We start from the raw sequence: 144179 nt of genomic DNA, 5'->3' as shown, positions 1-144179 counted from the left end.
GGCGTTGCCCGCATATGCACATGCCACAAGTATTTCTCATATATTTAATATATTTCACATATATTTGTAAACATATTTCACCTGTATCTCCCGTGAATTTCGCCATGAAGTTTCATTTTCACAGAGCTCAATGTTCATGGTTCCACTCAGCGGAACATACGGATACTGCCAGCGAAATGTGTTGCGAATAGACTTCGTAGCAGCAGAAGAAGTAATAAATTTAAACGCCATGTATTATGCAGATGTTCTTCACGTATCTAAGTGTGTATAACATCATATCTCTTGATATACTTGTCGTACAGTGAAAAAATTTTGTGGGTACAATCATCTGAATATTTGGATACTGTCTGCGAAATATGTTGCGAGTACAGTTTGTAGCAAAGAAGTTATAAATTAAAATGTCATGCCTGAAGTCATATTTATACTGCATGAACAGCGAAAATGTACTATGCGATATTATTCTTTCCTTTCATAATTTTTTCGGGGTTTTCAGTGGGAAAAGGTTTCATAAGGGTTTGACATTGAGTGCAAAGCTTGTTGCAAGTCCCTAAGTGCTCTCATTACTAAATACTTGACGAACAGAGTCTGGGTATTCGCGCGTCATGGACTGCACCGGTTTTTCATCTCCAGTCCCACCCCCGTGATAGGTATGTGCTTCTTCCCCAACAGTGGTTATTGCCTGACAGTAATTGATATGTGTACCAAGTTTAGCTGAAATCGATCCAGTAGTTTACAGAGAGGTATAGAACTTACATACATACATACATACACATACATACATTCATATTATGTATAGATTAATATTGATCATTTTGGAGCAAATAAAACTAGCACTATATATTCCTTAATCAAAGTAACTGAAGGAATGGGAGAAGATGACTGCAGGAACTGAAATTCAGTGTCATGGGAACAGGGGACGTGGTTGGGTGGTAATGGTGGGGAGGGGGGTGGAGGGGCGGACGGGGAGGAACGGCATGGAGAACCTGCTAGAAAGCCACACATTCAGAAGTACAGAGCGAGCCTCAAATGAGGAAGAGATTAGTTGCAAGGTGCTGCAAGATTCTTAAAGACGTAATATGGGAATTACATACCGAGTTAGTGCATAAGGCTTTAGGCAAGTGACAGACTTCCAATCCAGTTCATTCCTCAGTCGAACCTATGGTTTTTTCTTCACTTATCCCCTTCCTCACGCCTAGGAATGGTGTAGTAATGTATAAAAGCACCGCCGTTAGTAGCGTAATTTAAATTGCTGGTTCCCGAGTAACTGACTGGATAAGTCAGTTCAAGGATTGGAGGGAGTAAAGGGAAAACTATGCCCAATATTCTCTGCCTAGAAAAACAGCGTGGCCTTCGAATCGAGTTTCGCGTTGAGCACAGCTTTACATTTAAAACACAGACGTGAGGATCATGGAAGTAAAAAGTGACGATGAGATGAAATCACGAAGCTGTGTTGACCGAGATAATAAGTAAGTTCAGAGAGGAACAGAATCAAATAAATGAGGAATAACGACAGAGGTTCTAGAGATATATGAGTATACACACAAAATCTTAACAGAAAATAAGGCGAAAACATTTAATTGATGATGTCACGTTGTGCAGAAAAGAATAAAAGGCCCGCCGAAATGTAAGAAGAGAGATATAATCGACTCGAAGAACGGACTGTAAATGTAAATGAAGAACAGTCTGCTCTGTTTTTAAATCTGATAACTCTCACAAAAATTGTACTGGGACGGTGGGATTCAGTTAGAAATCACAAAAAAGCAGAATGAGAACTTAGAGGTGCGAATTAGTTCAACGTATTAACTATGGTTTCATTAAGGGAGAGGCTCGACTGGGGTAGAGACGTCGGTGATGATCATTAATAAATGTGGTGTAAATTTCACGTTTTAGGTACTAGTTGCATGTGGAACGTCTTCTCAGACAGTTTGGAGGGTTACTGCTTCGATAGAAGAAACAATTAATACATGAGAGGTGGGTTGGGAGGCGATGCATGGGCACTGAGAACCGGTAACGACTACCAAAATATGAAGATCTCGACAAATTGTTTCTAAAACAATAACACACATCAAAAAAAGTTTTGCATTACCTCGGTTCCCAGAGTTGAGAAACCTGTACATAAAATTGGAATAGAGATCAACATAAATATCATTTCCGCCCTTTTTATTGCTCATGAAAACCACACATTGCATGTTGTACCACCATACAGCGAGACCTTCAGAGGTGGTGACCCAGATTGCTGTACACACCGATACCTCTAATACCCAGTAGCACGTTATCTTGCATTGATGCATGCCTGTATTCGTTGTGGCATACTATCCACAAGTTCATCAAGGCACTGTTGGTCCAGATTGTCGCACTCCTCAACGGAGATTCGGCATAGATTCCTCAGAGTGGTTGATCGGTCACTTCGTCCATAAACAGCCCTTTTCAATCTATCCCAGGGTTGTTCAACATGGTGGCGTTGCTGTCCGAGTTCCTCCGAGCCATAATCCGTAGGTAGCGGTCATCTACTGCAGTAGTAGCCTTTGGGCGGCCTGAGCGAGGCATGTCATCTACAGTTCCTGTTTCTCTGTATCTCCTCCATGTCCGAACAACATCGCTTCGGTACACTCCGAGACGCCTAGACACTTCCCTTATTGAGAGCCCCTCCTGGCACAAAGTAACAATGCGGACGCGATCGAACCGCGGTAATGACCGTATAGGCATGGTTGAACTACAGACAGAACGAACAGTGTACCTCATTCTCGGTGGAATGACTGGAACTGATCGACTGTCGGACCCCTCCATCTAATAGGCAGTGCTCATGTATCGTTGTTTACATCTGTGGGCGGGCTTAGTGACATCTCTGAACAGTGAAAGGGACTGTGTGATACAATATCCACAGTCATCGTCAATCTTCAGGAGTTCTGGGAACCGGGGTGATGCAAAACTTTTTTTTTGATGAATGTATTTTGCCGAACAGTACCAAGAAAACATACATTGTTGTGAAAAAGGTTTTAAAAAGTTGGGTGTTTCTATAAACTTTTTCTGTGTTTATCGAGAGAGCATTTTATACGCTGATAATCTATTGTAGGGTGGCTCAGTTACAATTATTTTGTCGATGCTGCTAGTGGGAGTGTGACACAAGCTTACTGAGATGTTAAAAATGGAATAAACAAACTCTTACTGGTAGCCAATAATTTTAATTCGTTAACGTAGAATATTCAAGCACACAAAGGGTGGAGAGTAAGGAATTATGACCACAAATGGTACTGAAAAGCGGAAATGGAAAGAGGTATGAAGAGGCAAGCCTGTCCAGGGGGAGGTGATGCTGTTGGCACTGAAGTAGTACACAATTTGGGAACCAGAACTGGAGGACAATAAATGGGGGTGAAAGAGGGAGCAAGACCTTGTCAAGACTGGCGAAACTTCAGGGTATTTCGGATAGTGTACAAACCTGGATGAAAGCGGATCACACACAAAGCAACTCAGGGAAGTACCCAGCAAGGAACAGGGAGAGGGGCATCCAAACCTACCTCCCCCCCTTCTCATCCGAAAATAAATCTTACTAAACTGAACTCGCATCCTGTCTAAGTATAACACCAACAGTTATTAATTTTCAGTTATGCGTGAATTTCTAAGGGCTCAAACTGCTGGGGTCATCGGTCCCTACCCTTACACACTACTTAAACTAACTTATGCTAAGAACAACACACACACCCATGCCCGACGGAGGACTCGAACATTCGTCGGAAGGGGCCGCGCAATCCGTGACATGGCGCCTCTAACCACGCGGACACTTGGCGCGGCAACAGTTACTATTAACGAAAGTACTGTCATATGGCGTATAATACAAAATTAGTGTGTGGACTGGGCGTGGACTTTCTAATAAGGAGGACGCAGCACGTTATCTCGTATAGAGAGTGTAGAAACAGCTTCAGTTTGGCCCACCGATGCGTGTTGGTCCTTTACTTTTTATGTTGTATATTAATGATGTGGCATAAATATTAATAGTTGGCAAATATGGACATATTGACTTCAGAAAAGCTTTTGATATTGCCCCGCGATGCCGTCTAGTGAAAAAAGAAAAGAAAGTACGAACTTACCGAGTATTGAATCCGACTTGCGACTCTGTTCAAGAGTTCCTCTCAGATAGAATTCAGCACCTCGCTCTTAACGGAACAAAATCTACAAATGTAAAGATAATTTCAGGACTACCTCGATGAAGTGCGATAGGGCCGTTACTGTTTACAATATACATAAACCAAATGGTTCAAATGGCTCTAAGCACTATGGGACTTAACATCTGAGGTCATCAGTCCCCTAGACTTAGAACTACTTAAACCTAACTAACCTAAGGACATCACACACATCCATGCCCGAGGCAGGATTCGAACCTGCGACCGTAGCAGCAGTGCAGTTCCGGACTGAAGCGCATAGAACCGCTCGGTCACAGCGGCCGGCTATATATAAATGATCTAGTAGCAATCGTCGGAAGCTCCAGGTTGAAATTCATTGGGAGAGTCCTTAGAAAATGTAGTCCATCAACAAAAGAGGTGGCTTACAAAACACTCGTTCGACCTATACTTGAGTATTGCTCATCAATGTGGGATCCATGCCAGATCGGGTTGACAGAGGAGATAGAGAAGATCCAAAGAAGAGCGGCGCGTTTCGTCACAGGGTTATTTGGTAACCGTGATAGCGTTACGGAGATGTTTAGCAAACTCAAGTGGCAGACTCTGCAAGAGAGGCGCTCTGCATCGCGGTGTAGCTTGCTCGCCAGGTTTCGAGAGCGTGCGTTTCTGGATGAGGTATCGAATATATTGCTTCCCCCTACTTATACCTCCCGAGGAGATCACGAATGTAAAATTAGAGAGATTCGAGAGCGCACGGAGGCTTTCAGACAGTCGTTCTTCCCGCGAACCATACGCGACTGGAACAGAAAAGGGAGGTAATGACAGTGGCACGTAAAGTGCCCTCCGCCACACACCGTTGGGTGGCTTGCGGAGTATAAATGTAGATGTAGATGTAGAAGGTTTTTTCTAGTTGATGAGTTGTCTATAAGACGGTAGCGACGTCAGCAGGTTGTACCGATCTCCAGAAGGACCTACAGAGGACTGATGTATGGTGGAGACAGTGGCAGTTGACCCTAAGCGCAAGTAACTGTAACATGGTTCGCACACACAGGAAAAGAGATGCACGACTGTAGACCTACACTACTGATGACAAGTTGCTGGAAACCGTATCTTCCTTAAAATATCTAGGAGTAACCACCCACAGCGACCTTCAGCAGAATAAGTGCGTAAAAAACCAAGGAAAAAAGATGTTAGTCTGAGTTTCATAGGAAGAATGTTAAGTAAACGTAATTTATCCACGAAAGAAGTGGCTTACAGAACACATGTTCGACCGATTCTTGAGCATTGCTTATCAGTCTGGGACCCTTAACTTGTCAGGATTAATAGAAGAGGTAGAGAAAATCCAATGAAGAGCGGCGGGTTTCGTCACAGGATCGTTAGGGCGGTGCAAGTGCGTTACAGATATGCTCAACCAACTCCAGTGGTAGGTGCTACAAGAAAAACATTGTGCATCACAGAGAGGTTCACTACTGAAATTCTGCGAGAGTACGTTCCAGGAAGAGTCGGACAACATATTACATCCTCCCACATACGTCAACTGAAATGACCACAACGAGAAAAAATCGAGAAATTAGAGATATTACGGATGTTTACCGACACTCATTCTTTCCATGCGCCATTAGCGAATGGAACAGGTAAGGGGCGACTAGTTAGTGGAACCATAAGTACCCTCCGACACACACCTCACGTGGCTTGCGGAGTATTAATGTATTTGTCACAGGGAGTTATCAGCGATCTTTATTTATACAAAATAGGCTTACATTCTGTCTGTACATCACTGATTATTTCAAAATGACAATTTGTCCATCTTCAGATCATATGCCGTAGTAACGGAGTAATTTTGTCCCAGTGGAACTGCCAGTTCACTATCACATAAACAAAATAAGTCTACTTTCAACATTAATCGTAACCCCGGACTGCTTTCAGATTAAGAATGTATGTATAATGAAGTAATGTCTGAAAATAAAACTGCAATAAATATCCAGTGAGATAAGAAAATATAGTCCTAAGACTACACTGTTCACAGTTAGGAACAGTCAACTCCAGTTAACTCCGTCCCAAGAAGTCTAGGAAGTCTCAACTGTACTGAACCACCGCCGTGTCATCCTCAACCTTTTGGGGTCACTGGATGCGAGTATGGAGGGGCATGTGGTCAGCACAACGCTCTCCCTGCCGTTGCCAGTTTTCGAGACCGGAGCCATTACTCCTCACTCAAGTAGCTCCTAAATTTGCCTCAAAAGGGCTGAGTGCACTCTGCTTGCCAACAGCGCTCGATAGACCGGACGGTTACCCATCCAAGCGCTAGCCAAGCCCAACGGCGCTTAACTCCGGTGTTCTGATGGGGGCCGGTGTTACAACTGCGGCAAAGACGATGGCAGTTCCAACAGGTACCTTAGTGTATATATTTATGGGGATAGGAGGTGGAATTCTCAGACTGGCTCAATCATAGGGGAAGGTGGTGGCAGATTTCGGTTCATTGGCAGTATAGGCCTACTAGGAAAGTGCAAAAAGATTGTTTATGCAAGACATATGCGATCCGTTCTAGAATATTACTCAAGTGTGTGGGAACCATATAAAATAGGACTAACAAGGAATACTAAACGTATGCAAAGGGAGGCAGTACCAATAGTCACAGGTTTAACTCATGGGAGTGTGTCGCAGAGATGTTAAAAAACAGGAATTGACGCATTAAAACGGTCACCAACTGTCTCGCGAAGAAGAAGTAGTAAGTGAGGAATCCAGAAATACAAAATAACCACCTACATATTGCTTTTGGAGGGAGCGTGAAGACAAGACAAGGCTACTTTACAGAGCATACCGAGACATTTAAGCAGTCATACTTCCGCAGTCCATATGCGACTGGAATAGGAAGAAACCGCAATTCGTGGTACAATGTAAGTACCCTATGCCAAGAACTTTACAGTAGAAGGCAGAATATAGATGCTGATGTAGATGTAAGGTTCTGGCACTCAGTTTTCAGCACTTGAAACTCTGTCAAATATCAAGATACATTATTTTATTTATACTACAAGTATTGCATAGCAATATATTACTGTTCCTCTGCCTGTTAGATTACTGAACAAATCGTAGGCAGAGAAAGAAATTTCATTTGAATAACAAAAGTGGTGTTTGCGTAGGAGTAAAATGTGAACTATAGTTTTATTGAATCAACGTTAAGCATTTCTACACGTGTTTATTGGGTCGCTTTATTATCACTCTGTTTGTTCGGTACAAATTTTGTAATTGATTTTAAACTAACTACTCGATGAGCTAGAGACGTGAAATATCAGACATAGCTCAGATCTGAGTGACAATGTACTATCAACTCGCTTTCTTCTCCGTCCGTTCGGTAAGGGTGGAGGTGGGGCTGAAAAGGTTTGGTAACACTTGACATCTCAGTTGCCTGCAGGACCGGCATGTTGGACAGGTAGTATTGAAATGCGTTCCAGGAGGTATGCAAGTCGATGACCATGGCTAAGGAGAAAGAGGGGGGGAATACACGGACGGAAAGCTGGGAAGGAAGAGATATAAGTGACCATGGGTGAAGTTGTGGATAAAAAGCTAATGTATTATTTAAATAAAAATAAAATCTCATCAAAATGTTTAAAATCCATTGAGAAATTTCTCACTCATAACACAGAGATGCAATAAATAGTTATTTAAATAAAAATAAATTTTTAATGTAATATGCTTATAAATAGGACGAAATTGTATAAAACATTTCTCCTTGCCCCATACAGATAACTAATCCCATACAGATAACCCTGATAACTTTTGCTTGTGAATTTTTAATAGCCATAGCATTACAAACAGTAGATAACAGAAGTTGAACTATAGTTGCATTAGTTATGAATTATGGTTGCTCCACATTTTTCGTGATAAATGTTACAACTATTGTCGTATCTATTAAACATTCACAAGCACAAATTTTCAGGACTATTTGTATGTGGCTTGGACTGTGTATAGGCTAGGAGAAATCATAATATGCCTTTTAGTTCGATTTAAAAAAAGCTTCATGTTAAAAAATTTATGTACTTAATAATTATTCTCAGCAAAGGCAAAGAGGAAAAATACCTCAATGCATTACTTGATTAGAAAAAGTACCTAGGTACAACACTGTTCCCTGTTTCCCAGTGGAAAAAATACTCCATGTAGAAAGATACATTATAAAGTTTCGATGGACGGTACCTAGCACTCTTGACGTGTAATGTAATCAGTATAAGATAAAGCAGAAACAAATTAAGAAATATTTTCATACACACCTAGTGGCATCATTCAGCAACTACCTCAGTAAACGACTTTGGTTGCTCATGAAGGCTCGACATTCTACAGCCAAGCATTCTGTCTCCAAGTAACATGCTAAAGTGGAGTTAGGAATTAAGAGTGTGTACCAAAGTCCCCCACTTAAGTCGTGTGGCCATGGCGCTAAATAAATAAATGCTAGAGCAGTGTAATTTTGGTTGTGTGTCAGAAGCATCGCCGATAAGCTCTTTTGTTGGTCTTTGTCCTAAGCAGTTTCATACCCCAATTCAAGTTGGTGGGAATTTGGTTGACAGGGTCCTAGCCGCCTGTCTCATTGTATCAAAAAGGATCAGGGATAATTTGAGACAGTACAGAAAAATATTGTGTGATGTTGTAAAACCTGAGTCTGTGTGATTGCCACGTCGAACGATTATGCCTAGCCCTATATTATTGTGAAGGTTATATCTTTTGCGTAAATAAAAAATAAATAACATTGTGACATTGATTTTTTATGTCGAAGTACTCAGATTCACGTCCTATAAGGTCTGTACAATTTTTATCTTTAAGGTTTAATACCAGTCAGAAATTATAGAAATTCTAAGAGTTACGCTCAGTTTCGACGTTCCTGTAGAAATGAGTGTTGAGATCCTGTTGCATTTTAACTCCTGCAATTTGCTATCATGATAAATAACAACACTTCAGCAATTTAACTCAACACTCTTTTATGATTATACCTTTTATCATATTATTACGAATCATATAATGAAAGTATATACATGGACCGATAGTAAGCCAAAAATGAAAAAAAAATGTGCAAAGGCAAAGGCTTGGATTTTTGAAACGAAAAGGCCAAGACGCTTTCATCTTCATAAGCAGCGGAGACTTCGCAAAGGAGACTGCCGGTATATCGATATCGTCGTAGTCACTTTTTCCTGGATTAATACTGCGAGTCCGTTGTTGCAACTGCCTTGCAATTTACACGTGTGTCAGAGCAGTTTAACAATGCTTTCCTGCAACCATACGCCCCACTGTCACATCCTTTCCTGCATCAGCAAAATACAATTTTCAACATTTCGTCAGGAGCGGGATTGAGTGTTTCGGAACTAGTATGTCATTCCTCCTCTTCCCACCCCAATTCTGCATCACACCATTTGGTTCCTACCCTAGGAGGGAGTGTTGAGCGATCAGACTTCATGTTTCCAGTTTGTAGTGGAACTCGTTGAGGAATTTTTCTATGGCTGGAGCGCCATACTATTGGAGATTACTCATGATGCCAGATGTCACAATGGTGTCAGTGGAAGAACAACCGCTGGCAAATGCCCCATCAGCGGGTTGTATGATTTTGGACTTCTGATAACAGTTCGACAAAACCCATTTTACTTTTTCGATACACTGCGGTTATTGTGTCACAGCGTACGAATGCATATAAGAATAACAGATGGACATTGTACTTCATTTTCAGCTCCTGCAACAGCTGTTGTGAGAAATATACACTCGTCTTGACCTTTCTTCTTCCAGGTTTTACCAGCGGAATGTCGCGATCAGTTGGGGTTTTGGGTGCCAAGAGAACAGCCAAATCGACGTCCTCTCCAATAACAACAACTGAGGAATTTTGCGATTTGTTGATAGCTGTGTTCACAATATCAACGTCAGCATCAGCTGTCGTTTGGTGCTTAGGTGGAGCGTAGCTATTTACCCCATTTTTCTGCAACTACAGCATCAACAGGTTTATCAGCTGGCTCTTATTATGAAAATTGGAAAGGAAATCCTCTTGTGTGACTTTAACTTCACTTTCCAAACTGATGTTGATGTCCACACTATTCCTGAGCCAATATCGTTGACTCCGTTCAGCTACTTTTGTGCTCTTTGATGTGCCAGTGTATTATTGAAAATCACTGTACATCTCCGACGACAATGGGCCTTCAGAAATCTAACGCAACCATCACAAATAGTTGATACTATTACCTTTTTTACCGAAGAACTTTGCGGATTAGGAATCCCCATCAACTACAAATTCAGATATAATTACATCAAAGTCCTCACAAGGACTTAGTCGGGGGGAGTTGGGCGCTTTTAGGAGGCCTTCATACAAACAGTAACTGGTCTACAAAATTAAGAAAGAATACAGAGTGAAGTTATCGTATTACCAAATACAGGGTGTTTCAAAAATGACCGGTTTATTTGAAACGGCAATAAAAACTAAACGAGCAACGTTAGAAATACACCGTTTGTTGCAATATGCTTGGGACAACAGTACATTTTCAGGCGGACAAACTTTCGAAATTACAGTAGTTACAATTTTCAACAACAGATGGCGCTGCAAGTGATGTGAAAGATACAGAAGACAACGCAGTCTGTGGATGCGCCATTCTGTACGTCGTCTTTCTGCTGTAAGCGTGTGCTGTTCACAGCGTGCAAGTGTGCTGTAGACAACATGGTTTATTCCTTAGAACAGAGGATATTTCTGGTGTTGGAATTCCACCGCCTAGAACACAGTGTTGTTGCAACAAGACGAAGTTTTCAACTGAGTTTTAATGTAACCAAAGGACCGAAAAGCGATACAATAAAGGATCTGTTTGAAAAATTTCAACGGACTGGGAACATGATGGATCAACGTGCTGGAAAAGTAGGGCAACCGCGTACAGCAACCACAGAGGGCAACGCGCAGCTAGTGCAGCAGGTGATCCAACAGCGGCCTCGGGTTTCCGTTCGCCGTGTTGCAGCTGCGGTCCAAATGACGCCAACGTCCACGTATCGTCTCATGCGCCAGAGTTTACACCTCTATCCATACAAAATTCAAATGCGGCAACCCCTCAGCGCTGCTACCATTGCTGCACGAGAGACATTCGCTAACGATATAGTGCACAGGATTGATGACGGCGATATGCATGTGGGCAGCATTTGGTTTACTGACGAAGCTTATTTTTACCTGGACGGCTTCGTCAATAAACAGAACTGGCGCATATGGGGAACCGAAAAGCCCCATGTTGCAGTCCCATCGTCCCTGCATCCTCAAAAAGTACTGGTCTGGGCCGCCATTTCTTCCAAAGGAATCATTGGCCCATTTTTCAGATCCGAAACGATTACTGCATCACGCTATCTGGACATTCTTCGTGAATTTGTGGCGGTACAAACTGCCTTAGACGACACTGCGAACACCTCGTGGTTTATGCAAGATGGTGCCCGGCCACATCGCACGGCCGACATCTTTAATTTCCTGAATGAATATTTCGATGATCGTGTGATTGCTTTGGGCTATCCGAAACATACAGGAGGCGGCGTGGATTGGCCTCCCTATTCGCCAGACATGAACCCCTGTGACTTCTTTCTGTGGGGACACTTGAAAGACCAGGTGTACCGCCAGAATCCAGAAACAATTGAACAGCTGAAGCAGTACATCTCATCTGCATGTGAAGCCATTCCGCCAGACACGTTGTCAAGGGTTTCGGGTAATTTCATTCAGAGACTACGCCATATTATTGCTACGCATGGTGGATATGTGGAAAATATCGTACTATAGAGTTTCCCAGACCGCAGCACCATCTGTTGCTGAAAATTGTAACTACTGTAATTTCGAAAGTTTGTCTGCCTGAAAATGTACTGTTGTCCCAAGCATATTGCAACAAACGGTGTATTTCTATCGCTGCTCGTTTAGTTTTTATTGCCGTTTCAAATATACCGGTCATTTTTGAAACACCCTGTATATGTATATTTGTTTGTTAACAAAACAGTTCATTCTTACCATATAATGTTCATTATTGCAGAGCAGAAGAATCTTAACGATGGCTTGAATAACTTAAAAGTTAATCGGGTTCAAATCTTCTTTTATAATAGCTATCTTCCTCGTACTACAGTATTGTATTTAAATTTATGATTTATCTGAAACACACCAAAGCAATCCAAGTTCCTCAATACAGTTTGAAATTTTATTGATGTTTCATACATTTTATTAAAATTATTCACTCCCAAGTACAATTTTTGGGATCTTAGCGTTGATTTGCTTACTAATTTAAGCTCAAAAATTAGGTTGCATTTATGCATGATAATGTAGTTATATAGTCTTTGATGCTAATAAACTCCTCTATGTCGTTTGTACGACGTTTATTTTCAAATACCCTAGACACGTGACGGTCGGACCCATTATCCCAAGGATATTCCGAATAAGACGTTTCACAGCAGCCCATTGTCCTTGTAGTGAAATTTGAAGACATAATATGTTGCCAATCCACAAGTGAGCCATCATCATACATAGATGCATTGTACACAATGACGATCACTGGATGTCTTCCCATATAAATATGGCTTTTAGCGTTGGAGTCTCCAAAGAGATGTTCGATGCGGCATTGGCGTAGCTCTTTTCATTTAAGCAGGGAGGTTGCATCTTTATGGGAATTTGAAATTGTCAGTAAAGCAAGGAATGCCAAAGGAATCGGCTGTGGTCTATAGCAAGGGACCAACCAGGCATTTACCTAAATTGGAGATGGGAAACCACAGAGTACCATTTTCAAGTTTGCCAGCAGCTGGATCAGAGCCACCTCGCCTCCCGAATCTAGGGATTGCTAGCTCGACTCATTGAGCAGAGCAACCCCAGTCGGCGGTAAATTTGGAAAAAAAAACATTTGACAGTGCATGCATATTTTAAGATTTAATAGTACTTGGAATTCATGGTTTCATTTATAATAATATATCAAGAGTATATATAAATTCTGGACGAAAAAGGCGGGGGGTGCAGGTTACAGACAGCTCAGACGAATTCAAGCAGCTCCCTGAAAAATTTTTTAGACACGAGTACTGTCATCACATACCCTTGCGATCTCCACAAACTCCTCCCCATCGTTCTGTATCTGAACTGGTTGTTGTAATTGAGTACCTCGTGGGTGGCCAGAATGAGTGATATTTTGCCATTTGGGCTTATAATGATAGAATTTTGAGCAAGTTTTTTAAAGGAATGCAACCATCACCGTTTGGGCGATAGTTTTGTTGATCAACGCGAATTCTGTGTGACACAAGCAAATCCAAATGTATTTTTATACGCTGACTTTAATGTAATGTTATTTATAATGATGTTTAATGCTGAAATATTGCAATCCTAAAGTTCTACCAGTCTTCAAATAACGTTTCCAGTGCTAACACTAAACTGCTGTAAATAGGTAATTAGGATACTATAATAGCATGTACATATTTTTGCTTACCATAGCTAGTGGACAAACCAAAATTGGTTTTCCTCTTCTTTGTTCTACTAACTCATCCAAAATTAGAAATTATCACAACAGCACACTGTACAAAAACAATAAACGGCAGCACTTACATTAAATTCAAATGCAGTTAAGAACTGAGCTGATTAACAAAACAATGGCTGAGCTCAAATAAGCCCAACAATGTGCAATAGTTGGTCTTGGCTAAAATAGGGATGGGCGATAGCTGGTAGTGCTGTAAGTATATCGATATTCTAAATCTTTTGATGGCCTTATTGACTATCGATAGTGCCTATCCCTTTTTCACTGAATGATTGAAAAATCGAAATATCCTTCCATTGCACTACACAGAAACAGCAATACACCAGTGGCTGGAACAGTTGAAATAATAAGAAAGAACCTATTGAAAAACAAGACAACGAGCAGACCAGAAATAATAAAGGTTGTATATGTACTTACTTTAGTAATCTCAGATAATTACTTACCTCTCAACAACAAAATTTACAAACAGGGCCTAGGGCTAGCAGTGTGAAGTCTTCTCAGTGGCCTATTAACAGAAATATTTAGCAACCATAAAGAGAATAAAATACTGACACTAGCAGATAAGATCACAAGTAAAGTTAAATTCTATAAAAGGTATGTGGATGACACCCTCATTCTATTTGCTGGTGCAGATGAAGGAGGAACAACCTTTTCTACTAAATTCAACACTACATAAAAAATCCAGTCTATCTTTGAGCCTGAAGAAAACAGCACCATACTCCTTTCTTGACATGAATTGTGTGAAAAAAGAACCAAAAGATGTCTTTTAGTATTTACTGGAAACCCACTGGTACAGACAGCACTATACCAAACTCCTCTACACAATCTCCCTCCCACAAAAAAAAAAGAGCAATGATACAATGAGCTCACAAATTTCCACTTCAACGTACAGAACTCCAACAAGAAATAGAAACCATAAAATGAAACCAATGCACAATGGATATGCTCCTTCACTCATTAATAAAGTCTCACAATAGATAAAAAATAAACTGAACAGGCACCTACAGGTGACAGCACCCTAGCAGTTAAATATGTAAAAATTCATGTCTGACAGTCTGGGATTCGTTTGCTTCACATTTTCACATGTTAAATCTATTGCATTAGAACTAGCTTAAGACTACTGAAGAATTTTGAGTTTTTGAATTCGGTTATCTCATTAAGAATATTATCTCCATATTTTGTATTACAAGCGAAAATTTCCATTTCTTCCATGATACCCATTCCTTTAATTTTTCCATTTCGGCGCAAAATTTCCAGATTGTCTTCGATTTTCAAAGGATGGCCTTTGTCTTTAATGTGTGTTGCTACTGCTAAGTTGGCTAATTTTCTACATTTACCTAGAATGTAGTAGTCTACATGTCTTTAAATAGAGTTCTGACATCTCTGCCTGTTTGGCCTATACAATATTTGTTGTCTTCGCTGCAGGTATCTTTGTAAATGCCAGATGCAACAGGATCTGTATGTGGCCTTTTTATATTATGAATCAGCTACACACTTAAGTTGTTGTTGGTGCTCAAGTTGGTATTTATATCTGTATCTTCGAACAGCTTTTCTTATTTGTCACACAATATACCAAGATATGGAATTTTTACATATTTAACTGCTAGGGTGCTGTCACCTGTGGGTGCCTGTTCAGTTTATTTTTGTTTGTTGTGAGATTGTATTAATGGGTGAAGGAGCATATCAACAATTTTGTCCGGCAAAGAATCACTCTCCAGACCAAATAGGGACTCATCTCTGAAAAGAACATTGGCTCACCGTTCGACCGTCCAGGTGACTACATCCTAGACGTTCCCTTCTGTGAAGACAACCCAGAGGTAAACAGACAGCAGATCTCTAACAATAAAGGCCACTCTGCTGAGGCCTTCTGTATACCGTTTGCCTCGATACAACACATCCAGTGGATGCTGCTTGGTCAGATACCAGTTGCAATGCAGTACTAAGGCGGTACCGTCGTGCCCTTACAGAGAAATAAGATATCACTCGTGGTCGCTCCTGTTCTGGTCTCCAGGATAAAGTTTCGGTCTCTATAAACTGTCGCCGCATGCGAGAAACAGCAGAAGATTCACTTTAAGCCACATCAGTTTGTTACTCCCCTGCTTCCATTATTGCTACGGCCCTCCACAGCAGAGGGACTGTAGGCGTCTTCCCTGTGCCATACTGCGCCGTCTGTGACTGTGTACACAGCGATTGTGGATAGGGGACTACCCTGCAAAACTACCACGCTTGATAGGTGCCCTGCCGTCATTGCTGGCGTGATTGTCCATTGATCGAAATGCCATTTTCCGTGCAGAACACGATCGTAACGACATCTGTTGGCAGTTCGTATAATTATATCGTAAATTAGACACAGATTGGGGAAATAGTAGTTTGTTGCTTTAATTTTAAACACCAGTGTATGAAGAAAAAATTATGCAGTTAATTACATAAAAACAGTGACAAAATAAATAGTACAATAGTGTAATGCTACACAATTGCTAGTGTACCAAGGATGAAAAACGAAGCCTTAAGACACGAAAATCGTAAGTGGAGAACTGTCATAGAAAAAAGTGTGTCACACGATTTTCGCAACGTAATGCAAAACTCTGCATTCCACACAGGCTGTGGCGCCAATTATAATAAAAAAACGAAAGAAAGCTCCACACCAACAGAGGATATCACTTGACAAGGCCTTGACAAATATCACAGCAGGCACCCCAGCAGCGAACAGTAAATAAAGAGTGCTTGTTAATTTAGTTTAACACTATTTAGTTTGAAGTAACAACTTTTTGTTCGCATAAACGCCTGAAGATGGGCAGAACATATTCGAAACTCGTTGCAATAGGTTAACTTAAACATGAAACAAATAAAAGTGACTGGTAGCAGAAAATACGAATAAATAATAGGTAGGTATTGTGTAATTGCATTTAGGTTACAGGAGGTGCGGACCCCTATGTATAGTGCTGTCTTTCTGCACTTCCTCATTCCACTTTCATTGAAGAATGCCAAGGGGATGGAAGTTACTTCATACTGCATGTAAATCTTCAGACCCTCGCTCGATTTCTTTGTGATGGAGATTCACCGAAAAAGCAAGAATGAATCCAAGACAAGTTTTTCATTGTCAATGTTGACTGTCGAATCCACTGAGAAAAGAAGAAGAGGCAGCTTGATATCTGTGATCAACAAGTTTTACATTTTTGCCATTACTCGTTTGGTAATTGTAACTGTATCATGACATAAGGTTGTATCATTTCCCACAAATTCTGTCGCTATTGACGTTATTTTATCGGTTCTCAGAAGAGGAGAGTTATTATCAAACCAATGTCTCTCCTGTCTCGTCTTCAGCGAGCTTCACAAAAATTCTTGCGGTTCTAACTTGTTGAAAACAAAACACCACAATATTCTTCGAGTGAAGCACGCTGCCATCCCAATTACCCATTTACTGAGAGCTCTATCTGTCATACCCCTACTACGTGTCATGTCGCCTCGGCATGAGAGTGACCGTATCAGAGTTGTCTCAATGATCATGTCTGACCACATACAATTCCTTCTCATAGTGAAGTAGCCTTTGTTCACAAACTTCTCGTACTTCTTTGGAGTCAATAGAGTAGATAGGTTTTCCATATCCTGTACATATAAATGACAAGACTTGACATGTGGAAAGTGTCCATCAGCCTGAAACTATGGTACCATTCACCTACAGCAGCTAAGTGAGAAAGCAAATTGACAGACCTCTCTGCATGGATGTACTCCTTTACCATCATTTGAATCATTGGATCCATAGCATTGCAATGCGCCCATTGTTGCTGATTCTAATCGTCGTTTCACCAAATTTGATACCCACTGATTCAAGTAATTTGTTTTGGTTCAAAGAGTTAACTGAGGAAGGCTAGGAGATGTAAGGGTACTGATGCATGTCTGCTCTTCATCTGAGCTCTTGACATTATCTAACATAATCTTTGAAAAGGCATTTTCTACAAGAAAATGTCCCTGCACTGTTCTGGCAAAGGCGTGCCCATTCAACAATTTTTTCACTGATATATGGATTATACACAATGGATAAAACTTCTTTCAAACCAGCTCTCATCATGAGATACCATACGCACCCCACAAATGACAGATGAATTCCGAGTAGAAGAACAAGACAGCTCGATAGCTTAGAGCGTAATATATTCATGGCAGCTGCAACAATATCCCTGGCTTTCCAATGTAGGGGTTGCTCAAAAGTTACGAATACATATTTTAGATCTGTTTCGTCATACAAATTAGGTGCATAGTACAGTGCTGTATAAAGTGTGTCATATTCTGATGAGGGGACATTTATAAAAGGAACGGTAATCACTCAAATCTTTTCACTTGTTTCTCCTATTGTTATACGATATGCATTCAATAAGTAATGCAACACATTTTTTTTTTAAAAAAAAGGACGTTGGTTTTTTTCAGTGTTCCAAAAGACCATATTATTTCCCACTCTTTCGGCTACAAAACGCTATTTTTCATCACAATCGCCGTTAAATGTGACGACCTTATGCCATCTGACTAGAAGGGCCTTTATGCCCACGTGCTACCACTCTACTGATCGACGTTGCAGCCAACATCGTTCTGTATCAGTAATCTCCCCATCATCGTACTTCCCACAGAGTACTCCCTTCATTTGGCGAAACAGATGGAAGTCGAGAAGGTGCGGGATCCTGGCTGAGAATGAGAAAGAGTCCATTGAAGTCTAGTGATCTCCTTTCAGGTGAACAGACTTGTGTGAGGCTTCGTATTGTCATGGATAACGAGAAGTTTGCCTGCATTTTTGGGGAAACAAACACGCTTGAGTCGGTTCTTCAATTTCCTGAGGGTAGCACAGTACAGAGTTGACTGTTGACCGTGAGGGAGGATATCAAACACAATATCCACTTCAGAGTCTCAGAAGGCTATCGCTATGACTTAACCATCAGAGGGTGTGACTTTGAACTTTTCTTTCGGAGGAGAGATGGTATAGCGCCACTCTATGGATCCCCATTTTGTTTCCAGTTCAAAGTGATGAAGCCATGCTTCATCACCAGTGACGAAGTTCGACAAAAAATTTTCACGATAGCCTCGTAAAGCGCATGCAATTCCGGACAAATGGTCCTTCGTTACTCTTTACGGACCTCTGTTAGGCAGTAAGGAACCCAGATGGTACACACATTCGAGTACCCTCGAATGGGAATATCCACACGTTCTGACACAGCAGGAGTCACAGCTGTGTGCGCCCAGCTGGCATATGGCAGACTGGACAGGTCTGTGCAATCTTGTTGCGACGATGATGTACACGTCGCAAAATGTCCCACTGTGCTTTTGTTTACTGCCAGGTCTCCGTAGACATTCTGCAAGAGCCAATGGATATCTGCAATGTTCTGGTTTTCGCCAAAAAGAAACTCAGTAACTGTTCACTGCTTGGCAAGCATCTCAGTTACAGACGCCGTTGTGAAGGTCACATATAGAGCCGCCACCTATCAAAAGGCAGGCCTAGGGATACATGGAAGATGACAGTGGAAGGGGAAGCAAGAGAGTTGGCAACACGTAGGCAGAATTGATGGAAACGGCCAAAGACAGAAATGGATGTTGAGTTTTCCTGGATGCCCTATGCTGGCATGGGAGCCAAACGACTTAGTCAAATAACTCATAGTGTGGAATGTATTAAGCCCTTCTAAGATGTAAACACTGAAATCCACGTTATCAAAAACAAAATTGGTTGAATGCAGCTGGCTTGCAAATTACCTGAGCATGGGCCATCTCAGATAATTGCAATTTTTGTGCTTCATAGTATGACGAGCAGAAACTCAGATCTGCTAGAAGATCATAAAGTTCTTTGAGGCGCATTCCTCACCGAGCAGAAGGGAGATGTCTTTAAGTATTGGTACCAAGAAGGTATGAGACCTGACAACTGATGTAATGGCATGTCAAATGGCAACACACTACTTTTTTTAATCCTGAGTCTTTTTTTTTTCTTTCAATATAAACTCCTCAAGAAAGGTTTGGAGGGATTGGGGGAGCGACTTTGCATTCTTTAGGAAATTGCCTCTTCTCAGGTAAGTATCACAATTTTATAACTGTTCACGTCACACTGAATATTATGCCTTGTTATCTCAGCAGCTTTTTGGATGGCTAAAAGTTGCTCTTCTTTCTCATTATTTTCGTTGTTATAATACCAAATATTGGTTAGCAACTTGTATCTAGTGTCTCTAAAACAAACCATTAGCACCTTGAATCAGTTGGATTCTGTGATCACGATAACATGATCGTCATACCACTTCAACAGTTCTATTTTGATAGTCCTCCACTCAAGTTTTCTCTCAGTAATAACACCCATAATTCCTATTATAGTAAACTGACAGTCACTATTTATCTCCAATAAGTCACGTTCTGTTTGAAACATAGTCTTAATACATGAATGTTCAGGGTTTCTGGTATAATGGCTTTACAAAGTCCTACCGACATTCATTTTGATTCACGGCTCCCTCTGCAACTAAATCATTTAAGGAAGAAAGACAATGCATCACTTCCTGTCCTCATTGATCACGTCTAGCTCGAGCAGCATCTGGTATAGCGCCACTCTATGGATCCCAATTTTGTTTCCAGTTCAAAGTGATGAAGCCATGCTTCATCACCCGTGACGAAGTTCGACAAAAAATTTTCACGATAGTCTCGTAAAGCGCATGCAATTCCGGACAGATGGAATGTCAGTTTTGTCACGTCCCTTTCTGATGATACTATCTGAAAACATCGTCCTACATCTCTCCTTGGGTTTCTTTCGCTCACCTTCATCATTTTGGGCACAAGAGAAACATTTTGTTTTGAAATTGAATTGGATCTCAAAATTGGCAAGCTCAGGTTGTTCAGTTGACGATGAAGGTGCCTGTCTCTTTGAATAAACCTTGATGGATTAGGGTCTGACGTAATTGTGCCGACATTCAGTATGAATGGGAAAGGTGTCCAAACCTCTAACGGGGAGCTATTGCTATCTCCATTTCCCCTACATGTTTTGATAATTGATAACATTTTTTTTTATCACTGTGTAAACACAATCATCTGGTCCATCTATTGTTTTATAAAAAAAATATAAAAAATGACAATGAGTGGCCATTGTGTGCACTACAAGGTCAGTGTTCACTTAAATGTAAAAAAGGAAAATCCACAAAAAACCGACCCATAACGCCGAAACATAGCTCGACAAATGTTTGAAGTGAACTGAAGAAAAGGAAGAAAGTGAGTGAGAACATGCGACCCCTCACCCATCCCCTCTCACCGTCGGGTCATTTGGGAGAAGCCAGGTGGGTGGCTTTTGATGTTCCTCGAAAGGTTTCCCCACTGTTACCGGCGACCTTGACGGCATCTGCACTGCTGACAAAGAAGAATGTGCCTCGATCCTTCCATCTCAAAAAATCCAAGCTGTTGCTGTGAACACACAGTTTTTCCATTTTTGAATTACTATCAATCCATGTAAATACTTTCATTATTTGATTTCTAATAATATATTAAAAGCCATAATTATAAAACAGTGTTGGTTTCAGTCGTAATTACCTTATTTCCATTGTTAAAATGTTGTCATCCACCATGACAGCAAATTACAGTTTTTTATGGAATTTATATGGCTTTCAGTTTTAAATGGAACTTTATTTTCTACAATGAAACATTTCTGAGATGTAAGTGAAGAACCAAATAGTGGGACCTTTCCACTTCCTTCCGCCTTTAGCCCACTGCTCAGGGATGGGGACTTTTGGTGTATTTACCTCCTAACTATTCCTAACAAAGTCCTGAAGTCAAAAATTCTCGTATTTTCCGTGCATTCTACACCACCCCTCTAACCCTTTTGAGCACTCATTGACTGGACTACTAATAATTTAAAGCTGTGGCCTTGGCTGGCAAGGTGATGCTCACCTTCTTTTTCGATGTCTGAGGCCCGATGTCAGATACTTATCGAATTCCTCGAGCACGGAAAAACCATTTACAGTGAAGTGAACTGTGAGACACTCTGTAACCTACACAAGTCTGAGAGATTGCAGGGCACTATCACTTCTGATTCAGTGTCATGCCACTTAATGTTCTTGGGGAAGATGATATTTATTATGATCTGACTTCATACATCATGATGAAATGGTAGGCTGTAGTTAAATCTCTTGCTTGTGTGCTCTAGTGAAGGAATAGCGGTAAGCTTTACCTGCGTTCAAAGGAATAGGGTGCCGATTTAAACGACTGCAGTAAAAGCGTACGGCAACTGAGAGCTCAGGGGAGGGCGTTTTTTTCTGCGGAACCTGGGTGAAAATATTTCCGGACTGCTGAGTTCCACAGTCTCATTGTGCAGAGACATTGGTTGGTGTGGGTCAGTTGGCAGCTGCGTCCAGGTAGACTGACTAGCGCCGAGAAGTCGGCATTGCAATGGGCAGCACATTGTAGACCGGTAATAAAGCAGAGGATGAGCCCTTGTTAGGCAGGAAGTCAATGAGACAACTGTGAGCTTTCTGCGAATGTCCGTGGGGCAGGTCACTGGCACCCAAAAGTCCAGACTCTGTTACAAAACATATTTGTGAAGGCACGAGGCTTTTAGCGAGTTTGTGGTCGTTCTTTTGAAACTTCGAAATGGACACAACAAGGGAGATAACAATCTTTTTATGGAGGGCTGTGGTTCCATCCTGGTCATGTTGTTAGCAAAAGACAAGGCGTAAACACCTGGGAAAGAGGCTGTAAAGCTGAATCTTTTTTTTCTTTTCTCCCAATTAACATTAAAGTCTCTGATTGGTTAAATCTGTGCATGCAGAGCAAGGAGCAGTCTCCCAGCTTCGAATGCCACGCTCCAGCTTGTGATTGACTTGTGCTAAACTGGGAGTAGTCTAAGATGTGAATGTGCTTTGCTATCGAACTGGCGAGGAAAGCAGGGAGGTCACTCTTGTACTGGCATTTCGCTAGTAAAGAACTGCAGGTCTCTACCTAAACGGTGAGACTTGTGCCCTTTGCTACTGTGCCACTTAGAGCCTGTGCCAGTCACCTTCCGAACCATCAGAGGTACTGCTTCTATCATCACGCACACAATGAGTGATGCATGGGTGTACTTATTTTTCTTGAGTCTGCCATCTAAACATTTGTCATCTTCCGTCACGCATAGTCATGGGATGGAGTCAAATTGGTTTGGAAGACCAGCAGACGGGCCCACCTACACTCTGGAATCCACCGGGGTTTCAGAGGATCATAGGGAATTACCTGCATTCCGAATTAGTCGAACGCGAGACCGCCTACTTGCATTTTTCGGGGGCGCGCCATTAATAAGAGATTGCTGCCGTCCATGACTTCAGTCGCCGAACGCATCGTGGTGTGCCGCCCTAATCAGCAGAAGGGTAAAGTATTCACTGCTGCAGCGTAGGGCTCCAGTATATACTTCTCAGCACCCTGTTCTTTCGAACCACATTTTTGTTTTTGGAATAGTATAGATTCTGGATGGTGGTGTAGTTTTTGTGCCATATCCCGGATTAACATGTATGAAGTCAGATAAAGCGATTAGTGTTCTGGTTAGTGTCGTGGGTCAATCCTCAGCTGATCACTTTTTCCACCATAGACCCCATATTAGTCAAAGCGTTTGTCAAATAAAAATGATTGTGTGACGTTTCTTTAGCCATTTCTTTGTCTTGTGGGATTTAGAATGAATAAATCCATTGTTATTTAGACCACAACTCCTCCCTGTGTCCTGATTAACATTATCTTTGCCATTTTTTATTAAAGTCTTTATTACAAAAGAAAGTAGCAAGCTTGCAAGTCCATCAAGAACAAATGGCTTGGGCTGCTCACTGAGGGAGTGGTTCTGCTCGACGACAACGCGGCTATCACTCTTTGTGTGCACTCTTGTGCTGGCATTTCGCTAGTAAAGAACTGCAGGTCTCATGGGAGCGGCTTGAGAATCCACTCTACAGCCCAGACATGTCACCCTGCGACTTCCGTGTGTTAGGTCCACTAAAAATATCTCAAACGGAAGCGCTTCAGCTCTCGGCTACGAACTGAAGAACACAGTGAAGGACTGCCTCCTGACACAGCCACAAGGATTCTGGGAACAGGGAATCCTTCGGTTCGTGTAACAGTGGGATAGCTGTGCTCAAGCCTCTAGTGATTACTTTTGAATAAACAATTATATCCACAGTTTTGTCTTAGGCCTCTCTATTTGAACACACTCGTTCTTCTGCAGCAGAAAACACACACATTCACACAAGCACAACTCACACACATATGGCCGCTGTCTAAGGGCGCTAGAGCAATTTTTAAACAGTGTTTTTCATTGTGTTTGGCTGAGACTGAGAGCCTCCACTATATGGAAAGTATGCATCTCTTCGTCCAAAGTTAATCGAAGACCATGAAAGTCTTTTTTTCAGGGCTCCAAAAATATGGAAATCGCATGGGGAGAGATCGCTACTGTATCGAGGATGTGAAAGAGCTTTCCACCATAATTTCTGCAGTGTTCTCGCAACAGTCTTTGCTACTTGTGGGTGGGGCATTATCCTGCAGCAGAATGATGCCGCTCGTCAACAATTCTGGCCGCTTGGTCTTGATGACGCGCTACAGTTTTTGCAGTAACCACGTACCGCAGTGTGTTAATTGTGGGCCCATGTTCCAGTATGTCAATGAGTAACGGATCCTTGCAGTGAAAGAAAAAGGTTATCATGACTTTCCCTTAGCTGGGGTGCCTGTTGTTTCAGCTATGCTGCAGAAATTGCACTGGAAAGTCCTCACACATTCTCCACACAGTCCAGATATCTTCCCATACGATTTTCTTATTTCTGGGGCCCTAAAGAAAATCATTCGTGGCTGTCGATTTGCTTCAGACGAAGAGGTGCACGCCTGGGTACAATTATGGTTCTGTAGAAAGGCAACTGCGAATATCTTTCCAGGAAGGCATAGACCATGTTATCTGACAGTGGAAAAAATTATTAACATTTACAGTGATTACTTTTGAAAGAATAATGTTTACTGGCATTTTCCTTCTATACCATTTTAGTTTGACTGTCTTTTGTGTGTACAAGAACCAAGAAGAAACAATAGGAAAGTGAGGGTCAGAGAAAAGTACTCAAATTAAAAATGGCTTGAGGCAGGAATGTAGTGTTTCTCTCTTCTCTTAAACCTGTTCCAATCATTGAAGGAACTAAAAGGAAAGTTCTGTAGCGAGATTACAATTCAGAGTGAAAGGATATCAATAATAAAAACTCATGTACAACATTCGTATCCTCTGTGAAAATGAGAAAGAATTCCAGGACCTATTGATTCGAATGAAAGTTCACTGAACAAAGAATGTCACTTATTTGAAAGACGAAAGTATTGATGAATAGTAAAAGTAAGACTAACTACAACTATAACATCAAAATTAGAGATCACTCACTAGACAAAGATAATGTTTTCTTCTACCTTGAAATCAAATTCAGAGCAGTCTGCTATCTGAAAACTGTACTATCAGAAAATGGTGGAATGATGGTAATGACCATGAGGACAGAAGGAGCTGACTAACTCAGGAAAAGAGAGCATTTTGTGCCAAAAGATTCCTCATGGTATCAGACATAGGCTTTAATTTGACAAAAAAAAATTTCTGAAAATTATATCTGGAGCAAAGCATTGTATTGCAGTAAATGATGGAATGTGAGAAAACCATAAAAGAGGTGAAACATTTGAGATACAGTGTTACAGATGAATGAAGATAAGTTAAGTGATGAGATAAGTAACGAGAAGGATCTTTGCAGAATTGTCGTTACGACATCAGAGAATAGCTTACATTGACTACAGCGGGCCATAGAAGGCAAATAAATACAGTGTGTTTCATCTACCCCTCCTAATAGGTTTTTTGCTACCCACAACGACTTCAAAAACAATGTGGGGCATTTTCAAATTTTCTCTCTTACAACACACGAACTAGTGGTCCTACAGAAAAAAATGATCAGGACCTTTTTGTAAGAAATTTGATGCTGTAGTCTTCAGTCTGAAGACTGGTTTGATGTATCTTTTAATGCTACTCTATTCTGTGCAAGCCTCTTCATCTCCAAATAACTACGGCAGCACCGAGCGAGGTGGCGCAGTGGTTAGCACACTGGACTCGCATTCGGGAGGACGACGGTTCAATCCCGTCTCCAGCCATCCTGATTTAGGTTTTCCGTGATTTCCCTAAATCGTTTCAGGCAAATGCCGGGATGGTTCCTTTGAAAGGGCACGGCCGATATCCTTCCCCATCCTTCCCTAACCCGAGCTTGCGCTCCGTCTCTAATGACCTCGTTGTCGACGGGACGTTAAACACCACTAACCTTACCTAACTACGGCAGCCTACATCCTTCTGAATCTGCTTTTTGTATTCCTCTCTTGGTCTTCCTCTATGATTCCCCCCCCCCCCCCCCCTCCCACACATACAGATACTTCCCTCCAATGCTAATTTGATGATCCCTTGATGTCTCAGAACGTGTGATGTCAACGAATCCATTCTTTTGGTCAAGTTCTGCCACAAATTACTTGTCTCCCCAATTCTGTTCAGTATTTCCTCATTAGTTACGTGATCGACCCATATAATCCTCAGCATTCTTCTGTAGCACCACATTTCTAAAGCTTCTATTCTCTTTTTATCTAAGCTGTTTATCATCCATGTTTCACTTCCATACATGGTTACACTCCAGACAAAAACCTTTAGAGAAGACGTCCTAACACTTAAATGTACATTAACTGTTAAAAGATTTCTCTTCTTCAGAAATACTTTTCTCGGCGTTGCTAGTCTACGTTTTATATCCTCTCTACTTCTGCACCACGAGAAAAACTCACAACTACTTTATCTCGTTTCCTAATCTGATTTCTGTAGCATCACCTGATTTAATTCGATTACATTCCATTATTCTTGTTTTGCTTTTGTTGATATTCATCTTATACCCTCCTTTCAAAACACTGTCCATTCCGTTCAGCTGCTTTTCCACACCTTTTGCTGTCTCTGACAGAATTACAATGTCATTGGAAATCCTCAAAGCATTTATTTCTTCTCCCTGAACTTTAATTATTACTTCAATGTTTTCTTTTGTTTCGTTTACTGCTTGTTCAATGTACAGATTGAATAACATCAGGGACACGCTACAATGATGTCCCACTCCCTTCTCAACCGTTGCTTCCCTTTCATGCCCCTCAACTCTTATTACTGCATCTGGTTTTTGTAGGAGTTGTAAATAGCCTTTCACCCCCTGTATTTTACCCTAGCTACCTTCAGAATTTCAAAGAGTGTATTCCAGTCAACGGTGTCGACAAATATTATGAATGTAGGACTGACTTTCCTTAACCTACCTTCTAAGATAAGTCGTAGGTCAGGATTGTCTCTCACGTTCCTACATTTCTTTGGAATCCAAACTGATCTTCTTCGAGATCTGCTACTATCTCATTTTCCATTCTTCTGTAAAGAATTCGTCCTAGTATCTTACAACGGATTATTAAACTGATAGTTCAGTAATTTTCACGAGCGTAGTTAAATTTTATGCCAGAATATGTTTTCGCTAAAGGCCAAAGTTTTCAAATTATTCAAGAATAACGTATGAAAGTGACCTTCAAAAGCGTTTTTCTTAGGTAAGTCGAGAAATGTGGCCTGCAGCCAAAAGACATCCCAATAAAAAATTGAAGTACATTATATTTCCGGTCAATTTTCTCTGCAGGACTAATATTTGCACAAAGCGAGCGAGAGAATATGAAAATCTCCTCTGTGGTTTTGAATGCATTGCGGGTTGCATAAAACCTATCATTAGGCGCACCTGAATCATGCTGCATACTAGGAGAAGACAAGGAACGAAACGTATACAGAATATGTTCTAGTTAGAGATGAAGAAATAATATGAAGAAATCGTGGTTGGTTACATCAAACAAATCACTAGATTTTTGACACCTAACCACTCCCCGTATTTTAAAAGAAACGGGTTCTTCCTTCCCTGTATTTTACCAAGCACAGTCAATATTTCAAAACTCATAAATTTAAATGTTACTCGCATTTGGCAATGTCAGTACTCGAAAGCCAAGCTGTATCCTTGTCAGGCGATTTTCTTTCTTACCTGCCAACAATGTTACGAGGGCGCCATGGGCAGTTGGTAGAGGGTGCTTGTTGTGCACTAGCAAATTCTGTTACCTCTATCTTCTAAAATAAAAAGCTCTCCATTATTGAGAACTTATTGAGAAATCTAAACAGATAGTACGTGTTCTGTTACTATACGAGCGGTAGTCATAAAGTTTTGATTATGTGTTCGGAAAAAATAAAATTACGTGATTCATTTTTCATTTCTTTACAGGTATATGTCCGCAGTCTTGGTATGCACTGATGAGGAGGTTTGTAAGAACAAAAAGGATAATACGGGACCTGCTGCTCAAGTAGGTGCAGGTAGCTTCCAACTGGTGATGTACATTGCGCCCAGCTGAGAGCTCTAGGTTGCTGCCCCTGCAGAGACAGGTAACGTATTTGATCCCATGGCAATGGGAATGAGGAGAGCCGTGGAGAATTGCCGAAAGAACGAGCGGCCTCATCGGTTGTCGACGTCTTTAAAGCTCTAAAGAGAAGTACACTTAGTTGTACGACCTTGCATCCGCCACAGCCAACGCGAATTTGAAATCTAGGGCTGCCAGTAGAGAGCTCTACAACGTCGCACTTTGCTGCCCCCAGGACAACAATAAGCTGACGACTATCTTCCCTGGAAAAATGACATTCCTTCCTGCATGTTTAGCAGTCGAGAAGACAAATTCTAGACGGTGGTTTTCCATAAGTTGCCTCTCATTTTGTGATAGTGAGTCTCAAGAAGATATTGTAGGCAGTGGACTTTGTTGGGGAACGAGAAGAGATACTTTCGGCATTGCTGCCATTTTCTAGTAAAAAGCAGACAGTTCTGTCCTCTGCTGCAAGTTTCTGAGTGTGTGTGTGTGTGTGTGTGTGTGTGTGTGTGTGTGTGTGTGTGTGTGTGATGTAACCTTGTGATGGATCTGTGTAACAAAGTTGCATGTGCTGAAGATTACTGTGTTTCCAATCCTCATTAACAACAATAAGTAGCAACATTTTGATGCGAAAAGGTTAACTGTTACAAAACGTTAAAGAGGATTTCACGTCACCGGCGAAGATTTCGAGCGGCTTAAATCTCGTCATACGATCACGACAAGCAACAGTCAGGTCGCTCAGGTAAGTCATGGACGGCTGTACAACACTTGCACAAATGTTACTAATTGTTTGTTTACTTATGATGTTACTTGTTACACACATTTTGGTCGTAGAACAATATCAGGCAACAGGCATATAAATGCATAGTGCAACAAAGATCGTAAAACTGTTCGATCTATTAGACAGCGGCCCTATCTGTAAGTAACAGCAAATATTAGTAAGTCGTGTAGATGGCGATTACTAGACAGCAGTGCCATCTGTCAGTCGACAGCGAGCAATTGTAAGGGTGGTGACCAGTACAGAAACACCCTCCCGAAGTTAGCAAAAAACTATGTGCCTTTAATTATCGCAGTCACGATTCTCCCAAAACCAGGACCAAGCTCCAATGCGTTCGTTGTTTCTTCGCCAGAAGAGGGTTGGGTTGGGTTGTTTGGGCAAGGTGACCAGACAGTGACGTCTTCGGTCTCTTCGGATTAGGGAAGGACGGGGAAGGATGTCGGCCTTGTCCTTTCAAAGGAATCACCCCGACACATTTGCTGGAGCGATTTAGGGAAATCACGGAAAACGTAAATCAGGATGGCCGGTCGCGGGGTTGAACCGTCGTCCTCCAGGATGCGAGTCCAGTGTGCTAGCCACTGCGCCACCTCGCTCGGTGCCAGAAGAGGAAATTCGACATTATGAAGATCGCCTGCAGCAAACCCTAGAGGAGCTGAACACACTAAGTGATTCAGTACAGGATTTGTTTTATGATACCGAATACGAGGGCGACATAGAAGCTTGCGACATCTTACAGACAAATGTAACGTGCCGTTTGAAAGGAGAAAGAGCCTTTCGGAGGAACACGTTCAGGTGACAAAAATACTGCTGACACGCGTTTGGCAACCTAACAAGTTCACCAATACGTCTCTGTAGACATCATGAGGCCTACCATCAAGCTGCATCCTTTCTCAGATGACATAGGAGCAATGCCTTGATTTTGGTAGCACTTCACTGCTTACATATACCAAAGTCCGATTGTGTCAGTTATCAATAAACATGTATTCCTCCATTGATATCTAAATGGAGAAACCAAGCATTTGGTTATCGGGACTGCTGTTATAACTAACACATATGAGCAAACGAGATAATATGATATCCAGAACAGGATTATCCAAAGCAGTCTTGACTTCTTGGAGAACCTAAGCGCTTCCACTTCAGCCAGTTCAGAGGCTCTCAACACCACCGCACTGTGTGCCATTAGCGGATCGATGAACTACGAGCACTAAGAAAGGATGTGAAATCTTAAGGAAGAGTGCTCGCCCTGAACTGCTAGTGCAATGCCAGAAATATTTTGGAGACGCCGGTTTATCCAAACCGACGGCAAAAGATCGAAGAAAGGAATCTTACACACCCTGGAGTTTAGAAACGAAGCGGTCGAGGGAGCTATCACCACATGCAAGATACAGGAAATACCGCTACACAAGAGAAGTTTGTACCCACAGCATGTGAAGATTAAAACAGAGGGGAACAAGAAGACGAAACAACAGAATCCAGAACATTTCTACGTGTTCTGTGAAAAAAAGGAGCACTCGTGGTTGGCTAGAATAGATAACCTAAAGAAAATGCACTACTGCCTCTTATGTCTTACACAGGGCCACCACAAAAATCTGTGTTTCAACTGTGGAAAAGCATCTGTCCGAAATGTAAGGGTGATCGCCACATACACAACTGCAGGGGACTGATGACCTTCGCTGTTTAGTCCCCCTTAAACATCCCAACAACCACCACCACCACACAACTGCAGCAGCCTCTTCCCAGCAGTGTACAAGACTGAAATAACGACTCCCAACTTGACATACTTGTAGATTGATCATGCGAGTATCAGAGGATTGGCTGGTAGTGGTAAACTGTGTCACGTTACGCATATTTAGGAGAGCTAACCGATCGCCCAGTGCGGGTACGAGGTAAGACGAATTTGTTGAATGTCTGAGTGCTGGCGGACAGCCCCAGGGCAGCCAAAGCGCCGCGGTCAGTCCAGAGATAGCGACCGTCGCTGGCGAGCCCAGCTGCGGGCACAGAGGCTCTGCCGAAAATGCAGAAAATCCCGGTACGGGGAATTTTGACGCTTAATAGGACAGACAATGTTCCAAAAGTGACAGAGTGTCAGACAAGATGAAAGATGTCTTCTTATAGCTCTTTGAGAATTTATAATAATTAACAAACAAATTTTAAAGTAAATCTGAATACGTCGGCGACCCGAGAAAAATGAGGCGCATCCAGTGACACAATAATAATTTCAAGATATTTAAAACGACAAAAGTTAGCAATTTACGGTGACTAAATGTTGTCACAATGAGCCTCTGAATTAACAATTTTTAAACACTTCATGGGATTCCAACACACAGTATCTCAGATGATAGCATTGCACTATAATTACCATCGCAGCTGATAGCTACTTACCTGTATCTATTTTATTTCTTGACTTATTACGTTTTTTATACTTTTTCAGTATGCGAATCTTTGTTAGAACGTCGTATTCTCTACACTTACACAGCAAATGAACACAGCATCGGTAACTTATATTTTGTCATACTTGTGTTTTTATTTAGTGAAAAGTTTACTATTTTTCCAATAACTTTATTTAAATATTGATTGTAGGAGCTATTGGAAATCTGTGCTAATTTAAAAGTGATCAATTTCATGTGTTAGCGGGCACCACAATTGAAAAGAGAAATGAAAGGCGCTTTTGTTAAGAAGGCATAAATAATTGTTTAATAACATTTAGCGATAATCTGTAGTTATTTAGTATGAATGTACTTCTGCAAGAATACTGGCTTATTTATTTATGAACCAACTATATATTTATCGGAGGTGAGAGGACTGTAACCAAATGTTTGGCATTTCTTTATTAAAATATTATTGTACTTTGTTAGGTTAGTCTGGGAAGTCGTCATGTTGAGTCAGATCATGCCTGTACAGCTTAAGAACCACGTGTTTTTGGTGGGGACGGCCTTCAGCCATCATCTACATTATATACATCATACTCCGCAAGCCACCTAATGGCGTGTGGCGGAGGGTTCTTTCGGTACCTCCAATCCTGCTCCACTCGCGAATAGTGCGTGGGAAGAATGATTGTCGGTAAGCCTCTGTATTGGCTCTAATTTCTCGAATTTACTGCTTGTGGTCAATACGCGAGATGTATGGGGGGGGGGGGGGGGGGGAGTAATATGTTGTCTGACTCCTCCTGAGAAGTGCTGTCCCGAAATTTCAGTAGTAAGTCTCTTCGTGATGCACAAAGTCTCTCTTGTAATGTCTGCCAGTGGAGTTTGTTTAGCATTTCCGTAACACTCTCTCGCCAGCTAAATGATCCCGTGACGAAACGCGCCGCTCTTCTTAGGATCTTCTCTATCTCCTCTATCAGTCCTACCTGATAGGGATCCCATATAGATGAACAATACTCAAGAATCGGGCGAACAAGCGCCTTATAGCCCACTTCTTTCGTGGATGAGTTACATTTCTTACGATGAATCTGATCTTGTGTCTGCTTTTCCCACTATCTGTTTTATATGGTCATTCCACTTAAGGTCGCTCTGGATAGTTACGCCTAGGTATTTTACGGTAGACGCTGTCTCCTTCTGCTTGTCGTCAATAGTGTAGCTGTACAGTAGTGGATTTCTTTTCCACCTTATGCGCAATATGTTACATTTATTTACATTCAGGGTCGATTGGCAGAGTCTGCACCATTTATGTATTTTCTGCAGGTCTTTCTGCAAATTCTTACTATTTTCTGGCGTTGCTACTTTCGTACAGACAACTGCATCATCTGTGAATAGGCTTAAAGAGCATCCGAAGCTTTCTACTAGATCATTTATATATATTGTGAACAGCAACGGTCCTATCACACTTCCCTGTGGTACTCCGGATATTACCTTTACATCTGTCGATTTAGTTCCGTTAAGAGCGACGTGTAGAGTTCTATCTGCAAGAAAGTCTTGAATCCAGTCGCAGGTGTGCTCCGATACTCCGTAAGCTCGTTTTATTATTATTATTATTATTAAACGGCATTGCAGGACGGTGTCAAATGCCTTACTGAAATTAAGGAACACCGCATCAGGCTGAAGGCGGTTGTCCACTGCGCTGTGGGTCTCATGGAGGAACAGAGCGAGCTGAGTTTCGCAGGATCTCTGTTTGCGGAATCCATGTCGACTTTTATAGAGGAGCAGTTCATTTTCAAAGAACGTCATAATTTCTGAGCATAAAACATGTTCCATTATTCTACAACAGATTGACGTCAACGATATAGGTCTGTAATTTTGTGGATCTGTCTTACGGCCTTTATTAAAAACGGGAATTATATGCGCTTTTTTCCAGTCGTTAGGTACCTTTCGTTGCTCAAGCAATATACGATAGATTACTGCTAGACGGGGAGCAAGTTCTTTCGCATAGACTTTGTAGAATTTTACAGGTATCTCATTTGGTCCTGAAGCCTTTCCACTACTAAGCGATTGTAGCTGCTTTTCAATTCCGCGATCGGTTATCACAATATCTGCCATTTCGACGGTCGCACGACGATTGAAAGGAAGGACAGTGTTACGATCTTCCGCGGTGAAACAACTTCGGAAGACCGAATTCATTAGTTCTGCCTTCTCTCTGTCGTCTTCCTTTTCGGTGCCGTTGTGGTCGCTGAGAGAATGAATAGGTGATTTTGACTCGCTTACTGATTTTACAGCCGACCAAAATCTCTTAGAGTGTTTACTCAGGTCGGCTGACAATTTCTTACTTTCGAAATCATTGAACGCTTCTCTCATTGCTCTCCTTACGCTCATTTTCGCTTCGTTCAGCTTTTGTTTGTCAGTTAGGTTTTTACTTCTCTTGAATGTGAGATGAAGTGCTCTTTGTTTACGTAGCGCTTTTGTAACACGGCTATTAAACCATGGTGGATCTTTCCCATCCCATAAAACCTTACTCGGAACATACTTGTCTAGGGCATATTGAACGATATATTTGAATTTTTTCCATTTGTTCTCCACATCTTCGTCCTCATCACCGAATATTTGATGCTGACTGTTCAGATATTCTGAAATTTGTATCCTGTCACCCTTGCTGAGCAAATATATCTTTCTACCTTTCTCAACATTTCTTGTAGGACCCGTCGTCATAGATGCCGTCACAGCCTTATGATCACTGATACCTTCCTCTAAGTTAACTGATTCGATAAGTTCAGGTCTGTTTGTTGCCAGGAGGTCTAAGACGTTACCATCACGAGTTGGTTCTTTATCTGCTCAAGGTAATTTTCGGAAGTGGAAAAGCAGACAGTAGCGGAAAACTATGGGAGTCAAATGGTGACTGGAACTTTTCGAATGTAATGTGGATGCTTCAGTTATATACGTGATTGATGCGGAACGGTGATGGCGGCTACCATACTTTAACTTCTGAACGTGATCCAAAGTAGGACTAAATTTTCCCGCTTGCATTGCAGAAATGAGGGTAGACAAAGTATGAGTTACTGTTCTTCGTATCACTTGTGTTAATTTGTGCATCATCGTGGTGAACTCCGAACTGTTTTGTGCTGGTGAATATTTTGTGTATTGTGATTACAAAATGGGCTTACTTTACGTGCATCTTTGATGACTATTTCTTTTTGTTAATTTGCTACCATTATCATAATGCTCTCTACGTAACTTCATTGCATTTGATAAGGGTATTTTACATCTGCAATTTAAATATCTTAGGAACCCTTCCTGTTTATTTGAGAAGACTTTTCTTGAATAAATACTATTCAGCATAATTCTCTGTCATAAACATAAGTACAGACTTTGGAACAGAATCTTTGTTATTAAATTATTCATTAACTTTTATTTTGCATTTATTTTCTATTTCATTAACTCACAATTCTATCTAGTGCATAGACTATTTGACGGCAGGATCACAGCTACAGGTAATTATTTTCTGCGAACTTGCTGTGGTACATGAAAGCAGCCTTGTACGCCACAGACCTATGACAACATTAAGCTATTAGTTTTAAACATGACCATGCATAGCCTAAGTACCTAAAGTACGAGTAATGAGAGGTAAGCAGACAGCTGGATTGCTTGTATGAAATGCTGTTTGGAAGAGCAACTACACTAGCAGTAACAGACAGACACTGTCACGACTGACATGTGCAATCTTAGACACAGGGAGTTGGTCATATTTTTATCCATCAGTCAATGATCGAACGATCCAACTCAATGTCACCGAAACCTAAAGTTTGTTTGAGTCATTCTTCCTTTCAATCCTGTGAACGAGGAAGTTTTATTTTGATATGATGGGATACTCTACCAACACCTTCAGCCCTGCGACAACTTGCGAAAGCGGCAATAAAGTCTCATAACAATCAACAGTACCACAAGGCGTAGGAGATATGGGCATGAGAGAGGAGACTGAAGATTTCCCTAGTGATTTCTTCATCACAGCAGATTAATACTGGAAAATTGTAACGTCGGAACTAGCAGTTAATGTATCTCCTTCTGTGGTTCTTCCCAAAATCTCAGGATATGTTTTTAGTGGAAACAGAAGTGATACTGCAGTTAACCAGGTAACAGTCGCTTTCAACCAGGGGAACTTCAATGAAACGTCTGATGAGCCAATGCACTATTTTCTTGAACTTGGAGATAATCGACATAAAGGAGCATCAAGAATGACCATTGACACCCGTCGTCAACACTGTCTGGCGACAGTTCCGAGAGCCATACAGCATGGAGATTGGCCACAGAGACGTAGGCAAGCCTCGGAAGAAGGACATTCTTTTCTCCAGCAACTTCCTACTGTTGGAGCACAGCTTCGCTTTTTACAAGGAAATGAAGAACTGAAGCTTATTTATCACAAGAACACGTTAAACTACATTAAGAGGGATCAGGTAAAAATTACAAATAAGGGCTATAATGTTGGAACTGCCACATTATATCGTCAAGAAATTCAGTAAGGAAGTATCAAATGTAGGCTCGTAATAAACTATCAGAGCTCTTCAAAATAATCCAGCACACTAAAATCCAGTAGTATTGTGACAATAATGTAATTACCTGGAAGTAGATACCATGGACGGCTTGGTGAGGCGGGTGGCGGTGGCAACATGTGATATGATCCTTGAAGTGCTGCTTGATGCAGGTGCTTGATCGCTCTCAAGTGGCTGAAGAGAGCCTTAACACTATTTACCTAAAAATAAAAACTGCATTAAATTGGAGGCCCGTCAATCAAGAACAGAGTTGGGATTGACACTTGTCCACGTCCTAAATGGTGGCAACCTGGTTAAATGGCTCAAATGGTTCTGAGCACTATGGGACTTAACATCTGAGGTCATCAGTCCTCTAGAACTTAGAATTACTTAAACCTAATAAATTAAGGACATCACACACATCCATGCCCGAGGCAGGATTTGAACCTGCGACCGTAGCGGTCACACGGTTCCAGACTGAAGCGCCTAGAACCGCTCGGCCACCCCGGCCGGCCAACCTGGTTAACATTCCGTGTGGGCCAAGGCTACCTACTAGGAAGGATTTACCTAGGGAGTTCTGTCTGAGGCAGATGTTCAGTAAGGACGTTAGGTGTAGATTGAGAAATTGATACCTTTTGGTGCTAAGACAGTACCATGAGGTGAAAGGATATCCATCAAGAAGAAGACCAAGAACTGGACTAGTTGTTCTACTTCAGGAGGACACTTGTGGAAGAGAGCTGTGTTAGAATAAATGCAGCATGTCAGAGACGACAAAATCAAGTGCATCGTTCTATGGCAACTAAATTGAGCAAAGATCTGTCAACTAGTCCATTGGTCATCCACCTTGAGATAGACCATTAGTTGTACTGCCCTCTCCAGCAAGTTTATGTGTCTAATATAATACTGCGATGGATACTATGATATAAAATTTTGTGAACTTAAGTTCACTACGTATTCCTTTCTCTTAAATACAGTAACTAGCAACAGGCTTCGGCATGTGTTCTGTTGAGTGCCTGAGATCTTAAAAGATATGGGAGGAGATGCCGCTGTACATGGGCGTTGCTGGTAAGAAAAACACAACAAAATACCGAAAAGCCACATGCGAAACGCGGCTTGCCGCAATGTTTGTGGTGCCGAAAGCCTAGACACACAACCAAGTACTCTCATCCCTGAGAAGTGTGTGAAGTGCTTACTTAGGTGGACAACGCAGCAAGACTTGTCTTCTTGCTCGATCCAGTTCACACCTAAGTGCGCACTCTGTGGAGAGCAGCAGGTGGCCGCTGGGCCGGCTGCGTGATCTGTAAGCGCACCTGCGATTTACAAAGGGACCAGGATATTACACTGTAGGGTGAAGGCGGTGTGACGAAAGCTCTTTCAGTTATGCGCTCTACCGTAGAGGTGAAGCAAGGTAGGACAGACGAATCAGTTTTTCAAGCTCATTCAGTGGAAGCTACACTCCTGGAAGTGGAAAAAAGAACACTTTGACACCGGTGTGTCAGACCCACCATACTTCCTCCGGACACTGCGAGAGGGCTGTACAAGCAATGGTCACACGCACGGCACCGCGGACACACCAGGAACCGCGGTGTTGGCCGTCGAATGGCGCTAGCTGCGCAGCATTTGTGCACCGCCGCCGTCAGTGTCAGCCAGTTTGCCGTGGCATACGGAGCTCCATCGCAGTCTTTAACACTGGTAGCATGCCGCGACAGCGTGGACGTGAACCGTATGTGCAGTTGACGGACTTTGAGCGAGGGCGTATAGTGGGCATGCGGGAGGCCGGGTGGACGTACCGCCGAATTGCTCAACACGTGGGGCGTGAGGTCTCCACAGTACATCGATGTTGTCGCCAGTGGTCGGCGGAAGGTGCACGTGCCCGTCGACCTGGGACCGGACCGCAGCGACGCACAGATGCACGCCAAGACCGTAGGATCCTACGCAGTGCCGTAGGGGACCGCACCGCCACTTCCCAGCAAATTAGGGACACTGTTGCTCCTGGGGTATCGGCGAGGACCATTCGCAACCGTCTCCATGAAGCTGGGCTACGGTCCCGCACACCGTTAGGCCGTCTTCCGCTCACGCCCCAACATCGTGCAGCCCGCCTCCAGTGGTGTCGCGACAGGCGTGAATGGAGGGACGAATGGAGACGTGTCGTCTTCAGCGATGAGAGTCGCTTCTGCCTTGGTGCCAATGATGGTCGTATGCGTGTCTGGCGCCGTGCAGGTGAACGCCACAATCAGGACTGCATACGACCGAGGCACACAGGGCCAACACCCGGCCTCATGGTGTGGGGAGCGATCTCCTACACTGGCCGTACACCACTGGTGATCGTCGAGGGGACACTGAATAGTGCACGGTACATCCAAACCGTCATCGACCCATCGTTCTACCATTCCTAGACCGGCAAGGGACAATGCACGTCCGCATGTATCCCGTGCCCCCCAACGTGCTCTAGAAGGTGTAAGTCAACTACCCTGGCCAGCAAGATCTCCGGATCTGTCCCCCATTGAGCATGTTTGGGACTGGATGAAGTGTCGTCTCACGCGGTCTGCACGTCCAGCACGAACGCTGGTCCAACTGAGGCGCCAGGTGGAAATGGCATGGCAAGCCGTTCCTCAGGACTACATCCAGCATCTCTACGATCGTCCCCATGGGAGAATAGCAGCCTGCATTGCTGCGAAAGGTGGATATACACTGTACTAGTGCCGACATTGTGCATGCTCTGTTGCCTGTGTCTATGTGACTGTGGTTCTGTCAGTGTGATCATGTGATGTATCTGACCACAGGAATGTGTCAATAAAGTTTCCCCTTCCTGGGACAATGAATTCACGGTGTTCTTATTTCAATTTCCAGGAGTGTAAATACAAAAGAGGAGCTGACTGGTCCATAATTGATACAGGCAAACCCCAGTGGGCCAAGACTTCTAGACCACAAACGTGGGTCGCAACGGCTCACATCAATTGTGTTACCCAGATACCAGGGTCAACCAGCTAGCAGGCAGCCGTACCAGTTACATATAGCTGCTATTTACCACGACACCACTCCCAGAGGTGATCGGCACCATCGCTAAGTCACAGCAGACCCCTCCTAAGGTATGTAATGCTCTTGTCGGTGACTGTGTATCACGTAACGCTGCCAAGGTGCGCAATTCTCACTACGACTGCAGAGATGTTGCCTGCGTCCTGGAGAAACAATCCACTCCTCGCGTCCATCACAAACCTCATTTCGAGATTGCCACATCGTACTACCGCCAAAGTCCCTTCAGCTGTCATGACTGCCACCAGGTATCCCATAGAAGACGACAGTGGCAGAAAAATTATACAGAATCATGGTCTGGGTGTGGAAAGACAGTGGTGCCTGCACACAAGCCACAGAATTCCCGCAGGTTCTCTGTGAGGAGGTTGTGGACGTGTGATTCACACTCATCTCAAACTACGTTTGCTACCGCACAGACAAGGAGGCAGGTGGTGGCTGGACAACAGTCTATGTGTGTGCTTTACTGAGTCACTGCCGAGTAATCTTACACTCTATCCCTGTGATCAAAGCCACGGCGATGGCAGTTATCACTTGCAGTCGCAAGATCAACTTTATCGCTGCCAGCGGTATTTCAAGGGTCTATTGGATGTGGCAGACTTTGAGGCGATTCTGTCACTAGATGACAAGTTCCTTGTCACTTGTGGCTTTAAAGCCAATCATGCTGCCTGGAATTCACATCTACGACACTTCATGGCACGAAGCATTTGCGATGGCTCTGTGAGATCCTACACAGGCTACTTCTTCATATAATGGTGAAAGAGTGCATACCTAGATATCGCAGTTATTAAAGGCGTACCACATCATGTGACGCCAAGCCCAGACAATCCCTTGTCGTTGGATCACGTCCCTGTCATATCTGATGTAGACATCGATGGTATGGTGCCTTGGCAGCACGAAATCTGCACGAAGGGTGTCATCCGGAATGCATTCCGAGAAGACCTCACAGAATCAATGAGGGCTATGTCAGATCCCTAGGCAACTCTGGAACATGTCACCAGTTGTCACCGATCGCGTGAACTCCTGCGGCACATCTCAGGTCTGTTTACAGTTACAGTTACGGAGCACAGAATACGGGAGTGGGCTGGCAGGGTAGCCACTCTCTGGGCGCTGACCCTTCGTGGAAAAGCACAAACTCACTTCTGCACCGTATGCAGAAAATCTCGCCGCTCTAAGAGGGCTGCAATGTGGTCTGTGAACCAGTCACCAAGTCTGATGTTCTGACAGCCAAGTTCGCAGAGAATTTCATTTCTATTGACGCTCAGTCGATACTGGATACATAAAGCATGTTGCTGAGCGCTTCTCAGTACCTTTCTAATGGTGATAAAGCTCCCTGAGGTTTGGGCATTTCTAAAGCTCGTATCCTGTTGCTTGCGCTGTCTCAGTTTTCAAGGAGCTATATGAAAGGAGCCTCCTTCACTATATGCACTCCTCGAGAAGCAGTTTGTCTTCAGAGAAGGCCATGCCGCTTCTTATCTACTTCTGAAACTCGTCAAGGAAACAGTGGGAGCAAATGAGTGTCGAACTTACTTCAGTGCGGTGATCGTGTACGTCTCACGTACATTTGTTTCCTTGTGGCATGACAGTCGCTCACACAAACTTTTGTGTAACAAATTCCAGGAATGCAAGTACCCTACTTCGAAGGTGTAATCTTCCATCCAGGGCATAGAATGACGTGTATCGGAGCGTTAGATCCTAAAGGGAGTCTAGTAACGTATGATGTACGTTCAACTGCTGTACATAGCAGAATTGTCAACGTGTTCACAAGCGCAGGTGCGCTGTAATCGGAAGATATGGTACTTTTACTAGCTGAACGAACGTCCAGCTTATGTAAGGCATGTTGTAGGCCGCTCGCAACTTCCCAGTGACGAGGCTGGCAAAATGGAGTTTGGACTTCAACACCATGAAGAGCCAAGCACGTAGTGAGACAACCAGTTTCCCTTTGCCCTTAACCCGCTACTTCTTTGACGTTTCTGTCCACTATCAACTCCGGATGGGCCCGTATTAGTGAGTAAGCTTACCCAAACGTATGGACAACACCGCAGCCCCGAATCCTGTGAACTCCTCGATTTGAATTACTGACCATTTGCAGATGTGGCAGTTCAATCTTTTGTGATGGCCACCATGCTAGTGCAGGCATGGAGGGGCTCCCCTCCGCACAAAAAGAAAAAATCCTCGTTACTCAGAGACAGATCGACATCGTGGATGGAAATGTGCTTTGGGGAAACAGTGCCAAGTGTCCGTGTGTCACTCTTCACAGACGTCAGACAAGGCCAGACACGCCGAGGAACTGAGAGCAGTGGGAAGGCTGTTCCAACTTCTCCCGCTGCTGAACCTAACGTCAGTTCTTTCACAACATCTTGGTGTTGTTCTGTGTAAGAAGCTACTGCACTGTTTTGGGGTATGTAGTTTGTCATACGGGGAAGCATGGCTGATTCACGTACGATGGCCTGCACAGTGTCAAAATCACTTTCCAGCTACCACTGGATTTCCCGATAGCAGAGCTCCACCAGGTAGTCGAAGTACCTTATCTCCAGGAGGTGATCGGGTAATTGGAAGGTTAGTTCTGCAAGAAATTTAGAACATCACATTACCAATTGATGATCAACCAAAGAACCAGTGTGCAGCGCCAGAACACCAGTGGCCACAACTACTCTCGGAATAACATGTTCTTGTAATGTAGTACGGTAACTTTTTTCTTATGTTTCAGATCAGCACCAGCAAGAAATTGTAGTCGGCGAAAGAAAATCCCTAACATCTGTAGTGAACTTGGCACAGCTGGTTCGGGTGCATGCCTCAACCAGTCATGTAATACGATTTTGTATACATCTCAATGACAATGCCTCAGTGTTGTAACTCTATAGACTACTATCGTTTCGCCTGCTGCCGATTGTACTTTGCAGCTCAAATCTCGCAACAGCGCTTCTACCTGCCAGGGGCCTTCTTTCGTTGACTGTACTATAGCAATGGAGCTGTGAACGTGTGAAGGAACAGCCGAAAGGGCTAAGCCTTCACCGAAGATTGGGAGAAGAGGACTCTTTGATAAGGAGGGAGCATCTTCATCATCACTGGAGAGGAGGGCCTGTGTCACGCATACACCCCAGCAGAGTTGTGTTTGTTGTTCTAAACTGTCGTTATTTTTGTACACATCATAGGCAAGGTGATACACTGGGGACAGGGAAGGATTCTTAGAGAAATGAAGGGACCCTCGACGGCGCTGCCCACCGGGTTAGCCAGTTGACTAGCTGACACTACGGCTGGGGATCGACTGACTTACAATGGGCTTAACTCGGAAGACGAATGGTACAGTTCTGCTGAGCAGACACGTAGGTCGAATATGAAACTAGATAACTTTTCGCATTTGCACAGAAGACAGGCTGCAGCTGTCAAACGATCCTAGGATCACTGAGCAGAACAACTGAGAACTAAAAGCGTCTGCTACAGCTTTTTGTATACGATACCAGGGTGGATACTGGATGAAATTCCACCTTGATCTGTTAAGATATCGCATCCTCCGAGCCCAGCATAAGCGTATTGACAATGAAATGTTGCTGCAGATGTAAGCATGCTGCTCACACGACTATAAAGCTCTCGTCAAGCGTGTTATTATAGTGCTAGAGAAGAGTGTTCAGAAGAAGAACGTATTGACAGTCAGGGTACTTCTTCGGGGACAGATGTAGCTGTGTTACGAGCTGATAGTTCCGGTGGGGCTGCTTTATACCAGGTTCAGAGATGTGGTGGCCAAACTGTATACCTGGACCAGTAAGAAGAGACAGCTGCTGTTGAGTTTGGCTGTGGATATAGCTTGCAACAAAGGACGATAAAAGGACGTCGGCGGAATCTTCAAACAGAGTAAACTTATATTTTATACAACTTACCAACCATCCAACGGTCCATAACTTCAAATTCAACAATATTTGTCAATCCACTGATATTGTGCCTAACTGCTTCAATATAAAAGTTAACCAGTTCGACCACTGCTCAAAAAATAATTCATATAGCACAGAAAGTGTGGCTAAAATATGAAAACAAATCTCTTCACAAAAAAATAAAGCCTTAAATACAGAAACATACAAAACCTACCTAAAACATGCATATAACGTTAAAAATATTACTGTTTTCGTTTACCTGGTTAACAACATTGAAAGTTGTAGAAAACTTCCATGAAAGAAATGAAAGATAAAAGAAAAAATGTAAAATAGCTTTACTATACAACAAGCACAATAACTAAACATGAACAACCAAAGCAACACACCAATTTTACTCCAGACCGACAAATCTCACAGACACGCAATTAAACAGCAAAGAGAATGAGGTGTTACAAAAAGGACTGAAGTATAATGCAAATACAAGAATAGATAAGACTACACAGAACACCTCAAAATAAAATCAAAAAGCTCTTGTAACCCGAAAAGACAAAAGGAAAACAGCAACTTCAACTTCTACAAAATTGTAACAAATATGGCAAAGCAGAATAACAAAAACAATATGAAGACATAACACACTACACTCAGAAAACTCGAAAAGAAACTCCAAAACAAAGACACCATTACTTAAAAACCAGACAACGGAAATACTTTAGTTCTTTCAGACAAAATGACGTACCCTGGTCTAATACAAGAATTTACTTAAGAAAAGAGAATTAAGAAATTGAAATCATACCCAACAAACAGATTCGAGACCAAGATAAAACACTATTTACACTAGATGACAGAGAAAGAAAGAAACTAATACAGAACAATCCCACTGAATTAGCCCTGGCAAGACGCCTTGTAAACTTCGGCAAAGCTCAGCCTTACACACTTGTAGCACTCATGTTAAAACTGCTGTCTGAAAACTAAACAAGAGAAGAGGGCAGGACTTTATACAACATCACATAGTTAATATAACTCATAAAAGGTATAAAAATCCCAGAGACAGCTTCCTCACTCTCCTTTGATATAGAACGTATGTAATCTGACTTACCAGCGACAGAAGCAATAAATATCATGGACCAAATTCTAAAAGTCAACTTCCAGATAAACACATCATCTCAGATTATAAGAAGTAACAATCATAAATTCAGTTTAATAACGAATACTATTTGCAAGGAGAGTCGCAACCAATGGGCTGCCCAGTGTCAGGACCATTAGAAACTATTTTTATAAACTGTGTAGAATAACTTATATTTAGAAATATTATTGCAAATAGATGCAACACATTGTACTGGGTCAGATACATGGATAATACCCCATGCCTAATAACTTCACCATCAACAAAAACTAACTACTTACATGCAGACTTAAACACATGGCCAAAAGAGATTGTATCCCAAAAGAAAAAAAAAAGCGGAAACAAATCAAAAAACGAAACAAGTAACAGGACTGACACAATCATACACCAAACTCCAAATTTTCCAGTCTCATAGAAACAAGTAAGTTTGAGATATTCAGCACCATATTCAGTACAGCACCATTCAGCACAGAATGTTGCCAAAAAGAACTAGACACCATTACACAAAACTTCTAAAAAATGGGTACAATAATCTAGCCTCAAAATTAAAAAAGAAATTAAATCTGTAAGCATGGGACATGTGGGGCCTCAAACACCAGCATAACATGACTCCACACAGACAAACACAAACACTGTCAGAACAGCGTAAAACACTCGTGATACCAACAAAGAAGAAATAAGATGGTACATAGTGACATGCAATCACAATTCACACATAAAATAATGGAAAATTTCAAAGGACAATATATGAACATTGCTTTCCATACAGAGAGTTAAGTCCAGAAGTACATCCTAAAACTAAAAAGAGAAAATAAAATCAACCAGAAAGCAGAAATACATTAATTACAATGTAATACATGAGATAAGAGATATATGGGACACACTAGTAGAACATTCAACTTTCGATGCATAGAACATATCAGAGCCTGGAAATATGGGACAAGCCTCTCAATATTTTCAGAGCACTTGATGGAAATGAATCACAGGTCATCTACAGAAGAGAAAGAAATGAAAATAATTAGACTACATAGTAAAAGTCACATTATAACTCTAAAAGAAAACTAACATGTACACAAAACACAGACAAAAAGTGTAACGCCCCAAGGACAGAAAACCCCAATTAACAAACTTTGTGGAAACTTAAAGTAGGGAAGTGAGTCATCTTGGCAGTGACGACAACTATTGATGATAAAATCTACACTGGTAATATTTTGATTAACACCTATATCATTCAAATACTGAGAATACCATACAAAAAGGTGAGATAAAAGGTAAGGATTATCATAGATTCTTTATCAAACATCTACAGAATAAATTCAAAATCATATGAACGAAGGTTAAACCCAAGAAATTAATTCAGTCAAAGATAACATTTACCATGGAAGAGAGTTGCAGCCCCATCGAAAAGGAAATCAATAGCGACTACAATGCAACTCGGATATGGAAATGTTCAGTTAGTTAGTTTCTCTTGAGTCGCTCTAGAGTACTGTTGCGATAGTTGTCTGGACGCAAACGCTATTAGATTGTTTCAGTATTGGAAGTTTGATAATTCGTGAGGTAGAGACTGAAGTATTGCTCAGTCATTCGACTGATGAAAGTTAATCTTTACCGTTCTCAACGCGACAGTATAGTAAGACGAGTGTTAGACTTCGATTGAGTGATATTGGTTTATCGGATTTTGTCTTCGTACTGATGAACAGTTACAAGTCTTGATAGCGATGGATCAACGATAGAGAAACAATTCGTAGTCTTGAGTAGGACACAATAAAACGAAGACACGAAGAAAGACAAGTTCGCCGATTAGTCAGAAGTTGTCGTCAACGTCACGATTTCTGAACTGAACAGAAGTTAATCTTGAATGACACATCGGTGTGCCTGTGCTGTAGGGACAAACAATTAATTACAGAAAGAACAATAAAATCTGAGTCAAAAGGTAAATCTTACGTGTCGCCTAACTCTTTAAACATTTTAAGTGACTAAGGGAGTACATGAATAATGGACAGTGAAGAGTCATTAGTTTAAACCAGTATTACGGCGTATTAAAAAAAAAATTTACTCCAACATAAGTTATCTCTGGAGTTACGTCGGACCGTTGTTAATAACTGGACGTAGCAACGGCATAGCAACGGAATAGTGGATAGCAAATTTCATCCTCGCTATATATGATGTGAAAAACGACCGTAATGATGAAATCAAGAATCAATATTTTATTTCATCACGGAACTAACCGGGCAAAAAATAAAAATAAACGGTTGCAGTTTACGAGTTCACGCAAACTAAGAAGACTGCTGTGAACAGGTAACATAATATTTCTAACCCACGCGAGCAGTTGTGTTCTTACGAGAGTTACAGGTGCTGTTCCACGTCACACCGACGGGGACGAACATCGTTACGAGTCGCGTCTCTTCCCGGCGAGTGAAGAAGGAGGGAAGGGACATCACAAAAGGGAATTGCTGTTAAATGACTAGGTGAACACGAAAAACAGCTCACTGTATACACTAATTCATAGCATAGTAAATAAACAAAACAAAAGACAATCATTCCTCCTTACCAACCCTCTTCCCAATATGTAGTCAGCTACCCACCTCTTACCACACATCTACCATCAAACTGAACAATATGCTGGCCATAACCATATCTGCTATAGTAATTAACCCCTGTTCTGTTTTTTATATTATTATTGTGCACGTTGCACGTGCTCAATGACACACTAGGGATCAAGAATGGCACGTAAAGTTTGTTTACTATTAAAGTGAAGTCAATTACAGTGAATCTATAGTATCAGCCACAGTATATGCAAAGAGTTCAGTGAAAGCGAAAAATCTCTACTAAAATATATTAATGACTTGCAAAAGAACGGAAAAATATGTAACTCTGAACATGTTACCATAGGAGTGAAAGCAGCACAGTCATCAAGAAATGAGGCAGATTTAATTGTAGGTGCCCTTGCACTTTACTTTAAGATTTAAGTATGAACTGCTTTAAGTCTAAAATCAATGCTTATAAACAAACATAATATGGCATTCCCGGAGACACATTGATATTGACTTGTTAACAAAGGCGAAACTCATCTGAATGATTTACTACACTCATTCATCCAGGCAAAAGGTGTTTTAATTGACACAAATCAGTAACTCTGACCTAGATTTTAGGAAATTTCCCCTGTCCGCAAGGTGATTACAAGAGCTGTCCCCAACAATTTACTCCAAAAACAGGATCAGTAAAAAAGATGTAATAATTTAATTATCTTTTATCTCATGAAATATAAATGGGGTATGAATAATTTACACTCGTTGAAAAAAGGATCTAAGGTTTCGATTACCACTATTAGTGGCCGCTAAAGTGCTCGTGCCAACAGACAGCTAGTTTGCGTCAGTTGTGAGTAACATGGTTACCATCGAGTATAAGGTTTCTGCGCTTTTAACTTCGGAGAAAGTGAGTCGAAAATGTAAGAGCAGAAAGCATTTGTCTCCAATCCGGTATTGAACCACCAAGAAAAGCATTGGCCGTTGGTTGAAGGAGTTTCAACAGGATATCTCTGCAGGGGCTGAGACACACACCACACGAGTATGCTTGCAAACTTTAAAACCTGACGGAATAAAGTAACAACATCAAGAACAAGTTGTGAGACATAAACGGAAGTTGGTAGCTGTGTTTCTACGTCAGAAAGATGATATCTGTTCAGTTTTCTCTCCGGTCGCATAAGAGTGATACTTGTAGCGCCACTATGAGGATGCAAATCAGGTTAGCTTTAAATAAAGTTTAATTTAACAATCAGAGTGGATGTCACCGCTAGGTGAACAGTGAGCCATATTGACCGTATATCAATCCATGATCTGGTCGGTAGGCTTACTAGCAAACAACTCAACCAGAAATTATTCTCGAAGTGGCCAAATTTAACCAATAATGCCGACTAAGTAAGTTCAAAGATTGATGAAACCAAGCGCTTATGAACTATAAAATAACCAAGCCTAGTAAACCACTGCAGTATTCAAACCAACCTTTGGGTTGAGGACAGCTTCATACAAAAAATAATATTTGAGGTACTAGCAGCAGAATGAAGGCGAGTCCAGTACTTCAGATATAAACATTCACAGCTCTGGCAATAATAGGCGAATAGGCATTATGTGTGTAATCTGTTTTTTCTTCTCTGAAATCCTCAAATTATTGAGATCTGTTGTGCTTTAACACAAAAAAATGCGGACTTGAGTCCTTGACAAATTCGGGCGGTTGTAATATCTAGAATATCACACACAAAAAAACCGCTTACATTTCTTTTCGTGAGTGCTGCAAGACACATTTGGTAACTAATATGCCAAAATATAAATCTATAAACTTATACAAATATGACATCCTTAAATATTATATTATCTTCACAAGCCAAAGAGGAGTGCAACAACTACAATTTAGCAATCAATCCGTGTAGATATTATTTACAAGACGTATTTCACATCGTTCGAGGTAAATAACTGACTATGTATGGTATTCATTATATTAAGTAATTGTAATATTCTGTCAAAAATTGTATCAAAGCCACTAACTAAAGAAAGCCTTTCCTGGAAATATATGAAGAGTGAAATCGGAAAACACTCCTGGAAAATATACTCTTCTTATATCTGAAGAGTGTTAAGTAGCCCTTGTGATGTTCGTCTCTTATTTTGTAAATACTTCGTGTATTGGACATCTATCAGGGATGATGGAGAAAACAGAGGAAGCTGGAGATCTCAACTGGACTCAATCTGAAATGATTTTCGGAACAATTTTTGTGGTTGGTTTTTGAGTAAAGCTATCTAGATCGCGTAGCATATTTCTTTATTTAGGACGAAATTTCGACAACTATCATCTCTAAGTCTTTAATTAAGATCAAAGGAACGTAAGAGTGAGAGGTGTTAGTTATACATTACCAGATGTACAAAAGATAAAAAACTAATATGTTAAACATACGGAAAAAGAGTACATCACCAAAATCTGAAATTTTTAAAGCAACGTTCACGGTGTTCAGTGTCAGTTTCAATAAACTCTATGCATAAGTTGGGCCTCAACTACCAACTTGCCTTGAAAGATTACAGAAATACAAGTGCTAGTCGAGAGTTGATACCTGGGGAGATATAGTGTCTTCATTTCTCAGGTCACACACATATACAACGAATCTCTAAAATTGTAGTACCTTAATTTGCAGTATAAAACAAGATTAAAGTAGATACAGCTGCTTACTCAGTGAAACCAATAACTACATCCGGAGTTCACATAAATATAACACATGCATTCGTTACATATGCTTCAAAATTAGATAAAATACTGAATTCAAATTGCCACAATCTTCGCAGACCGATTTAGGAAATTTATTTCCTTTATTAACACATTTTTGTTGCGTCCATGTTACTAAGTGGTGCGCACAGACATTATAATTCTTTACAAACACTGGAAAGTAGTTCAGACTTCCACGGCGAATTTCATTGATAAAGCCTCCCCAGGTCACCAACGGAGCCGTCGTGTCGTGACGTCCCGGCGTTTCGAAGAGCTTCGTACTCGTTATCTTCAGGCGACAACATGACGTCACGACTCGATTGATAACCCAATAAGATTTTATCAGTCACTACAGTTTTTCTTACGAGTCCGGCCATTTGTATTTCTCTTCGTAGCTATAGATAAAAGCTAGACGAAGCACATGATTTGTGATTTACCATCACACCATTGTTAAGTCTCGGAAACTTGTGTAACAATTTCATACCTGTAAGAACTTACATATATTGAATGACAGATGCTGTAGCGGCTAAGTAGTACTCGTTAAAGCACATGACTGGCGTATAGCTGCTAATGCTTACAGAATATGCCCGGCTTTGTTTGATTCAAAATGACACGTTTCAGTCGAACGGAACTGTACCAGGAACATCTTCTTATTTCCTCATGGTGTCGCAGCTGCACCTGAGACAGGTTAGGGTTCGCTCTTCCACCCAGCGAATGTTATACTTGAAAGAAAAACAATACGATTAATTATGCACATTTTACGAGCACGAAAGAATTGTTTCGCGTAATGCTACAAAGGAGTACATTCCTTGTAGCAAACATCTGCGTCATACCGATCTTTTGTTTTCTGTGTCGTACTTGTACCTGTGCATAAACGATTCTGCTAAACAACAAAGGGTAACAACCAGTATTATAGACAGTTTACTGATTCTAGTAAACAATGTTTCTCGAAAATAAATTACAAAACAGAAGTTCAAAATGACTCATTAATTAGCTTACGAGGCAGACCCAGCTCCGTAGGAGTACGCTGTGTTTACAATCGGCTTGCAATTACGAATAGTTTTAATGGTCTTTGATTAACAATTCAATCCTAACTCTCCTCGTTTGTTTCGTGAGATGAGAAATATAATTTCTATCGAGAGGAGTATTCCCTTTGAAATACGATTTCTACAGAAGACTGGCCACGAGGAACTAGCCACCAGAATGGATTACTTATTTGTCGGTGGTGTTTAAGTCCGGTAGTGGAATATTAGCGATCCTGAGTAATTGACGTAGAGCCGATGCTGTGAGGTGGGCGCGTAGCAGTGACATAAAGGCAGTCTCTTCTCTGCCCTGTGCGAGATTAATTACGGGATTTTGTTACGCTAATCAAGAATTCTCTGTGATCTCCACTGAGGTTAGTCCAATCGTCCGTAAACAGTGTTACAAATAACTGTGTCGGTATCTGTATTGATCTGTGTTGCTCGTTATAAGTACCACAGACGTGGCAGGGAAGATCGTAGGAACTTGAGAGAGCGCGTCCGTTCTTGTCATTTGTGACACTACCGGTGAGATTTAAGATAAGAAGGGGTTTTCTAAAGCTCGGTAGATTCCGTTGTGAGCTAGTTTTTCACCTGTATTGTCTTTGTCCACTAATGGGCTGCGATCTGGAAGAGACGGAGCCGCTGACGTGGCAATACACGGCGCACTCAGTACTGAAGTACGACCTGCGCATCCTTCACCTCCTTTGCTTGTGGCCACTCCCAGGCTCGCTGTTATTCCGAACTTTGACAGCGTTCTTTATCGCGCTGTGCTTGGGGCACTTTGCAGAAGCGGTGGTCAACCTGTGTACGCTAAGTGGCGACATGGAGGCCTACACGCTGGCGCTGTCCAACGTTTCGGTAGTCATAGTAGGCGTTCTTAAAGTGACATTCTTCCTGCGTCACGAGCGCAAGTACTGTCGCCTGGTACGTTGGCTGGACGCGTTAGTGGCAGCCGAGAGGGAATCCGTTCACGGGCGGCCGTTGCTTGAGGCTATATTCCCGGCAGCCCAGAAACGGGCCGTTCGCATCGCGAGGGGCTTGCTCTTGTACAATTGTTTCCTGCTCTCTATCTGGTTGACGACACCCCTCGCCGCCCCACCGGAAGCTAGAATACTACCCCTGCAGCAACTCCCTTTCACGGACGTGAACGCTTACCCCCTGTATGAACTCTCATACGCGCTACAGGCTCTATCCGTAATCTTCGTCGGCTTAATCAACGTGCATATGGATTGCTTCTTCACAGTGACTATGATCTACACTGCCGCACTACTCAGAAGTTTGGCCTCGCGTCTTGCCGACCTGCAGGCGCATGACACTCTCCCAAGAGCAAATGGCTACGGGCGGGGGCAGAAGACTGCGACAGCGGACGAGATGTACGGCGAATTATGCTTTTGTATCAGGACTCACCAGGAAATCACAAGGTAAGCAGAGGTGGAGAATATGTGCCAAAAAACAATTTACGAGGAAATACTTCTAACGAAAAAACCACTGAGCATGAAAGGGTCAGGTTTTGGGGGAAGGAGGTTATTTTCAATCTGGAGTTTATGGATCAGTCTTTTTTTAATCCTACTAAATGGTCGGTCGTCGAAGCCGACAAGGTTGATTTCAAGCAGGAGTAACTCTCCTGTCGGAAAGATCACAGCTCGTGGTAGAACATTTTCCATTTCATGATGGGACGATACAGCAGTCAGTGATAAACGTTTCGAAGAGACAAACAGTCTTGGCTGTAAAACAGGCTTTATCGTTTTATATTTTGCCAATAACGCGTTTCGTATCGTTTAACGCGTCGTCAGATTGGCTGGCACAGCAGGTGTTAAACACATAGGCTGCCGTCCATGCAAATGTGTCAGCAGGCAAATACCGTTCTCAGTATTTTAAGAACATTGCGTGGTTGCCTGATGTAAAATAGTGTTGGTCTAAAATACATAAAAGACCTCAGTAGGTACTTGCCCTTGTCGAGTTTTAAGAGACTTCGCGCAGTGCCCTTGCACAAAGCGCAGTGGAAGAGACGCTTAAAGCTGGATCAGGCACACAGGTATGCATCAGAAAATGTTAACATGGCACTGTGCGATATCTCTTAAAACTCAACATGTGCAGCTACCTCTTGAGGTCTTTCAAGCATTTTAAACGTGACTTCCCGTATACTCAACACTATTTTATATCAGGGCACCACGCAGTGTTCCTAAAGTATTGACAACGGCGTTTGCTTGCTAAGACATTTGCAAGGACTGCAGCATATGTGTTGACACCTGTTGTGAAAACCAATATGCAGAGCCCGTAAACAAGGCGAAGCTCGTTATTGGCAAAATATAAAATAATAAAGCTTGATTTGCAGGTAAGACTTTTTTTCTTCAAAACAGTTCGTAATAATTGGCAGAAATCCATCAAACAGAAATGATATCTGGCACTGCCCAAGGAAGTATTATAGGCCCTCTGCTGCTCATAATCTATATTTAGGGATTTAGCAGACAATCTGAGCGGCCCTCTTAGATTGTTTACAAATGATGCTGTCGTTTTCCGTCTGATAAACCGATGAGAAGATTATAAGTAACTGGTTCAAAAAATGGCTCTGAGCACTATGGGACTTAACATCTGAGCTCATCAGTCCCCTAGAACTTAGAACTACTTAAACCTGACCAACCTAAGGGCATCACACACATCCATGCCCGAGGCACGATTCGAACCTGCGACCGTAGCAGTCACGCGGTTCCGGACTGCAGCGCCTAGAACCGCGTGGCCACCACGGTCGGCTCATAAGTAATTGTAACAAACATTATTGTAAGTGTTTATTCTTCATGCCTACATATTTGCAGCCCTCTGCTGCTTTAGGGCTCCGAATTGCAGCGCGTAACACGGTGCTGTGTTCGTGACCATGTCGGTGTGTTAGCAACAGCGTGATATAATCGAGTTTCGAATTCTAAGAGTTGGTCCACATATGGAGCAACCTCTCTTTCAGCTTGACAATGCCAGGTCACGCTGCGACGTCTGCAACAATCCGACGCCTTCGGTTCACTGTCATTGATCATCCTCCATACAGTGACAGCTTGACCACATCCGATTTCCATCTGTTTAAAAATACCTTCGGAGACTTCACTTTGATAGCGATGAAGAGGTACAAGCAGAGGTAGAGCTATGGCTCCGTCAAAAAAGACAAACATTCTGCATTGACAGTGTCAACAAACGCGTCTCTCCTTGGTGTTTATGTGAAGTCTTCGCCTGGGTTACTACGTCGAGAAATACATATGCAGAATGAATAATAAAGTTGTAGAACGTTAATAACGTTTGCTTTATTTGAAAAGCTTTGAGAGTTTTCATCGTTATATTCCCGATGTCGTTTGAACTGTGTGGCAGGAAGCGGAGTCCTTGCCGGAAGACCCTCTTCAGACTGGACAGGTGACTCGTAAACGAGACTTGTCGCGTGGTCCACACAAGAAGAAATCAAGTACGGTGCGATCAGGTGACCACGCTGGCCACGAAACAGTATCTCCTTTGCCTATCCACTTTTCAGGTGTTCGTGAACCCTCAGTCCAAAGTGAGTTGGGGCTCGATTACGTTGGAACCACATCTGCTGACAAATGACGAGTGGAATATGTTGCAGGAAACCTTGATAACGCGTTTCTGATGAACACTGTGCACGTAGGTGGATTTAAGCGGGGAGGAGTAAGAAACGTTTTCCGCTTACAACTTTCGGATCGGTCTTATGCGGATCAGGGTCCCTTACGTCAAACTGATACACTTACCCTTATCCATCGTCTATGAACGCTTGTAACATCGTCAAGGAATCGTACTGTATACTCCGCAAGTCACTGTACCGTGCATGGTGGATAGCACATCACACCAATATTCTCGATTTTCTTTTATACTCCACTCGCATGTTGAGGGAAGGATTCTCTGTATGCCTCTCTCATCTCATTCCCATGACCACAACTCGAGATACACGATGGTGGTAGCGTAATGGTTGCACAGTACTCTTCGAATTCAGCTAACGAGGTTTAGCGAGAACTACATCGTCTTGCTTTCGAGTATTCCCATTTAACTTGCCCAATCATTTCTGTTACACTGTACAGACGTGTTAGGATCCTACCAGTGCATCTGTCGTTTCTATTCACTTTCACAAAACCTGGTTTAACGTGATCGTCCCATTTCATATAGCTTTCCAGTATTACCCCTATTTGCTTATGCAATTAGACGTGCTCAAAGTGGACTTTTCGTCATACTAATAAGCATTATATTACATTAAATTAATCTACATTTAAAGAGAGTCCTTATTCATTACGTCAAGCGAAAACTTTGTGCAAGTCTTCCTGCAATGCCCTACGATCGTCCAACGGCGCTACTTTCCTGTACACAACTCCATCTTGAGCGAAAAACCTTATAGTGTTGCTGATCCTGTCTGATAAATCCTTTATTTAATCTGAGAACGCTAGACATTCTAATACACTTCCTGTGCCCACACCCAGTGTCACTTTCGCTTCTGTGGAACATTTTCCGTCCAAGGTAACGTAATGGGGTCTATTAGTGAAATACTTCTCGAACACTTCACATACACTTTCTGATCAAAAGTGTCTGAGCAGCCCTGTGTAGTACGCAGTTGACCACTAGATGTCGCGAGATGTGGACCCGCTAGTAGAAAAGGAGGTGGAGACTATTGTGTTGTCAGTAGGAAAGTAGTAAAAGGGGAATGGGTCAATTAAGAGGTCTCAGTTACTTCCAACGTGCTCTAGTTTCTGGATGATACCTGAGCCACAAACTCATGAGAGGTCTTTTACACCCTCCTAAAGTTGCCAAACTCGACAGTTGATGATGTGATTGTGTCACGTGGAAACATGAGGGAACAACCATAATTAAATAAAGATGGACTGTGCTGAGGGACAGGGACCGTCGAGCATTGCGGAGGGTAATTGCAAAAAAATTAATGAAATCAGCGTCAGGAATCAGGCGAGAGTTCCAAAATGCTAGAATGAGTCCAACTAGTACAATGAGTATGTTTAGGAAGTTAAAAAGAATGGTGTACAATGGTCGTTAGCTTCTCAGAAGCCACACATTTCTGTAGTCAACGCAAAGTGACGCTTGATGTGGTGAAAAAAGCGACACCACTGCACAGTCGATGAATAGAAACGAGTTGCATCGAATCACTCTATATTCTGTGGCATTCCGATGGCAGGGTCTGAGGCTTGGTGAGTGAACCGAAAATGTCACCTGCCGCCATGTGCAGCGCAGTCACTCAAGCAAGAAGGAGGTGGCCTTATGTATGGCGTAGGGGTGTTTTTCTTCGTTAGGCTGTAGTTCCCTTATTACGCTTAAGAAACTATTGAATTCAGATGTGAAACATTTTACAGCATTATGTACTGCAAAAAGCAGAGGAAGAGTTCAAACTAAGGAAGATCAGTATCCAGTTGTCAGCGCGGTGGAAGAGTTCGGAGACGATGATTGTTTGAATCATTATGACAATGCACCCTGTCATAAAGCATTTCGGTGCGTTATTCCATAAATATTAACGTCAAGGACGCTATGTGTTTGACTTCAGCCGCTAAGAGCGCTGCCGTCGAGTCAAGTAAGTGTGTGAACACGGCACGCGTGTCGCCAAGGATTCCCCATGCCTTGGCTCCGGACTCCAGCGTTCAACATCACTAGCTGCACTGGCTTCGACTCTTGAGGAAGAATGGGCTACCATTGCTCCGACGATATTCAAGCGCCTCATTGAAAGTGTCCTCAGCAGAGTTCAAGGCATTATAAAGCCGAGGTTGGACAAATCTCGTATTTATGTCCACTAGTAGGTGCCCGGATGGAACTGGTCAGATAGTGTATGTTTTGTGCATATTTTCTAGATTTATTTCCTAACTAATTGGCTACAAATGGCTCTGAGCACTATGGGACTCAACATCTGAGGTCATCAGTCCCCTATAACTTAGAACTAATTAAACCTAACTAACCTAAGTACATCACACACGTCCATGCCCGAGACAGGATTCGAACCTGCGACCTTAGCGGTCGCGCGCGGTTCCACTTGGCTACTCTCTATTTAATCATGTGATGATGTAATTCCAGATCTTTAACTTAACAAAGGTGACATCTATAATCATATTAATAATATAAGAGAGATGTGTTTTGCATACTGTTCTGCACCGCGTTTTTGTGCTGCTCTTCGATTCCCTTAAGTAGAGCCATGTACGAGTTGGGTATCGTCCAACTACTCCTCAGTAAACCTATCCAGTAGTGCTGTGCATGACTCTTAACGTACAACTAACCCTGCACGAAAAACAAAACCGAGGCAGACCCGAGCAGACTGCAAGTTTGAGGGCGAAGAGTAAAGTGTGCTTTTCCGTTGTCAGCAGCAGTAGCGTGACGGGCTTCGAATGAATTTCTATCCAAACAAGACATGCGGAGTCTTCAGCCGACATTTGCGCTGGTGCGTAGATATTTCCAGTTAAACAGAGATATAAAAACAAACGGGGGTAAGGTATAAGACGAAACGCAACTGCTCTGTTATGAACCACATGAGACCACCGGTACCTTATACCAGAATGCTAAGGAAGTATCCCTGCACAGCCTTCTACATTTTGTTTGTGTAGTTCCGTTTGGCCTTACACACAGTCAGTCCAAACACCTTGAGATGAATAAAGAAGACGGTTTCTTCTCCTACTTCATCCAAGTGAGAAGTAATGATACCGTCGTTCACTGAGCGTGAAACACAACAAGAAGAAGTATTATAGCTTCTCACATGATCTATAGTGATCTGAGTTGCATGATTTGTCTATGATTTCAATCTGCGGAGTCGAAAGACGCGACGATTAAGTGATCGGAAAAACAGTAAACTTACGAAGTACGACGCAATATATGCAGAGAACAAGTGCACAGCCACTCGCGAAAATGTCCTTTAACAGATTTAAATATCCTGTATTTATGTCTTACACAATATTTTCATGTATATGAAAATCCTGTGACTTTAATATTGAACGCATTTACTGTCAAACATCAAAGTTGTCTTTGGAAATTGTAAAATCTGACGTTACGAACTGAAACTCGACTTGCAACTGTTCTAATTTTAAACAATTGCCTTTTGCTCTTAAAACACTTACACCAAAAATACGCAGTGAGTACGGAATTTAATCTGAAGCAATTCAGTATCTTCCTTTAGCACAGGTGGAACTGAGCCTGTCGCCATAAACAGCCTTACTAACAATTAAATGTGTAAACGTTTAATACAAGCTTCTGCTGCATATGAAGCTCTGTGGATGTTTAGCTGAAGTCGTCACTCAACAAAATTAATTTTTCATTGAATCCTTTGCTAAAAATGTTGTACTTACAATATCGTTGCCTATTTCTAATGTTTTTCTTTTTTCAGTGTTGTAAGAACTGTGTAGTAATAATAACATGTCGTCCGTCACCTAACTGTATAATTTTTATGAATTGTGCTACAGACTTAAAAGACATGAAAGGTAATGACTGATACATATACGTACGGTAGATTTCATGTATCAGTTTTTCCATGAAGATACTAAAGATCTCATTCTCTGACTATGGTACTAGTGTGGTCACTATAATTAAAATGCAACGGTGTTAGATCGAGGAAGGAAAAACAGTTGATGACGAAAACCATGTACAACACAATCTTCTTGCTACATTTAAACTCAACAATCTACGATAGAGGAACGCTCTATGGAACGCTACGGATTTTTCACAGATCTTGAGGAAGTAACCTAATACAGCATTCTTACAGGTACGTTGTGCTGCCACCTACCGCCAGGTACTCCTTATCAGCGACCTCAGTAGTCATTAGACGTCACGTGAGAGCAGAAGTCCGCTCCGCGGAACTCACGGACTTCGAATGTGGTCAGGTGATTGGGTGTCACTTGTGTCATACGTCTGTATGCGAGATTTCCACACTCCTAAACATCCCTAGGTGCACTGTTTCTGATGTGATAGTGAAATGGAAACGTGAAGGGGTACGTACAGCACAAAAGAGTACAGGCCGACCTCGTCTGTTGACTGACAGAGACTGCCGACAGTTGAAAAGGGTCGTATTGTGTAATAGGCAGACATCTATCCAGACCATCACACAGGAATTCCAAACTGCATGAGGATCCACTGAAAGTACTACGACAGTTAGACGGGAGGTGAGAAAACTGTGGCTGTTCTTAAGCCACACATCAGATGTGTAAATGCCAAACGACGCATTGCTTGCTGCAAGGAGCGTAAACATTGGACGATTGAACAGGGGAAAAACGTTGTTTGGAGTGATGAATCACGGTACACAATGTGGCGATCCGATGGCAGGGTGTGTGCATGGCGAATGACCGGTGAACGTCGTTTGCAAGCGTGTGTAGTGCCAACGGTAGAATTCGGAGGCAGTGGTGTTATGGTGTGGTCGTGTTTATCATGGAGGGGTCTTGCACCTCTTGTCCTTTTGCATGCCACTATCGTAGCACAGGCCTACATTGATGTTTTAAGCACCTTCTTGCTTCCCTCTATTGAAGAGCAACGCGATTGCGTCTTTCAACACGATAATGCACGGCCTGTGGCGGAGTGGTTACACGACAATAATATCCCTGTAATGGTCTGGCCTGCACAGAGTCCTGACCTGAATCCTATAGAACACCTTTGGGACGTTTTGGAACACCGACTTCGTGCCAGGCCTCACCGACCGACATCGATACCTCTCCTCAGTGCAACATTCCGTGAAGAATGGGCTGCCATTCTCCAAGAAACCTTCCAGCACCAGATGGAACGTATGTGTGTGAGAGTGGAAGCTGTCATCAAGGCTAAGGGTGGACCAACATCATACTGAATTCCAGCATTACCGATGGAGGGCGCCACGAACTTGTAAGTCATTTTCAGCCGGGATACTTTTGATCACACACTGTAAATCAGAATACTTACACTAAGACTGATCGTTTCCGAATAACATGTGTCATCGTTTGCGAAGGTAATCATTCAGGAACGGAGGATCATTAGCAAAAGAAAACGAGAAAACTTTTTTAAAAGTATTAAACTTGGTGGCTTCCGGCACTCCTGCGATCAGATAAGGCTTCGTAGGATTGCTCAGTACCGCATACTTGGTTTTTACTCATCTTGTCTCACGCGTTATCTCTGAAGTGTAGGTAAGCACATTGCAACTAACTTGCGGAAGTATTTTGGAAACGGTTGCATCTTTTCTCTCTGATGGATGAAACATGAGATGGGGGAAGGAGGAACTCAGAAATCCGAGAAAAAGTATCCAAAGCTCGAAAAATTCAAGTGCATGCAAAGAAACTAACGAGTTCTGCATACATAGTAGTGTGCCTAACAAGGGCATGTGCAGCGGGGAAGACGGGAAGACAGCTATACCCCCGAACCTCCAGAAAAATAAGCTTCGAAATCGAACGCAAATACTCGCCTACCACACAGGCAGACACATAAATTCAGTATCAGTTTGGCAACAACCTGTAATGGTTATAAATTAGTAGAAAGTTTACGCAGAGCCACTTGACGTGAAATGTCAAAATATTCGACCGTTTGCGGGTATTCCGATTACACCTGAAGACAACAGTTGGCACTGGGTTCTATAAGCCTATTGTAGCATTGTTCCTTCAGTTACCGTTGTTTCGTAGGAGTCCGTACGTCAGTGGGGAAAAAGGGAACCCTTATATCATCACTTTGTCGTCTCGTCCGATTTCCTGTCTGTCCGACTGTTAGCAGCTTTGTTTCTCCGGAACGGGTAGAGATATCAGGTTGAAATTTATGTAGCGTACTAAGGTTTAAGGTCTTTTGACAACACGAAAAACTTAACCTTCTAGGTCAATGCAGTCAAAAGGTACGATAATGTATGTCTCCATATTTCGAAACTTGCAAACTGACTCATCAAGACATATAGGGTACTTCCCGTTGACCTAGAATGGTAAAACTTGGCAAAAAACAAGGTTTCGTAGTACAAGTAAATAAAAAATCCAAGAATTGTTAATTTGTAATTGCATTACACAAAAATATTCTTTTTCCATTTGTTGTCCTTTTTGCCTGTTAAGTCTCCATTTTCTCATGGACGGGTTAGAGATATCAAGTTGAAATTAATGCCAGATACTAAGGTCTATGGTCCCTCGGCGTTGTGAAAAAGTTAATTAGAAAAGTCAAATGGTTCAAATGGCTCTGAGCGCTAAGGGACTTAACATCTGAGGTCATCAGTTCCCTAAAACTTAGGACTACTTAAACCCAACTAACCTAAGGACATCACACACAGCCATGCCCGAGGCAGGATTCGAACCCGATACCGTAGCGGTAGCGCGGTTCTAGACTGAAATGCCTAGAACCACTCGGCCACCATGGCGGCAAGTAGAAAAGTCTCTGCGATCAAAAGATACGCCCATCTGTAAATACCCTCTTTTCTCAGGAATGGCTATAAGAATCAAGTTGAAACTTATGCGAAATACTAAGGCCTACAGTCCGTTGGCTATGCAAATAATTTGAAGACAATGCAATCAAATGATACGGCCATATGTGTTACATATTTTGATACTCGCAGACTCACTTATCAAAACCTTTTGATGAACTATCTACACACGTAAATAAATTTGTTCGGAAACCTCAGAACGCGAGTCCTTCTCGCACTTGTCTGGTTTTTTCTAGTTTTACTAGCTACAGTGAAAAACTATTAAAAATGTATGTACGAAATGTATACGCATGTATCTGTACGTTAACTGCGTGAGATCAAAATCGTATGCACGAAACTCAAACGATTCACCTGCAATTAAATACGTTGAACGTGGCTGGTACCTATTATAAAGTAGAAATATTAGTATATTTGGTGATTAATATACACATTTTCTCCACCCATACCTTTCCACGAAACTTATATACAATAGTTGCTTCCTTCCGCTCCCCCCCCCCCCCCCCCCATCACCTCTTCCACCACATCACTCAGGTCAAAAAAATGGTTCAAATGGCTCTGAGCACTATGGGACTTAACATCTGAGGTCATCAGTCCCTTAGAACTTAAAACTACTTAAACCGAACTAACCTAAGGACATCAAAGACATCCATGCCCGAGGCAGGATTCGAACCTGCGACCGTAACAGTCGTGCGGTTCCGGACTGAAGCGCCTAGAACCGCTCAGCCACAACGGCCGGCCACACAAGTCAGCTCGCTTTAGTGCTCTTTGCTCTTGATTAAGAGTTTCTAACATTCTGTGTGGTGTCTGTTTGTTCTAAGTCGTGTCTCCCTACCACTTTCGCGCAACGACGCTCTGAGCGTGTTTTTTAGGGAATTGACTAGTTTGAACCTGGGACCTGTTGCTGGTAAAGAGACGCCAGACCACACATGACATGTAGAGTTCAGAAGAGTTCAGTGAGACTAGCGATGATATAATCAAATACTTAATGATTTCAGCGTCAGCTCCACTGCACTCCCTGTAAAAGAATCTTAATACTAACTAAATTTAGTGGAAGGGGTTCAAGGCTTTCCTATTTTTAATTATCTGGTAAAATAACGTCGCAAAAGCAGTTAAGTTTACCATTGCAAAATTTATTCTACTCACAAAACATTGTTTATAAATTGCACTATTGATAAAAGGAAATATTTTAATACAGGATGATAAAAACCAAATGCGTTCAACAAAAATGTGAACGAATATTCCCTGAATGGGTTTCCAAGTTCTACAATGGATCGAAGGATGACCTATGCCATATCACATCTATAACCTAAATTTAAGTTAAGTTTCATAAAAGAGAAAACTATCAAAATGGTCTACAGTGACCCTCAATTATCTTTAATTACTTATCTAACTTGTCGTAAATTACAGTGGCTGATGTGGTTTCTCAATAATCATATAACAGAAAAATCATCGCGTTTCAGATTTTTTACTTCAAGTAGCAAACGTGAACACCATGAGATTTAATTGACGATGGACACTAGTATTACGTAAAAAGAGGATGTAACAGATGAGACTTCTGCAGTTCTGAGTGAAGCCTTATGCGCTTAAAAATGCGACATCGCGTGCGTTCATTACCTTGTCAGTGTTCGTCAGGGGGCGGAGGATAGCACAGCTCCACACAGCTCGCCGTCTCGGAAGCAACTCTCTCCTAACTTCTCTTTACTACAATTTACCGAAGTTGGTTTTAAAAAAGCTATCTGGCTGTGTTTTCAACTGACCAATCAGGGTCTCAATGTTAACCTTAAGCTCCACCTACAAAAATTCTGTCCATCCAATGAGAAACGTTATACTTTTCGTGCTGGGGCAATGTTTTTAACATTTGCAACGTAACAGAGACGCGAAAAAGTCTCACGCTAAAACTTGCGGGTGGTGTGGCCCTTTTAGTGTTATCGTAAGATCTATACTGTTCTTCTGGAGGGCTCTATCTTTTAACATGGGCTGGGGGTGATCTTGGCGGTCGACTGGCGACGTGGGTGTCCGTCCCTTGTCGTAGGGTCTTCTCGCTTACACGACTCTGCTCTCGGCTTCTGTTCTCATGTATCCCCTCGGAACTGCGTCTGTTTCACGGTGGGAAGGTATGACATACATTTAGGCGTTCTTGTGTTAGTCTGTGGTATTCCATTTGCTCACTCGTTGATCGTATTACTTTGGTTAATTTAATGTCAGGATTTATTCGGAGCTATGTGACATACTGCCGGATTTGCTTATCATGTCAGGGTTTTCATGGAAGGTGTTGGATTTACCTGACACCTTACAAGTTGCCCCCTCTAAGCTCGTTATGCATAAGGTTCGGAATTCATTTCTTGAAATTAGTGCAGGGAACACAATTGTAGAACATGCACTGCCGGAAAAAAATAAGTGCACCCTTTTAGAGGTTTCCATTTAGTCAAGATTTATTGTTGTAACAATGCATATGAAATACATGAAATGATTACAATTACAGATCAATAGCAGAAGTGGTTCTGAGGAATCAGGTATCGAACCACGTTCAAACACCAATATTAGTATGTTGTGTGCCCTCCAAGGACGGCAGTGCACATACTGACTCCGACATCTGGTCATTCGGACAGATTGCGAGTAATGTCCTAGAATAGGTCACGCCACGCCTGCTCAACCTGTTCACGTAGTTCTGTGAGGGTTGTTGATTGACGAGTCGCACGATTTACTTCTGTCTCATCATACCCCACACATGCTCGATTGGAGACAAGTCCGAAAATTGTGCTGGCCAAATTGCTGCATGTCTCGCAGAACACATTTAGTTTCACGTTCAGCGTGTGGTCGAGAAGTATCCTGTTGGAACAACATGTCACCTTCCTGTTACAAGAAAGAGTGTAATAACATTCTGCACATACCAAGCTCCGGTTAATGTCTCCTTCAGAAACACCAAAGGTGAACGAGAGTTGTAGCTTCTCGCACCCCTGACCGTAAGGCTCCGGATGGGGGCAGTGTGTCTTGGAAGGACGCACTCTGCAAGACAGTACTCACCAGGTCTATGTCGTACGCGCAAGCAACCATCACTTGCGTGCAGGCAGAATCTGCTTTCATCGCTGAAGACCACTGCGAGTCATTCCATTTTCAAGCGATCCTCAGACGGCGTCTGTCGAGCCGTGGACGTCGATGCTGTGGCGTGAGTCGAAGACGGGCTATAGGTGTGCGTGCCCGTAGTCCTACAGCTAATAACCAGTTCGCAACAGTTTGTGTTTCACGTCTGAACTCACAAACCGTTTTATCTGTGCTGTGGTAGCTGTACGGTCTGCCACTGCTGCCGTTACAATACGATCCTGGCTGGCGTCTGTGCTGCCTGGACATCCAGAACCTCGTCTACGGGTTTGAGAATATTCACATGACGCTACTAAGCATCGTTGCCCAACTGTACCGTACTTGTGTGGCAGTTTTCCGAAAGGATCTTCCTGCCACTTCGAGGGCCACAATTTTCACCCCATTCCTCAGTTAGCTGTAGCAAGCGAGTGCGTCTCCCTGGCATAGTTGCCTCCTGCTGGCTTTACGCGTTTGTGCAGTACTGAGCCTTCTATCTGTGAGTATTCCCTATTAAGGGTAGACACAGACGGGGCTCTGGTAGCTATGTCACTACGCTACTGCTGGCGGACGACGTTGATACCATTATCAGTACATCCACTATCATCTAGGTGGCGTATGCCATCATCGGATCAAAGGCGACGTTGTCTTTCCAGGTGTACTAAATTTTTTCCGGTAGTGTATTTAGTGGTATGGTATCAAGGAAAACAACTTTTACGTGATATGCTAGGAAACAACATTATAGCGACATAAAACATTAATCAGTGACGAAAATGTGTGACTGTTACTTCGCTCTCGAATCAGTCTGAAAAACGAACTAAAGAATCGCCAATGTTGATCTCAAATAAAAAAGGTGGGGTGACTAGAGGTAATAATATAATAATCTGCAACACCTGCTTTATAAGGCAGAAAGACTGAAACGTAATTTTCTAGTATTTGTTCATTTATTAACAGAACTTAACCTTTTTCAGATTTGTCCAGCACCTGGAAAGCGTCATGAACCCCATTGCAATGATGCAGTTGGCTCTTGGTGTGTTCGACGGCTGTATGTTGATTTTCCCAGCGGCATATGTAAGTACAATGGTGTTCATAATATACGTTTTGTGGCTATAAGAGCAATCATAGGCACGAACTCGCACAGGAGAATAACAATGCTTTCAACAATGGTATACAGGCCTGAACATTAAACCTTATCATGAGAAGATCTAGAATTCCCCATCCTTTAACTGACCGACGATCAATGTCAGAAAAAAGAAGTTCTATGAAATTATTTTGTTAGGCCTCACACGTGCTAGAGATTCAAAATGTGTTGCGTGTGCTATCTTTAATATTTAATGTTTCGAATACACAAAGTAGAATCTTGTCAAGTTTTGGTTTCCAGTTACACAGTATTTCGATGTGACTTTTCATTTGCAATGTATTAAGGAGACGTGTCATCAAAGCAAAGTTATGTGGGATGGGAAAGACCCACCATGGTTCGACAGTATTGTCAGAAAGTTACCTCGAAAGCAAAGATTGCTTGAGTACAGATTTAACTGCAGCAAAAGCCTTGTAGACAAACAGAAAGCGAACGAAGCCAAATTAGCTTACGGAGAGCGAAGCGCGAGAAGTTCTACGAATTCGAAAGTAGAGTCCTATCAACCGACCGGGCAGAAAATGGTAAGAAATTTTGGTTTCATGTTAAATAAGTAAACAGATCAACGCCCTCTGTCCAGACACTCTGTGATTATACCGGCATCGAAACGGTGGATGGCATAGACAAGGCCGAAATACCAAACATATTTGTTTCAAAATTATTTCATGAGGAAAATAGTACGACACAAACCTAAAAATGACAGAGAAAGCGAAATAAATGACCGCGGTACATTTCAGTGAACTGAAATCGCTAGCCAGAGGAAAGATGACTGGACCTGAAGGTATTCTTATGCGATTTAACACAGAATATGCGAAGGAACTTGCAGTCTACCGTAGGTCTCTGGAGGAGCGAGGGGTTCCCAGTGATTGGAAACATATGCTGATCATTCCCGTTTCCAAGAAGAATTGTTGAAGAAAGGCACAAAACTAAAATTCTACATAGCTGCCGTCAATCTGTTTTCAGAATTTCGAAGCACGTTTTATGCTCGCGTGTTATGACATTTATGGAGACCGAAAAATATTCTTTGTAGGAATAAACAGAACTAGCGTGTGAAGTCCAGCTCGCTCTGTTAAGGCACAGAAAGCAGTAAATGCCGGTGCCCAGGTTGATGCTGTGTTTCTCGATTTCCAGAAGGCGTTCGATACAATTCGGTATTGTAGTCTAATTAATAAACTACGAGCAATACGTGATACGAGACCGGGTTTGTGATTGAACTGAAGAGTTCCTGGCAGACAGAACAGAGCATGTCATTATTAATGCAGAAAAATCTGCAGACATAAAAGAAACTTCGGTCGTGCTCCAGGGAAGTGTTTTGGGACCATTACTTTTCACAATACGAAGAGTGATCAAAAAGTAATGGAATTTTTTTTTAGGTATCTCTATTTGTTCAGCTTGTCCCCTTCAAAGCAATCCCCCTCATATATAACACACATGTGCCTGCGTTTTTTCTAGTCTTAGAATCACTTCTGGAACTGACTTTTCGTTATGATGTTCAGCGATTCTGTTTTTATCTCCTTTATCAGCAAAACGACGTCCTTTCATTGTACTCTTCAGTCTCGGGAATAGAAAGACGTCGCAGGGAGCCATGTCTGGCGAATACTGCGGCTGAGGCAAGATAACGGTTTTTTCTTTTGCAAAAAAATCACGAGCAAGCGCTGAGGTGTGAGTGGGAGCATTATGAAGCATTTTCCACGAGTGGTTTTGCCACAATTCTGGTCGTTTTCTCCTGATTGCTTCACGCGAACACCCATGTAATATTTCTTACCGACTTACGACCGTAAGGCAGGAACTTAAGGTGCACTATACCATTGTAATCGAAGGAAACAGTGAGAAGAACCTTAACATGCGATCGATCTTGTCGAACTTTTTTCGGTCTTGGCTCTTGAGCCAGCTTCCGATGGGACTATTGGGCCTCGGTTTCGACCTCATACCACTATACTCATGTTTCATCAACTGTTCTTTACGAATTCTGGATCGTTGTCGACTTCATTCAGCAATTACTGAGCGATATCTGCTCAACGTAGTTTTTGTCGAAATTCAAAAATTTCGGAACAAACTTTCGTGCTACACGTTTCGTGCCCTAAAGGTCCGCAAAAAATGCTTATCATGAACCAGAGGATATGCCGCATCATCAGCAACCTCTCTGATGATGATTTGTTGATTTTCAGAACCATTTTCTTTACTTCTTCCATATTGTCGTCAGTAATTGATGTGCTACGGTGTGCAGGGTGTTCGTCGTTTTCAACGTCTTCTCGATCCTTTTTGAACGTTCATGCCACCGTAAACTCTTGTTTTACTCATAGCAGACCAGCCAAAAGCCACAGTCAACATTTAGAATGTGGTGCTGCACTTTATACCATTTTTTCAAGCAAAACTTAAAGCAAATTGTTTTATTCATCTTTTTCGTAAGTAAAAATTCGCCGAGCTCTCGAAAACACGTATAACCTTTTTGACTGTCAACAGTAAAATCAATATTCAAAATAGCTGTGTACGTACAAGATGAAAAAATGTTCTGAAACTTCAGGATCACGTTTTTCAATAAATTGTCAGTAGCCATAAAAACTCTAGCTACTAACAAATATTCGGTTTAAGAGGAGCCTAATTTATTTGTCGGTGGTCAACTTCGACTCTGGTTCCCAATTTCTTAGTAGAACTGGTTACTTTATTTATTAATAATATCAAATAGCATGTTACGTAAAACCTGACTCCTTCACGTCTTCAGTGCAGTAATGCCATCAGTTTTACCTCTGTTCCTTTACAAGTACCTTTACGTCCACATACATACTCTGCGAACTACTGTATGGTGCGCGACGAAGAGGTCCCGAGTTCGAGTCTCGGTCCGGCACACAGTTTTAATCTGCCAGGAAGTTTCAAGAGTACCTTGTATCACACCTAGTCACTTATTTTCTTCTTGTACTAGCATATGGAGAGAGCAGAAAACGACCGTCTGTATGCCTCCCTACAAGTCCTAATTTCCCTTGTTATCGTAGTACTTATGCGAAATGTACCTTGACAGCAATAAAATTGTTCTGCTTTCAGCTTCAAATGTCGGTCCTCTAAATTCTCTCAGTAGTGTTGGGCGAACCTACCATTAACAAATCTAGCAGTACGTCTCTTCGCACGAACGTCTTAAAAATTTCATGCCCATCCGATGTTGGGCTCGAACTACTTCACTCCCAATCACTAAAATAAGGATTCATTCTATGTTTCACCTTTCTTGTTGCTGGATTTATGTGAAATGATATTTCTTACAGTGATTTTCTTCTTCCACTTAGAATTCTTTGTTTACGCGACAAATCGTTTGCAACATTATTCTTTAGTATCTCAGTCATTTAACGTGTTCCGCCCATTTTAAATTTCTTCCGATTTGTTCGTCTACTTTTGGGTGTTTATTTTTTGATCATCAGACATTGACCTTCGAACATGTAAATATCACAGTGAGCTGAAACATCACCACTGCCTGGTTAATACCGCGTTGGTCCACCTTCGGAATGCAATATTGCAGAGATTCTGTATGGTACTGGTTCGACAAGTTCTTGGTAGGTTTCGGGAGGTATGTAGCACCAGATGCCTATGCAAAAGGCACGATGTTCCCAGAATTACGGGATGGTGGTCTGTGAGTGCCGTAGTGACTCAGATGTGTTTCATCGGGCTCAAGTCAGGTGAATCTGGTGGCCAAGACATCAACGTTGAGCTCACCATCATGCTCCTCAAACCACTGTGGCACGATTCTGGCCTTTTGACACGCTCAGTTACCCTGCCGGAAGATGTCATAGCCATCGGGGAAGACATGTCACGTAGAGATGCAAATTGTCCGCAATGATGTTCACATTGTCCACAGCGATCATGGCGCCTGCAACTACTACCGCTGGTCCCATGGAAGCTCAGGTGAATGTCGCCCGTAGCATCATCGCAGAAGGCCGCAATACCACAGGGCATTAGTCATAATGTTTTGGGTCATCGGTGTTGTTGTTCTCGAAAAGATGCTTCCACCATTTGATTGTATATAATGTGTTTCTTTCACTATCTGTATTTTAGTTCAAAATGGTTCAAATGGCTCTGAGCACTATGGGACTTAACTTCTGAGGTCATTAGTCCCCTAGAACTTAGAACTACTTAAACCTAACTAACCTAAGGACATCACACAAATCCATGCCCGAGGCAGGATTCGAACCTGCGACCGTAGCGATCGAGCGGTTCCAGACTGTAGCGCCTAGAACCGCTCGGCCACCCCGGCCGGCTGTATTTTAGTCTTAGGCCATTTTCAAGTGTTGCGACGTCAAAAAGCATCCCACAAATCATGGACGAAAATTAATATCAGGTTATGTAAACCAATTGTCTCGTAATTAAATGTCTCGTAAGTATCTACAATACATAAAAAGAGTGGAAACTTGGATGTCTGACAAATGTAGTGAAGCTGTAATGCAAATTAGACGTCCGAAACAAAGGTGTAAGCTTCATTTCATTGTATATAAATATCAACTTGATATTTAGATGTGTCTACTTTTGATAGTTTGTGTGTATTGTGTTCTGTGTATTGAACCGGGGCCCTGGAAAGGAAGGAGAGGCTTCGTCTCGACGTAGCCCTCAGTGGTTCACAACCCAACAACAGGCCACAGCAGTACACCTACCCAACCACCGTCCCACACCGAACTCAGGGTAATTGTGCGGTTTGGCGCGCAGTGGACCCCCCCCCCCCCCCCTCCCGGGGAACGTCTCACATACATCAGACGAGTGTAGCCCCAAATGTGTTCGCGGTAATTATGGTGTACGTGAACATGGAGACAGTGTTTGCGCAGCAATCGCCGACATAATGTAACTGAGGCAGAATACGAGGAACCAGCCCGCATTCTCCGAGGCAGATGGAAAACCGCCTAAAAACCATCCACAGGCTGGCCGGCACACCGGACCTCGACTCTAATCCGCCGGTCACCGGCACGCCTTCCCGCTCAGGAAGCAGTGTGTTAGACCGCGGGGCTAGCCGGGCGGGCCTTTGATAGTTTACTTATGTGAAATTCCAACAACACAAAAATAATTTTACACCTCAGATCAAATTTTACGTACATAAAAATTTTGTATGTACTTCATTTCTCAGGGTTCTCAAAACCCATTTGATGATAACGGAGACACTTTACAGCATATTTCTCTGTGCTACGTCACTTTATAAACTACGTGTGCGCCTCACACGGGATTTTACGTGCATATTTTACGAAGAAATATGCCAAGAAAATTTTCAAGCTTTTCCGAGATCGGGATCTTAGAAATATATTGTAAAAATGACATCCATTTTATGTGCATAGCGGTCTTGGAATCCGCGGCTCTATTTTAGTACCGTAAACCGTGTTTTTCAGGTGTTTACGTATAGCGGATAAAGATATTTGAAAACGGGAAGACGGCACTTTTAGATAAATGCGCAGAGAATATACTGTTAAAATGTGGGCAATTTTCTGCGGATAGGTTTTTTAGATATTCGCTGCACACGGTTTAAAAATGATGAAAAACGCTTTTTTCAGATTTTCTCATGAACCGCTCGTGAACTAAATGGTACCTACATAAGCCCCTTAAGGCGCACCGTAGACCACATCTAATGCAGAAAGAAGCAACGTATCTCCTCGATTTGCCTAAGCTACAGGAAGGGTGTAATATTCATTCTTTGGCCCTGTACAGTAGCATAGTTACAATAAGACGATTCTTCTTTAGGATATACAAACGGTCGTTACCCCAAGGGCTATCCAAAACACTTGACCCTACCTTTCTATCACCAACAGAATCCGAGGTATGGATTTGGTGGAAAAATCTTTTCGAAAATCTTACATGTTTGTGGTTCCAGGAAAAGAAATGCTCATCAGGTGCTGTTGTTGTGGTCATCAGTCCGCACACTGGTCTTATTCAGCTCTCCACACCAGTCTGTTTTGTGAAAGCCCTATCATATCTGGATAACTACTGCAATCTGCACCCTATTGAACTGGATTACTCTAATCAAGCCTTAGTTTATCTTTACAATTTTTAACCACTACACTCCATTCCATTACCAACTGATGATTCCTTCATGTTTAAGGTTGTGTTCTTTCAACCTATTCCTTCTTTTAGTCAAGTTATGACGCAAGTTTCTATCTTCAGGAGCTCGATTCCGTACCTCTTTATTACTTACTCGATCTACCCATGTAATTTTCCACAGTCAGTTGTAGCACCACATTTCAAAACCTTCTACTCGCAACGTTTCATTTCCATGCAAGACTAAGCTTTGTTCCAATACCTTTAGAAAAGACTTTCTAACACTTAAGTTTACGTTCATTGTTAACGAATTTATCTTTATCAGAACTGCACTACTTCCTATTTCCAGTCCGCATTTTATATCGTCTCTACTTCGATCATCGTTAATTGTTTTGCTACCCAAATATCAAAACTCACTGAATAGTTTTAGTAACTCGTTTCCTAAAAAGCTCTACCTGCAGCACCTGATTCAGTTCGATTAAATTCCATTAGCCTCTATCTACTTTTGTTGATGTTTATCTTATATCCTCTTTTCAAGACACTACCATCCTGTTCAACTGCTCATCCGAGTCTTTTGCCGCCTCTGACTATTTTAAAATGCCATCGGCTAACGGGAACGGTTCTCGTTCTACTCTATGAACTTTAATTCCCGTGTTGAATTTCTCCTCGGTTTCATTTAGCATTTGCTCAATATACACATTGAATAACATAGGCGAGAGGCTACACTCCTGTTTCTTTCCCTCGTCAACTACTGTCATTCGACCCTAGTAACTTCTGTATGATTTCTGTAGAAATTGTAGATATCTTTTTACTCCCATGCAACCAACCTTTAGAATTTCAAAAAAGTTTACTGCCGACAACGTCGTCGAAAGCTTTGCCTTTTTTCAGTTTATCTTCTATGATAAGTCAAGAGTGAGCTTGGCATCGCGTTTTACTACATTTCCCCGGACCTCAAACTACTATCAGTTTTTCCATTCTCCTGTAAATAATTCATGTTAATGTTTTGCAACCATGTCTTACTAAACGGATAGTACGGTAGTGTTCATATATGTCAGTACGTGACTTCTCCGCAATCGGAGTTGTTACATTTTTCTTGAAGTTTGAAAGAATTTCTCCTGTCTCGTGTACCTTGCGAAACATATCTCATTTATGAATATATAAAATATTGGACTTGAGTCTGAGAAACAAAAACGTCTACAATTCATGGCATGGGAAGTGCGCTACTTACAGACCAAAGGCGCTATGTGAATGTGATGCAGCTGTGTTATACCAACACCACATAGGTTGTGTTGCTTATACGGCTCGTGCACTAGGTTTTATTCCTTGATGTAACAGACGGTATCCATTATCATAAAATGACGGTATGTCTAAGGATAGTTCTTGGAGAGAAAAGACGTGAACTAACTAAGCATATTGCTCCGGTAGTTGAACTATGAATGTGTAATTATTCAGAAGCAGTACAGATTTTTTTCATGAAGTGGCATGATATTACACTGGAATATTATGAAGATACTAAGAAAAGGTTTCTCCATAGAGGCGACTGGTATTCTTTCGCTATTTACTTCATTAATCTTGTGTTAGATTCAGCAGGACGTTAGGACGGAGGGCGAACAGCTTGGATCTGCTTAGACGGTCGAGCCTGAAACACACGGTCTGCGCAAGATTCTAAGCCTCCGCAACGAGTAGCAAGTTTCTATCCCTGGCCCGTATTGCACTGAACGAAGGCTGCCGACTGATTAACTAGCTTTCTATTTTCGCACGAATGTGGATAAATTTGTTAGAAACTGTCTTAATTCGTTGTTGTAGGTTTCACCGAGGACAGGTGCAAGTAAAATCTTGGAGATAACATAAGGGTTGCTGACTGTTCCAAGAATGTCGATAATTCTGAGGGGCTGTTGTCTGTTTCAGAGGACTTGTTACGGCTTAGGTCTGTCAGAGTTCTCTCAAATTCTTCTTGCAGTATCATATTTTCTATGTCGTCTTCATTTGCTATCTCTTATCACTCTATAATATTATCTTCAAGCTTGTTTCTCATATATAGACCTCTGCGTATGTATTCCACCTTTAAGCCTTCCCATTTTTACTTAGTATGATATTGCCACCTGAGCTCTTAATATTCACACAGACGTTTCTCCAAAGCTCTTATTAAATATCCTTTATTGTCCATCTGCGTTTCCCATATTCGTGCGTAGTTCTACAAGCTTGCACTTCTTGACCTGCCTTTTCTGATTTGCCACTCCTCTCAGTCTCATTTCCGTATCCGGATGTATTCCACATTACCTGATTCACTTGCTGAATTTTCTCTTTTTTTCTTTTGTCAGTTAGATTCAATAACTCTTGACAGATACCATCACAAGGCTTTGAATGTAAATTACGAAACCAAACAAGGCTTGGGAACCTAGATGAAGAAGCTCATTCGTGGCTAGTAATGCATGGGCCCTATGGCGACCACATTATCGGTTCATGTTCTTTAACGTGTAGTGACAGTGTCATCATGGACCAACGAAAAACAGTGAGATGTTACTTGTTAATTTTAAAACAGAAAACACAAGCAAGAAAATACACATAACAGATTACTGCAATGTAGCCTGTTGCCGTGGTACATTCCCTCAAGTTTGTCAGTCATTTTCAGGTATTGTTAGCGCACACTGGAAAATCGAACATGATTTTGTGGATGTTTGAGTATATACTCTTTCCCACACTGATTAGTTTGAAATGAATTATGGAAAACAAATTTTCTAAAGGCGAATTGAATGTGATCTATTTTTGTAATTTTTACGGAAAAAAAGTTTGAACTGATTTTGTGCAAATTTAGAAAGCAGTACTTAAACGATATTTTATATTGGAAAACCTGTTGCTAAGCTGTTGAGCCCGAAGTTACACAAGATAATGAGATAACATAGAAAGGCAAATTTAAAACTTTATACATTTGCGCGATTTTTCCAACTACTTTGCCTCAGTTCTCGTAGTATTGTTAGCCCATTTTGGAAATTAAATCCAGTGTTCTTGGGTGGGGGTGGGGGGGGGGGGGGAAGGGGGTACAAAATACGTTGTTTCGAATAAAACTGGTTTTGAAAGTTAAATAGAGAAAGTTATTTGTAAAAGAAGTGTCTCATATACCCTATTTTCACCGTTTCTCAATATTAGATGAATTATTGGTGAATAGTAGGTGAATGAAATTTTGTATTCCACATTTTTGTGCTACCGAGATATTCATATTCGGCATGCGTTTAATGTACGAGATACAAGTATCGGAAATTTACATTTTTTTTCCGTGCCACGATTTTTGCGCCCGACTGTGATTCAAATTATCTACTATTGCTAGACTACGTCGCGTAATCAGTTGCACTTTTCCGGATAAAACCATAGTCTTTCTAAGGAGATCAATTTGCAAAGTTTTGTAGAGCATAGTTTTCCGCAAAATCAAGTAAGAAACAGTGCATTTTAAATCTTTTTTCAATATCTTCAATTTTACACTTAATTTAGTCAGTATTGGAAGGTAGTAGCCAAAAGAAACTTTATATTTGAGAACTTTGCGTTGCTAGGTTACTACATTCTATTTTTCATGGTCGTCACAGCTTTAGTCCCTGAGATATAAGAAGCCAAACTTTGACATTTTTCGGGACCCGATTTTTTCGGACGATTTTGCTTAAAATTTTATGGCTAAATGTCGTAAAATTCTTTTCATTATTATACTCAAGAGAGCACAAAAAGTTGTACAAGATGGACAAATTTCATTTCATTCAATGAACTGTTGCCCTTGATATAACAACTCAAAGTTCCCAGAAATTCACTCTCGCTTTGCACAAAGTCGTTGATGGAGTCAAACGAATGACTATATCTTGGTCAGTATTGCTTCGAAGAGCGTTAAACCTTACCAAAGTTCATAGGGGACTTGTGCGAATCTTAACACAAATTTCATGGAAATCCGTGATGGTCCAGCAGGAAAATGTTCCGAAATTCCGCGATTTGACATGGAATGCAAAATTGATTAATTGTACTCTGTGCAAAATTCAACCAGGTGGCTTCCTCTTTCATTGCTCCCTCCCAGTCCACGGTTTTTTGCTGTTTTTCTTTTCGTTCTTTCCCTGCCGTGTCCCAGTTCCCGATCACGATTAATTTTTCGTCTCACTTATCTACTTGAATAATTTCTTTTATATCATCGTAAATTCTTTCAATCTCTTCATCCTGTGCGGTGCTAGTAAATACGAGACTGTGGAGAGTGGTGGCCTAGTGTCTCTCTTGGCCACTAATGCGTTGGTTATGCTGTTCATAGTAGCTGACACGCATTCGTGTTTTCTTATTCATTATTAGACTTACCCCTGTATCACCTGTATTTCATTTTGTGTTGATAATCCTGTATTGACCTAACCAGAAACCCAGCGCATTTCGCTAATTCTCAGTACGCACAACTTGATTTCCCTTTTTAAATTCTCCAACCAAGCTACTCGATTAAGGGATCCAACACTCCACGCTCCATTTCATAACACGCCAGTATTGTTTCTCCTGGTGACATCCTCATTCGTCGTTCCCGCTCAGAGATCCAAATACGAGAATATTTTATCTCTGAAATATTTTACCCTCGAAGATGCCAGCATTAAGCCTCGGGAAATGTATCGGCTGTAGTTTCCCCTTGCTTTGAGCATTTCGCAGTACCTTCAGGAAGCACATATTTTTGCGGCCTCTCCAGAGATACCTCTCCGTTGTAGTTGCACCTACGATATGACTTTCTGTATAGAAGAGGCACGCAAGCTGCCCTATCCCAGCAAGGTACATGGTTAGTGGTGGACCTCATCAGTGTATGATTCTTATAAATCTCCTTTGCACGAAGAAGAATAAATCAAAGGATCAAACATTTTACGTCTTTCGTAGTCGCACAGTATTCAGCAGTCCTTCACTGGAAATAAGTATACCTATGACATTAGGCAATTAGGGCAGGGGAGGTACAGGCCTTTTTCTCATTACTGTCTTCCTACGAGTGCATTTCTACAGATTCCTAGAGACAGAACCCAGATTTACTTTTGTGCACTATTTGATCAACAGTACTCGGAAACCTGTTAGTCCACGTTACTATGGTATGTGTCGATCTTCGCCTTTATGACAGTTCGAACTCTGATGGGAATACTCTGAATGAGGTGTATGAAAGCCTGTGGAGGAATGGCAGTCCCCTCTTCCTCAAACGCTGAAAGCTGAGGAGGTAGTGATGTTGGACGCTGACGTGTGGAGGGAAGTCGACGTCGTTCTAAGTCATCCCAGATGGGTTTTATTGTATTCGTGTGGGGATTTTGAGCCGACTAGCCCATTTCACGAATATTATTGTTCACAGTTCATTGCCTCACAGATGCTCCTTTACGACAGTGCATTATCACACTGATACAACCAAGCATCGTCTTCGAATTGTTTTTGTTCTGCACGCAGTACAGAATGCTGCAAATGTTTCTTATGCTTCCACATTTAATATTTTCTTAAGCGCAACAAGGAACCACATCCTAACCACGAAAAACGCTCCTGTACTGTAACACCGCGTCCTCCGTACCACACTGTTAGTGTCACACATAATGGTAAGTAACATTTCCAGGCATTCAGCAAATGCATACCCTTCCATTGGATTGTCACAGGGTATATCGTGATTCGTCACTCCAAATCCCACGTTTCGAGTCATCCACTATCCAGTGGAGTTGCTTTTTATCCCACCTCTAACGTAGCTTGGCATCGACTACAGAAATGTGTGGTTTATGACGAGCTGCTTGACCATTGTACCCTATTCTTTTTAACTTCCTACGCTTAGTCATTGCGCTGTCTGGACTGCTAGTCACACTCACGAGTCATTTCTTCCGCTGTTTCCATGCGATATTTTTACAATCACTATACGAAATCCTCGATCGTTCCTGCCCATCAGAAATTATGTCTATCTAGTCTTGTTATAGCTGTCGTTCGCGTTCCCACTTGACAGTCACATCACAAGCACATGACTTGGGCAGGTTTAGAAAGATCGAATTTCTCCTAATGGACTTGTTACTCAGATGGCATCCAGCGACTTGTCAGCGTTCGAAGTCATTGAGCTGTGCTGATCGACACATTCTGCTGTTACTGGTTCTCTATTGAAACGAAATGAAATGATCGTACCCTTCTATACTGACGCGTTCATTTATCGTTACATCTAGTGGTCAGTTAGGCAGTACGTAGGAGTCTGGATGCTTCTGGTCAGATACCGTATCTGTACTGATCTGAAAATATCTGCGCAACAGTGCAAATTTAGATGGTGCGGGCTAGTTAGTTGTACTTTAACAGTGATACCCATCAAAATTTACAAATGCAAAGGATATGTGGTGTTGTTGCTGTCGCTACGGGACACGTTCATAGTCACTGTGCTGTTACTCCATTGCTCTCACAAGAGACGTCTCTCGGCTTGAACAAAAATTTCTATTTAAACATTTGTATACAGACCCAATCTCAGATTTATAGCCACGCCTGTGATGGCGTGTAATATGTTGCTCTTGTACACAACAGCAGTTGCAGTCTCTTAGGAGGAGGGGTAGGGAGATGATTAACAGGCAATCAGCTACCTCAGCGAGTACTTGAAGTTTTTAATATACGTGTGTCAGTACTGTCATACGTATAAAGCAAAAATGAAAGTAACTATTACTGTTTGGCATTTTTTAAATATTGCAGAATCCAAGTTAAGAAGTTGTTATCTAACGGAGGGCATTGTAGAACAAGATTATGACACTTTGGCAATATTTTTGGTGGATCTGATTGTTCAGAAACATGGATATTCATTTGACTGCTCAACTGAAGTTACATAGCAATAGGATTGTGGACATTAACGCAATTAATAATATTTGTGTTTGTTGCAGTGCTTTTTTGGTGATTGTAGCGTTAGAAGCAGTAGCGGAAACAGTACTCCTAAAAGAGAAGCCAACAGTTCTAATGACTATGCACCTTCACCACAAAACAAATCTGGTACTGTTAGTACTCAAACGAAATTTTCGGAAAAACTTCTGGAACGTATTTATGATGATTACCACACACATTCACGAAACGTTGCGACCTACAGCCCATTATTGCAGACATCCATCTGTAAAAAGCACATCGAACATCAAAGTAATACTTGATTATGTGGAGAAGAAAAGACGTAATGAACAGGTATTTCAAGGAAACAAGGCAATGAAAGAACTGGAGATAAAACAAAACATTCTATCCCAAACTGACATAGCACGGAACTAAGGAAAATCTGTCCATTACTGGCACACCGAAATTTTGGACCATGCAAAAAGCAAGAGAAATTGGGCACAAAAGGTTTAAATGTTCTGGGCTTTCTTAGCACGTCTTAAGAAAGAAACAGAATGTTCGTCAATGATTTGCATGACATCCAGAGATGTACAGAAAGACCGAGATATTTGTCAGTCTGGGACCCATTTTGTTGAAGAACTGCAAGTTTCCACATACTGCCACTGATCAAAGTGCATTTAACTATGAACCAACTTCTGGTGTAACACTATCTACACAGAGGAATAATCAACAGTTGCCGTGGTCCAGACAGCACGCAATACAACTGATAGTTGTACAGAAGATGCTGGACTTTCAATGAGTAGACACCTAACAAAACTGTATGTTTGTCTTCGGGAAAAAATTCTTCACCCGAAAGTTAAACAGGCTGTTTGAAAACCATCCTCCAGCAAACATACATTTGTGAAAATGTCAAAAGACTGGTTAAAATCGTTTTTCATGAATGTTGTTAATGAAAATATAGCAAATAATCAGAAGTGTATACTTTTTATGATTTCTGGAGTGCTCACAAGGCCACAACAACAGTAAATGATTCATTTGCGGGTATAGATACTGACTGTTTGATCATTCCACTAAAAACAACAAAATTCGTACAGTCCTTGCATGTATATTTCTTCCGGCATATGCATGAAAATGGTTGAAATGGCTCTGAGCACTATGGGACTTAACATCTGAGGTCATCAGTCCCCTAGAACTTAGAACTTCTTAAACCTAACTAACCTAAGGACATCACACGCATACATGTCCGAGGCAGGATTCGAACCTGCGACCGTACCGGTGGCGCGGCTCCAGACTGAAGCGCCTAGAACCACTCGGCCATAACGGCCGGCCCATATGCATGAAGGCTAACAAGCTCTATAAGGACTCTCTGCAGTGACTGACACTAAATTAGGAAGTAGAATTTTCATAATGAAAATACATTCTGTTACCCATAACCAGCTGTTTGCTCCAGTATATCAGCCTATGCTTCAATATTCCTGGCAAGCGGCTGGGTGCAGTACTCCCACACATGTTGCTGTATTCAAAAATATGAATCGAGTGGCATAAAATTTTCCAGCTCAAGATTGTGGTTCTGAGGAATAATAGATATTGCTTTCACCAAATGTGCCTACTGTGATTCTGCATATTGTTTCACTCATTTTGTTAAGGAGTCCGATAGTGGGCAAACTAGGAATAAAACATTCGAATGCTTTCACCATCCCAATCACAGTAAGGCTTCTAAATACAATTGGAACGCCGAATTCCTGTTCAAGCCAAGAGATCTCCATTGGCAGTGAACGCACGCACTAAGTGCATAACGGCCATTTATACCATCTCTTCATCATTAGATCGATTCCTCACCGCTGTGACTCACTGTTAACTGACACTGCAGGAAAAAAGAGACCCTAGACAGAATCGAGCAATCTCCTCACGAAATTCCAATCACAAACTTTCTCCTCCGAATGCGAAAATATTTTGTTGACACCGACCTACATAGCGCGGAACGATCACCATGATAAAATAAGGGAAATCAGAGCTCGTACGGAAAGATATAGTTGTTCATTCTTTCCACGCGCTATACGAGATTGGAATAATAGAGAATTGTGAAGGTGGTTCAATGAACCCTCTGCCAGGCACTTAAATGTGATTTTCAGAGTATCCATGTAGATGTAGTTACAAAGATAAATGACGTAAGTAATCAAACGAGATGGAGTTACTCTCTAACGAGCCAGCAGAGATCACAGGTCACTTGCATCAGAACACTCAGGAAACATCCCCGAGTAACCTCCGAAATATTGTCATTGGAATTGGAACTCACCCTGTATATTAGTAGTCTAACCGTGATTACGAGTCTGGTTTTATCTACACATTCCAGTTGGCCATTGTGGAAACAGTTCCAGTTTACTTAGGGAGAACATTTGCAACTACAAACCGTTTCTGTGGACAGGCTGCGAGCAATCATGTGCTCACCAGAGTGAGATAATGAGCGGTCTATTAATACCGCTCTGTTAAGCAGGCGCTTGCCACACGGAGTTATTAGTAGCCGCCGTAGCAGCCCGTGGAACTTCTGGGCATCGCGCCATGCTAGCTACTGTTGACGGTGAACTGTTACTGCAACAGTAGGTTGTAAGAGAGACCCCTCGTTCTTAAATTGCCATCTCATTCAGAAAGAAAAATTGCTGTAATAGAATTCCATCCCTGACCAATGGAACTGTCAGTCAACCACTAACCCATAGTCTAGTTTTCCGGAAACTGCTGTTGGCTGAACATCTTGCACGGTACAACATAAAGAGAAATAGGCATATGACATATTTCTGATGGATTGGACGCCATGATTTTTTGTGCGACAATAACAGATATACCGTTATACCTCCAAGTGTTATGTTATGTCACAACTATTCACTAAACATTTTGATGTCGTTTATTTTTTAAAAAAAGTGCTGCTCTCAATAGCATTTTAACAACGCTTTACCAACATGTTTTGACTGCAGCCCAAGTATGTCCGTTTCACGTATGATACCATACACCTGAAAATGTCTTCGCAACTGCAACTTTCCAGCAGCGAAAAAGACAAAACAAGGAGATAGTCTAATGCAAGTTACGACAGCCAGTGAAGCAGATAATTGTCCTTCAGATATTTACTTCGGCTGTGAAACCTGTAGCTGCTAAAGCCTAACATGATGCTGCGATCCAAGTAACAGTCCAGTAAAATCTGTTGAAGGTTTATTTCAAATGTAATCATTGGTCATACACGACCAAATGGCGAGATATCTCGTGCAAAATATACAAGTATATGTGTTTTCTTGTATATTCGGAAAGTAAGGAACTATCGGTCGTGAAATGGAAACCACAGTGAAAATCCGATGGAGTTTTGTACAGGTGTGTTGGGCAGTGTTTCTAGTATGCCCTTCGATCGCCTTACGATCGCGTGAGTATGCGCGTCGATCTAAAAGCCTGTGTACCCTGATTGGTACTAGAGAAGAGGTGTGGAGAAGGGAGGAGGGGTGGGAGGGGGGGGGGCAGGGAGTGGAAGAGGGAGATTACAATGCTTCAGAACGCGTATGTAGTGTGATCTTTCATTTGTGACGAGCAGTTCGCCTTTACTATATTATTCTCTAAGTCTCGCTTATCTTTGGATATCAAGACAAGACACTTCAAATTACAAATTTTCAACGACTGGCAGACTTCATGGATGTTAAGCAAGCTGGAAGTTGTAACAACACTTCTCCATGAAGTGGAAGTCTTGGAAACTACCTCATCCAAAATAAGAAAATTATAACTTCTTTCCAGCATAAAACATTACACAGTCTTGATGATAGCTCCAGTACAACACTCGGCAAGTGTTGTCACCTAAAAGGAAAAATAAAATATTTATGGCATCTCTCGGTTAGCATATTCTTCTTTCTTTTGTCATCAGTCTACTGACGGTTTGATGCGGCCCGCCACGAATTCCTTTCCTGTGCTAACCTCTTCATCTCAGAGTAGCACTTGCAACCTACGTCCTCAATTATTTGCTTGACGTATTCCAATCTCTGTCTTCCTCTACAGTTTTTGCCCTCTACAGCTCCCTCTAGTACCATGGAAGTCATTCCCTCATGTCTTAGCAGATGTCCTATCATCCTGACCCTTCTCCTTATCAGTGTTTTCCACATATTCCTTTCGTCTCCGATTCTGCGTAGAACCTCCTCATTCCTTACCTTATCAGTCCACCTAATTTTCAACATTCGTCTATAGCACCACATCTCAAATGCTTCGATTCTCTTTTCTCTTCTGTTCCGGTTTACCCACAGTCCATGTTTCACTACCATACAATGCTGTACTCCAGACGTACATCCTCAGAAATTTCCTCCTCAAATTAAGGCCGATATTTGATATTAGTAGACTTCTCTTGGCCAAAAATGCCTTTTTTGCCATAGCGAGTCTGCTTTTGATGTCCTCCTTGCTCCGTCCGTCATTGGTTATTTTACTGCCTAGGTAGCAGAATTCCTTAACTTCATTGACTTCGTGACCATCAATCCTGATGTTAAGTTTCTCGCTGTTCTCATTTCTACTACTTCTCATTACCTTCGTCTTTCTCCGATTTACTCTCAAACCATACTGTGTACTCATTAGACTGTTCATTCCGTTCAGCAGATCATTTAATTCTTCTTCACTTTCACTCAGGATAGCAATGTCATCAGCGAATCGTATCATTGATATCCTTTCACCTTGTATTTTAATTCCACTCCTGATCCTTTCTTTTATTTCCATCATTGCTTCCTCGATGTACAGATTGAAGAGTAGGGGCGAAAGGCTACAGCCTTGTCTTACACCCTTCTTAATACGAGCACTTCGTTCTTGATCGTCCACTCTTATTATTCCCTCTTGGTTGTTGTACATATTGTAAATGACCCGTCTCTCCCTATAGCTTACCCCTACTTTTTTCAGAATCTCGAACAGCTTGCACCATTTTATATTGTCGAACGCTTTTTCCAGGTAGACAAATCCCATGAAAGTGTCTTGATTTTCTTTAGCCTTGCTTCCATTATTAGACGTAACGTCAGAATTGCCTCTCTCGTCCCTTTACTTTTCCTAAAGCCAAACTGATCGTCACCTAGCGCATTCTCAATTTTCTTTTCCATTCTTCTGTATATTATTCTTGTAAGCAGCTTCGATGAATGAGCTGTTAAGCTGATTGTGCGATAATTCTCGCATTTGTCAGCTCTTGCCGTCTTCGGAATCGTGTGGATGATGCTTTTCCGAAAGTCAGATGGTATATCGCCAGACTCATATATTCTACACACCAACGTGAATAGTCGTTTTGTTGCCACTCCCCCAATGATTTTAGAAATTCTGATGGAATGTTATCTATCCCTTCTGCCTTATTTGACCGTAAGTCCCCCAAAGCTCTTTTAAATTCCGATTCTAATACTGGATCCCCTAAATCGACTCCTGTTTCTTCTTCTATCACATCAGGCAAATCTTCACCCTCGTAGAGACTTTCAATGTATTCTTTCCACCTATCTGCTCTCTTCTCTGCATTTAACAGTGGAATTCCCGTTGCACTCTTAATGTTACCACCGTTGCTTTTAATGTCACCAAAGGTTGTTTTGACTTTCCTGTATGCTGAGTCTGTCCTTCCGACAATCATATCTTTTTCGATGTCTTCACATTTTTCCTGCAGCCATTTCGTCTTAGCTTCCCTGCACTTCCTATTTATTTCATTCCTCAGCGACTTGTATTTCTGTATTCCTGATTTTCCCGGACCATGTTTGTACTTCCTCCTTTCATCAATCAACTGAAGTATTTCTTCTGTTATCCATGGTTTCTTCGCAGCTACCTTCTTTGTACCTATGTTTTCCTTCCCAACTTCTGTGATGGCCCTTTTTAGAGATGTCCATTCCTCTTCAACTGTACTGCCTACTGTGCTATTCTTTATTGCTGTATCTATAGCGTTAGAGAACTTCAAACGTATCTCGTCATTCCTTAGTACTTCCGTATCCCACTTCTTTGCGCATTGATTCTTCCTGACTAATGTCTTGAACTTCAGCCTACTCTTCATCACTACTAAATTGTGATCTGAGTCTACATCTGCTCTGGGTACGCCTTACAATCCAGTATCTGATTTCGGAATCTCTGTCTGACCATGATGTAATCGAATTGAAATCTTCCCGTATCTCCCAGCCTTTTCCAAGTATACCTCCTCGTCTTGTGATTCTTGAACAGGGTATTCCCTATTACTAGCTGAAACTTGTTACAGAACTCAGTTAGTCTTTCTCCTCTTTCATTCCTTGTCCCAAGCCCATATTCTCCTGTAACCTTTTCTTCTACTCCTTCCCCTACAACTGCATTCCAGTCGCCCGTGATTAATAGATTTTCGTCCCTCTTTACATACCGCATTACCCTTTCAATATCCTCATACACTTTCTCTATCTGTTCATCTTCAGCTTGCGACGTCGGCATGTATACCTGAACTATCGTTGTCGGTGTTGGTCTGCTGTCGATTCTGATTAGAACAACCCGGTCACTGAACTGTTCACAGTAACACACCCTCTGCCCTACCTTCCTATTTATAACGAATCCTACACCTGTTATACCATTTTCTGCTGCTGTTGATATTACCCGATACTCATCTGGCCAGAAATCCTTGTCTTCCTTCCACTTCACTTCACTGACCCCTGCTATATCTAGATTGAGCCTTTGCATTTCCCTTTTCAGATTTTCTAGTTTCCCTACCACGTTCAAACTTCTGACATTCCACGCCCCGACTAGTAGAACGTTATCCTTTCGTTGATTATCCAATCTTTTTCTCATGGTAACCTCCCCCTTGGCAGTCCCCTCCCGGAGATCCGAATGGGAGACTGTTCCGGAATCTTTTGCCAATGGAGAGATCATCATGACACTTCTTCAATTACAGGCCACATGTCCTGTGGATACACGTTACGTGTCTTTAGTGCAGTGGTTTCCATTGTCTTCTGCATCCTCATGTCGTTGATCATTGATGATTCTTCCGCCTTTAGTGGCAATTTCCCACCCCTAGGACAAGAGACCCGCTCCTCCGCCCTCTTTGACAAGGCCGTTGGCAGAATGAGGCTGACTTCTTATGCCCTGATGTTTTCGGCCGCCAATGCTGATTATTTATCAAAATTTAGGCAGTGGCGGGGATCGAACCCGGGACCGAAGACGTTTTTGATTATGAATCAAAGACGCTACCCCTAGACCACGGGTCCTTCTATAAGGACTAAACCACGTCAATCAATCAATCAATCATATCGGTGATAGATTACCCTGTAGACCACGTGCCGAAATCACAATGCTCCTCCATAGATGGCAATCTTGTGCACTTTGGATCCAGTTGTCACTGACTCCTAGCTGGCAAATGTCCTTCTGTAGCTCATCCTCCCATCGCTTCCTGAGTCTTCTGATTGGGTGGGTTCCAACAGCTCTTCCCATAAATACGGCTTTTGCCCGAGAGGTGTCTGGTCTCCTAGCAATGTGGCCTGCCAAGCTTATTATCCGCGCGTTCAGTTTTTGAACGATGTTCGGTTGCCTCATCAGCTCATACAATTCTTGGTTTTTTCTACGTCTCCACGAGCTCTCTTCCTCGACAAGTCCAAAGATCCTTCTCATAACTTTTCTTTCGAAACCCAACAAGTTTTCTTCATCCTTCTTTGTTATGCTTGGCGTTTCTGTCTCATACAACAATACTGGCACTATCACGGCATTGTATGCTTTAAGTTTGGTCTTAATTGACAGATTATTGGATGACACTATCTGCTTTAGACTGAAATAAGTATTAGACCCGTTCACAATACGTTGGTTTATTTCCTGTTTTAAATTATTTTGCCTGTTGAACCACGTACCAAGGTATTTAAAATTTTCCACTTTAGCATATTTCCATACCCCTACCTGTAATGGGATGTCATTAGGGGATTCTCATGATGCCTCCATTATCTCGGTCTTTTCCGCATTAATCCGTAACCCGATCTTACTTGAATTTTGCGCTCGGTGCTCTACAGTTCCTGCCATCTCTTCCTCTGATTCTGCTAGAGCTGCGATGCCGTCTGCATAACATAATAAATCTGTCCTACCATTTAGCGTCACTCTGATTTTGTCCATTATAAATGGTTTTTCGGACGCCTGAGACTGTGAAAACAATGGGTTCGTTCATAAATAACATTTCCGCTACGAGACACGATTTTCTTTAGTTCATATTGTACACGACGTTTTTTGGGAAATGATTCCCGTTTTCAAGTATGTTTTCTCATTGTATTATGTCATTTTTACGTAATTTTTTTCTGTTTGTGGGGTTCCGGCTGGTTTTGTTGACTTACTTCAACAAATAAAAAACGCGCAATTTTTACTTAGTTATCGATTTTATATGTAGCTAATAGCGAAATTTGGAAGAACTTGTACTTACAGTTTCCTTATAGTCCATTTATACAGTGTCTCACACATGTTAAACATCAGACAAAACTTCCACTGCACACTAATTATCGAGAATAACTTACATAATACATGATACGCTTTTATACAGAGAATAATTATCTCTACAATATGGATTATAATTTGTTTATATCCATTTTACAATGGTGCTTATTTCCATTTGTTACAATTTTTATTTAAGTATATTCTCAAAACGTCTGATTTTCTTCCACGTTCTTCATTTAACATTTCTTTTTGTATTTTCTGTAATGTGAATCTATATCCAGTTCTTCCAACAAATCCATTTTATGCCCTTCGTTTAATCGATGAAGTACTTTCACATTTTTCTACTTTTCCAAATGGGTGTTCTGTATTATGTACGTGAGTGGCTATTGCTGATGTTGGGTGTCTGTTGTGTGTGTAGGCTTTAATGTCTCCTGTGTACCTGGTGTTGAAATTTCAATCTGGTTCTCCTAGGCAGAACACGGAGCATTCCTGATAAGTCACTTTGTGATTCTAGAGTCTGAGTCTGCGTCATAATTACACTTCATATTATGTATTAGTTTTTGTTGTGGTTTATTTGACGTAGAAAGACCAATTTTTCTTTGAGATTTTTGAAAATATTTGCAATCTTCTGTCATTTATTGCCAACGTATGAGATGCTAGATAAACATTTATTTTTGTCTTCTTTCTTCTGTGGTGCACTTTGTGTTTGGGACTTTCTTCATTTTATCTAGGACTGTGACTACCATGGAAGCAGTACGATCATTGGCAACTGTAATCTGTTTCACTATATTAATTTCTTGTTGCTTGTTTTCATGGTTGGAAGGTATTTTAGTTGCCCTACGTATCAATGACGTGTATGCTGACTGCTTATGGATGCCCGGGTGACAAGAGGTTGCTGGGATTTTGGTGTCGGTCACTGAATTTTTCCTAAAAAATTTGAATGCGCAAGTGCTGTTGTTTCTTGTAATATTAAAGTCCAGGTAACTGGTGCTTTTGTCTTGTTTATGCTCCACTGTAAACGTAATTTTCTCGTATAGATTACTGAAGCAATGTAGAATGTCTGTTATGTCTTTGGCATCCCCTCTCACTAAGAGTCGTGTGTCATCTACACATTCCCTATAAAATTCAATTTCCTCCATGCAGGGTTCTTGGTTGCTAAATAACTTTTGTTCCAAGTGATTTATATGTATGTCAGCTATGGTATCTGACATATATGACGCCTTTGCTAAGGCATCTGGTTGCTTATAAATGTTGCCTAAGGTAAAGTAGTTGTAACTTAGAGTTATCTGGAGTAGTGCCATAAATTCAGTAATATCTATGTATGCAAGTTTCTTATGCACCGTAAGGTTCTTTTGTATTACTGTTACAGCTTCTTGTATGGATATGTTTCAGTAAAGGTCGGTAATGTCAAGTGATAATAACCGAGTATCTTGGGAAAGAGAATATGTTGTTTCACATGTACAATTTTTCGTAAGTATGTTATTCAGTTTCTGTGACATTTGTATGTTGCGCTATTTATAGAGTTCACCACAGGACGTATCGGATTACCTTGTTTGTGTATCTTTGGCTGTGCTCTTAAGCGAGTTGCCTTTGGATTCACGCATGTAATGATGCAATAACAATCGATAAATAAAACCATAGCAATCGGAATACGAACTTCCAAAACAGAAACGCTACGAATTTATACAGCTCCTTAACACAACATTTGTGAGTGTCCATATTTCAGAGAAGGCCAAGAGGTTTACATGTCACTTCTAAAACCGAATCAAAGCGTGCGTCAAGGCCCAATGCGTTGGAAAAATCAAGTTGTGTCTGGCACAAGTAGTGTAATCGTACTCTCAGTTTTGTTCCTCATTTAAGGTGATTTTGTGATCACTGAATTGCAACCACATAAAATTTTGTCGCATAAAGTTTCAGTTCACTTCCTCAACTCTTTCTAGTAATTTAACTCGTAATACCAACAAGTGTATTTTCTGTGACCCTGACCAAGTTCGTACAGAGGATCTGAGCAGAGTTACAGGGAGCGGCTGAAGGAGCTGGAGGCTCATATTAGTTTCATGTAAGGGATAAGGATGGAGAAAACCAAGCACAATTTGGTACCACATCAAATTATAAACTGTCGAAAGACTGTGTTTATTAATCACCAAACGTATTAACTTTATGATTGGTATCTACTACCTAAAATCTACTTAACCGAGAGGAAAATGTTTGAGATATGCGCATATCATTTTGGTCTCAAGCAGGTAACGTTCTGGCGCATGTGAATATTTGTTATATTCAACTTTTTGGAGAGTTCATTATTTCCTGGTGAGAGGAGAAAAAACATCGATAACTGAAGGTACAACACTATTAGAAATGCAGAGTTACGTCGCATTTTCAATTGCAAGTAGAGTACCTGGAAACGGGAAATAGTTCTGACTGAGATTTCACGCCAAATGACGGCCATATTACAAATTAACAGGTCCATGTGGCGAGGCAGAATGGGAATTCGATTTCTAAAGATCATAATTTTATTTTAAGATGCAGAGGAATTCCAGGCATTGGCTACTAGCAGGCACTGATTTAAATCAATGGGGAAAGTTGAAAATTTGTGCGGTACCGGGGCTAGAATACAGGTCTCCTGCTTACTAAGCACAGGTTCTGGCCACCGAGCCATCCAGACACCCAGGGCATCGCAACTGCATGGGTTAGCACGACCCCGGTCAGACTCAATTTTCAACTTAATTACACACTGCTAATGTATTTCCCCTTACCCATTATCCTCACTGTTCCAACTATTTTGCAGATTCCGTAAGAGTTCGAGACTGGGGAGCATCTTCACTGAAGAGATCATTGGCCATCCTCGCCTTAATTATATATATGTGGTGTCTGTTCTTTCAGACATGTCCGGAAGAACCGACACCACGTATATATTACAAAATATTTTTTTTCTAATACGGTAGCGGGGGGTGGGGTGTTGGGGATTGACTGCTGCCAGAGAGGCGCTCGCAGAATATGCCTTTCACTAGTAATTATTACATTTGTAAGCGATTTATTAATGCATTAGCAGTTCTCAAAGCTAACATTTGAGAAGCAGTGTGAGATTCTAACCATCAGAAGAAATTAGATACCAGAGTGCGTTAAGAATATTCTACCATTCGTCGGTACTTTTGCTCCGGGCAATATTACCGCGCTAGTTTACAATAAATAGTAGTTACCAGAACGCAGTAAGTCACTATCGCTCCTTCATCCACGAGGCATGAAACAAAGGAACACACAGTTTCACATTCGCTCCTACAGCACGGAAATGGTTCGTCTCCAGACAAGTGTTCCTTTTCTAAATTCATAGGAGTATGTAAGGGTAGTTTAGAAACACGCTTTATGAAAATAAATTTTGTTAATAGCCGGTAAACCGTTTCGTTATACAAGACAGTAAGGTTGGGGTTGGGTTGGTTGGGTTGTTTTGGGGGAGGAGACCAGACAGCGAGGTCATCGGTCTCATCGGATTAGGAAAGGACGGGGAAGGAAGCCGGCCGTGCCCTTTCAAAGGAACCATCCCGGACTTTGCCTTGAGGGATTTAGGGAAATGACGGAAAACCTAAATCAGGATGGTCGCACGCGGGATTGAACCGTCGTCCTCCCGAATAAGGTAGTAAGGCTCACGTGTGTTCCATACGACGTGAATGATTGAACAGCTTTCGTGAAACTTGTACTGCTGCACAGTAAGCAAAACTGTTGTGTTTACCCCATTGCAGTATTATAAACAGTACACTCCCTTTAGCATTGGGCCGTCAGTAACTCCTGAAGCAGCCTGACATACTCAGTACAGCTAAGCTTTACCGGGTAACAAACGAGTGCCTACTGCTCAACAAAACAATAGCAATATACTCGTATTACGTAAAATGCTCCAAGCAGCTATTCACAGACAACGGTCTGTCACTCTAGAAGGGTATTTCCTTAGAAAATTTCAGTTGCAGAACTGAAACGTTGAGAAGCGGGAGTTTTGAAGAACAAAGTGAGCTAAAAGAAGATTTTATATTTCGTAAAATGTACTGATATTTTACAGAGTTCACTCTGTCTTGCACTTCCAAAACACTAGTGTACAACTTTAAACGTGTCTTGCATTCTCTTAAGTCTCCTGTAGCCCTCGTTGCTCATGTAAATACTCTTTCGAGAAGCAAGTAAATACATTACTCGCAGTCAAAATTTCTGTTTTAATTGTACTACACGTACAGCGCTATTCGTGTATCAACTCTTCTCATCTAATTTTCCCTATAAAACGATGCATTGATGACCTGTCCGTTAGTGAGTGTTGGGTTTGTGCTTATGTTCACAGAGTTCAGAAAGTGGTGCGTTGGTAAAGTGTCTGGTTTCCGGTCCTACAGTCGCTATGCAGCTCCTACTGTACTGCCTGGGCGCACACAGCGTTCGGGAGCAGGTAGGACACTTTTTTATCCCTTTAAATGTCTTACATTTTACCTAGTCTTATTTTCATTTATTGCTTTCCTTGCGTCAGAGTCGCACATGCTCCTAAAAGCACCATGTTGTCGATATTCCGGTTTTTACCATGCCACCTGCGAAAATTATCGCACGGCGACGAGACGCGATTTTGAGCGTGAAAAACTACTCTGGTATCTCTAGATGATTACACTGACTACGTCACCGCTCTCGTTATCGCGCAATCGCCACTGCTGAACAGTAAACATGGCTATTACGTAAAGCAAAGGTGTTACAGCATTCCACTCTTCGTACCAGTGGATCAGATTATTATATAACAGCAGCCTCACAAGCAACGGAGGGCCTTATCTTTTATTTCTTTTGATATTGCCCTGCTCCACAGAACACCACTTAGCATCTTACGTGCTGCTCTTGCCTGCTGGATCCTGCTGGATAATGGAACAGAAGCCTTACAGCTGTAAGAGTTCCTTGCAGCAGTACTGTACCTCTTCCATCTCTTCCCACTCCTAGATATTCTGTTATGCTCATATTTATTCTGAACGCGCCTCGTTCAAATGCTTCCATTAACTTCTTTATCATCAACTTGACATTCTCTCCACTTTGTGCTATCAGATACTTGATCATTGGCAAATAACAATTAGTAGATAGTATCATGCCGGAAGGAGTTCTCATTCCTCCTCTCGGCCAATTCCATCAAAGAAATTAAGAAGATTTCTTAAACAGCAGTGGAAAATGCACTAACATATGGTGAAGGAAGAGGGACCATGGGTGAGAGGCAGAGAAGTAGACTACAGGCCGTAGAAATTTATGGAATAAGTGGAGCAACCAGGATGTCCCGAACGGAGAGGAGATGAGATGAGGAAATTAAGGGGATAATGGATATGGAACAACCAGTCGTCCAAAGAACTGAGAGCAGAGTTACAATTGTATGGCCATATACGGAGAATGAAGCAAGGGAGATGGCCAAAAGCAATTCTGGAATGCTCGCCCCCGGGAAGTCGAGAGTAACATGAAGAGTGGGAATTATTGGAAAGATGAGGAAGAAAGAGGAAGGCTACCACGAATGTGAAAACTGGCGAATGGGAATACACGCCAAATGCTGAACAGCGGAGAAGCCCTTAAAAGTAAATGTAAATAATCTTTTACTCCATAAATTGCCGCTTGGTGTGTACAGACTGTCTAGGAATTGATTATAAATTATTACAGATCGCATTAAAAATTGAAACGCGCTCTAATGCACACTTATGAAATTTAGATCTCTAGATAGAACAAAATTTCGCGACACGCTCCGTAGTACAATGCCAAACAACAAAATGTCACGACACAATGGCTGAGAAAACCAGATCCACGTTGTGTTTAGCGGTGGATGCTGGAAATCTAACACTTTCATACTCACTGGGACACAATGAGCAACTGTTGTATTTTGGTGTATTTAACATTAAAGCATCCATGAAAATTCTGCTGAAAGTTATCACATTTGGTAGAAAAACACACTGTGGATGAACTTAAAATTAGTGAAAGTAGCATATAACAGGATCGCACAAACGGCACCAACTGACCTATTAACAGATTATCACGAAATTCAGACGAAGAGCTGTCACACTTTGGTAGTATTCTGTTTATCTGTTTCGGTGAATTACCTTTGTCATTCAATGTTGTAATCTTACCCTCCCATACATCACCATTAAATTTCTCTTAGTCTCTTAAGTATTTTAAAAAGCGTCTAGAGGTGTAAGATATACAAAAGAAAAGCTTTTTACTTATCTTCATTTTCTCTTCGTGGTGTTGGCTCTAAGTCTTGCGTCTAGGGTTACATTCTTGCTGCTGAAATTTTGATTTAACGTTGTGGGCTCCTGATGACTAAATAACTGAAGAAGATTTGCCTGTATATTTCTTGAATTTTATTCTTTGTCACATTATTAAATATCAGACCGTTTTTAAAATTTCCACTTTCAAAAAACCAATAATTAATTTGATGTTGACAAACTTAGAAAAACGTCTACTTCCATCAGAGCCATGCCCACTACTCCCACATTCTGCGGTACTCACATTATTCCAAAGAGTTTACAAAACAAAAGAGATTACCAACATTCTTGACAAAAATGAATCATCACCAACATATATTATTATTTTATAAACCAATCCAGAAATAAATTTAATAATTATCGTCAGATTGTTCTATTAATAATAGGACTTTTAAGTATGCCAGAAATTTCGTAATTTCAAATGTTTTTAAAAGAGGCGTTATTTTAACTGTTAGTACATATCGATTGTAACACATTAATTTCTTTTTATACATTTTAGCCTGAAATATAATACATTGTATACAAAATCATATGAAATTCTTTTAGTGAAACAGCCGAGAATGTGCACCTATACAAAAATCGACAGTATACATTGTATCGGTTATTGCTATAAAATAGGTAGTGTTAGAGTAGGGTGTCACATTATAAAGTGAAGGTATATAATCATCAAGTTTGAGTGAATTAAGTTGGAAATGTTAAGCAAACAATTTTAGTCTATAATGCTTGGCCAAATTCGTAATAACGTTCAGCATTATGGACAATGGTATTGGATCCTTACGAGATAGGATTGAGGGAGGACATTGAAAAAATTTATAGTAGGGCAGCTTGTTTTACACCACCACGAAATGGAAGAAGACAGTGTCACGGATATGATAAGCGAGTTGGGGTGATAATCATTAAAACAGCAGCAAGATCTTCTAAAGAAATTTCGGTCTTTAACTCCCCCCCCCCCCCCAAATTGAAAATATTTTGTTGACGCCCATCTACATAGGGAGAAATGATCATCGTAATAAAATAAGAGAAATCTGAACTACACAGAAAGATTTAAGTCTTCGTTTTTCCAGCGCGGTGTTCGAGAGTGAAATGGAAGAGGAACAGTGTGAAAATGGTTCGATGAACCCTCTGACAAGCAGTGTGAATTGCAGACTAGTCATGTAGATACGACAATCGGACACAATACTGAAATAAAACGCAAATGACAATTTGTAATACATAAAATGTTCTTTAATAAAAGAGTATTAAATCGAACGTAACTTCAAATGTTGCAAATCACAATTTACGTCACTGACCTACACAGTGTCTCAAAATAATGTATACATTTTCGACTGAATCTCTCTTTAATTAAAAAAAAATGGGAATAATTTTTTGTCTACAAGGAACAAAACCTCTTTCTCGAAAAACTCTGCAGCGATGCTCTCGTGAGACAGGAATCAACAAAACCAGTGTGATTCTTCAGTTCCTCCCAGCGTATTTCTTGCTCGAACAGTCCACGGGTGTACTGCCGGTTCATACTCTCCAATGGGCACAATATTTCGGCGATCAGACATGTCGCCATTGTCAGGTGCGCTGACGAAATGAGCTCCTGAGACGCTGACGCTGGAATGACGAGCCTGTCCTTGGCTCGTGGTGGTGCAGTTTAGGCAAAAATTTGTCATTCCTGCGGTTCCTGTAAGAGAGAGAAAGATATGTTACCACTCTTGATGATTGGTCCTGTCTGGTGTAACCTGAAAAAGAGAAAGACACACTCTGTTGAGGGATTACTAAAACTTAATCCCTCAGCAGGTCAGGCCAACGTGTGGTTTGCCTGTGATGAGGTTGTTGGCCCAGTCCACGGATGAGCCGGTTGCGGGAGCGTCCCGTCTTCTCGTAGAACTTCCTGGCGATGGCGCGAAACCTGTCTCGGAGAGGCAGGATCGCGGTGTCCTCGTGGAGTTGGCGCGTCGAGAAGCGCCACGGAAGATGTATAGCAGTCTTCAGGGCGCGGTTCTGTATCCGCTGCAGAGTCACAATGTGAGCATCTGCGGCTTTCCCCCAGACAACGGCCGCATACTCTAACAATGGACGAACCAATGTTAGGTAAAGCGTGATGCCGTGTTGCGGTGGCAATGACGACTGCGGGTTTAGCAGCGGATACAGGGCGCGAAGGCGTCCTATTGCTCTCCCTTTCACATCACGGATGTGATGCTTCCAGGTGAGCCTGCGGTCTAGGGTAACCCCTAGGTGTTTCGCCGTCCCACCCCATGGGATAGGTTCTCCCAGGATTTCGACCGGCGTAAGCCCTGGCGGCAGAAATCTTCGGGTGAAGACGACTGCCTGTCTCTTTGTGGCGTTGAATTTCAACCGCCACTTTGTTGCCCATGAGCCCAAGGCGTCGCACCCGCGTTGGAGGCGGTTTCTCAGCACTTGGGCGTTCATGCTGCGAGTGAACAGGGCTGTATCATCAGCGTACAGCGCCAGTTCGACTCCTGCCACTTTCGGCGCGTCGGCAGTGTACAGGGAGTACAGCGAGGGGCCGGGAACCGACCCCTGCGGCACCCCTGCACGGTTGTGGACGTACCGTCGTCAGCCCTCACGTGGAAGGTTCGTTCGGACAGGTACGACCGCAGCAGCGTCATGTGGGACGTCGGTATCCCTTGTTCCAAAACTTTGAACTCGAGACCGTCGTGCCACACCGAGTCAAACGCTCGGGAGCCGTCGAGGAACACTGCGCCAAGGAATTCCCTTGTTTCCAGTGCCCTCATCGCCGGTTCTACCACCCGCAAGAGCTGGTGGGAAGTGGCATGTTCTTCTCGGAACCCGAACTGCTCGTCCGGGATGATGCCTTCCTGGGTGACGTGTCGCATCAGTCTTCTCGCGTACAGCCTCTCGAAAACTTTCGAGAGGGACGGGAGCAGGCTGATGGGTCGGTAGCCCGATGCCTGGCGTGGGTCCTTGCCGAATTTCAGAATGGCCACGACCTCCGCGTGTTTCCACGCAGAGTGGTAGACACATGATCGGAGAATCTCGTTGAAAACATCGGCAAGTTGCCGGTGTAAGCTCGGCGGAAGGTCCTTCAGCAGGAGGTTTGTGACGCCATCGCTGCCTCCAGCCTTCTTGGGGTTCAGCGAGCGAAGCTGCACAGCAACTTCCTCCTCCGTTATCGGTTCGATAACGTCGCCTTCCTCCCCTGCGGCGCGGAAGGTTGGTAGTTGCTCGTGGGCCCGCCGTATGTGGTCGTCGTCGATGACGTCGGTCACCGGTGTGAAGTTCGCTGCAAATGCGTCACCCAGGACGCTGGCTTTCGCGTCGGGGTCGCTGGCGAAATCGTTCCCGACCTGTAAAGGCGGTATTCGCTGTCGCCGGCGTAGGAAGGACTTTACAACCCTCCGTGCACTGCCATCCTCAGGATTGAGGGTAGACACAAGGTCTTCCCATTCCTGGTTCTGGTGTTGCTCGACTGCTGCCTTAATCTCCCGTCTCATGCGGTTTAATCGGCGCTTCGTGTCTGGTTCGCGAGTGAGCTGCCATTGACGGAACAGTCGGTTCTTCTCGGTGATCGCGTCCAGGATAGGGCGCGGTAGCTGTCGCGAGAAGTCTCGTGGCGACGTCTCGGCGTGGCTTCCTCCGTTGTTCGGAGTACGGGTGAAGAATGCTAGGGCGGCGTCTGCCCCTACCACAGCGGGGTTTGGCGCGTCCTCGAGCAGTTCGAGGGCTTTCGTCTGAAACCGCTCGGCGTCGAGCCTGCGATAGCTCGGACGGCTGCCTGGAAGAGAAGCTCCGGCCACATCGAGGCCCAAAATGACTGGTACGTGGTCGGAGGAGAGGACGTTGCGCGTCTCGGCGGTCGCGAAGTGCCCGATTCCCTTCAGAAGAGCAGTATCGAGGACGTCCTGTTGTCCCCGTGCAGGGAAGATCGCCGGGTCAAACGGCCCACGGCGATCGCGCCGTTGCGGTGAACAACGCGGGAGAGGTGGCGCCCGCTGCGGCTGACAGTTCGCGAGTTCCATTCGGTGTGTTTCGCATTGAAATCCCCGGCAATGAAAGCTCGCCCCTCCAGCGACAGCAGGACGTCGAAGTCGGCTTCGTCTAGCGGTCTGCTAGGCTGCCGATAGACCGACACGAAAAGAATCTTTCCAGCGGTGGTGTTGACGGCCACTCCTGTGGCTTCCAGCGCGTTGAGCGCCGGCAGTTGAACTCGGTGGTGGCGCAGTGACTTCTTCACGTAGATGGCAGTGCCGCCCCCGTGGGTGGCTCTGTCATCTCGGTAGCAGCAAAAATTTGCTGCTCGCACGTCGACCCCGGGTTTGAGGAAAGTCTCCTGCACAAGGCAGATGTCGACCGCCTCGTCCCGTAGGAATTGGCGAAACTCGCCCTGCTGGGGGTGGAGACCCCGAGCGTTGAACGTGCAAATGGTTAACCCATAAATATGGTCGTTATCCATTTAAGGCTGGCTTCTCCGGGCGGTGGCCTGGAGGGCCGCCGTCACTGCTCCCACGAGGACCGATAGCTGCGTCATCAGTTGGTTGAGCGACCGCAGAAGCGCGGCCAGCTCGGTGGTGTCTTCCTTCGCCGTTTCGGGACGGTCTGACTCCTTCGCGACATTTTCCGTAGTCGCAGCGGAGCGGCGTGCTGGGAACACCCTGCGCGGGCGGCAACCCTCCCTACAGCCGCGGACGCCGGCAAGCAGATCTCCCCGACTGCAGGCGGTGCAGCCGGCGAAGGCAGCTGCGACGGCTGCGGTGCCGGTGCTGCCTCCCCTGCGAGCGGCCCTGGCCTCTCGGAGGGGGCGGCCGGCTCACCCTTGGCAACGTCCGCGAAGCTGTGGCTCGGGTTTACGCGGCTGGCGCGTTTCCCGCTCTCGAATGCGGCGCATCCCCGGTAACAGGCGACATGGTCCCCGTTACATATGCAGCACATCGGTCGGTCTTCCTTCTTCTTCGGGCAGTCCCGCGACGGGTGCTCCTCAGCACACTTGCAGCAACGCACAGGCGTCCTGCAAAACTTTGCCACGTGGTCCATGCGTTGGCAGTTGAAGCACTGGGCTCGCCTGCCTTTCGCGCGGAGTGGCTCGACTTCCACGTCGAAGTCGGTAATGTTTTCAAACTGAAAAATTTTCCAGTTGTCCACATTGTCGACCAAAACCACAAGGAACAAGGGCATGTCCCTGTGGGTCCTGGGCGACCTCATCTGGCCGACGTTGCGGGTCTGGAAGCAGAGCTCACCATACCGTAACAACAACGCCTCTGTACGTCTCAGTTAGCGTAACATAACGGCAGGTAACGTTCTCCAGGCATTCAGCACACCCAAATCCTCCCACTGGATTGCCATCAATCCAAATCGCTTATATCCAGTCATCCATTGTTCGTGGCGTCGTTTTTTAAACAACCTGAAGTGTCTCTTAGCATTGACTACAGAAATGCGTGCCTTATGAGGGGCCGCTCGACCACTGGACCCCATTCGTTTTAAGTCCCTACGCACAGTCACTGTACTAGCTGGACTGCTGGTAACACTTCGGAGTTCATAAGTGGTACCTTCCGCTGATTTAATGTGACTTTTCACAACCATCCTTTGCAATGCTCGACAGTTCCTCTCCATCAGTACATGAGGTGTGCCTGATCTTGGTTTAGCTGCGGTTCTTCCTTCACCTTTGCACTTCACAAAGACATCACCAACAGTCGACTTGGGCAGTTTTAGAAATATTTCTACATGCACAGTCGTGCTCAAAAGTATCCGAACGACCTGAATTGCGTTTCGCCGGAATCACATGCAACCCACATAACGCAGCTGTCTAGCAGGTCTTCTAATCGCTCTCTGGTACAGTCGTTTGACTATTGAAAATGGTTCCAACAAGTCACCACTAGAAAACACTGCTCTGTATCGCAATAACTCTAGATGTAGAGTAATACGACGATACTACAAATATCAGGGAACACCTTATCACAGATAAGACTGCCCTTAAGGATTGTAAGCTCACATAAATACAATAAATGACATACCTGAAATGTTACCACTCTAATTATTACGTCAGATAGGTAATGCACGTAGTAAGTTCGTCGTATTCATGATTTCCTCTTCAAAGTAACGTACCGTACTTATTATTAAACACAAAATGACATTAAAAATTTAAGTTATTCACGAGCAGCTAGTTGAGAATATGTATGAACTTCATGACACGACGAACCGTCTCGTTCTGCATATGGATTCAAACCCAGGTCATTCAGACTAAGCAAAGATTTCGTGACTGACGGAAACTAACAGCCATTCCTGATTAGGCATACAGAGAGTGATATACCTCGATTTTAGTCAGTATCAATTAGCAAATACCAACTTTAAATTACATAGCGCAAACATTTTTAACGGACGCGAAATCCTACCCAGCACCTATTGTCCCTGTTAACGAACTCCGAGATTTCTTTACATACCATGATTCAACTTCTTTACATTTTTTTACTCTCTCTCTCCGTCATTCTTTTTGATTTTTATCTCTCTCTCTCCGTCTCTCTCTGTCAGACACACACACACACACACACACACACACACACACACACACACACACACACACAACACACACACATTCTTTTTTATTTTTATTAGTTTGTTGTGGTCGACCATCGGCGAGGCCTGGAAACGTCTGTGAATGAGTTTCTTAGTTTTGAGTACACTTACGAAAGAAATATAAAAACAACTATGAGAGTTACTGATTTATGATGCTTAGTTTGCAGTCAGTTCTGAGTATTATTAGTAACTACGCTCCAGTCTCTAAACCTAGTTACAGAAATGCGAATCAGACGCATTACGTATTCCAGGCCGTAGCAACTGTGACTTGGAGACACCAGCTATGGTCACTTTCCAGCCCGCTATAAGATCACATCGGTTCGTCTTCTTCCTGCTGGGATTGTAACTGAGATTTGGTAACAAGGCAATGTATGTTTGTCAACTCTGTGAGCGACGTGTTACTTCCTGGTGTGCACGGAATTAAGCCTCAAAGTTCACTTGATTTTACCTGTCATTTCCATTGAATAATCTGAGATATTATCGCTTGAGGTGTAACAAAAGATTGTAAATCTACGGTTTTCAGCCCACGAAAGTCGTTGCACGTGGAAATCGCAACTAATCTCGTCCTTCAAATAGCGGTTTACGAGTTCTAGGCCCTATTGGTCTCTTAAGAGGAAGCTAAGCCACGTACTTCTCCGCCAGCTCTGTGGTAACGTCCTGACCTGTGAAAAAAGCGTCTGTTATGGTTCGCAGTTCCAGTCTCACTGAGTGTAGTGTTTTTTCCCTTCTGTGAAAGAGCTAAAAACAGTCAGATCAAACATCGATAAGGAAATTGCAAGGAAATAGTTTCGGCTCATAGTGCAATGGTGAAAAACTTACAATGCTGCACAACAGGTAACGCCTCTTTCCGCTGCTGACAAGCAAACTTTGGGTTTCTAGGAATACAGAACTTTATTTATGAAATGCCACATTTGCATACCTCTTGAGTATGACACAGCATGCCAATTAAACACAGGCCCAATCAAAATCTAAGTGAGTAGTATTTTACTAATTCGTGTCGATAGAGGCACGCTTGTGTACAGATACTCAGTTTTACAAAAACAGACTTTCGTCGTAAGGTTATTGTGGGTAGTTTTATTACATTTCTTATAATACAGCTCACAATTTTCCTAAGGTTTCCTTTAGTGTAGTTAAAACAATAGTAAACATGAGAGAGAAATTAACAATCAACGATATATACGAATTCTCTGATGTTATCTATAACAGTCTGAAAATGCACATGCAGTTTATTCATTACATGCATGTAGAAAACTTGTTCTGAGTTAAACCTGTCAAACAAGGTTTGAAGAAGAATAAAATGCCACTACCAGACGACAGATAATGTAGAAAATACTTTTCCGACGTATTTTGGCACGATGCGCTCTCCCCATACATAATACAAATGTTTCGAGATGCGTCTGCTGCCTGGTTGTCTATTAAACCTGAAAAGAATAAAATGTCGCAGAAGTTAGCCCTTTTCCCACATGTACTATTTTGGGTTGAGAAGTGGAGAGAATTATGTTACAAGTTCCATTAGCTTGATAACTTTAGCAGACAGCAGAATTGCGTTTTAAAAAAATATAGCAGTGAATGTACTTGAATTCGAGACATCTTATCTACCGCGCGCGATACGTAGCATTACGCTACTAGCTGACACGTAGCTATAACAGCTCCAGAAGTCAAGAACAATTCCTCCAGAACTTCTGCATTCCACAGCGCTGTGGGATAATGCATATGGCATATGGCCACGTCAACACTTATGAGAGACAAACAGTTTCACCTTTTCTTTTGCACTGCACGACGTTTTCAACAAACAGATAGCGCTCAGTAGCTCAAGTGGAAAGGAACACTTCCTATTTAGATTCCTGCATCCTACACTGTTGGCAGTTCTGTGTAGGTGGCAGTTACCTGATTTTATTTCGGTGATTACAAAATAAAGTTGAATGTATGCACTGGGTAGCCGAGGCATCTAGTTCATGGTGATTCGGTCAACCAAGTAAATGAATTTACTGATCATGCTGCAAATTGATACAGGCAGCCTGTGTATCAGAATTCTCAGCCAGTGTAGCACAACGGCGTTATGATAGAAAAATGAGCCTGTAAGGAGACGATTTGGTGGTCTGTTGGGCTGCTGATAGGTTAATATGTCTATGCTCTGGGTTCGATTCCAACTTGGATCAGTGATTTTAGATAGGGAGAGACAGATTCCATTCTCTTCTGGCTTCACCAAGTGAAGAAGATATAATAGCATTGTGGTCTGAAATTCACCTTAAAAATGATATTCCTTCTCTCCCAAGTAGACGTTAGGTTGAGCCACAATAAAGTCTGGAGTGGCGACATATAGAAACTCTATCACCAGTAACCTTTCTTATACTAGTTATTTATTTCTAGTAACGAGACAAACGCTATGTAGGATCACATGACACTTATTCCATCTTTTATCTGAGCTTCTGTAGGTCGATAAAATTGGTTCTGAACTGGGAATGCAACTCAGACCGCCCTTAACGCGGAATTTGTTCCCTTCGTGACAATACAGCTCGGCTACAATTTGTTGTTTGTTCAAAACTGCAGATTCCTCAACATCTCCACATATTGCGCGTGAATGGGTTCGAATCCTGGCTCGGCACTAAAGATTTCATTATGTATTATCAAGATCTACCATGAGAACACCTATCTGCTGGTGGATAATAATTTCGATGTTTAATGTATTTTCATTCGTTGTCCACACTAACGATATTTGACGTTTTTGACTCCCAATGAAACACAGAACTATTTGCGAGATCACTGTAAGTTCAAGATGTTATTCCGAGCTGCTGGTGGAGAAAAATTTGGTAGCTGGCGTCTCTTTGTGTGTAGTCAACAACGATATGTGTGGAGCTCTATTCCCAGTCAGCACTGAACTCTTCGTCATATTATTTCTAGTTCAAACATGCTCACATGTCGCTGCTGGTGCAACAAACCCATATTTAACGCTCGTTTTCTCTAGAATATAACAGCGATAGGTGCCGGGTTGGAGTCCTTGGAAGGAAAAAATTAATGTTTCTTCTCGTCATTTCAGTTAAAACATCTAGCTACTGCCAAGAAAATGCGATATGTCACAGTTGATTGTGCTTCGATATCTATCTTATTAGGTTCTGGGTTCGAATCCCTGTCCAACACAAAGGTTTACCTCACAGCATTTCAAGTAAGTTACTTGCTAAGAAACAATATTTAACATCTCTCTGAGTTCGTTAACAGGGACAATAGGTGCTGGGTAGGAATTCGCGTCCGTTAAAAATGTCTGAGTTATGTAATTTAAAGTTGGTATTTGCTAATTGATACTGACTAAAATCGAGGTATATCACTCTCTGTATGCCTAATCAGGAATGGCTGTTAGTTTCCGTCAGTCACGAAATCTTTGCTTAGTCTGCATGACCTAGGTTTGAATCCATATGCAGAACGAGACGGTTCGTCGTGTCATGAAGTTCATACATATTCTCAACTAGCTGCTCGTGAATAACTTAAATTTTTAATGTCATTTTGTGTTTAATAATAAGTACGGTACGTTACTTTGAAGAGGAAATCATGAATACGACGAACTTACTACGTGCATTACCTATCTGACGTAATAATTAGAGTGGTAACATTTCAGGTATGTCATTTATTGTATTTATGTGAGCTTACAATCCTTAAGGACAGTCTTATCTGTGATAAGGTGTTCCCTGATATTTGTAGTATCGTCGTATTACTTTACATCTTGAGTTATTGCGATACAGAGTAGTGTTTTCTAGTGGTGACTTGCTGGAACCATTTTCAATAGTCAAACGACTGTACCAAGGAGCGATTAGAGGACTTGCTAGACAACTGCGTTATGTGGGTTGCATGCGAATCCGGCGAAATGCAATTCAGGTCGTTCGGATACTTTTGAGTATGACTGCACATGACCACTCTGCAATTCACACTGAAGTGTCTGGCACAGGGTTCTTTGGGACTGGGCGTTTGTGTTGCACTCATTATTTCGTCATCATCATCATTATCATCATCATTCGTGACAGTGGCTAGATTGGACTGTGTAAATAAATTGGACTGTCTAAAAATTGGGACTCTGTACGGGCGCTGAAGACCGCGCAGTTGAGCGCTCCACAAACCAAACGTCATCATCATTACAGGATTGTTTGAACCACTATCACACTATTTTTCTACCGCACCAGTCTCGAACAGCGAGTGAGAAACATGAACACTCAAATAACCCCGTACGAGATCTGATTTCTCTTATTTTATTGTGATGATCCTCTCTCCCTATGTAGCGAAATATTTTCACATTGAGAGGATAAAGTTTGTGATTGAAATTTCGTGAAAAGAACTCGCCGCAGCAAAAAAATGCCTTTGTTTCAATGATTGCCGTCCCAACTCACTCATCATATCCTTGGCACTCGCGCCCCTATTTCGCGATAATACAAAAAGAGCTGATATTCTTTGAACTTGTACGACGTCCCCCATCAATCCTATCTGACGAGTATCCCATACGACACAGCAGTACTCCAGCAGAGGAAGAACAAATATAGTGTAGCCAGTCTCTTTAGTAGACCGATGGCATCTTGTAAGCGTTCTGCCAATAACACGTAGTCTCCGGTTTGCCTTTCACACATTATCTATGTGATCGCCGCCAGTTAAGTTGTTCGTAATTGTAATTAATAGGTATGTAGTCAACTGACAACTTTTAAATTTTTGTGATTTATCGTGTAACCGAAATTTAACGGATTTTTTTATGTAGTCATGTGGATGATCTCACACTTTTCCTTATTAAGAGACAATTGCCACTTTTCGCACCATACAGATATCTTGACTAAATCATTTTGCAGTTGGTTTCGATTACTTGATGACTTTGTGTTGGATGGTGAGGAGGCGTGTGTTCAAAGTTGTTCTTCCGTCGAAGGTTAATCCCAAATACTTCAGTGCGTTTGTCAGAGGGATGGGTTGGTTGTAAATGGAGAGGTGGAGGTCTGGAAGACGGAAACGCCGAGTGGTAGGTACAAACATGATGGCGTTTCCACGTAGTACACTACTTGTCCACGAGATTGAAGTGGCACTAGAGGAAGTCATGGGCGAGTTGGAGGGTGTGGTTAGTGGCTAGGTAGTCAGTCTCGTCAGCATTTTGCAGGAGTTGGGTGGGGGGGAGGTTTAGGGAATGTCTGCAGTGTACATGATGTAAAGGAGGGGGGAAAAGGACAGAGGCACGAGGCAGACCTACAGTGGTGTGAAATACTCATATGTGAGAGTACATGTGGTTGATTATGACATATGTATACCAGTGGAGTTGGAAGGATGCCACAAGGTAGACGTTAACTGGCAGAGCCCTAGAAGTCCCTTGTCGCTTTCACTTATAAAATGGAGTTTTTTCCACGCTTGTGCCGAAGAACTGGATTTCTTGGATAAAATTTTCCAGCTACCAGTGGTGGGCCATCGTCATTGGATAGCTAGCGATATCTCACAGAGAAAGCGATAGGGAATGTTTACCAAAATATTACTATCAAGCTGTAAGCGTTACTTCTCTGTAGTCTTTTGCATTTGTCGCGCATCGTGGTTTGATGGCGAGTAGCCGTGAAGATGGAAGACTACGAGTATATCCATCATCTCTATTGAAATTACTTTCGTTCTTAGGGATATCAACTGCGTCTCAGACTTTTGTCTATAAATGTTTCATTCTGAGGCTCGCGTTCGTACGTTGTTGAAATATACACTGGCTGCTGTTCTCCAGACGTTACTCTAGTGCAGATTTCACACGTCGTTTTAAACACATGTAGCTTCGTGCTCTTTGAACCTTTCTTTTGCTGCTTGCATGTCTGGATGAACAGAAATTGACGACGATGCACAGATATCCGAACTTACTTCGAAATAAATCCGATAAATGCGTACAAATTGGCTTTGCTTTGTTAGGTATAGACTTCCTGCGTATTGGTGATATATGAAAATTTTTGCCGGAGCGGGACTTGAACCTGGCTTTTCTACTTATCGCGAACAGTCGCCTTAACTATTTTTTTTTGTTCTTGATCTCATTTTGTTCGTTAATGTTCGTTGTATTTGTTCGAGGCGAACGTCCCATGTCGCTTATTCAAGTTTTATCGTTGATTCATTAACTCAGTTTTTTTCTTACAGAGGGCAGCTAACCCTCTGACCGCACACGCTGAGCTACCGTGCCGGAAACTACTAGGCTATACGTGGACGGTTCCCGGACCCACTCAAACTTCCACATGTCATAATGTCTACGTCTCTATACCATAGTCTCCTACCTTCATCTCTAAATGCTCGCAGCTACACTCTGTTTTCCAGGCCCGGTGAGAATGAGACTATGATGAATCGAGACCTACGGTGTTAGCGATGAATGTAGGAGATTATCGTTTGGGGAAGTATGTGGAAGTTTAGGTCTGTCAAGTAGGAGTGAACGGTAGCTTATTGGTTCGGGCGGCCGCTCACGATAAGCGGGAAACCCGCATTCCAGTCCCGCTCTTCCAAAAATTGTCGTATTGCACCAATAGGTGGTACATATACACATAACACAGCGGAAAACAAGTTATTCGCATTTAGCGAATTTATTTCGATGTACTCTCTTTTACTGTTTTCCTTGTTTCGTCTGAATGCACTTTGCCACAGCCTAGCGTCAACTTCACAGATTACCGGAATGTGGAGGTGAACTGGCGCGACCGTGTTGCGTCGAAAGTCTTTTATTTTGCACTGAATGAAAGTATGGTCTTCACACTATTCCTCCGAAGAATTGTGCTTATGCTTTCAGTAACTCCAGAAACTTTACTGAGTGAGAAGGCGGTTCTTCGTTCTTCTTATTATCATAATTAGTACTACTTCATTTGAAGGTCCCAGAGAGAGGTCGGAACGTCGATTTCTAAAGAGGAAATCTGAAGAGGATCATGATGTGGCCTAACAAACCTACAAGATCCTATTTTCAATGACAAGGGCCACACAATCTTGCAGACTTGTGCATATGTTATGTTCCTTTCCCCGTTTATGGTGCAGGAGACAGATAGGCACATTAACGGTGCTTCTGGTGGTTACCTGAATGTTTCAGGGAGAGTCTGTGTCCCTAGCGGCGTACAACTGTGGGTGGCCAGACGCCGGCGCCCGCTTCGGGAGGGCAGTGCAGCTGGTCATCAACCGCGCGCAGCGGCCGTTGGCGCTCACCGCTGGTGGGGTCTACCCCATCCAGAGGGCCACCTTCCTGTCGGTAAGTTTTACAGCACATTACCACACTCTACCGTCACCATTCTATCTGCCCTTTCCGACTTTTTCATACACTACACTTTTCCATACACCGTAATACATTGCCGGAAAAAAAAATTGGTACTCCTTTTTAGAGGTTTCCAGTTCACTCAAGATTTATTATTGCAACAGTGCTTACGAAGTACATGAAGTTGTTACATTTACGAATCAGTAGCACAAGCGGATCTGAGGTACCAGCTGTCGACTCATGTCGAAACACCCCTCTTAGTACGAGGCATGGTCTCCACAGACGGCAATGCAGGTGCTGAGTCTGGCTGGCTCCTCCCGTCGGAGGTTCGAGTCCTCCCTCGGGCATGGGTATGTTTGTGTTGTCCTTAGCGTAAGTTAGTCTAAGTTGGATTAAGTAGTGCGTAAGCTTAGGGACCAATGACCTTACTAGTTTGGTCCCTTGGACCTTACCACAAATTTCCAAAACTCTTCTGACTCTGGCATCCAATCGATCGTACAGATGGTGGATGCTGTCCTGGGATACGTTATGCCACGCCTGTTCGACCGGTTCATGTAGTTCTGTAAGAGTTGTTGGTTGCCAAGGCGCATGAGTCCCTTGTCGTCCCTTCATAGCTCACACGTGCTCGTTTGGAAACAAGTTCTGAGATCGTGCTGGCTGCGTCTTGCAGAGCATGTTGAGTTTCATGGGCAGCGTGGGGGCGAGCATTATCCTGTAATAACATCACCATCGTGTTGCAATAACGGCAAAAGAACGGGTCTAACAACATTCCGCGTGCCCGAGCATTTGTAGCGTCCCCTCCAGAAACATCAAAGGTGAACGAGAGTTGTAGTTTATCGCACACCAGACCATAAGGCCTGGGGTGGGCCACTGTGTCTTGGACGAATGCACTCTACGAGACAGTGCTCACCAGGTCTACGTCGTACGCGCAAACGACAATCACTTGCGTGCAGCAGAATCTGCTCTCATCGCTGTAGACCACTGCACATTATTTCATCTTCCAAGTGATGCTCTGAGCCGTTCACGTCGATGCTGTGGGGTAGTGGAAAACGTGCTAGAGGTGTGTGTCCCATAGTCCCACTGCTAATAACTGTTTCGCTACAGTCTGTGTTGACACATTTGAGCTCACAAGTTCTCTTATATGCGCGGAGTAGCTTTACGGTCTGCCACTGCTGCCCTTATAGTACGGCGATCCTGACGGGGGCCTCTGCTTTTATGGATTCAAGAACCATGTCCAACTTTTGTAGCAACTCTCCGAAAGTACCATCCCGCCCCTCAGAAGGTCACCATATGACCCCTTTCAAACACTCTCAGTTGGCCTGTTGGAAGCCTGAGTGTGCCTCCGTAGCACGACTGCCTGCTTGCTTCACACCTTTGCACCTCGGTGGGCCTTCTGGCTGTGACCATTCCTTATTAGAGAGTAGACACAGACGGCGCTCTGGTATCTATGGCACTATGCTATGTGTTGGCGGACGACTCTGAAAGCATTATCAGTACATCTTTCAACCCCCAGGTGGCATATGCTGTCACTGGATCAAAGTCAGTCTTTCCAGGTGTGCCATTTTTTTTTCCTGCAGTACACTTTCGACTGACGCAAACAGGAAAAAATACATGTCACCTCCTTAAAACAATACACAGGTCTCTCTGAAGCACTGTAGATGGTGTAGCATGTGTCCATCCGCCACCGACGTAAGTTTCTACAGTGAAGCGGTGTATACTGGGCATAAAAGAAAGGTACCGCCAGGCTTTCAGTAAACATTCCTCACACATAGAGGAATAAAATGTGTTACATGGACCTGGATCCCAAAACGTTTTATTTCCATGTTTGACTTCATTTTCTACTTCACTTCACAATCACATTACAACGTCTGTAGGCAGTATCAACAAATGATTTTCCTGCACGGTTCAGTAATCCAAGATGTTATGTAACATTTTTAGGTTGCAGAAGCTTACGATACCTTTTTATTTTCAACCATAATATTTTCGGGTATATAGTATCTTATTCATGTTCTTAGACATTTATACAATGTTTTATAGTTTGGTGAAGTTGTTCTGTACATAAAAATTGTTGAGTTTATTTATTTGGAGGGAATCCCAATTCAGTTTTACAAAGAGTACCCTACGGCATTGGCCCCTTACTTAGGTTGCGTTTATCGAGAATCTGCCGCCCAGCGCGAAGTCCCAAGCGATTGTAAAAAAGCACAGGTGACTCTTGTACGTAAGAAGGGTATAGGAACGGACCCGCAAAATTGCAGGCCAATATCCTTAACATCGGTTTGCTGAGAATACTTGAACGCATTCGCAGTTGGAATATAATAAATTTCTTTGTGAGGGAATAGCTTCTGTTTACAAATCAGGACGGTTTTAAAAAGCATCACTTGCCTGAAAGTCAGCTCGCCCTTTTCTCACATGATATACTACGATCTATGGATGAAGGGCAACAGGCGAATTCCAAATTCCTAGATTTCCAGAAACCATTTGAGACGGTGCTCCACTGCAGACTGTTAATGAAGATACGAGCATACAGAGTAGGTTCCCAGATATGCGAGTGGCTGGTGGACTTCTTTAGTAATAGAATCCAGTATGTAGTCCTCGACGGTGAGAGTTCATCAGAGACAAGGATATTATCAGGGCTGCCCCAGAAAAGTGCGATAGGACGGTTGTTATTTTCTGTTTATGTAAATGATCTGGCGGATGAGGGTGCACACAATATGTAGCTGTTTGCTGATGATGCTGTAGTGGATGGGCAAATGTCGAAGCTGAGTGGCTGTAGGAGGATGCAAGATGACTTAGACGAAATTTCTAGTTGATGTGATCAATGGCAACTGGCTCTGAATGTAGAAAAATTTAAGTTAATGAGGATGAGTAGGTAAAACAAACCTGTAATGTTCTAATACAGAATTAGTACTTTGCTGCGTGACACAAGTCACATTGTTTAAACATCTGGGCATAACGTTGTAAAGTGACATGAAATGGAACGAGCATATCAGGATTGTTATTGGGAAGGCGAATGATCGAAGAGTTTTAGGAAAGTGTTCTTCCTACGTAAAGGAGACCGCATGTACGACGCTGTTGCAACCTGTTCCCGCGCCTAGTCTGATTAAAGGGAGACATCAAAGCAATTCAGAGGCGGGCTGCTAGATTTGTTACCGATGGGCTCGAACAACATGCAGGTGTTACAAAGATGCTTCGAGAACTCAAATAGGAATCCCTGAAGGGAAGGCGACGTTCTTTTCCTGGAAAACTGTTGAGAAAATTTAGAGAACCGGCATTTGAAGCTGACTGCTGAACGATCCTACTGTCACCAACATATACTTCGCGTAAGGATCGTGAATATAAGATATGAGAAATTTGGTCTCATACGTAGGCATACAGACGGACGTTTTTCTCTCGCTCTATCTGCGCGTGGAACAGGAAAGGAGTTGACTAGTAATGTTACAGGGTTCCCTCCGTCACATACCGTACTGCAGCTTGTGGAGTATTTATGTTGGTACAGACATAGATATTGATATGACCTTTCAGATTATACAGTCTTGAACGACCCTCCTCCACACTGCTTGATATCAGGCGCTCCACTGTGACATAAGGGAAGGAACAGCAAGAAGTTCGACATTAAAGAAGGGCGCCGCAGGAGATGGAATGCTGCAACAATAAAACATCAACGTGTTCAAGTTCCATCTACCAATCAACCCAAGATTTGATCTGAAGAGAAGAGAGTGGGTAAGAATGAACAGGATAAGAACCAGTCACGCCAAGTGCATTCCTGTGATGCTCACGTGGGGATTCTGAAACTCTCCAGCCTGCGATTGTGGCGCCCAAGAACAAACCGATCAGCATATTGTGGGAGATTGTCCCCTCAGTAAGTAGAGCCTATCCAGGACATTTCAGTGACTTTAGTAATGCTCCTTCCTCTGCTATCAATTGGCTTCATTGACTAGATGTTGAACTCTGATTAAATGTATCTGTTTTAATTAACAGTGCCAAATTTGTAGTTTAAATGTTCTTCTTTAAGTATTAATGAATTGTTAATTTTCAGAATTTAAACGTATCAGCTTTGGACCTATATACTCAAATGTATAATTGTATACTATATGTATTTTTAAATATTTGCATGAGTCGCCATACGATGAATAAATAACATAAAAAACCGATATTAAATACATCATCCGGTTATGCTACGAAAATTACTACTTTGTTATCACTTTTATTTTATAAAATTAAAAGACTGCCATTTAAGAAAAACGTAACTTAATTTTTGGTTAATTTACCAATTTACTAGTTGTATGGCATAAGTCAACATCTGTATTTTTGAACACCAGCTAATTTGTCTTGTCAGTTTCATCTTCATAATAAATTTAAAATAATTTCATTTCATGTGTGAAATACGTTAACTAACATGGATTTATACCTACTCTGAAAAGCGAAAATGTGCGTGACTTTTATTTTGAATGACAAAAGGTTCTGGAAGCTTCGAGAACATTATCTGTTTGATATATGGTGTAAATTGACATCAAAGCACCACCATTTGCTTACTAGTCTTTCGACCACGCGCATGTGCTGTGCACTCAAGGCTCTTTGATTTGGGAGTGGTATAACAAAGAAAAATGTGACTTTATTTCATATAAAAAATTCAGTGACGTGTTTAGTGGATCTGAAAGTATGGGGATAGAAAGTGTATATGTCAAAATTAAAGCGTTACACTTCAGTCTCATCGGAAAAACAACACTGGATCATTATTCATTTTCATTAAGGCTATCCACGAAACAAGAACTTTTGACGCTGACACCAATTGCAAGATAAGTAAAAGATTTATTTTCGTTACAAAGCTACCCTCTTAACTGCTTACTAGAAATATTGCTGTAGCAGTGCTTCGCGGTAAAATAAAATGTTTGGGCGCGAGACTTTTTAATGATTGCGATTTGGATTTGATTTTGAATTGAATTGAAATTATTTTTGAGATTTTACTTATACTTTTAAGTTTATGCTTTTAATAACTGGCTGGTTAATAAAGATTAAGGTGAGCAAACTTTTTGTTCACGTTAAAGTTACTTTAATATGAGCCTGTATAGAAACATATTGCATTTAAATCGAAAACTGAAATAATATTTTTGTATTTTCCTCGGCTAATATTTTTAACAAGCATGAGTTCTTTGTTGTAATTTGCAACTGCCCACACACGCGAGAGAATTGTTCTAACCGCCGTTAACAAACAATTGAAGTCCGAGTCGTGGCTCTGGATTTCAGCGAGTAACTGAAAATAAAAATCTTAACGACTATGTTGTCTTCCGCTGCGTCAGGCGGCTGTGGAAAAAATGTTTGTTATGTTTTGAGTTGGCGTTCTCTTTGCTTCCGTTAAATTGGTGAATTAAAATTGCCACATAATGGCGTCTGTTGCAGCAGCGGCGGCTGCAACTATTGAGCTGAAAATTACTCAGAATACTGTTTTTAAAAGGAAACGGACATGACACAAGGCGGAGTGTACCCAGTGGCGGAGAGTGGTAACTTATTATGCAACTCATCAAAAGCCGAAACATACTCTACCCACTTGGTGTGGCGATTAGGGATATAGGTTCGCATGAACCGGTTCAGTTCCTTAAACGTGCGTTCAACCAGACTACTTTCTGGATGAAAGCGAGATACAAAAATATGTTTAACACTCAGTTCTTGCAGATAAGTTTTCCATTTCATACTGCTAAAGTATGTGGCATTATCTTATACAATGATATGTGGTTTACCAATTTTAATAAAGTAGTCGGTTCGTAACTTTTGAATGAGGGGTGTAACAGCTGAAGTTTTCACTGGGTATAACTTTAAGAATTTGGAAAAAGCATCAAACACTGCAAAGATATATTTTACACCTCCTCTCCAATGCGTAGCGTTCCTTGGATATCCATTGAAACCAGTCGTAACGGTTTGTTGGGTACAATAGGATGAAGTTCGCTTACAGTGGGCAGATTGATATATTTCGCCTTCTGACAAACTACGCATGTCCTCACTAGGTTCTGAATTACTCCTTTCATGTTACTGAAGTGACAGTGTCTTGCCAGAAGGGCTCTACATTTCTCAATTCCTACGTGTCCCCACCAAAGGTGCACGTGCCGTATCAAATCAATAATCCATATTTTAGGTACACAGATGCACCACATATCCTTGTTAATATCCTTTCTGCAATATAATACGAGGCCTGTTCAGAAAGTAAGCTCCGATTGATTGCCAAATTGAAACCACAGTGAATATCAGAAATGTTTTACTTGTAACAATTAGCTACACCTTTCAGCTACTTCTCTACGTAGTCGCCGTTCTGACTTAGACTTTTGTCATAGCGTTGTACCAACTTTTCAATAGCCTCATCATAGAAGGCAGCCGCCAGTGCTTTCCTCCAATTCTCCACGCTGGCCTACACCTCGTTGTCTGTGTCAAAATGTTGTCTTCAAAGACAGCGGTTCATGTGACCAGAGATGAAACTCAGGGGGAGACAATTGCGGACTGTATTGTGGGTAATCTCACATTTCCATTTGAAAACGATGCAGGAGCATCTTCATTGCCCCTGCAGAATGTGGCTGAGAATTGTCTTGAAGAAGAAACAGCACGACAGTTATGTAATGTTAGCTGCATAGCTTCAGGCGAAATTTCTCACCAGGCCCTCGTACTTGGCGGCAGACACTATTTTCTAGACATCTTTACGCACTCACTGCGAGCTCAGAAATGAGAAGAGCGACGTGATGCTAACTGGGGTTATACTAGAGACACTACCCAACACATCTGTGCAAAGCTTTATCGGATTTTCGTAGTCGTTTCCATTTCGCGACCGATCGGAGCTTACTTTCTGAACGCCCCTCGTATATCATTTTGTATAGAATGATTGCTTCTTACTTCATTTTCTTCAGAAGTCTGGAGTTCTTGCTTGATTCTTCCTAACACAGGATCTTCGTCCTGTAACCAAGGTAGTTGCCTGCGTACCTGCAGGAACTTTTTTCTATAAGTATGATCTTTCATGATCAAGATTATATACTCTGATGCCTGTTCCAGTATTGCTGTCAATTCTGGTAGACCTTGCGGCAAACGTGCTAGAGCATCGGGGATTACATTGTCACTACCCTTAATACCTGCCGGCTGAAGTGGCCGAGCGGTTCTAGGCGCTACAGTCTGGAACCGCGCGACCGCTATGGTCGCAGGTTCGAATCCTGCCTCGGGCATGGATGTGTGTGATGTCCTTAGGTTAGTTAGGTTTAAGTAGTTCTAAGTTCTAGGGGACTGATGACCTCAGAAGTTAAGTCCCATAGTGCTCAGAGTCATTTGAACCTTAATACCTTCGGAATTGGTATTCCTGGAGTGCAAGTACCCACCTAGTCAATATATCATGTATCAGCTTACACGTCAACAAGAAATCGCAAAAGATTTTCACATTCTTCCCATACACATAGTATCGGAACTTTTTTCTGACCCACACAACTGCCAGTGCTTCGAGTTCAGTAACAGTGTATGAACGTTCACAACTCGATAACACTCGACTTGCGAAACCAATTATTTTTATTTCCTTTCTTCCTTCCTTCTCCTCAATTTGGAACAAACAAGCTCCTACTCCGACAGCGGAAGAGTCTGTGGCAAGACAAAATTCCTTCGACAGATCAGGATGCGATAATAAGTTAGCATTCAAAAGTGCTTGTCGCCTTTGCTTGAACGCTCGCTGACACTGGTCATTCCAGATCCATGGTACATTTTTCCTCAGAAAGTTTAAAAGTGCATTGTTATTCAATAGCTGGTCGGGTATAAACCGTCGAAAAAAGGACACTAGTCCTAAAAATGCCTTCAGTTGTGTCTTAGTTCTTGGATGAGGAAAGTTCTCAATCGCTTTCATTTTCTTTTTATCAGGTACAATACCTGTGGACGATATTATGTGTCCAAGAAATTTAATTCTCTCTCTGTCACACTTGGCCTTCGCCAGGATTGCAGTTACGTCTACTTTGGAAAATCGTTTGAGTACGCGTGTTAGCATATCAATGTGGCTTTCCCGATCTAGAGTAGCTATTAACAGGTCGTCTACATATAATGTTGCACGGTCCAGTAAATATGGTCCCAACATTGTGTCAAGCGCTGTAATGAAAACACCTGCGCAGACATTTAACCTGAATGGCAAAACTTTAAACTGGTAAATTCTCCCAGAAAATACAAATGCAGTATATTTTCTTGACGACTCAGTAAGTGGGATTTGCCAGTAGGACGATCGCAAATCAACAGAGGTCGAATATTTGACCCCGAAAAATTTCTGAATTTGTTCATCCAGGTTCTCTGGCCGTGTTCTCACAGGTACGATTATTTTATTGATGTCTCGTGCATCAAGCACGAGATATATACTACCATCTGCCTTTGCTGCTGCAACAAGCGGGCTGCTATATGGAGATAAGGATGGTTCAATTATCCCTCATTGCATCATTCTTCGGATCTCTTTCGTTACCGCCTCATTTTTGGACTATGGGACGGTGTAATTGGCATGGCGAAATGTATCATGAGGCACTACCTCAATGTTATTAAGTGTAGCCTTTTATAGCACCTGGTTTCTCTGAGAACACATTCTCATAACTTACGAGCAGCTGAGTTAATTCATTCTGTTGTGCCACTGACAAATATTCTGATTCCATGACTTTCATGTTTATCAGATTTCTTTTCTCTTCACAGTCTTCGGTAATAGATTCATTATAATATTCTTTTCTTCCACGTAAGTCTGAGTACAAGTTCATAACCTGTAGGCCTTCAAATCTAACCTGAAAGCTACGGCAATATTTTCCGTGCATTTCTCGTGTTCGTAACATTGGCAATGTCACATGTCTACTCTTGTTCATAATGCTCAATTCATCGCACAAGAGGTCGATATTTGCGTCCCTCCGGCGTAAGAATTCTATTCCCAGAATGCAAGCGACCATCAATCCTTTAACAACAAGGAACGAGCTTCTTATTGCTTCATTTCCTAGAACAAATTCAACTTGCACCTGGTGCTTTATGGTTTGGGACTGTGCATCAATTGCACCTGTCACTTGACAATTTTTTACAGGCAATACAGGTATGTTATTGTTTCGGCTTATTTACTTTTAAAGTTCTAAACTCAGGTCGTTAGTTGACGCACCTGTGTCAACTATTATATGAATCGGTGCACCGTATATTTCGTCTTGTAATACCGCTTGCACAACATTTTTATCTGTTTGTTTACATTTTTGAGGTACATTTACTAATTCCTCCTCTATTTTCATCCCGTCATTATACCTCAGCATACAGAGATTGTTACTGTCATTATAGAACGTGTCCTCACTACACCATCTCACAGCCAACAACGGAGAGTGGATTGCTGCTGTCTATAGTTTGGCGGGTGACAGACATTGGGTTGACGGTTATCTGTCACCTCCACTATCCTCACACTATGATTTTGATTGTTGCTACTATGGTTGGGTTGGCTATCCTGCCTACCCGATGGTGGAGTTTGATATGTCGCATTGTTCTCATTATGTGGCTGGCTGTTATAGCCTCCAGTGTGCGGTGCTAGGCGCTTCAGTATGGAACCGCGAGACCGCTACAGTCGCAGGTTCGAATCCTGCCTCGGGCATGGATGTGTGTGATGTCCTTAGGTTAGTTAGGTTTAAGTAGTTCTAAGTTCTAGGGGACTGATGACCTCAGAAGTTGAGTCCCATAGTGCTCAGAGCCATTTGAACCATAGCCTCCAGCCATGTTTTGTTGTGGACCTGAATTTGAATTCCATTGTGGCGCTGCATTTTGTTGCCACTGTGTTGGTGGTTCGTTATATCCGCGCCACTGGTTCCGGTTATTTCGCCACTGCAGGTTACCGATACCATTGTAACCATTACTCATTCGCCCGTCATGATGCGTTTTTCTGTTATGATTAGTATAACCCTTATATTGTTTGGCCCACGATTCGGTTGTCTGTATTCTTGTCTGTTCCCAGAACCGTTTGGTATTGAGTTATTATTACTGCAGTTGTAATCAGCTTTCTGCTGATTCCACTTATTTTCACTTTTCATGTCCTCGATTAACAGATCCACGCCGGTCGGTGTGGCCTAATGGTTCTAGGCGCTTCAGTCTGGAACCTCGTGACCGCTACTGTCGCAGGTTCTAATCCTGCCTCGGGCATGGATGTGTGTGATGTCCTTAGGTTAGTTAGCTTTAAGTAGTTCTAAGTTCTAGGGGACTGATGACCTCGGATGTTAAGTCCCATAGTGCTCAGTGCTGAAGCGCCTAGAACCGCTCGGCCACAGCGGCCGGCAACTCCGCCGACACACGTGACTTTATCCTAGCTAGTTCGACTTGTATTGCGGCAGCGCTGGTGTCAGTGTTTACTTTCATAGATGTTAATCAGGGAAGAACTGGGCCCCGTAGTGTCTGAAGAATAAAATAAAGTTGGTGATAAAAACCAGTAAATTTAATGCATTGAAATATATTGAAAATTGTTGTAACCGTTAAAAGGGGGGGGGGGGGGGGCACCGATTAGCGAAAGCAAAAAGCGCATGCTGCCGGTGAAACTTACCAAAAGCTGACACGCCCATGTATATTTGCCTCCAACATAGTAGCTGACAACGTAAGCTACGAGTGTGTTGTCGAAGCGTGTGCTGTGGCTGTCATCCGGGTACTAAGACAACGACGGAAATTGAACTAACGTGTGCAACACGGAAAACAGAAAGCGAGACGCTAGTGTTCTCCTGAGGACTTACGGTCACCACACAAACTGTTAGACTCGCCTCTCTGTATTACATAAAACTGAACATGAGTAATCCTAAATATAATAATGTTGCTAAGATGAACTAATTATTTCTTAATCACTAAAACTTATTTCTGAATCATTAAAACAGTGTAGACATTAAATGGAGAAGATGACCTCCAAGTGGGCCAGCAGTGGGAATAAACATGAATGTAGTAAGCTAACCAACTGATTGCATGTTGAGACGCCTAACTTCAAAAATTTAAATAGTCAATAATTGTCAGTGAAACGCTGTGCCTTAACTCCGTTTGGTTACTGAGAATTTTGTCAGGGGACTGTCTTATGGACTTTATTAGATATATTTCCTCAAGCACGTTAGAAACAGCGCCGTTTTTCTCTTTATGTAGTATCTAGAAGTTATTGTGGAGATCTGAAATAGAATGTTCGTTATTACGTAAGTAAGATGTTAACGCCGATTTCGAACTGCACAAGTTGATATGTTCTTTAAAGCGAATTTCTAAATCCCTACCTGTCTGCCCAAAGTAATTTTGAGAACAGTCATTACAGGAAATTGAATAAACCCCGGTGTTCTTATCTGGGTTCCTGATCAACTGTCCCTTGTGTTTGTAATTGGAACCTATATTCTGAGGAATAAAAAACGCTGGATTCATGTTATTTTTTTAAAAATGTTTACCTTTTCTTTCTGAAAAGGGTCCGTAGTAGGGAATGCGGTGGTGGTTCTTGCTGTCTTGCCTAACAGGAGATAAAGTGGTAGAAAACGTGGAGCAGTTATTGCCAGAACTTGTCGTATTCAGTACTTCCTTATTAATAACGTGAACAATATTTATATCGTAACCTTTAGCTAGAGCAGTACCTTGTGTGACCTGGTATTCCCGGTCGAAAGCCTGGGGGGGTTAGGGGGACTTGCTGGAGGCGGTAAAGCAGCGAACGAAAGGCAGCCGTTTTAGATATCATGGGACGGTTAGAAGAACGATGGAGCACCGCGTCAGTGGTTTGCGGTTTACGGTCAATACCAAAAACAAAAGTGCTGTCACTTAATGCGATTAAAAGGTCAAGGTAAGAGGGTGTGTCGTTAACACTGTGTTCGATTGTAAATTGAGTACCAGACTGGTGCGAACTCAGGTGGTCCACCGCAAAACTCATCGGGGCTTTTAAACAGAAAGTCGTCAACGTAACGAAATCAACGAAGGATTTTCGGACCCATCCGAGGCGATCTAGTGGGTAGCACAATTAAAATGAATTCAATTTATTGCTACGAATTAAAAACCTGTCTCCTAGAAACTCTAAACACGTCGTACATACATCTACATGATTACTCTGCAGTTCACATTTAACTGCTTGGCAGAGTGTTCATCGAACCACAATCATACTTTCTCTCTACCATTCCACTCCCGAACAGTGCGCGGGAAAAACGAACACCTAAACCTCTCTGTTCGAGCTCTGATTTCTCTTATTTTATTTTGATGATTATTCCTACCTATGTAGGTTGGGCTCAACAAAATATTTTCGCATTCGGAAGAGAATGTTGGTGACTGAAATTTCGTAAATAGATCTCGCCGCGACGAAAAACGTCTTTGCTTTAATGACTTCCATCCCAACTCGCGTATCATATCTGCCACAGTCTCTCCCCTATTACGTGATAATACAAAACGAGCTGCCCTTTTTTGCACCCTTTCGATGTCCTCCGTCAATCCCACCTGGTAAGGATCCCACACCGCGCAGCAATATTCTAACAGAGGACGAACGAGTGTAGTGTAAGCTGTCTCTTTAGTGGACTTGTTGCATCTTCTAAGTGTCCTGCCAATGAAACGCAACCTTTGGCTCGCCTTCCCCACAATATTATCTATGTGGTCTTTCCAACTGAAGTTGTTCGTAATTTTAACACCCAGGTACTTAGTTGAATTGACAGCCTTGAGAACTGTACTATTTATCGAGTAATCGAATTCCAACGGATTTCTTTTGGAACTCATGTGGATCACCTCACACTTTTCGTTATTTAGCGTCAACTGCCACAGCAATCTTTTCTAAATCGCTTTGCAACTGATACTGGTCTTCGGATGACCTTACTAGACAGTAAATTACAGCACCATCTGCGAACAACCTAATAGGACTGCTCAGATTCTCACCCAGGCCATTTAAATAGATCAGGAACAGGAGAGGTCCCAGGACGCTTCCCTGGGGAACACCTGATATCACTTCAGTTTTATTCGATGATTTGCCGTCTATTACTACGAACTGCGACCTTCCTGACAGGAAATCACGAATCCAGTCGCACAACTGAGACGATACCCCATAGGCCCGCAGCTTGATTAGAAGTCGCTTGTGAGGAACGGTGTCAAAAGCCTTCCGGAAATCCAGAAACACGGAATCAACTTGAGATCCCCTGTCGATAGCGGCCATTACTTCGTGCGAATAAAGAGCCAGCTGCGTTGCACAAGAACGATGTTTTCTGAAACCTCGCTGATTACGTATCAATTACATAATCGTCAATCATGGTGACATGCGATGTTGTATATTACGTACTTAGTAGTAAATCATTTTAACGGTAGCCATTGGCAATATTAATGCAGAAATAAAACAGAACATTTGAAAAATAAGAACCAGTAAAGAAAAGCTTGTTGGACAAAGAGTCCGACCGTCGTGACTTACAATTCAGGGAAATATTTCCGAAGGGCAGCCGCATTATGGCATTGAAATGAATCAATGATGCGATATGAAAAGTTGTGCCGCACCGGATGTCGAACACGGATGCTCCGCTTCTCTACAACTGTTGCGTTAACCATCTCAGCCATCGGGACCCAGATTCCCAGCTCGCCATACTCGTACGCCAATATGGCGTCTCTGTCCACACACACACACACACGTACCCCTCGATCGCAGCGCAACCTGTATTCCGTACTCCGCAACCCACCGTACGGTGCGTGCGGAGGGTGCCCTGTACCACTGCTGGTCATTTCCTTTCCTATTCCACTAGCAAATAGAACGACGGAAAAACGGCTGTCTATATTCCTCCGTATGAGCCCTAAATTCTCGTAACTTATCTACATGGTCCTTACGCGCAATGTCCTGTATGTTGGCGTCAGTAGAATCGTTCGGCAGTCAGCTTCAGACGCCGGTTCTCAAAATTTACTCAATAGTGTTTCTCGGAGAGAACGTCGTCTTCCCTCTAGGGATACCCACTGGAGTTCTTGAAGCATCTTCGAAATACTTACACGTCGTTCAAACCTGTTGTTGTTGTGGTATTCAGTCCTGAGATTGGTTTGATGCAGCTCTCCATGCTACCCTATCCTGTGCAAGCTCCTTCATCTCATAGTACTTACTGCAACCCACATCCTTCTGAATCTGCTTAGTGTATTCATCTCTTGGTCTCCCTCTACGATTTTTAGCCTCCACGCTGCCCTTCAATGCTAAATTTGTGATCCCTTGATGCCTCAGAACATGCCCTACTAACCGGCCCCTCCTTTTTGTCGAGTTGTACCACATACTCCTCTTCTCCCCAATTCTATTCAATACTTCCTCATTAGTTATGTGATCTACCCATCTAATCTTCAGCATTCTTCTGTAGCACCACATTTCGAAAGCTTCTATTCTCACCTTGTCCAAACTATTTATCGTCCATGTTTCAGTTCCATACATGGCTACACTCCATACAAATACTTTCAGAAACGACTTCCTGACACTTAAATCTATGATGATGATGAGCGTTTGGCGTCATTGGCCGGGAGGCCCCTCGCGGGGCAGGTCCGGCCGCCATACCGCAGGTCTTATTACATTCGGCGCCACATTGGGCGACCTGCACGCCGGATGGGGATGAAATGATGATGAACACAACACAACACCCAGTCCCTGAGCGGAGAAAATCTCCGACCCAGCCGGGAATCGAACCCGGGCCCAGAGGACGGCAATCCGTCACGATGACCACTCAGCTACTGGGGCGGACACTTAAATCTATACTAAATGTTAACAAATTTCTCTTCTTCATAAACGCTTTCCTTGCCATTGCCAGTCTACATTTTATATCTTCTCTACTTCGACCATCATCAGTTATTATGCTCCCCAAATAGCAAATTTCCTTTACTGCTTTAAGTGTCTCGTTTACTAATCTAATTCCCTCAGCATCACCCGACTTAATTCGACCACATTCCATTATCCTCGTTTTGCTTTTGTTGATGTTCACCTTACATCCTCCTTTCAAGACACTGTCCATTCCGTTCAACTGCTCTTCCAAGTCCTTTGCTGTCTCTGATAGAATTACACTGTCATCGGAGAACCCCAAAGTTTTTATTTCTTTTCCATGGATTTTAATACCTACTCCGAATTTTTCTTTTGTGTCCTTTACTGCTTGCTCAATATACAGATTGAATAACATCAGGGAGAGGCTACAATCCTGTCTCACTCCCTTCCCAACCACTGCTTCCCTTTCATGCCCCTCGACTCTTATAACTGCCATCTGGTTTCTGTACAAATTGTAAATAGCCTTTCGCTCCCTGTATTTTACCCCTGCCACCTTTAGAATTTGAAAGAGAGTATTCCAGTCAACATTGTCAAAAGTTTCTCTAAGCCTACAAATGCTAGAAATGTAGGTTTGCCTTCCCTTAATCTATTTTCTAAGATAAGTCGTAGGGTCAGTACTGCCTGACATGTTCCCATATTTATGCGGAATCCAAACTGATCTTCGCCAAGGTCAGCTTCTACCAGTTTTTCCATTTGTCTGTAAAGAATTCGCATTATTATTTTGCAGCTGTGACTTATTAAACTGATAGTTCGGTAATTTTCACATCTGTCAACACCTGCTTTCTTTGGGATTGGAATTATTATATTCTTCTTGAAGTCTGAGGGTATTTCGCCTGTCTCATACATCTTGCTTACCAGATGGTAGAGTTTTGTCAGGACTGGCTCTCCCAAGGCCGTCAGTAGTTCTAATGAAATGTTGTCTACTCCCGGGGCCTTGTTTCGACTCAGGTCTTTCAGTGCTCTGTCAAACTCTTCACGCCGTATCGTATCTCCCATTTCGTCTTCATCTACAACCTCTTCCATTTCCATAATATTATCCTCAAGTACATCGCACTTGTATAGACCCTCTATATACTACTTCCACCTTTCTGCTTTCCCTTCTTTGTTTAGAACTGGGTTTCCATCTGAGCGCTTGATATTCATACAAGTGGTTCTCTTTTCTCCAAAGGTCTCTTTAATTTTCCTGTAGGCAGTATCTATCTTACGCCTAGTGAGATAAGCCTCTACATCCTTACATTTGTCCATCCCTGCTCAGCCATTTTGCGCTTCCTGTCATTCTCATTTTTGAGACGTCTGTATTCCTTTTTGCCTGCTTCATTTACTGCATTTTTATATTTTCTCCTTTCATCAATTAAGTTCAATATTTCTTCTGTTACCCAAGGAGTTCTACGAGCCCTCGTCTTTTTACCTACTTGATCCTCTGCTGCCTTCACTACTTCATCCCTCAGAGCTACCCATTCTTCTTCTACTGTACTTCTTTCCCCCATTCCTGTCAATTCAAACCTACCGGTAACAAATATCGCAACCAGCCTGTGAATTGCTTCGATGTCTTCTTTCAACCCGACGTGGTACGGATCCCAAACAATCGAACATTACTCAAGAATAGACCGCACCAGCGTCATACGTATATGCGGTCTGCTCTACCGGTCAACCGCTCTTTACTAAAATTCTCCCACGAAACCGAAGCCGACTGCTCGCCTTCTCTACCACAATCTTCACATGCTCTTTCCATTTCATATCTCTTTTACGCCCAGATATTTGAACGACTTGACTGTGTTAAACAGGACATTAGTAATACGGTATCCGAACGTTACAGGTTTGTTCTGCCTACTTATCCGCTTTACCTTAAATTTTTCCACATCTAGAGCTAGCTGCCATTCATCACATCAACTAGATATTTTGTCCACGAAAGTCGTCTTGTGCCTTTTCACGACATTCAAGTTCGACACCTTACCGAACACCACGGAATCTTCAACAAACAACCCCAGATTGTTGCCCACCCTGTCCGCCAAATCATTTACGTATACAGAGAACAACAGCGATCCTATCAAATTCCCCTGGGGCGCTCCTGACGATACCCTTTTCTGTCGAGCCACTCACATATCTATGAAATTATTCCATACGCTGGTAACTTCGTCAGCAGCCTGCAATGGGGCACCGGGGCACCGTCTCAAATGCTTTCCGAAAATTTGAAAATATGGAATCTTGCTGTCGCCTTTCATCCATAGTTCGCAGTATATCATGCGAGAAAATGGCAAGCTGAGTTTCGCATGACTCATGACATAAGCTCCTCAATCTGCAGAAAGCTTAATATATACGAACTGAGAATATGTTCAAGGATTCTTTAGCAAACCTAAGCTGGGCATATTGGTCTGAATTTTGCGGGTCCATTCTTTTACCCTTCTTATACACTGGAGTCACCCATGCTTTTTTCAAGTCCCTTGGGACTTCGTACTGAGCAAGAGATTCACGATAATTACAGGCTAGGTAATGAGCCACTGAGTACTCTTTGTAAAGCCGAACTGAGATTACATTCGGACCTGGTGATGTATTTGCTTTCAAATCTTTCGGTTATTTCTCTACACCAGGGATGCTTATTACTATGTCTTCCACAGAGCAGTCTGTCCGATGGTCAAATGGTGGTATGTTTGAACGAATCCCCTGTGTGAACGATTTCGTGAACGTCAAATTTAAAACTTCGGCTTCCGTTTTGCTATTTTCAACCACCACACCAAACAGGTCAACAAAGGACTGAATGGGAGTCTTAGGCCCGATCAGCGATTTTACATAGTACCAGAATTTTCTCGGGTTCTCTGGTAATTTTTTTCCAAGGTGTGACGGTGGTAGTTGTTGTGTGCTTCGCGCATAGATCTTTTCACAGAAGCACGAGTGTGTACTAACCTTCGCTTGTCGTCATTTGTACGTTCTCTTTTGAACAGTGTGTGCAACAGCCTCTGCTTCCGCAACATCTTCCGAATTTCGTTATTAAACCATGGCGGATATTTTCCATTCTTTATCCATTTATTAGGCACAAAACTCTTCAGACCTCGATTTACAATCTTCTTAAATTTTGCCCATAATTCCTCTACATCGATCTTAGTGGAACTAAGTGATATCAGTTACTACAATGGTTCCTTTGAAACGGCACGACCGGAGTTTCATTCCCCATCATTGAAACAATCCGAGCTGTGCTCCATCTTTAATGACCTCGTAGTCGATGGGACGTTAAACCCTAATTCCTTACTTTTCGGATCCATGTTCGTGATATGAACTGTTTGCTCTGTTTTGATGTCAAGAACTATTCTCTAAAGTTTCTGATACAAGATTTTATACAGCTCGTTGTAGAGGTGAAATATTATAATATGTGGTATGTGGTTGAGAACACTTGCATGCTCACTTCTTAACATGAAACACACTTTTCTGTGGCACGTGACGACAAATCTGCCAATACTGTTGCAGCTGCTGAACGCAGGGTACTCCTACTACGCAGTGCTGCAGAACTTCAACGGTCGTTGACTCGTAGCAACGGTATGGCCATGCATTACGGAAGACGGGTCACTGCCTTGGGAGCTTACATCGCTTCTTGCTGCTGTGCTTCTCTTCTGAGTATTCTTCCTTCGACAGATACTGGTCTTGTATTTTGAAGGAGTGTGGTTAAAATATACGTCCTGCCAACCATATTTAAATGTTTATTGTTTCGTTTAATAGATTTAAGAAAGTGCCAGGATGTTTCAGTTAAGAAAGAAATGATAGATATCTTGCATTCGGAATCCTTACTCAACCCCAAATCTTTTCGTTGTCAACGGCAGTTTCAAATCTAATGTCCCTTCCTACGTGCAGACAGATGGCTAGCATCTGGTTAATGTCAGTTAGCTGCAGTATTCACGGCGCGCAGCTTGTATCAGATCACGAAAAACATTTGCGGGTATAACTGTTCCTTCGCTCTATTCAGTCTCTCTGTATAAGTTAAAGTAACTGACTGTAATAAGGAATCGACCTCTAAAATTAATGTTTAGTTTTGGCTGATGTAACAATGCAACTCAAATAAACGCTTTCGTATCATGATTACATCAGTTCTTGTGTTTCGTCTATGTGGTATATCGTGAACATCGATAAAAAAATTAACGTCATCTCACACTTACTAAAACAGTCGCCATCGTTTCAATGCCGTTGCTGGGACAATCTTCAGGAACTGTGAAAATTAATCCCGAAAGAAAGACATTATTTGAAAAAAAAAAAGAAAAACCTTCAACAGTGGACGTACAGATTCCTGGCTCTAGCCAACATTGCTTGATGCAGTACCAGTTCATCGCTGCATTTAAAGATTGGCACATACACTCCATTGTTCCATCGACTACACAATAGATTCGAAATAGATGAACCTCGAGATTTCAAACTGACTACACGGTTTAGTTGTGGGTATGCACATCATAGACATCCGCAATGGAGGGGGTTTAGGGAGGAGTCCTGAATGGGACAAGAGGCATCTGGCACTAAAACTTTTAATTCACTGCAGAATTCTCATAGATTTCTATAAATGGTTGTCTATATACCTATTCAGTTACAGATTTCGTGGTCTTCATAATCACTACATACGAGGGATCGTCATAAAGTTGTAATTATCACCTCAAAATTATAAAGTTAGATTATTATTGTTTTTGTTTTTGCTTCCAGGTACATGTCTGGAGACTTACTGCACGCAGAAATTCCAGCGTCACAGTAATGCTGCTCTCTAACATACCATGAGGTGACAAAAGTCATGAAATACCTCCTAATATCGTGTCGGACCTCCTTTTGCCCGGCATAGTGATGAAATTCGACGTTCCGTGGACTCAACAAGTCGCTGGAAGTCCCCTGAAGGCTTACTGAGTTATGCTGCCTCTGTAACCGTCCATAATTGCGAAATTGTTGCCAGTGTAGGATTCTATACACGAACTGACGTCTCGATTATGTCCCATAAATGTTTGGTGGATGGCCAAATCATTCGCTCGAAATATCCAGAATGTTCTTCGAACCAATCAGGAACAACTGTGGCCCACTGACATGGTGCATTGTCATACATAAAAATTCCATTGTTGTTTGGCTGCAAACGGTCTCCACGTAGCCGATGATAAGCATTTCTAGTCAGCGATTGGTTCAGTTGGACCAGGGGATCCAGTCCTTTCTATGTAAACAGAGCCCGCCCCTTTATGGAGCCAGCATTGGCTAGCTCAGGGATTCCCAAAGTGGTCGATATCGACCCCTCGGGGTCGATTTCGGTTTCCTAGGGGTCGACATAAACGAAAACTGATTTTGGGTGTCGACGAGGTCTAAAAATCGACCCCTATTAAATTAACACAAGTTCTTATTTAAAACTTTCATGATGGGTAGGTACTGTATTGTTTATGTTGTGTTACGTGTACTAAGAATAATTAATATTTTTGTAGGAAATAGCATTGTTGTAGTAATGTAAAGTCTCAAGTTCGTACAAGATGAAAAACTCGGCAAGTCTGTGTGGACAAGTTTGTGCAAGATAATGAGTTCGAGCGCACGTCTTTCAGGCGCGTTTTGACTTGCTCTCTATTTGACGCTTACGCGATTTAACACGAACGAATTCATGATCAAGTCCAAACAAGTTCCTGATATTTTACTATTTAACGAGCTTGCACTTAGGTTGAAAGTTCATTTGCGTTTTGAAATTCATTGGAGCTTGAACGATAGTAACTCATATAAGTACTCATTTATTTCAAGAGATTGCAAAGTTATGACATATCTAAATTAAGTGAAGTAAAGTGACTGAAAAAGTGGTAAACACAGCATACAACATATTTTAAATAGGTAGCTATAAAAGTATTCGTAAAAATTACTTACACTTAAGTTGTTAAGTAGGTATGTACCTAAATTATGAAGTGTTTAGTTTGCTTTGATTTTCGTTCTTATGCTGGTAGGTACCTACTCACCTAATACGAATTTTCTATACCTAATTACCTACTATAGTTACTTACCTAATATAGGTATCCAAATTTATCAATGAGTAGGTCAGTAATATCTAACAAAAATCCATTACCTGGGTGTGATAAAAATAAAATAGTGTGCAAATTTAACAGTGTATTATTGTTTTTTATTTAGGTAGGTTTTTATTTGCGGGATTACTGAGAGTTTTATGATGGCGGACACGAAAAAAAATGCAGACAATACAGTTTGGACTACTTGAAGTTGGGATTTATTGCATAAGGGGGTTGATCTTAAATGTAGGTGATTTGGCCATGGGGGTCTGAGGTAACAGTTCATTTTGGAAAAGGGGTCACTTGTTCAAAATAGTTTGGGGATTTCTCGCTAGCTCAATGCCTTGTTGACAACCTGGGTCCATGGCTTCGTGGGGTCTGCGCCACACTCAAACTCTACCATCAACTTTTACCAACTGACATCGGGACTTACAGTATCTGACAGGGCCACGGTTTTCCAGTCGCCTAGGGTCCAACCGATACTGTCACGAGCTCAGCAGAGGCGTTGCAGACGATGTCGTGCTGTCTGCAAAGGCTTTCGCGTCTGTCGTCTGCTGCCACAGCCCATTAACGCCAAATTTCGCCACATTGCCTGACGGATCCGTTCGTCGTGTGTCCCACATTAATTTCTGCCATTTTTTCACGCAGTGTTGCTTGTCTGTTAACACTGACAACTCTACGCAAACACCTCTGTTGTCGGGCCTTAAGTGAAGACCTTCGGCCACTACGTTGTCCATGATGAGAAGTAATGCCTGGAACGAATTATTTTCGAGCCACTCTTGACGCTGTGGATCCAGTAGTACTGAATTGCCTAGCGATTTCCGAAATGGGTGTACCGTTCGTCTAGCTCCGACTACTATTCCGCTTTCAAAGTGTATTATCTTCCGTCGTGCGACCATAATCATGTTGCAAATCTTTTCGCATGAATCACCTGAGTATAAATGACAGCTCCGCCAAAGCACCGCCGTTTTATATCTTTTGTACGCGATACTACCGTCATCTGTGTAGATGCATATCGTTATCCACCTCAGTGTAGAGTCATGGCATTCTTCTGTAAAAGTTGTTATTGACTGACAGTTGAAAAGACACTAGCACCCGTGGCAAGCTAGCCAAGAGATTAATGTTCGTTTTTCATTATATTACTTCTACTTAATTAAAGAAGTATTTATCACATTTTTGCGTTCTAAAATCACTAAACTATCAATATAAATGAAGATCGTGAAATAAATGTAAAAAGAATGGCTCTAAGCACTATGGGACTTAACATCTGAGGTCGTCAGTGCCCTAGACTTAGAACTACTTAAAGCTAACTAACCTAAAGACATCACACACATCCATACCCGAGGCAGGATTCGAACCTCAGACCGTAGCAGCCGCGTGGTTCCGCACTGAAGTGCCTAGAACCGCTTTTTTTTTCATTTTGTTTGTTTTCGTTCGTTGTATCTGCTCGGGGCGGACGTCGTAAGACATCCGTTTAAGTTCGTTGTCGATCGATTAACTCAGTTTTTTTATTACAGAGGGCAACTAACCCTCTGACCGAACACGCTGAGCTACCGTGCCGGCGCGCTGGGCCACAGCGGCCGGGTGTAAAAAGAACCATACGTCTCTGATTCAGTGACACAAGTTACGACATATTCATGAACAAATGTTTTCGAATATGTGTATAATTGCAATTTACTACGCTGAGAGCAACAGAATATAAATACAGTTATTCATGCAAGAGAAGCAAATATTTCTGCTGCTGTCTGTTCTTATTATGTTAGGCAGTTATCTTGACACTAACAACTCTGCATAGAGTGTAATAATTCATATTTTCTAACACATCACTCAAATCTCTAATATCCAAATATTTTTGTAAATAGAATTACAATATTTTTTCTTTAAAATGACGATTATATTGAAGATTCTTCCCTGTTATGGCCCAGAGGTAGAAAAATTTTTAGAATTGGTTTCTTTTGTGTTGGAAAATAATTTTATTGCTTAACGACGTTTTGTTATCACTACAGTTGTAGTGGCTTATTTTGTACCTTAAATAACGTAGGTTTTGTGTTCCATACAAGTTTCCTACGTTGCGCATGGAGTGATTTCGTTTGAAGTGTAACGAAGAAAACTTCACGTTTTTGGCTAGATATATGAAGTCTTTTTGCAGAAGGTACGGTCTTCTGCTGTATACTTGCCGTCTTTTTTCGTGAAGGAAACCGACATTCATCACAAAATATCTCTATGTTATAAGAGAATTCTAAATAAACTGTCCCGTAATGTAATGTTTCGTATCTCCCAGGGTCCTTAGGAAACTAATTAAAGAGAAATGTGGCCTAATTTTTAGTTACTGCCCATTTTGTTGCACAACATACTCTCAGTTTTGTAAAAACTATTTTACAAATTGATATAAACCGTACTATTCGTATTCATCAGATATCGTGTCCAACAATGTAGCTTTACTGTCCACTTGGCGCGCTGCTGTCGCATGTGCTGTATAACATATGAGCAGGAGTGTCATTATGTATTAGACGAGAAACACGGACCTCGCAAAGAACTTCTGACGTCACATTAGTCACCTTGTGCGCTATACTTCGCGAACAGTCAGTTCCGTGCAGGGTCCACGGGAAATCAGTATGTCAGTAAGAAGGTAACTGAATCGTGTGCTATCAAGAGCTTGCATGCATATAAACGCTTAGTTAAGAATTATTAAACTCGTCTGAATTAGTTACATGCTCTTCGCCTGATTGCTGGAACTCTCAAGACCTACAGTCACGTCCTGTGGCGTACGTGCTGCAGTGTCTTTCTCGTTGGCCTCCGTTAGACTGTGGTAATGCAGCACAACTCTAGAGATTGCTTAACGAAATGATGCAGCCCATTGATGAAGTGGAATATCACGTGGTAGTTTGTTTTCTCCATTTGAAGGGAAACAATGCTGCAAAAATCCATCCTGAGTTTGTGAAATTGTGCAGCAACAAAGCAGGATTACATGATCCAGCAGTTAGGTACCGCCTCACAATTAAAGAGCTTTTTACGCCTCTTGTACGACAATTTGAACACGATGTAGTCCGGCGGCCAGTGGATTCCTCGACTGCATACATCCATTTAAAAAGTTCATCGATCTGAGTCAGCACCGGAATTGTGACAGCTATATGTGGTCAAGCCAAATGACTTTTTGGCTGTCTAACAATCTTTGATGGGTATTGGGTCTATCATTATGATCCCAAGACAAATGAGCGAAGCAAGCAGTGAAAACTTGCGGATTCATCACTGTGGAAAAAGGGGAAGACCCGGTCATCACGGGACGCTGCCATACTGATTGAATTTTGTTGCGATGTTCGCAGATAATGCTTGGAAGGGGCAAATCATCACAGGAACGTACTACCGAAATCTCCTGACGAGCTTGTGGATGGCTTTTGCGGGAAGTTGTCAAAAGGGTGTTTTTGCGTTATGAGGACACCCTAGTTCATTCTGCACAGGTCAGTCACACGTACTGTTTCTTTAGGCTACCAATTTTTGCCTAAATCAACAGACGAGTACTCTACCGACATGACATCCAGCAACCTCTTTCTCTTTCCTTAGGAGCAGAAACCATTCCATGACAGGCATTTCGCCGGCCGAAGTGCCCGCGCGGTTCTGGCGCTGCAGTCTGGAACCGCGAGACCGCTACGGTCGCAAGTTCGAATCCTGCCTCGTGCATGGATGTGTGTGATGTCTTTAGGTTAGTTAAGTTTAACTAGTTCTAAGTTCTGGGGGACTAATGACCTCAGCAGTTGAGTCCCATAGTGTTCAGAGCCATTTGAACCATTTGAACAGGCATTTCCCAACTGACGATGAGTTATTGTCGAGGCGAAACGTACGTTTCCTGAACAGCTAAGTGCAGACTTTTACAGCCAAGGTCACTGTCAAGTAACTTATCGTTGGGAAAAATTCGCAGAATTAATTAATTTGTTTTTAAAGATGTTTTTTTCCTCACTGTCCTACAATGAAAACGGTTGCGAACGTTAGCAGAATAATACCAAACTTGCGTTCATAAACTTTACTCTGTCTCTTTCTCTTTAACTCCTTTACGGAGCTACGAAAAAAGACCTGTTCTTCACCCCAGAGTGAGGTATCAGTCGCCAGCGCCATGGACATCTGTATCCTCCCCCACCAGCACAACAGAAATTTCGCCTGAAGACCTCCTTCCGTCCCCTACCTCCCCCACAACTTGTATAACTTAAGAACAGCCTAGACCTGAGCTGAGCCGCTGAGGCTGCATTGAGTTTCACGTGGCATAGCGATTGTAGTTGTCGTTGTAAGAAGCGAACATTTCATGCAGTAGGATTGCTTTTCTGTGCTTCAAGTATGGGTCCAAATGCATCGTTTGGCACTATAACAAGGCACTTCATACCCTAGAAATACAAAACAAAACAGCATGGAGATTTCACATCATCTTAACCACTCAACATACAGAGATACTATTGTAAAGTTCTGCAACACAGGAACAGGGCTGCTCAGCTGAGGATACAAGGACTGCAGTGGTTCTGTAGTAAATTACTAGAAGTTGGTTCTACCATATAATTTCATGTGTTTTTAGAAAGTTTACCACATTCGTCTAGAGAAATGTTGGGGCTACATTATACTTTACTTCAAACACCCAGAGCATTTAGCTTCCAACATATATTGCTTGCTTAATTTTAATGAAACCATTCGAACTTAAAAAGTAGAGGGAATACTTCCGCAAACTTACTTGCAGCTTCACCTGTGTTCGTGGATATCGCATATAATGCACATGTCTCACGGTTCATCTCCTCTTCCCCCTCCTGCCTATCACCTCCTCATCTCACTGTCCATCCATCTTCTTTTCCCTCCCCTCTTCCTGCCAACCTCATCCACCCCCTCCCCCCCTCTCTCCCTACATCTCTTCCTCTATGCATCTCAACCTTCCCCCAAGCATGCCCATCTGCACTCCAATGTCAACCAGTAGATTGGTACCATGTGGGTCTACAGGCCCTCCCAGTAAGGTGACATGATGCCACTGCATTGTAAATTGTTATAATGAAGATAAGGCTATGTACACAGGATGTTATGATAGTGGATCATAAATACTGGATAAAAGCAGAAGAGGTTGGTTTGTTTACAGAAAGGTCATAAATTAGGTCCTAAATATACATGGTAAATCTGGCAGCCATACAGTTTGTGCCAGCTCTCCTGAACAACAGGTCAATGCCCCTTTTAATTTCCTGCCATATATACCTCACCAAATTAGTCTAGAAAAGTGGATGAGGAGGAGGATAGTGGGTGGGAGAAGGTAGTGAGAAGGAAGGGTGGATGGGGACTGATGTTTGTTTACATAAAGACATGTGACAACAATGCAGAGTGTGCTCATATTCACTTTGCACCACTACTTCTGCCCACACCCAACTTGACACAGATACTACCTCTGATGTTGTTTTACTTTGTCTAACCACTTGTGAATGTTTTGTTTACATGGCAAGTATTCTGGGTCATATATTACAATAATTAAGATAAAGATAATGTATATATGCTGTGTGACAGTCAAATTTTAGGTCATAAGTTATAGTAATTAAGATAGGGCTAAATACGTAGAATGTTATGTTGTTGTTGTTGTTGTTGTTGCCTTCAGTCCTGAGACTGGTTTGATGCAGCTCTCCATGCTACTCTATCCTGTGCAAGCTTCTTCATCTCCCAGTACTTACTGCAACCTACATCCTTCAGAATCGGCTTAATGTATTCATCTCTTGGTCTCCCTCTACGATTTTTACCTGCCACACTGCCCTCCAATGCTAAATTTGTGATATCTTGATGCCTCAGAACATGTCCTACCAACCGGTCCCTTCTTCTTGTTAAGTTGTGCCACAAACTCCTCTTCTCCCCAATTCTATTCAACACCACCCATCTAATCTTCAGCATCCTTCTGTAGCACCACATTTCGAAAGCTTCTATTCTCACCTTGTCCAAACTATTTACTGTCCATGTTTCACTTCCATACATGGCTACACTCCATACAAATACTTTCAGAAACGACTTCCTGACACTTAAATCTATACTCAATGTTAACAAATTTCTCTTCTTCAGAAACGCTTTCCTTGCCATTGCCAGTCTACATTTTATATCCTCTCTACTTTGACCATCATCAGTTATTATGCTCCCTGAATAGCAAAACTCCTGTACTACTTTAAGTGTCGCATTTCCTAAACTAATTCCCTCAGCATCACCCGACTTAATTCGACCACATTCCATTATTCTAGTTTTGCTTTCGTTGATGTTCATCTTATATCCTCCTTTCAAGACACTATCCATTCTGTTCAACTGCTCTTCCAAGTCCTTTGCTGTCTCTGACAGAATTACAATGTCATCGGCGAACCTCAAAGTTTTTATTTCTTCTCCATGGAGTTTAATAACTACTCCGAATTTTTCTTTTGTTTCATTTACTGCTTGCTCAATATACAGATTGAATAACATCAGGGAGAGGCTACAACCCTGTCTCATTCCCTTCCCAACCACTGCTTCCCTTTCATGCCCCTCGACTCTTATAACTGCCATCTGGTTTCTGTACAAATTGTAAATAGCCTTTCGCTCCCTGTATTTTACCCCTGCCACCTTTAGAATTTGAGAGAGAGTATTCCAGTCAACATTGTCAAAAGCTTTCTCAAAGTTTACAAATGCTAGAAATGTAGGTTTGCCTTCCCTTAATCTATTTTCTAAGATAAGTCGTAGGGTCAGTACTGCCTGACATGTTCCCATATTTATGCGGAATCCAAACTGATCTTCGCCAAGGTCAGCTTCTACCAGTTTTTCCATTTGTCTGTAAAGAATTCGCATTATTATTTTGCAGCTGTGACTTATTAAACTGATAGTTCGGTAATTTTCACATCTGTCAACACCTGCTTTCTTTGGGATTGGAATTATTATATTCTTCTTGAAGTCTGAGGGTATTTCGCCTGTCTCATACATCTTGCTCACCAGATGGTAGAGTTCTGTCAGGACTGGCACTCCCAAGGCCGTCAGTAGTTCCAATGGAATGTTGTCTACTCCCGGGGACTTGTTTTGACTCAGGTCTTTCAGTGCTCTGTCAAACTCTTCATGCAGTATCGTATCTCCCATTTCATCTTCATCTACATCCTCTTCCATTTCTGTAATATTGTCGTCAAGTACATTGCCCTTGTACAAACCCTCTATATTCTCCTTCCACCTTTCTGCTTTCCCTTCTTTGCTTAGAACTGGGTTTCCATCTGAGCTCTTGATACTCATGCAAGTGGCTCTCTTTTCTCCAAAGGTCTCTTTAATTTTCCTGTAGGCAGTATCTATCTTACCCCTAGTGAGATAAGCCTCTACTTCCTTACATTTGTCCTCTAGCCATCCCTGCTTAGCCATTTTGCACTTCCTGTCGATCTCATTTTTGAGATGTTTGTATTCCTTTTTGCCTGCTTCATTTACTGCGTTTTTATATTTTCTCCTTTCATCAGTTAAATTCAGTATCTCTTCTGTTTCCCAAGGATTTCTACTAGCCCTCGTCTTTTTACCTACTTGATCCTCTGCTGCCTTCACTACTTCATCCCTCAGAGCTACCCATTCTTCTTCTACTGTATTTCTTTCCCCCATTCCTGTCAATTGTTCCCTCATGCTCTCCCTGAAACTCTGTACAACCTCTGGTTCTTTCAGTTTATCCAGGTCCCATCTCTTTAAATTCCCACCTTTTTGCAGTTTCTTCAATTTTAATCTACAGTTCATAACCAATATCAGAGTCTACATCTGCCCCTGGAAATGTCTTAAAATTTAAAACCTGGTTCCTAAATCTCTGTCTTACCATTATATAATCTATTTGAAACCTGTCAGTATCTCCAGGCTTCTTCCATGTATACAATCTTCTTTTATGATTTTTGAACCAAGTGTTAGCTATGATTAAGTTGTGCTCTGTGCAAAATTCTACCAGCCAGCTTCCTCTTTCATTTCTTAGCCCCAATCCATATTCACCTACTACATTTCCTTCTCTCCCTTTTCCTACTACTGAATTCCAATCACCCATGACTATTAAATTTTCGTCTCCCTTCACTATCCTAATAATTCCTTTTATTTCATCATACATTTCTTCAATTTCTTCGTCATCTGCAGAGCTAGTTGGCATATAAACTTATACTACTGTAGTAAGTGTGGGCTTCGTGTCTATCTTGGCCACAATAATGCGTTCACTATGCTATTTGTAGTAGCTTACCCGCACTCCTATTTTTTTATTCATTATTAAACCTTCTCCTGCATTACCCCTATTTGATTTTGTATTTATAACCCTGTATTCACCTGACGAAAAGTCTTGTTCCTCCCGCCACCGAACTTCACTAATTCCCACTATATCTAACTTCAACCTATCCATTTCCCTTTTTAAATTTTCTAATCTACCTGCCCGATTAAGGGATCTGACATTCCACGCTCCGGTCCGTAGAACGCCAGTTTTCTTTCTCCTGATAACGATGTGTGTCATAAATACTGGATAGAGCACAAGACATATGTTCATTTACATATGGGTCATATATTAGGTCCTAAATATACATGGCAAATCTGGCAACCATACAGGCTGTGCCAGCTCTCTTAACCAACAGAACAACACTTCTCTCAATTTCCTATTATTTATACCTCACCCAATTGATGGAGAGAAGTGTGGGAAGGGGATGGTAATGGGAGGGAAAGATCAATGGGAAGATAGGGTGGGTTGGGATAAGTATTTGATTACATAAAGAGATCTGGCAACGACATAAAGCACATTCATATCCACTTTGCATCGCTACATCTACCAACATCTGACCTGGGACAGACCTCCTATGCTATTATCGCTTCATCTAACCATTTAAGGTGCACCAAAGTAGAAGTCCTAGGTCAAACTGGGAAACATCAAAAGTCCTACTCTTTCTAAAACGAGATAAACTACCCTCACAGATCTCATTCTATTGAACTACCCATATCACATCAGTTTTAAGCAAAATCCTTGAAACCATCTTTACCAATTGAATTCATCAGCACCTTGAAAAACATCTACCCATTGTTAACACCCAGTCTAGATTTCATCCCAATTATTCCACTGACAATTAACTTGTTTTCCTTACCCACATTATTTCCCATAAATATAAATGTGACTACTTGTGTTCCTTGATATACGAAAACCTTTTGAGTGGCCATGACAATCTAGACTGCTCTTCATGCTACAAACCAATGCCCTCCTAACTATCTGCATGCACCTTACAGTATCATTCCTCCATCACCACACTACATAACTGCTGCCACCTTTTTCACCCTGCTGTCAGTGGGCCTGAAGGCTCTGTGCCCGCCCCCCTTCACCCTTCCCCCCTCCCGCTGGACATTCTGAATCATCCACCTCATATCTGCCTAGCTATCCACTATACCCTTCAGTTTTCCACTGCTTTTCCATACTGGAAACTTCAAGGAAATCCACAGAAAACCGAAGACAACATCTTTAGCCACACTTTAAAGGCACATTTACATGCTGAGCTTTTCTTAGCAGAAAAAGAAATTTGAGCTATAGATATAGTCCATGGGTGTATAAATATTGTATGCAGCTGCTGGAAACTTTTGAAGATTTTTGATCGTCATTTGTTAGACTAAGAGTCACCTTTTGTTTTCTAGGTCTTGTCCAGATCAGATGTATGTGGCACACCACCATTAATACTACATTATTTTATTAATATTTGATGAGTTACAACCAAATGACACTCGTAATTACATAACGTAGAGTAGCATAGAGAGCTGCATCAAACCAGTCTCAGGACTGAAGACCACAACAACAACAACAAGTGTTCTTTTCATTGTGTTTTTAATTCTGAATATATTGTTATTACTAACCTATGTATGTTTTGTTTTGTGTCTTTGGTTATTGTAAGTCTGTTGGGTGCCTTGAAATGTCAAAAGGTTCCGACTTTTAAGCAAAAAGTCATCCAGCTCGATCCACCATTGTCTTTGGGTGCTGTCTTATTATGAAGTCTGATTTTAATGAAAACACAGAGAGAAGCAACACGGTTAAAAATACAGGCATGGACCTTTAATGAAAAGTCCATGCTCAATCGCCAAGTGTTTCTCTGAAACATATTATACAAATCTGTAAACTTAATTGATCTCTATTTAATATTCATTACTATAGCACATTGCCAACGGCCTTGCTACAGTGGTAACACGGTTCCTGTCAGATCACCGAAGTTAAGCACTGTCGGGCTGGGCTAGCACTTGGATAGGTGACCATCTGGTCTTTTGAGCTCTGTTGGCCAGCGGGGTGCACCCAGCCCCCATGAGGCAAACTGATGAGCTACTTGATTGAAAAGTAGTGACTTGGGTCTCGTAAACTGACACATGCCCGGAAGAGCGATGTGCTGACCACATGCCCCTCCATATCCGCATCCAATGACACCTGTGGACTTAGAATGACATGGCAGCCAGTCAGTACCATTGGGCCTTTTAAGTCCTGTTCCAACAGAGTTTTATAATACATTGTATGGTCTCAATCCAGTTCCAAATGAGCCAAAAAATTAATTAAAACACCACTTACTGACTCACAATTTCTGTCATTCTGATTTGCACTTCTTCATCTACAAAGAACCCAACCCTCTGACTAAGTCAGCAAACTAACACAGATAGCACACCTCCATACCATCCAACATGAATCCCAAAACTAATACTATTAAAACTATCAACAGGCTGCACATGGGGTCTGTAAACTACTGCATATATCCTCACCTATAAATCCCTCACCTGACCCATTCCAATATCGATCAACATTGCTTGGATCTCCATGTGCCCTAAATTTTACAAATTCCTGGAAATTCTGGAAAGCCCTATGCTCTTTCTCACCTACAACATTCACCTATCTGCCAAGTAGCATTCTACACCAGTTAATTCACTTCTCTAACTTTCATCTCCTCTTGGAGCCTATTTGGATGAAAGACATTAACAGCAGAACCCAGTCCCAGCACCAAAGATCCTATCAATAATCACCAATAGAGGTACCTTGCCATACCACTTTGATTGTACCCCACCTTCTGTGCACCTTCATGCTTTATCCATCCTCTCCAACAATTACTTCAACAAACTCCCAGTACCAAATAACCTCCACTACTCAACGACAAAATCTCACCCGCAGATATGCCTCTCTTTTGAGCCCTAGTCAAAGCACTGCACCTCACACCATTCTTTCACTTTTCTCCCTCCATGTTACTTCCCCTCAGTGACTTTTAGTTGCTACCTGCAGTTCCACAAACCCCATAGCCATACTCATCATCCCTCTTCTATAACGAACTTGAGTATTTTCATGCACCACCAGTATCACCATTATAATATCATAGATGTATTAATATTATCATAAGTGATCATATGTCAATTATAATATAAAATCATCTAAAATGCTATAAAATCATCAAACTGTGCTTCAAGCTGCATTTTTAAAATCATCATTTATTTTTCCCTCGCTTTCTACATATTTTAGACTTTTAATAAACAGATTAAAACGTTTGGTTGAATAGCAGTTTAGTCCATGGCCAGTTGCCTTTTTTCATAATGAACTCAGTAGAGCATTCTCCACCAACGTTTTGATTATCTCTCATGATGCTCTGAAATGAGAAATGTCCTGCCCACTATCCTTCCCACCCCTCACAGTGGTATTCTGCTGTCCACCAAACCTACTCAATATACCAATATACTCGTCCATCCTTACACAACCCCACTCTCAATCCCTTACCTCATGGCTCATACCCCTTTAATAGACCTAGATATGAGACCTGTCCTATACATCCTCCAACCACCACCTACTCCAGTCCGGTCCCTAACATCAGCTATCCCATCAAAGCAAGGGCTACCTATGAACCAGTCACGTGGTCTACAAGCTAAGCTGCAACCAATGTTCTGCATTCTATTTAGGCATGACAACCAACACGCTGTCTGTCTGCATGAATGGCCACTGACAAACTGTGGCCGAGAAACAAGTGGACCACCCTGTTGCTGAACATGCTGCCCAACATGACATCTTTCATTTCAATGACTGCTTCACAGCCTGTGCCATACGGATCCTCCCCAGCAACATCAGCTTTTCTGAATTGCTCAGGTGGGAACTTCCCCTGCAATACAACCTACATTCCCATACCCCTCCTGGCCTCAACCTTCGTTAGTCACTGTCCTGACCCATCCAGCCCCTTCCCTGTTACCATTCCAGCACTACACAGCCATAATTCCTCCACCACATCCAGTCATTTTATTTCTCTCCTTTTCCAGTGCTTTCCTGCCCCCCTCACAGCCTTTTCCCTGCCCACCGTCTGACGTGCAGCACTTCGCTGTCTGCTACCCCCACCACTCTATCCCTCCCCATACCTGCCCCAGCTTCCTCCTTACCCCCTCCCAGCCACTACTCCCATGCACTGGTGCTGCTGCTCGCAGTGTAGTTTCAGTTGCCTGAGACTGTAAATGTGTGTGTGAGTTGAGTTTGAGTATGTGTGTGTGTGTGTGTGTGTGTGTGTGTGTGTGTGTGTGTTTAGTGCTGACAAAGCTAGCTGAAAGCTTTCATTGTGAGAGTCTTTTTGTTGTGCCTATCTGCAACTCAGCATATCTGCTATATGGTGAGTAGCAACTTTCTTTCTCATAATTGTTACATTCTATCCTGGATTTTCCATTGTTTGATTTGTCTTTCAAATGTAAATTGTGCAACTACTCTGGATGTGGAAGTCTTCATTTATAGTGAAATTTCCTGTTTGCCTTGTTACACTATTACTAGGCTAGGGGCAATTTTTATGATACTGTGTACTCATATTTTGTAGTCTGTATTCTCTAGAGCATCTCTGCTCACTCCAGTTGGGACGCCAGAAGATGTGAGCTATCATGTCTGAGACTCTGTTCTCTTCCTGATAAAAGAAATTTTCATCTTCAAGCCATTCAATAATAGCAGATCAAATATTTAGATCACTTGTACTGACTTCCGGTGATATTATTTGTGTCTGACAATTCTAAGTAATCAATAAAAGTAATTTATGTAACAATTCTGTTTATAAAACTAAAGTTGTGCTAATTTTAAAGTATTTTTTCGCTGAGAAATACACATACCTTCAAAAGAATGTAGGATAACTGTGCAGAACTGATAACTCTTACCAGAAACGTGCTACTTTAAGCTCCATTGGAATCAATGATACAAAACTATTGGAAAGATGGATTTTTGTAAGAGATTTAAACACCCCCTGTCATGCAGGACAGGCATAGGATTACAAAATTCACACAATAAAATAATTACTTTGACTGGGAATGAATAATAACTTTTCAGAAGAAAGTCAGTTGTATTTCCATTGGATATTGTGGGCATCAACTAAAATAAACTAATTTTAAGACAATTTATTGAGAAAATGAGAGACTGTCAGGCCCTAATAGACCCCTATTATGCATCCAAGGGTTTATTATGATGCCATTTTCAGTAAGTACATTGAAAAATTGTGTGAGGTGAGATGCATGTGCATGATTGTCCTCGGAACAAATGAGGATATCATCAAGATGAGTGTAGCAGAAGGGTAGCTTAAATAGAACACAGTGACTTTGATGTCATATACCATGAAAAGATACTTGAATAGGCTGAAAGTAGTAATGATTTCTGTCTTTTGCACGTATTCTATATACTCAATGTTATTTGATGATATACTTGTTTGCAGTACAGCACAAGACAGTCGCACCTGCAAGATAGTGAGTTAAGTCCTCAGTAGTCCATATCAGGTGACTGTCAATTATGGTATGTACATTAAACGTTCTGTAATCACCAAATAAATGCAAAGTACTATCTTTCTTTGCTGCTATTTAAATAGGTGAAGCCCATGAACTGTCCAAAGGTCTGACTATTCTGGCTTTTTAAAGTTAATCGACTGCCACCTTAGCCAAGCAAAATTTGTCTTGTGAGGATTGGTGAGGTCTCTGTCGTACCAAGGGGACCTGGTATGGTGGGGACCTTGTGTACTGTTTAACTAGTGATGGCACTGGGTGAATAATACTCAAGGGGAATTTGTGGGTGATTGGGTACTCTAGGTAAGAGCAGAGAACATTAAGGCATTTGATTCTGTGGATCGAAATATTCTTGTAGATAACTGGTTTTATGTGATTGATGGTATATCCAACAAATTGATGTCATATCTAACCAAAATAATGCAGGAATTTGTACTTGGCAATTCAATCAATTTTGTCTGGGGACATTATTTTGACTTGGAAGAAATTGGCTTAACATTAGGTCCACTATTGCTCCTAATGTATGTAAAAAATCTTCCAACTAATATACAACAAGCAGAATTATTCTTTTTGCAGATGACACTAGTGTTGTAATTAGCCCAAGTTGATATACAGCAGAAGAAGAAATGGTAAAAAGGTTCTGAAAAGTATCATTTACTGATGTTCTGTGAATGGTCTTACTCTAATTTTAAGAAAGCACATATTCATTTCTTGAAGTGCTACACAAATGAAAAGTGTGAAATGTGTTAAGAAAGTAATAAATAGTCTGGAAACTTCAAAATTCTTAGGTTCCATATTGATGAGAATTTAAACAAGAAAAAGCACATTTTGGATTGCCTAAAACAACTTAGTTGAGCTACATTTGCAGTTAGAACCACAGCAAATCTTGGAGAGAGAAAAGTCGGTAGTCAGCTTACTGACCTGGCTCTCCCCAAGATTTACAGTGCAGATTTGCAGTCATTGCTCAAAAATGTGCTGTAAACACAATATGTGATGCTCACCCATGATCATGTTGTAGACATCTGTTTAAGTAGTTGGGCATTCTGGTTCCTGCTGCACAGTATATTTATTCTCTCTTGAAGTTTTATGTAAAATACCCACTGCAGTTCAAAAGGAACAATTATTACATGAGCAGAAGAAAACACAACAATCATTATGCCACATTAATGTTGCTTGTAGCACTAAAGGGGTGAGCAGTGCACCAACCAAAATTTTTGGCAATTTACCAGTGATAAAAAAGTCTGACAGGCTACACTGAACACTGAAAACAAACTGAAAAAGTTTCTCCTTGACAGTTCCTTTTATTCCATGGAAGAATTTCTGTTATTGTAATGTGTAAAAGGTGTTGGGTAGAAATTACTAACTCACATAAATAGATTTGGTAGTAGTAATAATAACAGTAGCAAAACAGTGCATACAGATGTTCAGCATGAAGCTATATATACAAATTAATTTGCAATGAGTATACAAAATGATTCATTTCACAGCATTGTGATTTATCATGCAAATGATTCTTGGAACATGAAAATAACTATCATAGCTGTAATTATTTTACGAGATTAATTACTTTACCTCACACAACTTGGATGTGTAGTTTATTTCCATTTGTGTCTACTACATCTTCGTAACCATATTATTCTCTGATTGTTTTCTGTTGGAAATATGGATAACCTGATTCCTTTTGCCAAGTTGTTATTACAATTTGCTGCAGCAAAGTATCCCATTTTGAAGTTTTCAGTACCAGAAATTTACTCTCTCTACCAAAAATTGTAAACAAACACTAGGTGCTACTGTCCTGGCAAAACCCAAAATGGCTACATTTTGCAATGTACCATAAGAGCATGGCCTTACCTTATTGGTTTGCTTCACATGGTACATCTATTGGTGACTCCTTTCAATAGTGTTACATAGCTGTTTATGACACTTAGAAGTCAACAAGAATGTTAAACCTTTCTAACAATTCATTTATGAAAATGGAAAGGAAAGTTAAACCTACATTAACATTCAGTTAGAAGCACATATTAATCTCTATGCACTTTGTAAGAGCCTTACATGTTATACAATCATCACCAATAACTGAGGCAAATGAAGACATTCCCATTACATTTCTTGATAACATGGTATATACTTCACCACCAGTTTGGATAGAAACTAAAAATTAATGTAGTATGAAAAATGAATAAATTTTTGGATGACCTAGGTCATTTACAATTATACTGATAAATGTAATTAGAAAGAAGTGTTATCAAAAAATTGTAACTGATATCTGATCTAAGTAAACTTAATGAATGATTAAAATGAGGAAGTGCCACTGCTTGCAGTTGGAATTAGGTTGAAATTGGAAATCAGTCTCGTGGTATCCATCGCCCACTGTGTGGTGTGATCCTTGTCTGAGCATGGAAGGGGGGGGGGGGGGGAGGGGGCCTTGAGTGTGTGTGAGGTGTGAGTGAGCGAGTATAAAAACAGGGGTGGCAGAACACTGGGGATTTTGTACTATAAATGATAAATTTCCTGTACTTTTTTCCCCACTTAATAAATTGCGTGTTTCAAGTTCTGTATTTTTCTCTGCATTGTTGGTCAGTGAGGTTAGTTAGTAAGAAGTATTTTTTTAAATTTTATAAATTTTCTTTTTATTATGTTGTGTGAAATTGTGTTTCCTCTTTCAGGGGCCCTATTTAGTTAGATGATCTGTTTCATTATTTTGAGCTTACATACATAGAAAATGGTATTTTTATGTGTCTTACCAGGAAAGAGCTAAGAGGTCAAGTGAAAAGGGAGCATGGAATGAATATGCAGACAAAAAAATGTAGTTTGATTTGCAGGAACATAAGAAAATGAATACCAGTATTTCCAGTGTAATTTTGGAAAATAATATATGCGTGCAGTAAACTTGTAACTGTGCTTAGTTTTTATTTTAAGAATTTCTTCAATGTAAAACATAAGATGCAAGGTGATCGGAAAGTTTTCTTCACAAAGAGAACTGGTGAATAGACAACTGACAGTAAGAAGTCCTGTTTATATTAAATTTGCCACTGTTTGGTAACTCTCATGAGTAGTAGTTTGGCCAAAAGATTGAGAGGTCCATCAACCAAAATTGACCAAACTTCTTCTGCATTTTGGACAGTGACAAAGATATCATCAGGAAAAATCAGTATCAAGCTCCACATGATGCATTCAAGTACATGGGATCTCTCTGTGAGGTCTCTCCATCTTACTTCAAGCTGATATGGCAATGGTTGCTTGGGAAAATGGAAAATACCAGCAGAGATATCAGAGGCCAAAATTTTTGAAGAACGAGAGTGAGTGAGAGAGAGAGAGAGAGAGAGAGAGAGAGAGAGAGAGAGAGAGAGAGAGAGAGAGATGAGGAGTGGGTCTGTTGGATAATAAAGATATTTTCGTAATGTCAGAGAAGAATACTGGCTTGATGATGGTACGGTACATGGTAACAATGCAATCAATGTGCATCTTTGGGTTCAGCAGCAAAGGCTTCTTTGAGAAGATTCTTCCATAATTTTTTGAAGCCCATTGGGAAGAGAATGAAATGTAACTAATTCCAATTTTATGCTAGTGATCATGACACCATTTCAATTAGAAGTGGCAAAGAGCTTTGTGAAAAATAAAGTCCCTGACAGAAACAAATTGTGCTACAGATGAGATTTATTTGCCTAAACGTTCACATTAATTAATTTTGATGGAAGTTTTTATATGGGCAGTTAAAATACATGTTGGTATCATCATAACACAAGTGAAAAACTGAGAATCATTTGTCAAACTTTTGTGCATTCTGTTTGTTGAAGTATGATGAGGTGTAATTGTATTTTTGTTTGTTTACAGATGTTCATGTTAGATTATTGTCGAAATTATTATTCTGCTTGAAATGCTGTAATTAGCCGGTGTAATCACTGGTTACTGTGTACTTGGCATGTTGATCAGGCAGGGAGATAGAGCTTAACCCTTTCAGGCCTTCATTTTTTTCTGAAGTAATGAAATTTTTTTAATGCTCTTAGTTGGCTTTTAATGATTCAACAAACAAGAATTATACAACTAA

General features: G+C 42.0%; 1 protein-coding gene across 1 annotated transcript; it reads left to right on the top strand.

Moving 5' to 3' along the window:
* Positions 1 to 50576: 50576 nt before the first annotated feature.
* LOC124795821 (odorant receptor 43a-like) lies at positions 50577 to 123938 on the top strand. Its single transcript, XM_047259903.1, has 4 exons — positions 50577 to 51385; positions 64374 to 64473; positions 105527 to 105682; positions 123882 to 123938. The coding sequence occupies exons 1-4, from the start codon at positions 50577 to 50579 to the stop codon at positions 123936 to 123938; spliced, it is 1122 nt and encodes a 373-aa protein (XP_047115859.1).
* The last annotated feature ends 20241 nt before the right edge of the window (positions 123939 to 144179 follow it).

Source organism: Schistocerca piceifrons, chromosome 4, assembly GCF_021461385.2.
Source record: "Schistocerca piceifrons isolate TAMUIC-IGC-003096 chromosome 4, iqSchPice1.1, whole genome shotgun sequence".
Classification (NCBI taxonomy): Eukaryota; Metazoa; Arthropoda; class Insecta; order Orthoptera; family Acrididae; genus Schistocerca; species Schistocerca piceifrons.
Note: the sequence above shows the minus strand (reverse complement) of the source record. Positions and strands in the feature narration are given on the sequence as shown.

Coding starts and splice junctions, on each gene's coding strand:
- LOC124795821 (XM_047259903.1), top strand. CDS start 50,577: ATGGGCTGCGATCTGGAAGAGACGGAGCCGCTGACGTGGCAATACACG. Junction 51,386..64,373: donor ACTCACCAGGAAATCACAAG/GTAAGCAGAGGT, acceptor AACCTTTTTCAG/ATTTGTCCAGCACCTGGAAA. Junction 64,474..105,526: donor TGATTTTCCCAGCGGCATAT/GTAAGTACAATG, acceptor TGAATGTTTCAG/GGAGAGTCTGTGTCCCTAGC.